The 144,179-nt window shown below is 35.7% G+C and overlaps 5 protein-coding genes and 3 pseudogenes across 6 annotated transcripts; 5 read left to right on the forward strand and 3 right to left on the reverse strand.

The window, feature by feature from the left end:
- Positions 1-19,647: 19,647 nt before the first annotated feature.
- Positions 19,648-20,280, reverse strand: LOC108341336 (uncharacterized). The gene has a single exon (XM_017579036.1). It carries the CDS (start codon positions 20,278-20,280, stop codon positions 19,648-19,650), a length of 633 nt encoding a protein of 210 aa, XP_017434525.1.
- Positions 20,281-25,148: 4,868 nt separating this feature from the next.
- On the reverse strand, positions 25,149-27,199 carry LOC108342496 (probable sucrose-phosphate synthase; annotated as a pseudogene).
- Positions 27,200-29,201: 2,002 nt separating this feature from the next.
- On the forward strand, positions 29,202-32,415 carry LOC108341337 (coniferyl alcohol acyltransferase). Its single transcript, XM_017579037.1, has 2 exons — positions 29,202-29,654; positions 31,456-32,415. Exons 1-2 carry the CDS (start codon positions 29,202-29,204, stop codon positions 32,413-32,415), a joined length of 1,413 nt encoding a protein of 470 aa, XP_017434526.1.
- A 2,504-nt stretch (positions 32,416-34,919) lies between these two features.
- On the reverse strand, positions 34,920-36,013 carry LOC108341338 (G-type lectin S-receptor-like serine/threonine-protein kinase LECRK1; annotated as a pseudogene).
- A 13,370-nt stretch (positions 36,014-49,383) lies between these two features.
- Positions 49,384-49,956, forward strand: LOC128197448 (protein WUSCHEL-like). Its single transcript, XM_052879396.1, has 2 exons — positions 49,384-49,673; positions 49,762-49,956. Exons 1-2 carry the CDS (start codon positions 49,397-49,399, stop codon positions 49,947-49,949), a joined length of 465 nt encoding a protein of 154 aa, XP_052735356.1. The 5' UTR covers positions 49,384-49,396; the 3' UTR covers positions 49,950-49,956.
- A 15,250-nt stretch (positions 49,957-65,206) lies between these two features.
- Positions 65,207-66,948, forward strand: LOC108341339 (protein FAR1-RELATED SEQUENCE 11-like; annotated as a pseudogene).
- A 2,288-nt stretch (positions 66,949-69,236) lies between these two features.
- On the forward strand, positions 69,237-74,150 carry LOC108341340 (cysteine-rich receptor-like protein kinase 10). Its single transcript, XM_052879535.1, has 4 exons — positions 69,237-69,374; positions 70,801-70,890; positions 73,640-73,850; positions 73,942-74,150. The coding sequence occupies exons 1-4, from the start codon at positions 69,237-69,239 to the stop codon at positions 74,148-74,150; spliced, it is 648 nt and encodes a 215-aa protein (XP_052735495.1).
- Positions 74,151-105,254: 31,104 nt separating this feature from the next.
- LOC108341852 (phytoene synthase 2, chloroplastic) lies at positions 105,255-107,904 on the forward strand. 2 transcript variants are annotated; one of them, XM_017579505.2, is made up of 6 exons: positions 105,255-105,841; positions 105,963-106,013; positions 106,129-106,301; positions 106,778-106,807; positions 107,061-107,296; positions 107,434-107,904. In XM_017579505.2, exons 1-6 carry the CDS (start codon positions 105,490-105,492, stop codon positions 107,807-107,809), a joined length of 1,218 nt encoding a protein of 405 aa, XP_017434994.1. In that variant the 5' UTR covers positions 105,255-105,489; the 3' UTR covers positions 107,810-107,904. The 2 variants fall into 2 exon arrangements, with proteins under 2 accessions (XP_017434994.1, XP_017434995.1); XM_017579506.2 differs by lacking the exon at positions 106,778-106,807 and having other exon boundaries at positions 105,265-105,841.
- The last annotated feature ends 36,275 nt before the right edge of the window (positions 107,905-144,179 follow it).

Genomic DNA, 144,179 nt, shown 5'->3' on the forward strand with positions numbered 1-144,179 from the left:
TAACTTTAAAGTTTCATTTATTAATTTCAGTATATGACAATGAAGTTCTTACCAATTTCAGGTGTCATTGGCAGCTACTTGTGATCTCCATACCGGAGAACACTGTTGTCTGGTTTTGTTCATTGCACAAGTCTCCGCCCAGCCCTCTTAGACATATTGTTGTATAAATGTATGCTAAAGTAATTTTTTTAATAGTTTGCTTGCAACACACATGATGTTATCTGGGAGATCTACTGCTACAGCTAAAAAGCTTGCATGGGTTGCCCTTAAGGTTTGGTATTTTAGTCCATACTTTGTTACATTTGGTTCCATTCAAATGATGTTATTTAACATTTTATAATTATGATGATATATTGTAGTGTAATAGACAAACGGGGTCATATGAATGTGGTTACTACGTCATGTTTTGGATGATGACCATTATTCGTGCACATTACACTAGTGGATGGGAAACGGTAATATTTAGGTTTGAATTTTATTTTCTCTAGAGTTTAGATTTCATATACACTAATTGAAATCATTGTGTTTTATGTAGAGATTCAATAGGACTGCTCCAATTCCAGAGAAGTCACTTCAACTTGTGAGGAAAACACTGGCTAAATATGTAATTCATTTATATAATAGTATGTAGTAGATATTAGGATATAGTAAGTTCTATGTTTATGTTTCTAAGTTGATTTATGTTTTTCTACATTATTATTAGTTTAACTTTGTACATTACATTCATTTATGCTTCAAACTTGATTTATGATTACATTGGATTGATTTATGATTCTAAGAAGTTGATTTATGATTATATTTAATGTATTTATGTTTTATTATAATTTTCATTCAAAATATACGTTTATGGATTTTTCTAGACTGTTCTGGCTGTAAATATATATATGCAGGTCTGTTTTTGTAGTGGGGAATGTAGCAAAAACAGACCTCATTTTTTAAAAAAAACAAGGGAATATGCCTCGGTTAAGGTCAAAACTGAGGTAGAATTTCCCCCTTTAGCCTCAGTTAACGTCAAAACCCGATGCAGAAAGACTGACAGAATTAAAAAAAAAACAAAAATCGGGTCTACTGCTTCGGTTATGGCTAGAACCGAGGCAGTAGAGGGTGGCTTTATGCCTCGGTTCAGTAGGAACCGAGGCAGTATGTCCTGCGAAAAAAAATAAAAAAAAAACAAAAAATTTACTGTTTCGGGTACAAAACAACCGAGGCAATATCTCAACTAAATATGCTTCGGTTCAGACCCGAGGTCAAAAGAGGCAGACTTATTACCTCGCCTGCATATGCCTCGGTTGTAGAACCGGTGTCTATAAGCAAAACTAACCGGTGTCATTTCCCTTCATTGCACTAGTGACCGTAAAATTTTTTGTACTTAATAAGTGAAATATTTTGATTTAAGTTCAATGTAAAATAGTTGAACAAAAATTAATTCAAATTATTTTTTATTAGCTATTATTTATTCCTTGAGATTATTTATAAATCTGATATCTGAATAAAACATCAAAATCTTTTCTATAATGATTGATATAAAGTTCTCCATGACTAAACCAATTAGAAAAATGTTTTTGAGGATTTCCTCACCACCTGTATGTGATAAGTAATGTACTTTCTCACCATACTTACCAGAATATACCATCAAATACATATGATCCTTTAATTTTAACTCTTAAGTAAAAACAAAATATACATCCTCATCATCACATGCATAAACGTACGATCTCATCAAACTATTTGACCCACCAATTAGCCTTCACATGTTTACAAGAAACAGTTAAAAAAACAGAAATTAAAGTAAAAATATAAAGTTTTGTTTAATCTATGTTCGCAAGGTTTTTACATAAACCTATTGAAGATAGTTAAAAATAATTTGAACATAAAGCTTAATTAAACGTAAAAAAAAATTGTACTTAATAAGTGAAATATTTTGATTTAAGTTCAATGTAAAATAGTTGAACAAAAATTAATTCAAACTATTTTTTATTAGCTATTATTTTACTCCTTCATATTATTTCTTATAAATGTGATATCTGTATAAAACATCAGAATCTTTTCTATAATGATTGATATAAAGTTCTCCATGACTAAACCATTTAGAAAAATGTTTTGGAGGATTTCCTGACCGCTTGTATGTGATAAGTCATGTACTTTCTCACCATACTTAAGTAAAAACAAAATATACATCCTCTTCATCACATGCATAAACGTACGACCTCATCAAACTATTTGACCCACCAATTATCCTTCACATGTTAAAATATAAAAATGTGTGTTGAAATATACATGACCTATACAATTATACCACCAATCATATCTTATCCTAAATTATCAACTTGTATTAAAAATTATCTCCTCATTGCACGGCCTCAACAAACTACTTCAACACCAAACTTTCATCAAAAAATTATCTGCCTATTTTTTTGTAAAGAATAAAAAAAATATATGTGCCTATATTTGGTAATGTACGAGTGAACTTTGTTATTAAATTCTCTTTGTAATTGATGAATTTAATGTTCAATTTCTTTGTCTATTTTTATAATCATTATATATAAAATGTACTAATATTATATACAAAATGTTTGCCATCTGTTATTCACTATCAATGAAATGTCTTTATTTAGTAGTTTTACTGAGATGTTATAAATATTAAAAATAATAATAATAGTATTTATTAAAATAATAACCTATTTTAGAAATTAATTTAATGATAATTGTTTATATATACAGTCACTTTAAGATCTGAGAAAATATGAGTATTAAGTTAGTCTTGAGAGTTTGGTTTTTTTGTTTGGTAATTAATTTATTTAGACATAATTATTATGTTATTTTATTTGATTATATTTATATTTCTGCCTAGGTATAAAAGGATCTTTTACATTTTATAAATTAGGTGTAGAAATTAAAATATAAGGAATATAATTTTGAGATTTAAAAAAGATATTATTATTAGAGAAAATGATATTATTAGATATTATGACTAGATAATATTAATATATATTATTGATAGACTTATCATAATTAATGAGAATAAAAAGATTAAGGTATAGAGAAAGTGAGGGCATTTTGTGTTTTAGAAATCCTGGAAACTCTAAATCAAAGAGATAAACAAATGAGAGAAACACGTTTGGAGAGAAGAGAAATAACAACCACTAGTGTAAAATAAGCTTTTTATAGCTGCTGTTTACACATGTTGACATTTATCAGGTATAGAAAATGATGCAGTGGCAATATCGTAAATAAGATAAACTTTTTTACACCAGTTACACTTAGAACAGGTATAAAGAATAGCACAGTAGTAAAATCGTAATAAATGATAAATAGTTCTACACCGGTTACACTAAAAAACAGGTATAAAAGTTCATTTTTATACTGATTATACTTAGAACTGGTATGAAATATTTAATATTATGCTGCCTTCTGTTCACGCTTCAGTTCCTCTGTGCGCGTCTTCACTTTCACGTTGCACTTCTTCTCCTTTGCTTCTAGCTTTCTCTACTACCTTACCTCCTTGACAAGCTCCTCTATATTGAGCGCAAAGTTCAAAACCCTCAATGTCTACAACGCCGCAACCCTTTCCAGATTGCTAAATCACTGCTTCACTTCCTCTACGCGCGTCTTCACTTTTACGCTGCATTTCTTCTCCTTTGCTGCTAATTCGCCAAATCACTCATCAAAATCGTCGTGCTCTTGGACCACGACTCCTCTAGAAGGGTTAAATCCTCTCTTTTGCTATATTTGGTCGATTAGGGTTCTACGACAACACAAGAACGAAGAAGGTGTGTGATTAAGAGGATGAAATGTATTTTTGAAGGGTCTTTCATCGAAACTCAGGTACCAAAGCTCACCTCATAACTCACTTTTACATTAAATCAAATATTATTGATCCACTAGGGTGTTTATAACCATCATTTGGCTTTGTTGCTAGCGTCATTTTGAGTTCAAAGTTTCTTATAATAGCTATATTTGAACATTTGTTCAAACCAACCTCACAATTCTCCACGCCAAAATCTACGATTACTTAATGAAACTTAAGGAAACCAGAATAAAACAGAGGAGAGAAACAAAAACGTAAGAAACCCAATGCAGTTGGTGTGGGTTTCCTTTCTAAGAAAAACATAAAAACAGCATAGAAGGGAGGGAAGGATATGAGAGTATGCTTTAGAAATTTTCTGAACCTGTAAGAAAGTAAGAGTAAGCAAGGGAGGAGGCTTGGGATTTAGAGCACCAAGAGTAGAGTTTTCTTTGCTGGAAAATGAGATAGGGGAGCATTAAAATATTTTATTTTTACTTCTATTAGTATTATCATATATATATATATATATATATATATATATATATATATATTACAGTTCAAACACCATGTATGTCTTTAAAAAACACAGTTTTCACGAAAATTTGTGAAAGACATTTTACAAAACAGCGGTTATTTGGGCTCCTGCAGTCAGGGGAAACGACAATGGTTATTTTCGCTGATAGGCACCGGTTCCTGAACCGAGGCATATTCAGGCAAGGTAAAAAGTGGTAGACTTTATGCCTCGGTTTAGGACCGAAGCATAAAATGTTAGGATTATACCTCGATTCCTGATGAACCGAAGTTGTTTATCTCCTCTACTGCCTCGGTTGGAGCCTGAACCGAGGCAGTAGGGTCCATTTTTTTTATTTCTTCTTCTTTAGCCAGTCATAAATCTCTGGGATTCTTTCATTGCATTCAAATACAAACATCTGATATTCACCCTCCAATTATTCGATCAAAGGCCAAAATAGAATTAATGAAGGAAAAGAAGCGAGATAGGAAATGAAACTAGGTAAGAAAAGTTACATGGAAGTGCCTGCATTACCTGCACACAGAACTCACGTTTCAGCATTATCCAAATTCCTCAAACCCAAAAATCCGACCACTAGTGAAGTACCTTCTTCATTCAAAGAACAACACAAACCCAAACTCTGAAACAAGAAAAAAATCGCCACAAAGCGCGAAGCTATACAAAGATCCAACAACCGGCTGAGTTTCCTGTTCTTTTCCATTCTTGCTGCAAGAAAAGCGTGTTTCTTGCAAGAATTTAAGGTTTATATCCAAAGGAAGCAAATTTGGAAAGAGCAAACGTATTAAGAAAATAAAAAAAAATGTAGTTGAAGAAGATATAGAAGGAAGAAGCAAAAGGGTGAAAGTAAAGTAAAGCACGAACGAGTTCTTTTCTTCCTGGCAGGACGGTATGAGAGAAAACGAAGATGGTGAAGGAGATCGAGGAATTCTCATCGCCGCCGCGTCCTCACTGTCGCGTCCTCGCCGTCGCGTCCTCGCCGCGTCCACCGTCGTTGCTGCCTCGCTGCGTCCACCGTCGTCGCACAACGCACGAGAAGAGGAGGAGAAGATGAGAGATGCTAGGTTTTTGGGGAAAAGTTTTTGCTACCCAGACTAGGTTTTTCTGGATTTAAGCCTCAACAGTCCAAGCCCAATAAGCCTCGGGTTCATCTGCCAACCGAGGCAATATCTTTGCTGCATGAGGTTTATGCCTCGGTTCATCCTAGCAACCGAGTCAGTATTTTCTTTAGACATCGTTGCTTAACAACCGAGGCATATAGTGCTTTTATAATTACGAGACTGCCACCGCGTTTTGATATGCTTCGGTTCCATAAAAACCGAGACGTAATGTACGAGTTAAAAATGTCATTTTTTACTAGTGATAATTCTCAAAATAAAGGGATAAAATTAGAATTAATGTACTTAGAAACATATTGAATGAAAGGAGTGAACTAATAATAAAATTGATACAAAAAAAGTCATTATTACTCTAAGGAGGAAAGTGGAATGAAAATGCTTTGCTAGTTGTAAATGGAAATATTGCTCAAATTTACATTTAATATACTGTTTTGAAACTGTGATTTTTTTTGTATAAATATAGAATACTTAATTCTAAATAAGAAATGGTTATTTTGAAAAGCCTTATCACATCGAACAATCTATACTATGGGTCAGAGATTATACCAAGCCACTTTTACACATAGGATTCCAACTCTTCCCTCAAATTTCTACAAGACAACTTCGTACAATATGTTGTTATTGACAAACCAAAGTGATTTTTATCATTAATCTGCATTTAATTTTCTTACTTTCCATTTATTAATTTAATACAATCAATGCACTTGTAAATGTTTTACTTAAAAATATACCAGTTTTAGTAGAACCATCGTGCTGCACTTTGTCTTTTTTCATTGTTCATTTTCGCATTTTTACTTTTCATCGTCATCTTCATGCTATGTTGCTTTCTGCATTTACGTTTTTACTATTCACTTCGTTATCATTTGCGTTTCTGGATTTGAGATTTATGTTTAAGTTGAACTGATGCATTTTAATTTACTGCAATTTCATTTCTGCCTACGCGTTTACTGTTCCAGTGTTTTGTTTCTGCAACTTCGTTTCTCCTACTTTTTGTTTATGCACGTTTACTGTTTCTACAATTGCTATAGACCGTTCGATTTTTAATTAATATCGTTCGGTCTCTAACATGCTTCACTGTTAGAGACCGTTCGGCTTTGTTTGCATTCAATTTAGTTTTCAATCCCATTTCCATTTGCTTGCTGTCTTATACTGTTCGATCTCTAACTTCACTGAATGGGACCGTTCGGTTTGTCTTTGTTTTTCTAATTTCTATTGTCGTTTGGCTCATTAATATTACGCTCGGTTTTTAGATCTTCATGCTTCTTTTAATTTCCCATACCGCTCGTTTTGTTCCATTCCTTTAGAGACCATTCGGTCTCAATGCTAAAATCGTTCGGTCTCGTTTTAAGATTGTTCGGTCTTCATGCTCCCTACTTCTCTTTCAGCGTTTTTAATTATGTTTGGTTATGTTTAATTTAATGCTTTAATTTAGTTCATTCCTAGTCAGAAAAACACTTTCAAACCCCCCCCCCCCCCCCCCACTACGTGTTTGACCTAAGTCTCGAACCACATTTGGTCCTTGAGAGACGACCTAGGAGTCACTTCCTAGTCTATTATGCATTCTTATTGCACATGAAATTTGTATGGGGTGCGACCCCCATCACTCCCCTTACCTGGACTTTTCCAGAGGTCTTCTACAGTTCCTTCTACTCCTATCAACACAACTTTGCCTCCCTCCTCAACACCACACTCAAGTTGTGAGTCTAGATGCAAGGCTCTCTCTCGGTTCTTCACCCTACAAGAGGAAGCTAGGGTTTCCTCGCAACATCTAGGAAGAACTCCTCTCTCTCGTGGCAGTCGCAAAGCCATAATCTCTTGACCGAAGTCCTCCTTTTTGAAACACCCTAAATATAACCAAATATACTACTTAAATATCTTCCTAAATCCCTCCCTTATCTCTTAAAATATTTTTGTTACAATCTCCCTCTTCTACTCACTACATAGGCGAGAAGAGTGAAAGGAATAAAAACCACCAACCTACTCTCTGTTTTCATTCACTCTCTTAATGCTAAAGAGAATTAAGAGAAAAAAGTATAAAAGAGAATGTAAAGGCCAATGCCAATAATAAAAAAATTAAAATTAAACAGATTCATGCAAATAATAAAAAAATTAAACCTCATGCATTTTCATACTCAAAGGGTCAATGCCAATCAAAAGGAAGGGAAAAATTAAATTCCCTACATCGTCTGTAATGCATAAAATATGTCAGTAAATTAAAATTATCGACAACTTACCAATTGTCAAAAAATTGTCAGTAAAAGTGTTGTCTTGCTAGTTTTACCAACGAACTTTTCTATCGGTAAATGAAATACGCATTATCAATAAAAAAATCTGTCGATAATGTATATGTCACTTACCAACAAATTTTCCATCGCTAAATAAATCGGTAAAATCCGTCGATAATGAATGTTTATCGACGAATATATATCCATTGGTAAAAATCTAATGATAATTTTATGAATTTTTGTAGTATAAACAATTTCCTAACCAATAGAAAGAAGCAATTGTATTGACTATCCTTTTCCATGCAATGAAAGAAGGAATGAAATAAATCCTTTTATTCTCTTTCCCACTAATTCCTGACCATGGGCCTCACCTCCTTGCCTAATCACCTCCTTTATATATACTTCTTCAAAAAAGATCTGTTACTCAGAGCTTTTACCTTTCTTCCATGGATGTAGCCTTTAAGGTAGATTCATAAGCTATGTTGTGTCCTGGCATAGCAACTATGTTGGGCGTACGAAAAGAGTAGGCATAAAACATGTAAGAGACCTTCCTTGAATATCCTCTTATCTCTTATTGTCGTTCTGATTTTGAGTAGGATTTTTGATAAAGTTGATAATCTACACAGAAAAGGAAAGCACAATACAACAAACAGAAGAGTACATGTAAATACATGCATTAAAGCGTTAGAGGACCTAAGTGTTTTAGGCATGACACTAGTACTAGTGTTTAGCGAGGTTATATCACTAGTATAACCAAGGGATAAGTTATATACTATAAGACAATACAAGTAAAATAAAATGATACTGCTTAAATTACATCACAACTGGTTAAAAACATGTTGTGTTGCTAATTTTAGCTTGAACAAGTGGTTCTTAGATTGTGATTAGTTTTTATAAAAACTGTTTCTAGGCTCTTTTCTTTTGTTTACTGGATAGGTTAATCAATTTTGAAGTATATAGTTTCTTAAAGTTACACTCTACCAAGGAAGTTTGAAACATGAAGACTCTGAATATATAATGTTTATGAGTAAACTGATCATAACAAGGTTATATAGTTTTTGAGAAGTTACACGTATTCCTGATTAAGTTATGATGAGCTGAGTAGCTAACACTTTCTAAGATTACAAATAGTCGGTGCCTTGTAAGTGTGTTTCATACGTTTTAAGTTCTAATTAATGATTTCAGATGTTGAAAATATCTAAAATCCAACGTCTCTAATTCATATTTTTCTTTGTTCCTATTTAGTATGATTAAAACTCTTTATTATTTTTTACTTCTGCAGAAAGAGACAGATTAATAGACCTAAGCCATTCTTTGCTAAAGATGTGAATGCAATCTTTAGACAAGCAAAAGAAGAACAAGAAAAAACTTACCAAGCTTTTGAGGAAGAAGAGAAAAGAGTTGCTCTAGTCTCTGGAATTGGTAATACAAAATTAGAACTCGATGATGTTTTGAATGATATTGTTGATACTAAATCTAAAAGGAGGCATAGGAAATCTTCTTACCAGATCACAGTCAAAAGGCCTCTTCTAATCGAAACAAATATAATTTCCTTGTTTTAGGTTCCACTGTTCATGTTGTATCTGGAACCTTTTAAGGGTTTACAGGCACCCTCAACAAGCTGAATCAAAAAACTAAAATGGTGAGCTTCTTCCTTAGTGATGAAGGACCATCCAAGATGCACATAGGACCTCTAACAAGAGCCATGGACAAAAGGATTCAAGAAGAAGAAGGATCACTTACTACATTACTTCTATGGAGAACCAAATATTAATCCTTCTTCTCTTTACTAAATGCATTTGTATTGTTTTGTAGGTAACAAATAAAGGTTGGAAACCATGCTTATGCATCCTAGGAGGCTTGCCAAGTTAAAGAGAGCAAAGGAGGCAAAGAAGAGTGCATTTAAAGTGATTTTTGGATTGAAGAGGATGGCTTCCGGATTGAGTTTCAAAGGGAAGATGGCTTCCGGATTCTACGTGGTGCCCAACCTTCTACACACTGCGCCCAGCCAAAGCGAACGAGCCTTCATTTTTTAAAGCACGTTTTTAATGTTTTTGGCATGAAACTTGCAGCCCAAGCTTAGTAGTGTCTTAGATACTCTTCGTTAGTGATCTTAGAAGCTTGACACATTCAAATTTAGAGTCTTCTCTTCATCTATAAAAGAGAGGCTCATCTCCATGTAAAAATCAACTTGAATGAGATATTGAAGTGTTGTTGAGATTTCTCCAGACCTATATTCTTCGAGTTCACCTTATTGTTTTTTATTCAGCACCTTCTCCTCCAGCTTCCTTCCCTCTTGGAAGGCTTTCTGAGCTTGTGAGGCTTCAACATACACCAAACACTCATTGAACCATTTCACAAACACCTGGTGTGCACCTCCATATTCCTTCCTCCAATCAATCCGCTGCATCCATTCTGAGTTGTGGAGAGCTCTCACGTGAGGTGGAGCTGCTTCCATCACTTAGCAAACTTAAATTGGCATAGAAATTTCTATTATGGACATACATGCAAATTTATCTCACTAAAATTGCTAGAATGCTATTATGAAATAAACTGATTGTGCAAGCTGTAAATAACGTTTCAACTTGTGGGTCAAATAATTATGCCAAAAAAGTTTCTCAAAACAGAGTATCACACGTATTAGTTCACACATTATATCAGATTTTTTTAACTGACTTTAACATTTTCACAACCTTTTCATTCAATCAGGTGCCTTTTTCTATTCAATGGTTTGGCAAATATAGAATAACCATTTACAATACAATATGCAATATGTAATTCCTAGTTCAATCAAAAATACCAACCATTTATGAAATCACAAATACACAGTCAAGCTCAGTTCACAAACAAATTATGACATTATATGGCTTTATATTTGCGACTCATAAGTCAAAGAAAACATTTCATTGTCAAAGAAAATATTTAATGTTTTACTTGCAGATTCTGCTGTTAAATTCCTCTTATATAGCTCCTTCCCCATTGAGACCTTTCACATATAATTCTTTGCCCAAGCTATCAGGTATGGTTTTTCTTTTTTTTTTTTAATTTCTCAATGAGACCTTACATTATGATTTTTTTAAAAAATTTGTTAGTAAGACCGAAATGTGTAGATTATAATGTATTAATGAGATGTTGATAAAACATATACTAATAAAAAATATACCAATAATTTCTATTAATTTCTTTTACAATTGCAAGATATGATATATAATTGTTAGGCTCCAAGTTTACTATTATAATTAAAACCCTCTTATTATATGGGATAACTCTTCCTAATCAAAAACTCTAATTCTTCTTGCTCTTTACCTTTTTTGTTTGAAAAATTGGGAAAAGAAAAAAATTGCATTTCTACTTTGACTGTTGTAGAGGTGGTTGTTTTTCCAGATAACAATGGATCGAAGTTGGATAAATTTGATAGCACAACAAATGAATAACACTGAAGAATTCATCCCCTACTTAAGTGCTCATAAAGATATAGTTAAGAGAAATAATCCATGAATGCCTCAAAAGTGGGTCATTAATGAGTGTTAAGACTCTGATAAGTGTACCGCATCGTATCAAGTAATATAAAATGGTAAGACCAAGTATCGTATCCCAAAGGACTCACGACACTAAATAATTATGTGATTACTCAACTAATTAAGACTTAAGAAGAACAATTTTTGGGGTTTTGAATGCAAATGCAATAAAAATAAACATGAATGCAATTTGATCAATTGAGGCTAAACACAAGGATGAATGAATGATATTGAAAAGATGAGATGAATATGTTATTGGGGTTTAGATTTCACCTAATCACTCTCATGCATATAGGAATTCATCTTCTTCATTAATGTCAATGTCACTTTCTAATTTACTTAAAACCTGATTCCTCAATGAAGAAAGCCTATCCTTAATTATTAGTTCATACAATTCCTAGAATTCCTAATAATTAATTCTAAAGAACAGAAGCTTAAGACAACCAGAACTCATACCCCCATTCCTGAGCAATACTACTTCTGGGAATAATTCTCCAGATCATGAATTGTAAGATACCTTCCGGTACTCATGCAAATCATACATCATGCTAAAGAATGAGTTAAACAAAGCAAGCATTACGCGAAGAAGAATTACCCTAACAATTAATGAAAGAAGCATAAATAATTAAGAATCAATTCAAAATACATGAGACTCCAAGAGGTTACATATTTTCCTAACAACAAATAAGTTTTAGTTCCCCATCATCATGGAGAAACTAAATGAACAATGAAAGAATGAAAGAGGTAAAAAAACCCTAGAAAGAGAAGAGGAGAGTTGTCACATCCCCAAATCTACCCTCAAGGAAAAGGAGAGCTGCCACATCCCCAAAATCTACCCTCAAAGGGTGAAAAGTGTGTTTCTATGCTCAAGCCATCAAAAGATACAATCCCTAGGACGTCCAAGTCCTTAAATAGAACATAAAAATAACAGAAAACAGGTCCAAGCCCACTTTGTTGGCGCTCAGCGCCCTAAGTGGGGCACCCAAGCGTTGTACGGGTCAAAACTGGCGCTCAACGTTCCTGGAAGGGCGCCCAAGCATGGTGCGGGAAGAAAACTGGCGCCCAACACCCTTTTTCTGCACTCTGGTTGACTTTTTTGCACTCTGGTTATTGACTTTTCTACATTCTGGTTGACTTTTCTGCATTCCAATTATTTGGTACTTTAACTCTTCTTTCAAATCATTCCAATAGCCTACAAAATCAAGGGAATTTAGTGATAAAATCATCAAGTATAACCTCAACTCTCTTATTCACAAAACTAAAGCAAAAACATGAGTTAAAGCAAGTTTCTAAGTCAAAATGGGTGTGTTTAGTATCAAAATTATATCACAGATAACGATATTTTCAACCGTTATCAATGAGCAGAACAAAACCTTTTTAAAGTGGTTCAAACAACAAGTTCAAGTTAACTGTACAGCTTCTCATTAAATTGGATATCAAGTGAGCCAAACTTTCATGTCATATGTTGGAGTGGGTATGATATAAATAACTACACATTTCATACACAAGAAGAAGATGAAAAAACACCACTTAAAATAGTGGAGTAATGATTGTGGCTGAGTCAATGCATTTCTCAAGTTCAAAGGACAAAAATCCTGTGATGGCATCCATGTGCTACTTTGGTGTAATTGAAGATATTTCGGTGATAGATTACACAAGTTTCAGAGTAACTGTTTTTAAATGTAAGTAGGTTGATGGTAATATTGGGGTGAGGACCGATGATCTAGGTTTTACATTAGTTGACCTAGAAAAGGAAGGTTATATTGAAGAGCCATTTATCATGGCGTCTTAGGCAAAACAAGTGTCGTATGTCACTGATCTCGAAGACAATAAATGGTCAGTGGTGCTCCAAGGTAGAACAATGCATTGTACTGATGACAATGATGAAGTCGTTCTTGGTATTAGTGAAACTCCATCTTACTCATCAAATATGCCAACTTTGAATGTCAATAATGAAGTAGATGACGTCCATGCCATACGTGATGATCACCATGAAGGGTTGTGGGAGAACATTGCAACTTGACAATGTATAAATTGAAATTTTAGATGTATTATATATTTTGCTTTGTTATTTTATCTATTAATTATTATTAACACTTAATGATTTATGTAGGCAAATGTCTGATGATGCACCATCCATGACCTTCCACCTTCATAAGGTGCGGACGACATTCATACGCCTACTTGAAAAAAAAAGGTAGGTCTGGGACTAGGTTGAGAGAGTTGGCAGCCACCCGCAGCGCTGATCATAGGCTTCCCATTCGTTTTGATATGCAAACCTGTAAACCCTTAGGAGAAAATAACAAAAACTTCTTTTGTCATCATCAAAAACACATATGTGAGATATGGGCTCAACTGTACATTGCTCCCCCTATTAATAATCTCACCCTTTTTTGATGATGCACAACAAGAAATTTGTTTTCCAGTTACTCTCTCCCTTTGGGCTTTACACTAGTAAAAAAAGGAGTTTCTAATGCGACATATACGCTTCGGTTTCGTAAAAACCGAAGCGTATAAAAAGACGGTGGCAGTTTTGTAATAAAAACCAAGGTATACGCCTTGGTTCTCCACTAACTGGTGCCTAAAGCAGTAACTGCCTCGGTATCTAAGTGAACCGAAGCATATAACTCTACGATATTCCCCATACTGCCTCGGTTTCCCCTAACCGAGGTGTATGCTTTTTTAATAAATTTTTTTTAAGGGATTAGGCATCGGGTGGCAGCACAACCGAGGCAGTAGGCTGGATATTGCCTCGGGTTTTTGGGAACCGAGTTAGTAGGCCTGGTCTAGGGCAGTAAAAACATATGCCATTGTTTTCCTTCTTCACGTGTTTCCCCTGCATTGCTGCCTCCACAACTACGCTGCTTCCTCCTTTCCTGCCTCCAACCACTTCAGACGTTTCTGCGTTTCTGCTCCCTACGCCGCCTCATCCCTCCGACACTGCCTTCATATCTTTGGCGCATTGCTCTCCACTTCGCTGCTGCAGACAACGAGGAACTCAACGTCGAAGAGAGGAATCTCCTCTCTATAGCCTACAAGAACATGATCAGAGCGCGCCGCGCCTCGTGGCACATCATCTCCTCGATCGAGCAGAAGGAAGAGCCGCGACAACGAGGATCACGTCACCGTCATCCGCGACTACCGATCCAAGATCGAGTCCGAGCTCTCCAACATCTGCGACGGTATTCTCAAGCTCCTCAACTCTCGCCTTATTCCCTCGGCTTCCTCCGGCGATTCTAAGGTCTTCTACCTCAAGATGAAGGGCGATTACCATAGGTTCCAACATCAAGTCTCCAACATCAGGTTCAACCTTTTTTTCCCTTTCCATTTATTTTTTTTTACTGATTTCTTGATTCAGATCTATTCATGAGGTTGAAAGTAGGGGAAGGGGGACCGACGGGGGTCTGACATTGAAAACTAACCCAACGGTCGGAGGTAGAGTCGACGGTGGAAGCGTCGGACTCGTCGCACTTGGGGATGGTGGAAGTCACGACGTGGTGGCGGAGCAAGGGACTGGAGGGGGCGGAGGTGGTGAAAACAGAGTGGCGGAAGGAAGCGTTGGAGAGGGAATCAAAGTCAGCCTTGCGCTAGGAGCTGGTGACAGGGGCGCTGTTGGATTGTTCTGCCTTCATCAAGGTGAGGTTTCAAACTACGAAGATACAAATGTTGCCTAGCAACTCTAAGTTGTTCTCATGGGAGACGTATGATGAAGATGTATCTTCACTATCAGAAAGTTCAAAGATCACAACTTCTGGACTATTAGAACAACTAAATGCCACTAGAGACACTAGTGATTATCTATGGTATATAACCAGGTGAGTTAGTTGGTATACAAATTTTCTTCTAGATTTTTTCAACAGCAGTCAGTGAATTCAAAGTATTTTTGAGTCATGCATAAAAGCTTTCTTTTCTGAAGAAATTCTTGAATTCTGTGGTTTCTTCAGTCTTTCAGCTTTGAAGTCTTCCTGTCCATCTCAAATCAATGAAATTCTTTGTTTCACTTTTTAGTTCTCAGCAGTTGAAATCTTATTGTTTTCTGGTTTGCATGCCACACAACATTGACATTAGTTCATCAGAATCCTTTCTTAGAGGGGGAATAAGCCCAACATCAGTGTGCATTCAGCAGCCAATGTTGTCCACGTGTTCATCAACAGTCAATTTTTAGGTTTGTAGTTTAACTCGATAACTCTTATGATTGGAATCCAACCAACATGTGATGATTGCTAATTCCTTTTACAGGCTCATCTTTTGGGACAAGTGAAGACAGAAGTTGCACATTCAATGGCCATGTCAACCTATGTGTTGGAACCAATAAAATAGCCCTTCTTAGTGTAGCTGTTGGATTACCCGTAAGTAACTTGCTTTTGAACTCCAATTTGGACTTGATCGTTCCTTTATACTTAGCAGTTTGCTCATATATTGATAACTTTTGTTCTTCTTTTTACCCCAGAATGTTGGATTCCATTGTTAAGAAGAAAAGGGGTTGTGAAAATGCTCTAAGACTATGTGTGTATGGATTGATAGACAGAAGCAAAATAGTGTGAAATGAAATGGGATGATAATACTTGGTTCCATTGTTTGGATTACCTAAAACAGTACGAAATGGAACAGAAAGGAATTGATTCCATTCCATTACATGAAGTACCACCTTTTTCTTTCCTTCCATCTATTCATTTCACTTTGTTGTGTTCCATCTCTTTCCATATCAGTACATGGAAAATGAAATGATATTGTGCTAATTTTTTGTTTTGGAGGCAGATTTGTATACTTGGATCACTGATTTTCTTGGTGCTTGCTTACGTATATAGTTTGTATAGTTTTAATGTGAAATGGAACAATACCAGTGGAACAACAATGTTGTACTAGATATGATGATGATGATCAATATCTTCTCTGGAATGAATTTCCTGTGTATTCGGTGGATGATGTCATACTATTGTGGAGAGAATTACTAACATGTTGCTTTTAATAAGTTTTTTTATTGATTAAAATTTCTTGAAATCTAAAAATATTGAGATAAGTTTATGATGTAATTTCTTTTTTTATGATTTTATTTTCATTAATTTTTTCTTTTTAAGATTTAATTTGCTTGAAGTGATAACAGTTTTCTGCTAATTGTGATACATTTTATAGTTGCTTATATGAATTCTTAGAAATTTGATATATATATATATATATATATATATATATATATATATATATATATATATATATATATATATATATATATATATATATATATATTATTTGATGTTACGATGAAATAAGTATATAGGTGCAAAATGTTAAGAAATTACTAATTTTACAAGATTTTTTTATGTTTTAATAATTCTGCTGCAAATAATGTTAAGAAATTGGTTAGATTTTTTTTTTGTTGAATTTTCCAACATACTACCTCGGTTCAAAAGAGAACCGAGGCGAAAAGTCATTTAAAAAAAAATGGCAAAATCCTACTGCCTCGGTTACTTTTGAACCGAGGCAAAATCCTATCCCTTTTGCCTCAGTCTACAACCGAGGTAAAAATGATAGACTTTTTGCCTCGCCTGTATATGCCTCGGTTCCAGAACCGCTGCCTATGAGCGAAAATAACCGCTATCGTTTCCCTTGTGTGGGCAATTAAGAACCTAATCAAAATCACAATTAAGCACAATAATCTCATGGAAAATTTGCAACCTTACTAACACCAACTCAGAACAATTAAGTTGCCATAAAAACGAAATTAAAAACGCAGAAAGTGAATGGGTAACTCAATGTGAAACTCAATGTAGTAAAATTGATTCAATTCAAAACTGGAAAACAAACCTAAATAAAAACGAAACGCAACCAAACGAAACGAAAATGAGCTCAAACGAAATGAAAACAAAATCGAAAGACCCCTAAAACGAATTTGCAATGCGAGAATGGGAATAAAATTAAATGTGCAGAATCGAAATTGCAAACAAGAGTAGAAAACAAAATTATAAAATCGAAACTAAATTACTTGAATTGAAAGTGCATGGAAATTTAAATGAAACCCTAAAACCCCAAATTGGGGGAGCTCTCCCTTGTTGTCCAAAGCTTAGAAAACGTAAATGAGAGAGCGAGAGGTATGTTTCGGGTTTGCCCCCTTTTTGCACACAACCCTAGGTCAGAATACAAAATGGGTCTAATCATAAAAATGACAAAAAATGGCCCAATGTGTCAAATCTGTCCAAAAAGCCTTAAAAACGACATTAAAATTGAAATTAAATTAAAAATGCTAATGTGGCAAGTGGAGAATGATGTGGTAGCCCTTTAATGTCCCAAAATAATAATCCAAAAATTTCCCTGCAGTTAATAATGACAATAATTAGCCTCAGATAATTCAAATTAATTAAAATAAGAATTATTGGTCAAATTAAGCCCAAATATCAAAACTGAGGAAATATTGGAAAATTAATCACAGTTCCCTAATGAAATGTAGTATAATAAGCTAAGTGAATAGTAGAAAATATTGATTCATCAAAATAGACCACACTTAGTCTTTTGCACTCCTGGGAAAAATCAAGACGCAAATCAAGGAACAACTCAAAGGACATCAAGGAAGTGACACAACCCCAACATACAGAAACAAAAAGACACACAAGAAAACAAAAAGATTTACACAGTCCTCAAGGAATCTGGAAAAAGAACAGGAATAGACAGTATCCATCACACATAGAATCAGAGAAACCAGATACTCATAGTAATCATCCAAGAAATTCCATACATGGAAAAATAATCACTCAACTCAAGAGGTGAATCGAAAGCAACAAAACCTCACAGATGCACTATAATGTATCTCAAAAGGGAGGACAAAATATGGATGAGAAGCTACAACCAAAAGAAATAGAGGAGCAATGGGGAACAAGTGAAAATACAATCAAATCACACCAAAAACCTCTAATTCAATCCTCTTCTTGACTCCATTATTCAAAATTGTTTTTTATTTTTCTAACCTTTTCTATTTTTTTCTTTTTTTTCTTGTCTTGTCTCTTTTCTTCTCTCTCTCTTTTTTTTTCAGACACAATTGTAAGAAACAAGATGAACAACTTATTTAAGAAACAACCAAGAAGAGGAACCAGCTAGCCAATTCATCAGAATCCCCAGCAAGGCCACACTTGTTCCCAAAACAATTCCCAAGCTCTAAAATTCCCTATGGTTCAGGTGAATCATGGTTTTTTACTTAAGGCTAATGTATGAGCTTCAAAACAAAGAAAAGGGGAAAACATATGCTCAAAAGGGTTATCAAAGGAATAAAACAGGGTAGGCTTATTTGGCTAGAGAGGCTCAAGAACAAAATTGTCTTTATCACTTCCAAAGATGCATATCAATCAAGAATTATCAATCAGAATCAAGCCGAGTTATATGTGCAAGAAATTAAGAGATATATCACACACAAATAAGAACATCAAGTGGCTCAAATCCTCACATAGGGTTAGAGTTGTCAAAATAGGTCACAACCCGTGGGCCAACCCGGCCGACCAAGGGTTTGAGCCGAGTTGGATTTGAAAAAAATTGTATTTTTTTTATGCAGGTCAGATTTCAACCCGGCTCATTTAAACCCGGCTCATGCGGGTTGAACCCGTGGTGAGCCGGGTTGGCCTACCAACCCACCTACCTAATTTTGTTTTATTAAAATTTAATTTTAATTTTATAAAAAAATATTTAGTTATTTTTTTTTGCTTGAAAAAAATATTTAAGTTCCTTATTTTCAAAATTAATTGAACACCCATGTTGGGAGTGAAATTTGAGAGTGAAATTTGTTTAGATTTGAATTATAGAAAGTTTGTAATTTTTTTTAATTTTAAAAAAATTGTAATTAAGTGAGCCAATGAGCCAACCTGTTTACCCACCAACCTATGATGGGTTGGGTCGGGTTCGAATTTTTCTAGCTCGCTAATAAATCAGCTGGGTTGGGTTGGCTCATTAAGTGACCAACCCGTGGTGGACCGGGTCGGGTCGGGCCGAGTGGCCCGTTTTGACAGCTCTACATAGGGTTTTTCTGTCACAATCAATTCAACCCTAACTAAAACATCCTCTACGTAACTAGTGGGATGGGCAACACTCTTATTTGCTAACTGTATAACTACACCCGTAGTTAGCAAAGTTCTAAGAGAAAGAGATTTAAAGATTGACAGAGGGATGACATTTATGGAAGCATCCAAATCAAGCATGGCATTCTCAAATTTTTTATTTCCAATAATGCAAGGGATGCAGAATGCACCTAGTTCTTTGCATTTTTTCAGGAATGTGAGGTACAAATTTACCTATCAGTGTAGATACATTTCTACCCATGCTGACTCTTTCATTTCCCTTCATCTTCCTCTTATTGGTGCATAACTCCTTTAGGAATTTGGCATATATGGGAATCTACTTGATGGCATCTAGTAGAGGTATGTTCACCTCCACTTTCCTAAAGGTTTCAAATATCTCCTTATACACCTCTTCCACATTTTTGCTTTGAATTACTTTAGGAGGAAATGGAAGAGGGATAGATCGATGTTGCATGTTTAAGAGATGCACTAATGGTGATGTTGGTGGTAGAATAAGAAAGTCCACCGAAAGAAGAAGAAGAACCACCCGAAGTGGAAGAAGATTCACCTGCCTCAAATGTCCTGCTTGGACCTGCTTGGTTCTCTTTTCTTTGAGATGTAGTAGTGTGAGGCTGAGATGCAGGTGTCAGAGGTGGCATTGTGGGTATATGAATTTGCTTCCCAAATTTTAGGGTGATGGCACTGACATTTTCATTTCTAGGATTCTGCACAGTATAAGAAGGAAATCTGTCCAAATTTTGGGACTGTGCTTGATTTACTTGTGTGGTCATCTGTCCCATCTGATTGGTTAGGCTCTGGATGGAAGCTCTTGTCTCTTGCTGGAATTGCATATTCTGCATAGTCATCTGCCTGACTAACTCCTCCATTGAAGGCTGAGAAGTGGAAGGTTGAGGAGGAGCGGTTGGTGTAGTCACATCATGCTGCTGTTGTTGCCTCTGGTATTGTTGGATTGGTGGTGGAGGCATAAACGGTCTACTCGGACCAACAATATTCTGGAATGGTGTTGGTGGTGGAAGTTGTTGTTGTTGCTGCTGCAGGCATTGGACCATCTCGGATTATGGTGATTCCTCCACCCTATATTGTATCTACTACTAGAGAGGTCATAGTTTTGCTATTGTTGTGGTTGCGGCTGCCTATTATTGTAAATGTTTGCAACATAAGCTTGAGGGGTATTAGGGCCAAAATGTTGCTGCAAAGATGGACAAACATTTGAGTAATGGTCACTAGAAAGGCAAATACCACAAAAACTTGCAACAGTTACAAACTTCTGATTCTGATTCCCAGCTAGTTGAGTCACCAAATTGACAAGAGCATCAAGCTTGCTCTCTATCTTTTTATCTGCAAATGAGGAACCAACACCCATATAATGAACTTCACTAGTAATAAAAGAGGAAATGACACCGGTTGCTTTTGCTTATAGACACCGGTTCTACAACCGAGGCATATACAGACGAGGTAAAAAAGGTAGGTTTTATGCCTCGGTTATGAACCGAGTCAAAAAAAAATAGGATTATGTCTCGGTTTTTAGGTAACCGAGGCAGTAACTTTTTTTTCTTAATTTTTTCAATCTGGCCAACAGCCGCTCTAGCGTCCCTCTCCATGCCTCACAGTTCTTACCAATCCAAACATATATTGTTGAAGGAATGTGCACAATAAACACACCTTTGGAGTCCAATGCAGCTGACGAAGGATCCATCAACATTTTGGGAACAAGATGTAAAGGATCATACGGGGAGTGTGAAGAATTCTTGTAAATCCTTAGCAAAGAGCTAGGACTAAGAGGGATTGCGTGGACCCTTTTTTGACACTGCAACAACTGGCAAGTGAACCCCATATTCGGATCAGCAATCCCTCTTGTAGCCTTCACAAACTGAAATGGATCATGAAAACTTTGTCCCTCCCTCCACATAAGGTAAGCAATCACCAGAGATGTAGACCGAGACACCCCTTGACAACAGTGCACAAACACCCTCCCACCTTGTTCCCTAACATCCTCAAAGTAGTCAAACACATCATACAAGATACTAGTAATGTCCTCAGAGGGACTATCCTGCAGCCACAAAGTCCTGTACACAAAATCAACCTTAAATTATACAGGACACACAAACCCCACACAATTCAACACATGAGTGAAACCATTATGGAAGACAAATCAAGTTTCAACCTTTCACCATTGCTACCATTACCTCTCCCTCCCGGGGTGGTGGCCGGTTGCGGCCACTCGCCGATGTCGTCGGAGCCCGCCTTCAGCAACTCATCAAGACTCCGCCGAGCGATAGACAGCGGTTGCAGCGGCGACAAGGAAGAGCGTGCCTTACAATTCTGCTGCGATCGAGGCGTAAGTGGCGGCGGAGGGAATCGTCGGTTCTCTCTGTGAGGACCTTCTACACTGCCAGAATCCGCAAAACCCTTACCCGGTTCTCTCTGTGAGGACCTTCGGTAGTCCGGGAAGATGACCACGACGCCGACCGCCAGAACATTTTTCGGGAGGCGGAGAGGTGACCCGCGTCGTCATTCCCCACCATGCCCACTTTGTAGAGAATAAAAAAAATCAAATTTTGTGGAAAACCCACGAAAGATTGGAAGAGCCCTAGGGTTACTATTTGAGCAAAGAGAGATGAACCCACGAGGAGGAAAAGAGAGAGTGACGCAACGAAAGCTCGTCTGAATCTTGAAGTGAAAAAAGTGAAAAAAGGCGAGGCTTGGCGGCGAGGCAGTGACGCTGTTGCGGGAGGCAGCGACGCTGTTGCAGGAGGTAGTGACGCTGTTGCGGGAATGGGAGGCTTCTTCTTGCGCGAGAACACCGGAGGCGTGGTGGCGACTGAACGGCATAGTAGTGGTGACGGTGACAACCCTGTTTCGAAAGGGTTGGAGAACACAGTGAGAGACGAGAGTTTGCGCGAGAAGAGAAATGGAAAGTTTTGGAAGGTTTAGTGCTGATATGAGGCTATGCTGCCTCGGTTAAAAGAATAACCGATGCCTATACTATAAAAAAATAATAAAAAATTAAAAATACAGAGGCAATTTTGAATTTATAGGACTCGGTTGACGCCAAGCCGAGGCGATAGCCTGATCTTTCTGCCTCGGTTCTGCAGATGCCCGAGGCAATATCTCTGTCAATCTGAATTTCAGCTTGTTTGCAGGGCGGCAGGAGGATACGTGGTATACGTTATGCTTCGGTTTCTAAGCCAACCGAGGTAGTAGACGTATTCCGCTTCGAGTGCTTTAAAACCGAGGCATATAACTTTTTTGAAACTACGAAAATGCCATTGCGCTTTTATACGCTTCGGTTTCAGTAAAACCGAGGCGTATATAGCGCGTTAAAAAGATATTTTTTTACTAGTGCTTTATCAATTTTTTTAATAACCTAAATTATATAATATAATAATTAATATGCATGTGATTTATAATATGGACGAATAATTTATTATTTTATGAAATTTAGTTAATCCAAAATTAGTCTCTAAATTAAAATAATAGAGATTAACAATTAAGCCTCAATTAGAAACCAAAACATTAGTTTCTAATTTTGTTACTTTTATTGATATTTCTAAAATAGATTAATAATAACTAAAAAATGTTTTGAATTACTAAAGAAATTATCTCTAAATAAATAATTTTTTATAGTTATTAATATCTAAAAATATAGTTTTTAATTATATTATAATTTTTTATTAGTATAAAACTATTTTAGATATTAATAATTTTTAATTAATTATAAATATACTACAAAAAATAAGGGCATTACCGAAGGCCAGAAGCCCTCGGAAACAGCCCAAAACCGTCGGTAAAAGGTAATTACCGAAGGCTTATCGACGGCCAAAGAGCCCTCGTGATGGACGAACGCTCGAGGAGATGACGATAGAAGCTATGAAAGCTCGATTCGGACTCCTCGAAGCTTCTCCGACGAAGAAGGATGCAGCGGAACGTTGAGGAACTCAAAATCGAAGAATGTCTCGAATGAAATCTAAGGAAACCGAGAGTGAACACAACGAAACCCTAAATCTAGGTTTAAACGGTGGAAAATGGATTTTAAAAGATGAGAAAGGTGTTTAATCGGTGGAAAATGATAAACAAGGTGAGGAGAGGTGTTTAATCGATCCAAAAGCTAGATCAATCGGTGAAAATGAAGAAATAGTGAAAAGGATGTGGAATCTGTGAAGAGAATGATGTTTATAAATGATGAAGAGGTGAACTGTGAAGATAGAAAGGGAGTAGAGGCTTACTGTGATGATGATGCGTTTGAGAGGGAGAAACCCTAGCAGATGAGGTTTCTTGGAAGTGGAAAAATGGAAGAAATGAAGATGTTCTCTGTTGAGTGCGTGAGAAAATGACGAGGCAATGACCTCTGATGCGTGTTGAATGAAGATTGGTTGAATGATGTGCACGAGAAGCTGACTTGAAGTAATGAACAATGTGTCGTGGAGGAGAGCATTAATGGAAGCACAGGATTAAAATGGAAAATGGAAAATGGAAAGGAGAGAGTGTGCTTGGAAGGTGGCTAGAGGAAGTCTTTGGACTCTCTAGCCTGACTTTCAAGAGAGAATTGTTTCTAATTCAGAAAACTCAATTCTCATTATTCTCAAAAGTGCTAATACAAGAGAGGAGTTGGGTATTTATAGTAACCCATGCTCCTTAAGAGCTAAGCTAGGAAAAGTAAAAATACAAAAGGAGGACTACGTCAAGGAGGATTCCATCACCTCGGTAAATCCCTTGTCGCTAACATTTACCGAGGGCTTTTGCCCTTCGGTAATTACCGAGGGCTTTTGCCCTTCGGTAATTACCGAGGGCCAAAAGCTTTCGGTAATTATCGAGGGCCAAAAGCCTTCGGTAATTACCGAGGGCCAAAAGCCTTCGGTAATTTCCGAAGGGCGAATTTTCTGCTGTCCAGTAACCAATTATGGTGTAGTTTATGATCTGCTTTGGTGCTAATTTCGTGTGATTTTTTATTACTCTCCTGCATTGTGGTGCAGTTTATGAAATTTTTCATGACATCAAGTCAAACTAACCACTGATATTTCTATTGGAGAAGGATAATTGAAAAGGAGATATCAAATTATATTGCATAATATGTTTGTAGTCTTTTACATAAGATACTTGTTGCCACAACACTACAACACTACAAGTTTTTACATCTCAGTACATAGGAAAAACATTTAAATTCTAAGAACAAATGTAAACAAGAACTAATAATAAAGACTATCCAAGTTCAAGCGGCATGATGAAGCAGACTTTGATCAAGGTGCCACACACCTGCAAACCATAAAGTATAAATGTAAGTAGAAGTCATAGGTATTGGGAGAAAATTACCATACTGCTGGAAATGTACATCAAAGGTATATTTTTTCAACCAATATGAGAAGTAACAGTAGCAAAACATACCTAAATCCAACTTTCATAATAGTATCAACCAATAGAAACTCTAATCTTCTCTAATTATTATGTACTAAAATTCCTAATTCTATTTCCAGAAAGAAAAAGGACAGCTAGTAAATTTTCTTCATACAACATACTCACACTACAACCAAGTTTATCATACTTTGATTAACATGTCAAAAGTTAGAAATAGAGCATCAATCTCGGTTCCTCCAATATTCCACTATATTTCCAGAAATCATATATTTTCAATCATACATAACAACCACAAATTCTATCCTAGCATCAATTCACACATAATGACTTTTCAAGAATCTCGAAACCATTCATAAAACTACAACAACCAGGGAATATGCAACGCTATAATCATTTCCCTACATCATATTTCATCCAACATATTCAAGTATATATTAATTCCGCATCAACATTATGTTGTTTAAAGATGATCCTTATATAAGTTTTCCAAACACCTAAGCACATCCAGTCACGGTCTAAACATCATAAAACCCAGTGCACTAATATATATATATATATATATATATATATATATATATATATATATACCAACCAGAAAAATACACATAATAAACCATAAATTTCTAGTAAGTTGCATTTATTTCATCTCTCGATAGTCGACCTTGCTTCAGAAGTTGTTCCAACTTATCACGGCCAAGCGAGTGCCCAGTAAAAAGCATAGGAACATTTAAGGCGCCAGCTAAAAGAGGAGCAGAGTCAACTGCATCTGCATAATGTCCATGGATGGCGACTGACCAGATAGCATGCCCGCTGTCAATCTGTTCCCCAAGAGATTTGGACATCTGTATAATGTGGTTAAGTGCTCCGTCAACAAATTCAGGAATGTATAGCCAGAGAAGTTCTTTCGGAATATATTTATCTCTCGGACCAAATGGAATACGAACAATATAAGAACCACTACTCTCTCCCATGTCATCTCCATAATCATCCGCGTCTCTTGGTGTCAACATTTATGTTGGCTCCGTATAACTCCAGTCTACATCCGGAGCCGCCACTTGTCTAGTTAGCAAATCAACCCGATAAACTCCTGGCATAGACCCCAATGCCCTCGCTAGTTCCACCACATACTTAACCTATTCAGCAGAAACAAAGACAGATGGAAAGATTTTAGTTTGCACATACTGGCAGTGTGAAAAAACAAAAGGAAGACAAAGATCCTTTTTGGATAAGTTTTTCCCTGAACATTGGCAGAAAAAGAAAACTAAAAAAAGTTGGAATAAACTTTCGGTCAAAAGCTGAAACGAGTTGTTTTAAATAAGTCTATTTTGTATATAAATTAAAATCAGCATTTCGAAGAAATTAAAAAACAAATAAAAATGAAAGCGCTACCTGACCACCGGTATCAGAATCACGTCCTAGCTCCATATTCTCACCTCGTATTAGGCCATGAATGCTGCACACATATGCCCCTTCTTGTTAAAATCAAATAACGAAATCAAACCAATCATAGCTTAATCTAATCAGCGAATACACAGATTACACTCTGCACAGCAAAATAAAGAAACAAACACTCTGCACTGCATAGCTCGATTCAATTACACATTCATTACAATAAAAACAAAAGCAAAAAGACAGAGGTGAAGGACACCTACCTGACGAGTACAATGTAGAGCTTCTTCCCTTTCTGATTGTTGGCCCAAGTCTCCATGGCATCTCCAGAACTGATTCTGGGAAGCCTGGCTCTGTTGGGATCGCCGTGAGCTGACGCGTCACTGACCGGATCTCCCTTCTCTCCTTCCGACAAGTCCTCCGACATATCCGCGGTGGCTTCCCTCCGCCCTCGCTCGTGCTCGAGGCGGCGCTTGTTCACTCTCTACGCCGCCTCACTCTCCAGCTACTCAAATCCATCACAACACACACAGCACGATCAATAGACATCATCAAGCAGAAAAATCACAACACATAATTGATAATAATTATAATCGACGGGATTGAGAATCGAGAATCAAGAATTGAGAATTGAGAGTCGATGATCGAACCTGCTTCTTCTGGCGAGCGAGGTTCCAAATCCGCCAGCACATGTTCTCCAACCTGGTGTTCCTCTCCTGAGGACTCCTGGTGGATGAAGCCTATAAAACGAAAAGGAGAAGATCATTGGAAAGAAGTGAATGAGCGGAATCAGAAAGAAAGGGAGAGCGAAAGAGCATACCCGAACCCATGAGCGGTAGAGATCGGTCTCATCAAAGCCGATGACTTCTTCGACGAAGTAGCGAGTAGGACTGAACCTGCCTCTCTCTCTGAGAAGCAGAGAGGACTTGGAACCTGTCGCAACACTCACAAGGACCAAAACCCCCGAACCCTAGCCGCAAACCAGCCACCAACGAACCGCCGTTAGCGTCCGTAACAATAACCACTTCAAACCGCCTTAGGACGACAACCTCACGCTTTAAACCAAAAAACTGCTTCGAATAGAGAGTAGGGAATGGAAGAGCGCCACCCAACAACGAACCTCCGTCAGCGTCCACACCACCAAACTCGTGCCATCAAACCACAACATCGAACCGGCTGACCGCCACGAAAGTCGCAACCCTAAGTCAAGGAGTGTGTTTCGACAAAAGGGAGGGAGGTTGTTCTACTTTTGGGAAATTTGAAGAATAAATGCTCAAATTTTGAAGTTAAAGCATCGAAGATATTACCGAAGAACAAAAGCCTTCGGTATTTAATTTCACCAATACATTATCGAAGGCCTCAAGGCCGTCGGTAATTAACCTTCGGTAATACACGCTTTTATTGTAGTGATAGTATTTAAGTTAGTTCTAATTTTTTTATTTTTATTAATAATTTTTTAGTTTATTAATTGAAGATAAGTAAATTGAGACTTTAAACCAAACCCTACCTACTCTTCTATACTAAAATATACACGCAATTTGAGAAAGAAAATGAAGTGGTTTTGTCCAGTGATTATCTACTTAAACTTAGTTTTTTATATATAAAAAAAATAAGGTACTGAAAATCAAATTGAAACATTCAAACATTTGACCTAGTGGATTACTTAATATCAGGTTTAGGAATTCTTTTAAGGATTAAATTTTAAATTTAGCAACTCAATGTTAATAATTATTCTATGGATTCCATAACTGTATTCATGAAATCCAAATCATGAAATTACATGGTGATTAAAACACCATAGATTTTTACTAGTTCAAATTATTTTATATAAAAATTAATATCTAAATAAAGCACGGGAATATTTTCTATAATGATTGGTCTAAGATTTTTTTTTCTCAGTAGCACAGTTCCATTTTTAATTTCTCGATATAATATATTTGTTCTCCATATTTATCTCCATAGCACAATTTTTATTTTAGGTTGGAATTTGATTTTTGAAGAGTTGAATTCTGACCTTCATTTTGGTGCATGATGGTTACCAGTCGGAATTCAGTTTTGAAAAACTGAATTCTGAGTTGGTTTTTTATTTTATTTTTTAAATTTTATTAAAATAAAGGATTTGAAAAAAAAATTGTAATGAAAAAATATTTATTTATATGTTTGAATTTTGTTAAATTATAATTTTTAAATAATGTTTTTGATTTGTATTTATTAAACAATACGAGATGAGAATAAAATTTTTAAAAATGATGCTAGTAAAAATTATGAAATTAGAAATTAAATGTTAATAAATAAGTAGTGGTTTATTATTAGAAAAGAATGGTACTAAAATTTTGAATATGTAAAAGTGTATGGTCTATTAATTAAATTATTAATATTTTTTTATGAATTATGTATATGGAACATTGTTTTCTACATAAAGATAAAGTTAATGGTATACATAACTTTGCAAATACTAACCATTACATTTATCAACAATTTATACTTCAGAAGATCCATATTAAATAAACAAAGATCTATTACAATGATACTCCTAAAATATTAACATAGGGTGAGGTTGTACAAATAATTATTTGTAAGTCTTATTTTCTTATATATTTTTGTTTTCTTTACAAAAACATGTAACTTTTTTTTCCTTCTCCTTTATTTTAATTAAATTCAGAAAAACGAAAAAAAAATGAAAAACCAACTCAGATTTCCGATATTCTAATTACCACCTACCAAAATAAAAGTCATAATTTGACTTTCTGTTAACTGTCTTCTAACTAAAATAAAACTGTGTTATGCAGACAAATATGAAAAACAATGTTATGTAGGAAAATTAAAATTGGAACTGTGCTACTAAAAAAAAAATGATTGATCTATTGTTCCCCACAAAGCGTTACACCCATTAGAAAAGTCTTTATTGCACACATACTTTCTCACCAACTTTACAAGACTTATATATATATATATATATATATACCACCAATCACATGTGATCCTTTAATTTCAACTCTTAAATATATATCCTTATTATCATGTGCATAAATGACCTCATCAAACTGTGGACCCACCAATAAGCATTGACATGTTAATAGTAAACTTTGTGCTGAATTATAGAACTATACCACCAATCATATCTTATCTTAAAATATCTGTACGAGAAATATCTCCACCTTATTGTGCATATAAATGCACTGCCTCAACAAACTACTCCACCATCAGGCCTTCATAAAAGCACAAAAAAATGTGTTCTGAAAATGGAGATTTCTCTGTGAGTGTGACGAATGAAGAGGTGGTGGCAGCAGTGTTACCAATGCAGGAACATTGGCTTCCACTCTCTAACCTTGACCTGCTTCTACCTCCATTGGATGTAGGAGTATTCTTTTGCTACAAGAACCCTATTATCACATCCACAACCATGGAAGATAGTGCCACCAACAAAATCAGCTTTGGAACCATGGTGGAGTCTTTGAAGAAGGCCTTGGCTCAAACCCTAATCTCTTATTATGTCTTTGCAGGTGAAGTGATCCTCAACAGCATGGGTGAACCTGAAGTTCTCTGTAACAATCGTGGTGTTGATTTTCTTGAAGCTCAGGCAGATGTTGAACTCAAGAACCTCAACTTTTACAATCCAGACCAATCTATTGAAGGCAAGTTTGTTCCAAAGAAGAAAAAAGGTGGTATAATTGCTATCCAGGTACTACTACATTTTAGTTACACATTAACTTTAACTATATTCTATAAAATTATATTTAATATAAATTTTTACTTATTATATATATATATATATATATATATATATATATATATATATATATATATATATATATATATATATCCAACATAGAACTAGAAATTAATAAATAATTTGATAAAAATTAATATTTTGTTGAGATATATTTTAGATGACTTTAATACTATTTTAAAAAATTAAATTTAAGCTTAAATTAATCTTAGTCAAATTATAATTAAGTTTACACATATTTTAAATTTGTTTTATTTTTAGTTAATACGAAAGATCTAACCGTACTTGCACTTTCTTGTTTAGATTTTAAATCTCACATCTTCTACCACAATTAAAAATAAACATAAGATCAAATTGGATGTATACTAATAACCTAACTATAAAGATATTAATTAACCTTAAATTTAAGCTTTTAAAAAACACCGTTGTATAAATTTTTCACAATAAATTGAATATAATATTTAAAGTGTACGAAAATATTACTTATGTTTCTTATTAAATATCTTTAAAAAGTAATCAATCATTTAATCAATAAGTTTGGGACACAATTAGTCTTTGATTAGTCCTATTAGTATCCTAATACACTTTAATGAAGTATATGGCATCTTAGTGCTTGTGTATTGCATTTCTCTATAACGGAAACAGAGATACGTAATAGGCTAATAATAGTTAAAAATATTGACATTTTCATACTTAAGGATAACAACGTGTGCTACGTAATCTGGTTTTGGTCTGGACAGTATTTGACCCACTAAAAATAGGTTGGATTGGTCTGTCTTGCATCTAAAATATGGATTAAATTTTTTTTGACCCACCTTGCAGAAATATTTGATATGTAGATTTACAAACCGGTCCACAACTTGCATAAGATTTTAATAAATTTATTTTTATTTAATTAAATTAGTAAATGAAATAATTTTTATAAGTTCATTTTTTAAAATAAATTATATTTATTATTATATAATTTACATTTATTAAATATAAGTCTATCGAAAGACTAAAACAAAAGAAAACACATAACTCAAATAATTACTTTTTGATGAATTAAACACTAATAAAAGAGTTGCTTTTGGATGTATTAAAACAAAATTTAATGAATAAATTGCTTATAAGAAACATACATTATATGTTATCACGGTGGTCATTGATTTTAAAAATCTAAGTTTACGAACTATACGAATCACATGCAAACTTACCCGTTATTAGCCTGCACAAATTACAGGTTACGTAGAACATACTTTAAGTATACCAATAAGCCAAAATACTACATCAACCCTAATTTTTTCGTACAAGCCTATATATAGCCCGCATGACCGAACACACTTTACCATTCCTAGTAATACTTTTAATTACTATTAGCATTAGCATGTCATAATAACCTTTCTTTTCTTTTATTTTCTTCTCCCCTCCCCCACTTGTTCAGATGTGCGTTACTTGATATTGAATCATTCTTTATGGTTGTCAACTCAAATCCATCCTCGTTAAATAAGCAACAAAAGTACCATACTGTCAACTCAAAATTGTGACAATGTTTTTCAAACATAAGGCGTAATTGTTTACTTTAAATTTTGATAATTTCATTTTCTGAACTGTTTTTTAAAGTTAATAACAGTATGATTGAATTCATTTACATTAATCTTAATTGTAATTATATATATATATATATATATATATATATATATATATATATATATAAATTGATGAATATTATTTTTTCTGTTGAAGTTAAGATAACTGAATGTTTCCCTTTCAGGCAACTTCACTGAAGTGTGGAGGAATAATAGTGGCATGCACATTTGACCATCGCATAGCAGATGCATATTCAACAAACATGTTTCTTGTGTCATGGGCTGCCATGGCCCATCCCACCACCGCCATTCCTGCCGCCACTTCTTGTCATCCATGTTTTCGTCGCTCTCTCCTCAACCCTCGTCGTCTAGGTTTCATTCGCCCTTCTCAGCACCACATGTACACCTCCATCTCCGACCTTCCTCCCGCTTCCGTCACGTACGCTAACGCTCTCCTCAGTCGAATATATTACATCACGGAAGAACAACTCTGCCACATGCAGTCCCACGCCGTCACGCGCACTAAGCTGGAATGTTTCTCGGCTTTCTTATGGAAGATGGTTGCATGTGTAGCTTCAAGAAACACAGATAGTAAAAAGATTACTATAAAAATGGGCATTGTTGTTGATGGAAGGAAGAGACTGGGCAATGGTAACAAAGAGAGTGAAGTGGTGATGATGGAGTGTTACTTTGGGAACGTGCTTTCCATACCCTTTGGAGGGAAACTAGTTGAGGAGTTGGTGAAGGAGCCGTTAGGGTATGTGGTGGAGGCTGTTCACGAGTTTTTGTCTATCGCCACAAAGGAGCACTTCTTAGGACTAATTGATTGGGTGGAGGCTCAGAGGCCGATTCCTGGAGTGTCCAGAATTTATTGTAATCGTGCCGACGAGGGACCAGCCTTTGTAGTGTCGTCCGGTCAGAGGTTTCCAGAGAAGAAGGTGGATTTTGGGTGGGGGAAAGCGGTGTTTGCATCGTACCATTTTCCTTGGGGTGGTGAAACTGGTTATGTTATGCCAATGCCAAGTCCTTTGGGGAATGGTGATTGGGTTGTGTACATGCACCTTGCAAAGAGGCACTTAGACATCATAGAGATTGAAGCTGCTCATGTGTTTAAGCCCTTGACTTGGGACTACCTTAACCAATAATAATTGATCTGGTGTTGTTAAGTATATGTTGTTAATATACTTTTGTGTCCAAGAAAATTAGTTTCAACCGTAACAATTAAAGTATATCTATTTAAACGTGCATTAGCTGCTATGTTGATTTTTTTCTTCTTTGTACTTAATCACGTAAGGAATTGTTCAACGTACTAAAAACACTTGATAGGTCCCTAGTTAAGCTTCACTTGGCTTTTTACACGTTTATAAAGTTTCGTGATCACTAAGAATTACAAATTCTTTCAAAAAAAAGGTAGTGTTTCCCTATATAACACAATTATTAATCATAAGTTGAATACTTAATGTGATCTTCCTATAATTTCTCATAAAATAGCGAATAGTATAATTTTCTTACAAAATTACAATCTCAGTCCCAATAATAGAGGCATCACATTCAATTTGAAAGGATTTATAAAAATTAGGAAATACAACTATGAGGACACTAGTTAAAAGATCTTTCAATTTTTCAAATGCAAACTTGGTTATTCTCCCACATAATATCAACATTCTTCTTCATAATATTCTTCAAAGGAGATTTTATAGAAATAAATTACGAACTAATCTTCTAAAGAAAGTAGCCAAATGCTAGGAGCTTGAACTAATAAATTAGGATCTAATATTCTATGGAAACTAGTGGGAGCTTGAAGGAAACCATTTAGCCACACAATAATCATTGGCTAAGAGAATAGAAAAACATGGAATCACCTAGAGAAAGACTACATTGAAGAGTATAATACTAGGAATTTTCTTCTTTGTTCATAGTCATTGTATAGTTGTATTTTCTCTTTGTATTCTTTGTAGGTTTTCGTTGAGGCACATGTGAGCTTCAGTTAGATTTTCATTTAGACATCACTTGGATGGAAAAGTCTCCTAGAATTTTTTTTTGCAAATAGTGTTTGAACACTTAAGAATTATTAAAAGTGTTTATAAACATAGTAAAAGGAGAGAAGAGATAACGGTTCGTGTTCACTCAACTTGAGCCATGTAACACCCAAAATAAATACGATAAGATATTTCATTTTATTTTTTTTCGCAAGGGTAAGACCTAGAAAATTGTAGAAGATAAATAAAGTTATGCATCTTGACTAATTAATGTTTAATGAAAGAGCACATTTTTACAAGTGTGGTATAACTCAATTAATAAAAGTCATTTTAGACCATTGGTCTTGAATTTGATAATAATAATAATCAATAAATAAATAGATAAATAATTAAATCATTATTTTATTACATTGTTTGTTGTTTATGTCATGTCTTAGTTAAAAAATGATAATAAATAAATAAATTTTTTGGTTTAGTGTAATTATTTTCAAACATATTCTACGTATGTAAGAGAAAGACTATTGATTGTATTTTTGTCCACCATTTTGTTTAGCTTGGTTTTCTTGTCTTAGTTATTTGAATTTGATGCAAATTGTGCTGTCCATGTTTGGTTAAAGAAGGGTCACAAATAAAATAAAATATTAATAATAGGAAAACAAGAAGATGACAACACTAGTGGAAAAATCACATTTCATAACGTATAAAAATGATCTATTATAATGTAGTTACTGGGGATATAATTCTAGGCGATATAATAAGTCTGCGCATTTTATAACGTAGCAGAAATTTACGTTATAATAACATATTATAACGTAGTTTCTGAAATCAGTTATAATATGCACGAAAGATATTATAACGTACATTGTTTAGTACATTATAATATATGTTTTTTTTTAAAAAAAAATTATTATAATTAACCTCCAATGAAATTATAATCATATTCATGTTTTAACAACACCCGGGGTTCTAAATTAAGAGAGTTAAAAGAACAAACCATTTTTAGAACAAATGATTTTCTTTTCCATAAATAAATAGAAAAACTTTCTTGATCTTGATCACCTACACGGGTTCTTCTTTCATCTCCCAGCTATGAAATTGTTTTTCTATGTTGCCATTTTCTTCTTTATGAAGAGTGTTGCCAACTACACCACATTCACTGTTGATGCATGAACCATCACCAAAGTGTATATTTTCAACTTCTTTGCTCATAATTGCTCTCAACAATAATATATTTGAGAACCAAAATGTCAACCTATTCATGGATAAGAAACAGTAAGCTAAGAAATAATATCTAATAAATGATTGTAATAAGTATCCACATATCTTTTTAAAACTGATGTTAAATAAACCAAACTTCATTAGATAAGCCTTACCCCATTAGTTGGAGTTGGCTACATTAATCAAACAATGCCATCCCAACCTTATGCATTACTAGTTCAACTTCTGTCTTGTTACCTTAACAGCACCATAAAATAAGCCTAACAAGTGACAGTAAGACAACCACAAACAAATAAACTGAAAAGCATATGATTCATGAACACTGCGACATTTCTTAACAGAGAAAATTCAAGTAGAATTAGAAGCAGGACAAGGAGGAATTTCTATGTCAGTGACCCCTTCTAACATCAATACGACACTCTTTTCATTGTTGGGCGAAGAAAAGGTTCATCTTAGATACACCAAAGTGTCACTTTAACCATATTTTCCACGGCAGTTTTGTCATCCACCACTTCCCAAGGAAAAAGCTTATTGAGTTTTCCTGCAACAAAACAATTATAAGCCCAGGAGTAGAGACTAACCGCCTCAAGTTCAGGGGCATGAACTTCGATGTTTCTTCTGCAACATAAAATTTCCAACAGCATTATTTTGTATCTATAAACATCAGTCTTGAAAGATATTGGGCCATTCTTATTCCATTTAGGGGCCAAGTACCCTCTTGTTCCTCTTGCCCCTGTCATGGTTCTGGTTTGATTGGGCATGAGAAGTTTTGCAAGCCCAAAATCAGATATTTTGGCAGTCCAAAACTCATCCACCAAGATGTTTTGAGGCTTTATGTCACAGTGAATGATGGAAGCCTCACACTCTTCATGGAAATACATTATCTCCACCGCTAAAACAGTTCTACAATTAAAGCAAAAACTGAACGCAACTGCAGCAATAGAAGAAGTTCAAACGACGCGTTTCAGCGTGGGCGAGTTCACACATGATTTAAGAACATTCAGAGTCCCCTTCATTGCCAGATCCAACAACTCAGTCTGCAATAGATAAATTAAAAACAAAATATTACACAGCCAAAACAGATTAAAAAATAAATACATAAATCAAATCGCAAAAGAAGCAAACCTGGGGATCTTTGGCATCGTTGAAAAAGGGAGAAGCAGTGTGAAACATAGCGTGACAACCTTCAACGACAGAGTCAAAGGAACCTTCTTCTAGAAGATTCGCCTTGACGATATGCAATCTCTCATTTGCACCATCAAGGCTAAGCAAGTGATCTACCTTTTCGGGATCATCTGCACATCACACATTACCCAATCTTTAATCTTCCAAATAGTAATGCATCAGCACAAATAATCACTGACGAAAACAAAAATTACAGAAGTAAAAAAAACATACTCGTGTCGCGAACGGTGGCCTTGATGGTGTAGCCACATTCGAGAAGAAACTTGATGAGCCAGGAAGCGATGTAACCGGAAGCTCCGGTAACACAAACTACTTGTCCGGCACCTCCGAGACGACGACATGGAGAGCGTGGGAAGACCATGGAGAGCCAACAATGTGGGAAGATCGCGTCATCAATTCAATGTGAGGAGAAATTAGGGCTTGCCAAGACTTCGACACTTTAACCTGACTGTTGAGGAAAATAGAAAAATCAAATTTTGAGAGATATTATGAGATATTTTTTAAAATCAGTTTTAATATATTACCAAAGTTTTCTAATCCTCTTATGTATTATAACATATATGTATAACTCCGTTATAATATGTTTTGAATTTATTTATAAGTTTGCCACCGTGTTTGAAATTATAACTGATATACAAATCTACGTTATAATATGTTTTAAATTTATTTACAAGTTTGCCACCGCATTTCATATTATAACGGATTTATAAAACTACGTTATAATATGTTTTACTTTTATTACCATTCTGCCACCGGTCAACCTATTATAATGGATAATTTTTATCCGTTATAATAGGTCTGTCATAAAAAGGTATTTTTCTACTAGTGCAAGGTGAATCATGGAGATTGGATTCCCGTGAAACATGGGCGCAAAATTTTCAAACATGGGTGCAAAATTTTCTTACATGGGACCCTTCCTTTCCATTATTTTCTTATGGCATTATTGCTAAGCCAGCTGACAAGGAGAATTTATTTCTCCTTATATAGCATCTATATGGCCAGAAGAGAGGGCAAGAGAAGTAAGATTTAAGTTAGAAAATACTTTTACGTTTGAGAAGGAGAGCAAGTAAGGGTGGTGGTCTAGGAGTATCAAGAGTGAATAATTTCTTGCAGGAGAAGAGATAGGGGAAGCTAAACCTTTTCTTAGATATTATAATTGTATATTTCATGATCAAGAATCTGATTATGAGGATATTAGAATTTAGAAATGGTAGCTATCTATCTATTTTTGTGAGGTTTAGCTTCCTTATCCATGATTTCATTGTTTTCTATTTTTCGAGTTATTAAATCATTTTCTATTTTTCTAGTTACCTCAGTAAGTTGTCCATTTCTACTTCATTTACCATTAGATGTAGCCAATTTTTTTTTATATATGGGACATAAGACATATTACTTTGCTTTGACCGTTCGGATTATTATTTTAAGGTCTGTAATTAGAGGAATAAATTTTTCATGTTGGAATAAGTTAATGATCACCTTATTTTTGCTACTAAGTCCCTACGGTAAAATATAAATATCCACCTTGAACCGTTAGATGGACATACAATTTTGATATATGGACCATGAGATATATTATTTTGCCTTGACCGTTCGGATTATTATTTTGAGGTCGTACTTAGAGGAATAAATTTCAGATGTTGGAATAAGTTAATGATCATCTTATTTTCTGCTACTAAGTCCCCTCGGGGAAACATAAATTCTAGTCAAGTTAACCTTTGGAATTTGACTGTTTGGATTATCAATCTAATTTATAAAGTTATAGATATAGATTCCACATTTTGAGGTGTTTGATTTTCCAGCTTAGCTTTATCTCTGAACCATCTAAGGAGAAATTAAGAGTTTCACCTCATCAACCATTGGATTGATTTGATATTTTTACTATAGGTCTTAGATATATAGTTATTTAATTTTGCCACTCGGATTTGGAATAAGGAGGTTGAAGTTATAACAAATGTCTATGTAACGTTCCAGAAATTTAAGTGAACTAGACTTTTGTCATTTGTTTATTGTGTAACTTTTTATGTAATTATCCATTTGAGGTAACGTTTGTTGTATTTAATTACTTAAGTGTTGGTAATAATAGGCTATAAAGAAATCTGTGTTAATATGTGATGTTTTTTGTGAGGTATGGTTACTGTTTTGACGCATTTGATACAAGTGAATATGGTATATAGTTTGAAACTGTAATGTGATATATGGAAATGTAATATGTGTATTAGCCTAGAATGGTCTCGTTGTATGAGTGGTGGGCAATTGCATTGTAGTTGTCAGTTCTGATAAGCTTTCTAGATGAATGGTGGGAGTTGTCCTCATAAGCTCCTTGATAAGTTCACTAGACGAGTGGTGAGAGACAACTGTACACTTCAACGGTGGTGTGTATTGACCTGATAAGCTCTTTATAGAGTGATGAGAATGACACAGAGTGTATGTCCTGATAAGCTTGTTACAATTGGGATAGCGTTGTGTTTGATGGCCCTGATAAGCTTACTAGATGAGTGATGGAAACTACCCTAATAAGATCTTTCACTAGTGGGTAATGGTTTTGATAAGCTCGCTAAATGAGTGGTGGGAAGCAATCACTACACATTGTTGAGATGTGTAACATCCCTGATGGTATGAAATATGTTTTATATGTTGTATAATGGTGTATGCAGTATGAATATGTTGTATAGGTTGTATATCGGTGTATGTAGTATGATGTGAAATATATGTTTTATATGTTGAACAAGTTACACAATTGTTTTTGTTAGCTTATCCTTACTTGTGTGTTCATGTGAATACGATGATCGTATAATGTGTGATGTTATACGAAAGCATATGTTAATACAGATGGATTGACTGATGCTTCTGGACATGCATAAAAGGATTAGAGGCATGGGATAAAGGATCCGGGATTATGTTCTTTTTACTATTTTTATATTCAATCCTGAATTGTGTATGGATATTTTATTTTTGAACTAATCGATTTGTAATAATAATATACTATTTTTCGTTTATGTGGAAAGTTATTTTGAGTCATGATGGCAAATCCCCTAGCCATGGTCAAACACTTTCAAGAGAGTGGAAGCCATCCATGAAGATGACATCAACTCTACCTTGTGGGCCACCTTTGGAGCCATCATGGAGCATGGATTGAAGAGTAGTGTAGGTCTGTTTAAGGCTTGTATTAAGGCCTAAGTAGCATAGGGTTTTCCTTAAAAGTTAGACATCCAAACCAAGTGGAAAGTGTGTGCCATGTGTCATGCTTCCATTGGAGAGGATTTACTTTTTAAAAGGTAGCCACATGACACCTTAGGAGTGGAGAGTTTTTGCTTTTAGTAGTGGCCCCATGGCACTCTAGGAATGAGAGAGATTGTGTTTTGTGAGTGGCCACATGTCCTCCCATCATTGGAGAGGATTTGTGGACACTTGTCCACTCCTTAGAAGCCCTCATTTTTGGCCAATGAGAGCAAAAGTGGGAGATCATGCTTTTAGGGTTAGAAGGAGACACCCTTGGCCTATAAATAGAGGTGTCTCCACCCTTGTATTTGATCTTTGATGTGAGTAATGTTATGCTGCTCATTTTTTGCCATACTAGTCATCTTAGATCAAGACTAGAGCAACCCATGAGGCCCCTCTAGTCACCTTCCTTTAGTTGTCCTAACCTCTCTTGGAGCCACCAAACACTACACCACCACCATATCTCCTAGAGGCTTTGAGCTTCTACACCATTCATACATTAGCTCATCATCCTTGGACCATTTACCACCACATTTTCGCACCATTCATCCAAGGAACACTCGTCCATGCACATCTCCTAGCTTTGGCCCAACCTAGCCAAGGAGGTTTCCATCATTTGGTATCAAGAGCTTTGGTTCTTCAAAAGCTACGTATTTTGGTCCTTATCTATCCTTTATTGTTCCATGTTGTTGATGTTATTTCCCTACTTGTCTTGTGTTTTTTTTTCATCTATCATTTATTCTAGCAACAAACTGTGATGATTTTCAAACTTAAACTGCATCAAGCTCAGTTGTCCAAAAAATACGTACAAATATTCAAATGAAATCCCTTTGAGTCTAGTTTCCAAAAAAAAAAAGAATCACTTCATTTGGAGTTATGTGCAGAAAGGTATAAGTAAAACACTCAGCAAAGGTCAAAGCTGCTAGAATGTTGTCATTAGCGTTTTTCAAATTCATTTTTGGTAGTTTTGGCTACTTTTTTGTGCCTTTTCTTTTTTTTTTTTGAGTCATTCCTTGCTGTTTTGTTTGGTCATATATGCTTATTTTGTGTCATTTTTATTTTTGAATCCATCCATGTTGTCTACATACATGTTTAGTCCTTTACTTGTCTTTACTTCCATGTTTAACCTTTGAAAAATCACCAAAAATACATGTTTGAGTAAATTTCAAAACTGTTTCATTTGAGTGCCTTTGAGTGCTTTTATTTTATATATTTGAGTTCATACTTGTTGTTAGATCATGAACAAGTTCATAGAGTTAGGTTTCCATTATGTCACTTTTTGTGTTTCATGCTACATTTGATTTTAGTAGGTTTTCTTCATTTTGGTGCTATAAGCTTGTATGAACTTGAAACTCCTTGTAACATTCCAGATTTCAGATCTGATGCTGGGAGGCAACCCAGTGATTTAAGAACTTTTAATTTTTGGTTTGGTGATGTAATTTTGAACTTTTGGGTATTTTTGTTTTTGTTATAAGTTTGTTACAAGGTTTACATCTACTGATGGATGTTAGGCGAAAGAGTATCTACTGAAGGATACTATGTTTGTATACACCTACTGATGGGTGTTGGTAAGAAAGATTTGCATCTACTGAAGGGTGCTGGAGGATTTTGGGTCAGGCTCGTGACGTTAAACAAGTGCTACCTAGGAGGCAACCTAGTTGATTGATTGTATCTTTGTTGTTTGTTCTGCTTTAGTTGTATGATAGGGATTGGATGCATGAGTGATCTCAGAACTTAATTGTAGGGAGCAAGTGAGGGGCATGAGTAGAAGGCACCTAGGTTAAGCTAGGAAGAAGAAAAGCACAACACGAAAGTGCCGCTGAGCGGTGGTATCGCAAAATGGGCTTAGGTTGCCCCTTAGTGGAACCCGAGCCCATTAGGGTATTTTTATACCCTAAGTCACGCTTTGGCCTCTATTTTCAAATTTTTCTTTGTACACACACTCCTAAACACTTTTTCAAAGGTTCTCTACATATTTCCCTTCATTCCTATTTAGAAAATCTCCCTTCCACTCACTTTCTAACTAGTTTTCCATCAAAGTTTGGGGTTGGGAGAGAGCATCATTGTTCTTCACGGTTTGAAAGCATTCTCCACTCATCTAGCATCTCCACCCAAGTAAGTCAAGCATTTTTCATTCTAGGGTTGTTGAGCATGAATATGATTGTTGAAGCATGAATTTTTAGGGGTTTTGATTCCTATGCATGATTTGACGAATTAATTGATGTTTGAACCGATTGAACTAATTGATTTTGAACTGGAAGTATGAAAATTGTATGTGGGTGGAGTTAGGAAAGGTCAAAAGAGTGTTTTTTTCAAAAATTTGCAGAATCACCGCTCAGGGGTAAAATTCTGCTAAGCGGCACTCTGACAGACTTTGGTTTTTGGTTGAATTTTTTTGCTAGATTGATGCACTGGTGGCGCTGAGGGGTAATTTTGACCCTCAGCGGTGGTTTAGCATGGATTCAGGATGTTGTTTTTGGTTTACTAATGATTAACAATATGTCTTGTGGTTTTGTAATTTGTGTTTGATGTAGGAATGGCATCCTCTTCAGGCAAAATAGTGAAGACTATGGCATCCAAAAGGAAAGATAAGGAACCAGAACAACCCCACTCTAGTTGGTTTCTATCTCGCAAACATGAGAAGCAGTTTAAGGTGGTTCAAGATAGGAGGCTCCTTATGGAGAGGAAAGTCGGAATGATACCTAACTTTGCTCCTCAGTTTAGAGAGCAACTGCTGGAAAGGAATTGGGGGAAGCTAGCCACATACCCTGCACCAGCCAATATAGCTATGATGAAGGAATTTTACACCAATGCAAGGAAGATTGGTGATTATCCGGCTGAGGATTACCTAGGCTATGTTAGAGGCCACGCTATTAGGTATGATCCTGACTTTATCAACAGCTTCTTGGGTACTTAATGGGTTGGTGAGCAATGCCAATTTACTCTATGTATGAAAGAAGGCATTGATTTTGATGATGTGGAGAGTGTTCTATGTGTACCTGGAGGACATTTTCAGAGGAACAGAACTGGTTCTGCGGTGAACATTAGGAGGACTGACTTGAACCCTCTTGCAAAAGTATTGGATGGCATTTTCTCATGCCAACATTCAACCATGCTCTCATGTTTCAGACATCACTCTTAGGAGGGCACTCCTCCTCTACTGTGTGATCAGGAATTTGAATGTCAACATTGGACATGTAATAGCTAATGAGATACAGATGTGTTCTAACACAATAAACAGCAAAGCACCCTTAGGACATCCTTCTATGATCACACACATGTGCAAGATAGCTAGGGTGGATACTTCTGCTCCACCATTTGAGAGGCCAAGGAAAGTAATTGATGAGGCCTATTACAGACAATACTGTGGAGGTGAGGAGGCAGCTCAGCCAGTTCCACCACGTCGTCCTCACAGAGAAAGAGGACAAACATAGAGTCAGGCATCTGTAGAGACACATGAAGTAGAGCCTTTCCACATGAGGGACATGTATATGTCTCTTATAGGTGCACAGTTGTAGTCTATCCACAGAGGGCAGGTGGCCACTGCTGAGATGATTGTTGGAATGTATGATACACCCCCAACACACAGGTGGACTATGGATGAGTTCCATAATGTGGTAGCTTGGCCAGAGGAGCAGGCCCAAGGCGGTAGAGATGGAGCAGCTGAAGCTTCATCCATGGAGAAGGATGTAGATGATGCTGATGATGACGCATTTAAGGATGCTGAAGATGAGGAAGAGGAGGAGGATACAGATGACAACACAGACTGATGAGGAGCTGAGATAACATTTATTGATGGATGCTATCAACACTAGAGCAGAAGTTATTTTATGCTTTTGTTTGGTTTTATATTATTGAACTTATTTGCTTCTGTTTTTAGAATAGGGTTTGATGTACTCAATTGGAAACTTTGTCTATTATGATGATTTGCTTATGATTGTTGTGTGATAAGTAGTTCTTGATAATGCTTTGATATTGAGTGATGCTGAGATTATGCACTTTACATGCTTATACAGGTGGTTCACAAGCTTTGTGAACAAATGCATGATGTTATGATTTTGATTATGATGCTAAGCAGGATGTGTATGTGGAATGTGAATGAGCTTATATGTGAGGTTTTGAGCTCCAGAGTTTTTGTGATTGAATGCTATTACTTTGAAAGCATGAATGACTTTGCCCAGGTTTTCTATGATTGAATCAATTGCTTGTTTACATCATATGATCAAGGCCATTTGTTGGTAACCCTTTTGTTAGCCAAATGCATGATTTTAGCCCAACAAAAGAGAAAACAATGTGTTCTATCCTTTGAACCCTTAGCCTTGAACATGATTTGAAAACCCTTTGTGAAAAGCTTTACCTTGAGTTAAGTATAAAATATTCTGTGGTATTGATAAATGTCCAAGTTTGGGGTTGTTAGGAAATTTAGAAAAAGGGAAAATAAAAAACATTGAGCTAAGAGCTAAGTATGTGCAAAGAAAAAGAAAAAGAGAAAGAAAAGAGAAGAAAAAGCAAAGTTCAATGCAAAGGAAAGTTGGGAATAAGTAAGAATGATTGTGTTTATATGATTCTCTTAACTCAAGGGATTTGTGATCTAGAAAAACCAATTTTCTTGTTAGCCCAACCACATTATAAGCCATTGAAAAGTCTTTGTGATGATGCATGCTTGTGAATGTATTTGATTATGGTTAAATGAAAGGCAAAGTCAATTCATGTGATATTGTGATAGTAGAGTGAATGAGTGAATACCTCTTATACACTTGTGTGTTTGAGTGAAACACTTTATCTAGTGAGGAAAGATTCCATGAGCACATGAACATCCATGCTTAGTTGATTGAACACTAAAGCATGTGCATGTCTTGATTGAAGTCTTTGTCATGAGCTTAATTGAGTACTTACTTATCTTGAAAAGAGGATTTTGAATGTGGTGAATCATTGTAGTGATTGGTGGAAGATTGAGTTACATCTTGTTTGCTTGAGGACAAGCAAAGTTCTAAGTTTGAGGTTGTCATAACAGTTGAAAAATTGTTATTTTCATGTCTAAAATTGATACTACTAGCAACCTTTAACACTTAGAAACTAGCTTGGAATCACATTTTTGCTTACATTTTCAGAAATAAGAGAGTTGGACAGGTTTATGCTTGATTTCAGTGTTTTATGCAGGTTTTGAGGTGAATTTGATGAAAGAAGTGCAGTAGGATAGAGTTGGAATCAGAAAAGGACACAAAAGTGCAAAAGGTGAAGCTGCAAGTACCGCTCAGCGCTATTTTACCGCTGAGCGGCACTACTTAACACTCGTTGGCACCGTTGAGGGGTGAAAGTGCAGCTGAGGGGAAGAATTCAACACACGCACTTACCGTTGAGCGCCATTAATTTGGGCTTGGGCCTACTTTTCTGTAATTTTTAGAATAGTATATAAGCTTTAGGACGTCCTAGGGTTTGTATCTTTGGCTGGAGACGAAGCACAAACACACTTTTCACCCCTTAGGGGTAGAATTGGAGATGGTGACGACTCTCCTCTTCTCTTTCTCAGGTTTTTCTATCTCTTTCATTCTTTCATTCCATTTTTCATCTAGTTCTTCCATGACGATGGAGAACTAAACTTTTCTTGTTGTTGGGGAATCAATGTAATCTTTTGAAGCTCTCATATATGGAATTTGTGTTTAAACATCATATTTATGATACATGCTTTCTTTCATTAATAGTTAGGGTTTTTCCTCTTTGCTCAAAGCATGCATTGTTTAACTCATTCGATGTCATGATTATTGGTTTTGTCGATATGGACACATACGGGGAAATCTAGATTTGGGGAAATTCTCCCAACAGTAGTATAAACCTAGACATAGGAGTATGATGATTGGTTGCCTTTAAGCTTCTATTCATTATAATGCATGATTAATTGCTAGGGAGAAAAGACATTGTAAACTAGTGATTATGATTAGACTTTCTTCGCCGAGACATCGGGTTTAAGGTAAATTAGAGAGTGTCATTAACATTGATGAAAAGAATGATGAATTTCTAAATATATGAGAGTGGATAAGATGAAATTGATTACCCCAACAACATACTCATCCATATAATTCATTCCAAGTGTTTGTGTTCTTCTTTCCATTGATCAAAACTCATGCATACATGTTTACTTTTTGTCTTTTGCATTTGAAACCTCAAGAATTTGTTTATTTTCACAAGTCTTAAATAATCAAGAAGTCATATAACTAACTAGGCCGTGAGTCCTTTGGGAGAACGATACTTGGTCTTACCAAGTTTATTACTTGATACGATTCGGTCACACTTGCCGAGGTAACAAGTTTTTGGCGTCATTTTCGGTGTTCAGAAATTTGTCATCACAGTATACCCCTGACTTGTAGATAGTGAGAATCACAAAAGTACCCCTATGAAGTTGGATGGTGAATTCATTCTTAAGGGTACAACAAGAGGCCTTACTCAAGGATACCTAGAGTAGTACTTGCATCGAAAAGTGGGAAATATTCATTAATGTACTGGCTCTTATCCCCTATGGTGTCATGCTCTTTCTTAATATCAGGGATTTTGTCGACTACGCTGCCATGAATGCATTTGTGGGGTATAAAATTCACTCTGAGAATCCAGCACCATTGCCCTAGCTGAAGTTTATAGGACTCTTACTTAGTGTTATGAGCTAAAGGGCAGGAAGATGTTGTGTTGCTTACCTATGGTGCATGCATGATTCATCTCCAGCATGAGTAAGGGAGCCTTGAATGCCATATGTCCCTTGGGTGAGATATTATAGTGTAAACCAATGATGAAAGGGACAAATGAATGAGCGCAACTCTTTGTAGGCTCAGAGGAGGAAAAGTTTAAAAGGCATGTTTTCTTGGCAGCAAAGATCGTGTATCATACACCATTGCAGGAGTTATCATGACGTCTCCCTCATGGATATCCGGTGTTGTGTATTGATTACACCCGTGTGTCAGCAAAAATAGTATAATTTCTGATGTCTCCCTCACAGCTTTATAATTTCTGACTATAGTATTTGAACTACATTGTCTCTTCTTTTTCTTTTCATTTCCATTTTCTTTTTTTCTTAACTTGTTTCATCTAATAAAATTCAAAAAAACCAAAATACGGTTAAACATCCAAGATACCCTAAAGGACTCGAAACAATTATCATATCTTGGAGAACCAAGGAGAAGTTCAAGAAGGGATGGAAGTCGTTGTACAACAATTGAATGAGCAAATGAGCCAAATCCTAGAGGCCCTGAATGCCTTACAAAACCTTGGAGATTCGCCCGCACCACATCCATAACAAAGAGTTCTAGGGGCACCAATTTTCCCTCGATATGTCCTCGTCCTGAATTACACTCCACCCTTGGGAATGGACTCAACACAACTTTGCATTCAAAAGGCCAAAAATAATACAGTGAAGGAGGAAACAAACTTGGGGCAACCGTTTTCATGGTATCCAGGGAAATGATTTGGCCAAGTATATTGAGCAAGACATTGACAAAGAAGCCCGAGGTGAAATCTTTCCCTTAGGTCGTTACACCAATGGGTATTGAGGCTGCAAAGTGTAAATTAAAAGCGTTGAAAAACAATGATAGCCATAGAGGGTGGAGGAAGCTCTAAGTTTGCAAATGTTGTAGGGTTATGCTTAGTCCTGGATGATATGGTGATACCTCGCAAAGTTTAAATTACCCGGAGGTACCACTTATTCAAGAGCCATCTCATGATGAACGGAAAGAAAATGATTGTGCATACATATGATGGAAATTTGTTCCGAGAATTGGGCTGGCATGACACTAACTGGTGCGTTCATCTTAAACCTTCACGCAACTAGTCCTAGAAGGATCTAGTGACTGCTTTCTTAAAGTAGTACAAATATAACATGGATGTGGCACCTGATAGATTACAACTTAAGAGCTTGGTGAAGGGTTCTGAATCATCCAAAGGATATGCCAAAAAGTGGAAAGAGATTGTTGCTCAAGAAGAGTCTCTTATGAGTGACAAGGGGTTGCCATATTCTTCAATACTCTGCAATCACCCTTCTATAAAAATATGGTCAAGGGTGTTTCCTCAAACTTCTCAAACTTGGTGATAATCCAAGAAAGAATTGAAATTGGTGTGAAGATTGAAAAGATCGCACAAGGTCCTACCATGGCAACAAATGTGAACAAGTCCGGTATAAGCTTGGGATAAGGAGAGAAGAAAGAGCTCAATCACATCCCACTGCTCAAATACCATTGGCCTACCCTTTGAAACTATTCTGAGACAAAATTGGACTCGACCCAAACTAAACTTCCCACCAAGCTGCCAGGCAGAAAAATGTTTGATCAAGAGAAAAGGCCTACGAGTTTCACTCCTATCCATATGACTTATGCAACGTTTCTTCCAAGTCTCGTGCACAAGAAGGCTTGGTCTTTACTTATTACATGAAACCTATAAAGCCTTAATTCCTCAAGACTCGTGATGCATCATATACAAAAGGTGATTACAATGGAGGGGCTATAGATGATTCCACCAAAAGTACTGGGTGTTCAAGCAGAAAGGCAAACTTTGATTGATTCAGGATGGTTAAAGTTTGAAGAAAGTCAACCCAACACTGAGGCAAGGCTTGAGAATGCCTCTACAAGTGCCATGAAGAAATGAAGTGGGCTTTATGACCACATAAGAAAGCATAAGTCATTGTACAAGTGAATTTGATGTTGTGAAGTGTCTTGCTGGGGAAATATTTCTCATTGATATCATGTCTTCATCCGTGACTTTTAATGTGAATATTCACTACAGGGTTTCTCCAAGTAGTGCTGGAAATCGAGTCCTGAAAAGGTATTGCAAACAAAAAAGAAAAACAAAATTACAAAACAAAAATAAGATGATGGAAATCTTAAGTCATTTGTCTTTCTTGTAAATCGTCAAACTCTTGTTTTTCGAAAATAGCAAAAAAGAATAAAAAAATGATAATCGAAAACAAAAGTTGCAGTGTCAGATTTTTTCGAGGTCAAAATGTTGAATCAAAAATAACAATTTGATACTTTTTTTTTGAGATGTTTGTGCGCATGTTTCTTGAAAACCTTCACCCTTTACCTTTTCCAAAATAAAGGATTTTTCCCAACAAACACTGTCACTACCCTCAGTAACAAAGTAAGCCTTAACGTGACAGTGGCCCCTTCTCCCCTTTTTAGTCTTTAAGAATAATATTCCGGACACTGCTTTTCAATTTGGATTTTGGACACATTCAATCATATCTTTTGTCAAGGCAAATGCTCAAAAACCAAAACCAATATCGTTAGTGGTGGCCCCATGTTTGTCGTCCAAAATGCTGAATGTCCGTGTGGAGTGGAAGTCTGCACATTCTTTTTCTTTCCATTCAACCATGGCTTCCTCACGTTGCAGCTGCCAAGCAGTTACTGCATTTGCTCTCTGCTGTACCTCCGCTGAGACTCTTTTCTAACTTCATTGCTGGACCGAAAAGCTTCTTTCATCCCCTGCTGGTCGCTCCTGCTGCTGTTCCCACCGTGCACCTCTCAAGCTACTGCTGGGATGGTGGACCTAGCCTTGAAGTGTTGGATGCTTGAACTGCTGGAGTTGGAGAACCGAGAGCTCTTCCTTCATGTGCGTGATGGTGCTGGAGCTGGACCAGTTGCTGGATGAAGGTCTGGATGCATGGAGGCTGGACGTGAGGACCGTGAGTGCTGGACGTGAGGACCCTGAGTGGCATTTCCTGACTTCCCACTCTCTCTCTACTCCTGTCTCCTCCTCTCTCTTCTCCTCTGAGCGTCTGGAGCCTGCGCGGAGCCTCTGCCACCGCGCCTTCTGAAGAGTCTGAGATTAGCGAGGAGCTCCTCTGCCAGCCTACTACTCCAGGTAAGTCATCTGCACCTAGATCTACCTTTCTTTCTGCCTTCATTTAAATTTTTCTTTCTTCTTTATTATTTTTTTTTCTTCTCTGCTTTCCTCTTTTCTGCTCTCCCTTTCTTTCTACTTACCCTTTTTTTTTCGCGTTCCTCTTGCCTGCTCTTCCTCTCCCTTTTTCCTGCTTTTCATTTTTTTTTTTCCGATTATTTTCCATTTCCTGCTTCAATCTTCTCCTTTTCAATTTTTTTATATTTTGAAACTTAAAACACTTAAACACATAAAACAACACTGTCTAAAAACTTAAGGGGTATATAGGCTGGAAACCAGACGTTAATCTCCCTTCGATTGAAGGTATTGCAGAGACAATCGGGTAGAACAACGCCACGTACCCCACTTAAAACTAAAAAACACAGAAACATAATATACATGAACAATATGGACAAGGACAACTGGACGTAGATCCGTTTAGGACCCTTTTGCAAGGACCGTGAAACAGATCTGAGACCAGACACTGAAACATCAAAGACTGACAGGACAAAAAAATAAATCTAAAAGGAAACAAGAACAAATAAAGAAAACACAGAACTAAGAATCTAATTTTTTTTATGCTTTTTTTTTATGTTTTGTTTTTCTTTTTTTTATGTTTTTGTTCTTTTTATTTTTATATATTTTTTTTATTTAGAATATATTGAGAGGAATGATGAGTGAGATAGAATCAGAGAGATACACCAGTCAGCGGTGGCGTCCTACCGAAAATCAGACCCAGATGATGACCAGAATCTACAACTTTGGGGTCACACACCCAAGCAGAGCGCAAGTTGTCGAGATCACGTCTCGACTAAGGATCTTCGGAGATGCCAGCGAATACAACGTGCACTGCTGGTTCAACAACCACGGCAATCGGGTCAGGCGCTGGCAAGCGGAGATAGACCCCACTGGCACTCAGTTTTCACAACTGCCGCTATATATGTATGGTAAGACCCTGATCACACCTCAATTTTTTATTGAAATTTTTCACTTCCTCTTCTATTATTAACACAAGTTTTTTTTTGTTGTTGAAAGAATACGACTGGGTGATAATGAGGGCACCGAGGCTGCTGAATCTGTTTCCCGTTCCGATCATCATTGACGATGATAGAGATGAGAGACAAATCCCTCCACCCATGCTTCTCACATTCCGAACCAGAGCTCCCTCAACGGAGCTCTCCCTTAGACCACCACAACCAGCTCGAGAATTCTTCCAGTTTTAGTGTTTTATGTTTTTTTTTTTTTTATGTTTTTTTTGCTGGCCGAGTGTGGCCAGAATTTGAATAAGGCATGTAATCTGAACAATTAATTTTTTTTTTTTATGTTTTTATTTTTTTATGGTGTGTAATATTAACGATCAGAAATGATCGACCCCTGAACAACTTTATTTTCACATATATCTACTGCAAATTTATTTTCAGATCTGATAAATTTCCTTTTCTCAATTACTGTAATTTTTTTGCAATGATGAATGAAATCTTTCTTAGTCTAAACAAATTTTCAAACAATACTGAGTATGAAATAACTAAGAAATTTATTTACAGTGAAGGAAAATAAGGAAAATTAAGATCAGAAGTGAAAATTTTTATTGGTATGAAATAATAAGATAGTGAGGGTCGAAATAAAATCAAGGAATATGCAAAATAATTTTTTGAATTTTTGATTTTTTTTTTAAGGATAACAATTTGAAAACTAAGAAAGAAAAATAAATATACATATTAGAATACAGATTTGGCACAAAAACATTTTATCACAATTTTTATGTTTTATTTTTTATATTTTTTTTTATTTTTAAAAATAACAATTCGAAAACTAAGAAGAAAAGGAAAAACAAACTTAAAAGAAAAACAAAATGAAGAATCTTCCCGAGACCACACTTAAACTACACTGTCCTAAATGTTTTCTAAGCATAAGATCATAAACTAAAACAACAAACAGATAAAGGACAAGTGCACTAAAAATATGAAAACGGGGAAGAAAGAAAAAGAAAACTTCCCTGGTCAGGGTGGCAGTTGCCAATTTTGGATTTGGAGGGAGATGTTCTTCGCCTCAGGATCCAGCATCAAAGTGTTGAGGACGAACTGCTTCATCCTCCAGATCTGATCAAGTAGTGAGATGTCCTCCACCGCCGGATCTAAACAAAAAATATTGTTTCTGAGCGGATTTAGTAGGTGCCTTTTGATCTTCGAACTGCTGTATGTACTGGCACCTTTGTCTTCCAGTGTGGGTGCATGCTGATCAAATTTATATGTACCTCCTACAATATGGTTAGTGCACAATGGTTCCACAGAAATGTCATGTAGAGGTATAACACCCAATCCCAATTCATCATGCTGAGCCTTAGATACAACCTCATAACATGAATCAGTTTCAAATGTAGAAACAATATCTATAACAGGCTCAGATTCATGTTCAGAGGGAGAATTAAAAACATGCTCAGCAACAATATGATTACAAGCATACCTATCATCAGCATAATCTTTAATAACACAGTCAACAGAATAATCAATTTGCGGTATGCTTACCTCCACTTCCTTGAAGATTGGTAGAGTGAGGGAAGATGAAAGTAGTCTACCTGGTTCAGGATTATTGCTTATTCTTGCCTGGTCCTCAAAATCATCAGCATTTTCCTCAAGTGCAAGAGTGGCCATCTGCCCAATCTGATTACTCAGATTCTGCATGGCAGCTTGAGTTTCCTACTGGATCTTCATGCTCTCTTGCTTGAACTTGAGATTCTGCATGGTCATCTGCTCCAATAACTCCTGCAATGTGGGCTCAGAAGTTGAAGGCTGAGGAATTAATTGAGTAGGGGCATCATACTGCTGAATCTCATATTGCTGGACTGGTGGAGGCATAAAGGTGCTCTGGAATGGTGGTTCTTGGTATTGATGTGGGGCATCGTACCATCCCAAGTTAGGGTCATTCCATCCAGGACCGTTGTTGTATCCATCTTGCACAGGGGAAAATTTGCTCAGAAACTGAAGCTCAAGATATCCCCAATCGGTAACGGATCCTAGAGGAAGAGAATCTTGCCAATCCTTAGCTGCTCCGTGTAATGAGTGTGGAAATGCCCTCAAGAAAATGTGATCAAGAGGGACATGTGGAGGCTTCATTGAAGAGCACATGTTGTGGAACTCCTCCAAATGTCTATGTGGGCATTCTCCGGCAAAACCATGAAACTTAGGGAGCAGATATATCAGTCCAGTGCTAAGAACACAATGAATATCATCCTTAGGTGGGACCGGCTCACGAGGAGCGCGCTCAGGAAATTGAGGATGATCATTATAATTTTCATCATAAAATTCAGCAGAATTAAAATCAGAGCAATATGCAGAATAAGAATCATATTCACAGACATTGGCAGAATAAGCAGTATTCACATAGCCAGAATAGATAGACATGAAAAAATAAAACAAATAAAAACTAAATACTAAAAATTACAAAACAGATAAATCACAACACATTTATACATGTTACACACACACAAAAGACAGAACATAATAAATTTATTTATTTATTTTTTTTATTTTTTTTATTTAACAGATAAAACACATGCGACACACATACAAAACATCACATCACAATACAAAATAAAACACAACACAATTAAACATGCTTCAGACACAAACAAGACAGAACAAAATTAAATTTTTTTTTTTTTTAAATTTTTTTTTTAATTGACAAACATAATACAAAACACATCACAATAAAAATATAAAAGACAAAACATATATTACAACCACGTAATAAAACAAAAAGAGTAAAAATCTAAAACAAGAACCTGGACTGAAGTGACAACGCCGCCAAAATTTGCTGAAGGTGTCGTTGTCACCCACAAAAATATACAAGACAAAACACACAAAACAAACATATTAACAAAACAAAAATTTACACAACAAAAATCTAAAACCAAACCTCCATTGGTCCCCGGCAACGGCGCCATTTTGATACGACTGTCGCGGTCATACAAATTTGATGTGCATAGAAGAATGCAGTATAGTCTAACTAGTGACTCCTAGGTCGTCTCTCAAGGACCAATATTTGTGGTTCAGTCTTAGATTTAAGACGAAGGGGGGGGGGGGGGTTTGTCGATGTTTTTGACACTGAAAAATAAAATAAATTAAAAACAACTGAGTTGTAAACACAACTGAATTTAAAAACACTGAAATAAATTTTAACGACGGTAAAAACTGAACGGTAAAAGACGGTAAAAACGAAATATGAAAATTAGCAGTGTTTGAAATTAAAATGCTGGAACTGTAATCATGCATAAAATGTAACAGCAGACGGTAAAATAAATAGACAATAAAATAAAATCACTTGATTGAAAATGAAATTTATCAAAAGATTCAGATGAAAATGAAAATGATCAAATTAATGTAACAAGCGTTCAGAAATAAAATTACATTGCTGGAAAATAAAAACACAGATAGCTTTGGAAAAGGGAAGAGGCAAGAGCCTCTTCCAGGGGCGTGTCCTAAAACTACTCCTACAATTTACTCTACAAATCTCTTCCATCTTCTCTGCATGCTGCCATCCTTTTATAACCAATTCTCTGACCAAGCATAGTCTCCTCCCCCTGAACTTCTGGATGTAGCTTCATTCTCCCTGCCAGCAGAATGTGTGCTTTGTCTTAACGTGACAGTGGCCCCTTCTCCCCTTTTTAGTCTTTAAGAATAATATTCCGGACACTGCTTTTCAATTTGGATTTTGGACACATTCAATCATATCTTTTGTCAAGGCAAATGCTCAAAAACCAAAACCAATATCGTTAGTGGTGGCCCCATGTTTGTCGTCCAAAATGCTGAATGTCCGTGTGGAGTGGAAGTCTGCACATTCTTTTTCTTTCCATTCAACCATGGCTTCCTCACGTTGCAGCTGCCAAGCAGTTACTGCATTTGCTCTCTGCTGTACCTCCGCTGAGACTCTTTTCTAACTTCATTGCTGGACCGAAAAGCTTCTTTCATCCCCTGCTGGTCGCTCCTGCTGCTGTTCCCACCGTGCACCTCTCAAGCTGCTGCTGGGATGGTGGACCTAGCCTTGAAGTGTTGGATGCTTGAACTGCTGGAGTTGGAGAACCGAAAGCTCTTCCTTCATGTGCGTGATGGTGCTGGAGCTGGACCAGTTGCTGGATGAAGGTCTGGATGCATGGAGGCTGGACGTGAGGACCGTGAGTGCTGCTGTCCACAAGCTGATGCTGTGTTGTAGAGACCCTGAGCTGCTTCTATTGGTTCATTCTCTGTATCAGCATGCTACCTATTCATCACCGTGACAACACCTCTTCTTCAATGGTGGTTTCAAGCTGGACATGAGCTGCTGGAAAGGTCACCTCTGTTGTCTACGTGAAGGACGGATGGGCTGGACTGCTGCTGCTGCTTGGCCGTGAATGCCTCTCCATTCTCTGCTCTACTCATGAAACTTGTTACGGCAAACACTTCACACGCTTGGCAACTGCACCAGCTCAATGTGGATCAATGGATACAGCATTTTTCTGGCCGTGAACCAAGCTTCTCTCAAGACTTGCTGGACCCGTGAGTATTGCTGCTGTGTGCGTGAAATGCTGCATGTTACTGCTAGTGGCTGGCCGTGGAGGTGTTGAAGCTGGACGGTGGTTGCTGGGTCACTCTCCCATTCTCATTTCAAGAATAAAAGCTTATGTGTGGAGTATGGAGAGTTAGAATGGAATGGACAGTGGAGTGCCGTGTGGTATTTTTCTTCAGCAGCCCATGCGCATCCTTTCTCAGATATTCCCTTTTCAAATTGGTGGTCCCTACTTTCTAATAATTGGCCGTGAAACCACTTACATTATCTCAATTAAAATAGCACCTCATCATTTTGTAGTTCCATGTGAACGTGCTTGGTTGGTTGCCACATATTAGATGTGATGAACTCCCTTACTCCGTGCACACCAAATTAATTACCTTCCATCTTCAACTTCCAGCCGCGCATACCACAAGAGCCGTGCTATTATTCTTCCAAAGAACCGAGAAAACTATTAAATAACATAGTGTAAAAATGAATATTCTTCCAAATGTCCCAATAATATTTACAGAATTTTCCCTGCACTCAATAATGTAAATAATTAGTCTCAGATAATTCAAATTAAGTGGAATAAGAATTTCTGATCAAATTAAGCACAATCAATAAAAACGGGAAAATACTAGACAATTAAGCACAATTCCCTAATTAAATCTAGCACAATAAGCTAAGTGAAGTGAAGAAAATAATGATTCATCAATGCACAACATAGGAGATATATTTTAAATCATCAAAATAACTGGCCATGAACTATGTTTGCTACTTAAGTTGCCATAAGGATTCATACCATCGGTAGCAAGTGCAAGTCTTAAGTTTCTCGGCTCTACACTAAATTCAGGAAAGGTGCCATCAATGTTCTTCCATTGTGGGGAATCAACTGGGTGTCGAAGAAGATTATCACATTTTCGTCCATCAACGTGCCACATAAGATTCTTTGCATCTTCTTTAACAGAAAACAATCGTTTAAACCTAGGTACTATAGGTAAATACCACATGACCTTAGCCGGTGGACCTTCATTGTGTTCATCATGATTTCCATCAAGTTTCTTCTTAAATCGTGACGAACCACATGTCGGACACACCTTCATTGAAGCATACTGATCTCTATGCAATACACAGTCATTGGGACATGCATGTATCTTTTGGTATTCCAAACCCATTGGACATAGAATTTTCTTCGCGTCGTAATTACGGATAGGTAAAGTGTTATTTTCTGGTAGCATCTCCTTCAGCAACTCCAACAATTCCGTGAAACTTTTATCAGTCCATCCGTTTCTTACTTTCAAAACAATTTCAAAGTAGTCGATAACCTTGTAAAATTGATGCATCCTGGATACAGCTCTTGCTCCGAATTGTTCTTAAGACTATCGTACAAATGAGCTCTTCCAAAATTTTCTTCGCCAACGACACGTACCATTTCGTCTAAATGATCACTCATCCATTCGTCGACGTAATCCGAACCTCTTAAAGTTGTTGGCTTATATAATACTTCCCCATGCCAAGTCCAAACTGTATAACTTCTTATTATTCCATAGACGAACAGATGATCACGGATCTTGTCCAAGTCTTCATATACTTGATTAAGACAACGAACACAAGGGCAAAAATATGCCACGTTCATTGGTTTTGTGTGTTGTTTAACATATTGTATGAACTCATAAACCCCTCGCTCATACTCTTCACTAATACGACGCTGATGAATCCAGCTTCGATCCATACTACTACACTAAACGAAAAGAATCCATGGAAAAAAACTAACTTACGTAGAGAAACAAAAATAAATACCTATCATACGTTGAAGGAAAAAAATAAACTATCATAGGATATGTACACAAACACAAATATCTATCGTTATACATATATCATACGTCCAGAATCAACAAACACGTACACATATATCATACGTAAGAGATATTGAAGGAAAAAAAACCAAACTTGAAATGGAATCACTGGAGAAGATGACGAAGTTCGTTGACAACGAACGAACACAAATATCATACGTTGAAGGAAAAAAAAACTATCATAGTATCGTTATACATATAGATATCATACGTCCAGAATCGACAAACACAACACAAATACGAGCACATACATCATACGTAAGAGTATTTTAAGAAAAAAAAAACATACTTCAAATGGTGTCACTAGAGAAGATGATGAAGTTCGCTGACCCCGTACGAAAAACAGCCTAAAGATAAACGAAAAACAATTGGTCAAACTTAGAAATGAGAACCAAATGACATTACAAAGACATAAACGACTTAAAAATAACCTTCTTTCTTTATCGCAGTCGTCCACCAAGAAGAAAGTTCAAGCAGAAATGGAACCGCGAACAAACAGTGAGACTGTGTTTTGTTTTTACATTCAATAAAAAACTTTCACGTCGCATACAACAAAAATTTGACGTTATGTTTAAAAACAATGTCGAAGTCCCAAACCATTCGACGTTTTCTCTTAAAACAGCCGCCTTTTTTATTAATTTTTTCTTATAAATTGCAAAGGTTACGTCGAATTTGAAGGGGCTTAGACGTAGTATTGGAAGCCAAAAGTTTCTACATTTTTATTTCTTTTTAGTTTTTTTCGTTTAAACACGAGAGCATTAATACAACGTCGAGTTCTGTTGGTTATTGACATTTTGTTCTTCCGCCAAAAAGTACCATACTTTCAGATCTTTTTTCTTTTCTGCCCTCCCATAGAACGTCGTAGGCTACCGGGCTGGGACGTGAAGGGAATTAAAGTACTTGGGAGCATTAATTGTGTGCTTAATAGAACGTCGTATTCGATGGGGCTTGTACGTTTAGTTCTTCCGACAATAGCAAAATGTGGCGCTCTTGTGATTCTTTTTTCTTTAAAATCAAACATGAATTTTTTTCTTTTTTCTTCTTCCTTAATCAATTCAAGTTAGCAGTGTACTGAAATTTGCACTTTTAAACTAGTGATCAGTTTTTGATCAATATCAGAACAACATAATCTTCTATTCTCAACTAGATTGAGGGTTAGTCCACATAACAATGCAATCAACATTCACAATTCACATATCGTTTACTAAAATAAACCTTCATTTCATTTCAAAATAAAACCGAAGCAGTACATAAAACCAGAGGTGACTTAATTCCATGATTACAAAATATAAAAAGAAATCCACATAGAAAAGTAGTCCCTATTCTTACGAAGAAGATTCCATTCAATCTTCATCAGTTGACTCATCATCAGAATCTTCAGTTTAAAAGCCAATGCCATTCTTGTTTTCCTTCTTCTCCCTTTTGAAAAGAGTTTCTTCAACTCTCTCATCCATTTCAGACTTCTAAATTGATCAACAACATATTTCTCAAAATCAGTTTGTGAAATGAAGACAGTATGATCTGCAGCAGAAGTAGGTGTACTTCCAACAATTACCTCATCTCTGAATAATCATCCATTCAAAGTCCTTTCCAGCCCAATAGAAAACAGAATTAGTATACCAATTTCTTATGAATTGTTGCACACAAGTCTGACTTCTTGAGATACATCTGCTCCTTGGAGTATCAACACATGGCTGATAAATACTCCATATGGCAATTTGTGTGCATATTTATAACCTGCAGCGATCATACGTTCTTTTAGTACCGCAACCCAATTGGTTAGGATTCTAGTCTTGATAGCATTCAACAAAAATACATCTTCTGTTGACATTTTGTCCTCGACAAATCTTCCAAGCAGCGATAGCCAAGTCAAGACATAAGCAATCAATTTCTCCTCCTTGTTTAAGCCATCATGTAGGTACTACTTATCCACCGTGTACCTTCGTGGATATCTTAAGGAGTTTATATATATAGCTCTCTTTGTTAGCCATATATTTGACTTAGAATCACGGATATGAGAATTCAAACCTTCATCTTTCAGTCCAACAATATGTGACCAAACTTTATCGTCAATAGTAATGATAACACCTTTGACCCTTGCGTGAATGACCTCATTTACAACCCTCAGGTTTGTGTAGAAAACCTCTACCAAATTTGGATAGCAATCTCCTTTCATCTTGACAAAATCAGTAAGCCCTTGATATGCAATTCATTCTTGAAAAAGGAACCCTTCTTTCTTGAACAATTGTAGATCCAGATACTTGTGAGGATCTACATATTTTATAACTCTCCAAAATAAAAACTTTCCACGGATCTCTTCATCACTTATCCATCCAGATGGGTTTGCGTTTCTTGTAACCCGGGCAACCTTCTTTTTTTTCTAGATGATGATGATGAAGAAGGCATGTCTGGATAGAATTTTTGGAACATCTTTCACAATCTAGTAGTGTTTAACTTCTCAACTTAGAAGCTTAAAATATACAATGGTTACGTCGAATTTTACTAGGCTTTGACGTACTAATTGTCAGCCAGAAGACAAAGAGTTTGACAAAAGACAAAGGATACGTCGTATTCTACGGATATTCGATGTTTTCTTCTTCATCCTCACGCCTCTTTTTTCCTTTTTAAAACCTCTAATAACCTCCCAGTACCATTTTATTTTAATATAAAACTTACATTTTAAGATAACCTCCCATTACAAATGCAACGTTACGGATATTCGAGGTTTTCTTCTTCAGCCTCCCGCCCTTTTCTATGCTTTTTTCCTTTATAAACCTCCCATAACCCACCATTACCTTTATATTTTAAGATAAGATTTACAATTCTTTTTTATTTTTATATTATATAAATTTGTATAAATTTATCTTGTAATATATACATATTATAAAATATAAGAACAATTTGTCGCTGAAATTTAAAGAGAATAAAATTTTGTTTCCTTAAAATATTAATTTTATTTCATATGGAAAATAATAATAATAATATTTTATGAGAATTGTGTTTTAGTTATAGATCACAATAATTAAAATCATAATAAATATTTTTATATTATTAAAAGTAATTTGAAATGAATGCTTTAGGCTAAAGAAATGTATGATTATACTAAAAGACTTTGATTGCTTTTTAAATTATAATACTTTAAGTTTGAGAAAAAATTAAGTTGACAGATAAACTAAAGGTTAAGATAGAATATCGTGGACAAAAATTGAGATAGCTCAGTTAGAAAAATATCGAGAAGAGACGGCATGTATGGAGAATAGTCAAACAAATCTAGACCAAAAATTAAGACATAATGGGTTGGGTCGAAGATTAAGGCAGGTTAAGTTTGACGATTGAGACTGGTTGACCCAAAATGAATGTTCGAAGATTAAGACTTAAGGTCCAGACAAACTAACATAAGTTGAAGGTCGAAACGGGTCGGCCTAAGCCAAAGGTAGGGATGAGCTGACCCGAGCCAAAGGTAGGATAGAGGACTATCTCCTGAATAATAATTAGTATAGGAAATAAAATAAATTGTATTTTTCTTATCAAAGATTAACATCTTTGTGGCAAATATTTCTTTAGGGTTTCTTAGGTGCCTTAAACATTTGTACTTATATATAGGGACACCAAATACATATGTAGACATTTTGGAAGTCATAAATATGCATTTGCAACGTTGAGGGAGGATTCTTTTGGTTCTTGGTTTACAACTCTGATTCTTATCAAAGATTAACATCTTTGTGGCAAATGTTTCTTTTAGGGTTTCTTAGGTTGCCTTTAACATTTATAGCTATATTGTGGTGTTTCCATCTTTGTCTTATGAACCTCCTGAAAGAATTAGAAAAAGTCGAGACGGACGGGTTAGGACATGAAAGAGATGGATCTGTATATTTGAAACAGACCGATCACGACTACCACATAAGCGTTTATAAAAAACTTGAATTTTAAAAAGTCGACGACGATTAATGATCAAACGAACTCTTAGAAAAACTTTTATTGGCCACATTGAAATAAATTATTTTGAGAATTTAATAATTATAGTTAATTGTTAGTATAAATGATTATGATATCAAAAAATACTATGATTAACATTATTAGAAAAACAAATTTGACCCCTCTCATGCATTATTTCTTCGCTTTTTAGTATTTTAACAAACGTGTGATCAATATTCAGCCACATTGTCATTAATATGACCATAAATAATCATTCAAAACTCATTTTCATTTCTTAATTTATAACGCGTTGAATCGATTATTTATTACTTAGAATCGATTATATTAACTTAGCAAAATTGAGAGTGGAATTATATGAATATAGAGTGGCACATCAAACTTTTTAACTTCAAGCCCTCCAAATCTCCCTTTTTTCGCGGGTGATTGAAAAGTAAACAATTTCTGGGGAGTGGGACGTCATTTTGTTTTTAAATGAATCAAACGAGAATTTATTGATTTTTTTTCTGAATGATGTTTGAACGTCGAAATCGGCAGGGCTTCGACGTTCATACAAGAAGGTGGAGTGTGGCAGTTACTAAGCATAATTACCCGATGTACGTCATCAGTTCATCTATAAATATAGCTTGCATTTCACATAATCCCTGCCACCTATTTTCATATTGAACATATTAGGATTCATGTTTTTTATCTCCTTTGCGTTTTCTTTTCCTTAGATAATTAAGCATTTTTGTTCTTCATATTGCAATTTGATAACTTGAACTTGAAAGTGGTTCATTCATCGTCATTTCATATGAAGGAGCCCTTTCAAGTTCAAGTTAAATAATTTTTTTTGTAGTACAAAAATGGTTAACATATCTTACTGAAAGGGAAGTGCTTAGGAAAAAGAAATATGGTTCACAATATGTTTAATGCTGAAACAATTTTGAGATCTAAAATAATTATATAAAAATGTTGTTCAACTTCATCATTTAAAATTGTATGATTCCTTTTTAAATTGTCCATAAGTTGCACTCCTCTATTAGATTTCAGAACTATCTTTTATTACTTTTTCACTGAATGATGTTTTAACGTCGAATGTGGCTTGGAATTGACGTACATTTGGATCAAAATGTACATTTCGATGAAGTACATTTCAATGGATCAAAATGTACCGTACATTTGGATATATTTTGTTTTTCCCCTCTCATAGAACGTCGAAGGCAGCGGGGCAGTGACGTGAAGGGAATTGAAGTATGATGGGAGCATTAATGGGGAGCTCTTAACTTCAAATTAATGACGTGAAGGGTTAGTCTACATACATCACAATCAACATTCACAATTTACATATCGCTTACTAAATTAAAATATTCATTTCATTTAAATCTAAAACCGAAAGAAATATAGAAACCATAAGTGGCTTACTAGCATGATTACAAAATAAAAAAAAACATAGAAAAGTAGGGTCTAAAATAATTATCAAGAAGATTCCATTGAATCTTCATCACTAGAATCTTCAGTATGATCTTGATCAAGAGTAGGTGGACTTCCAACAGTTTCCTCATCAATGAAGAACCATCCATTCACAGTCTTTTTCAGCCCAATAGATGACAGACTTGGTATACCAATTTCTTCTGACCTTTTGCACATAATTCTTTCTTCTTCAGATACATCTACTCTTGTGAGTTCAAGCACCTTGCTGATAAATACTCCATATGGCAATTTGCGTGCATAATCATCTCCTGCAACGATCATGTGGTGTTTTAGTACCGCAACCCAATTGGTTGGGATTCTAGTCTTGATAGCATTCAACGGAAATATATCTTCTGTTGACATTCTGTCCTCGTTCAATCTTCCAAGCAGCAGTAGCCAAGTCAGGACATAAGCAATCATTTTCTCCTCCTTGTTTAAGCCATCATGTAGGTATTGCTTATCATCATATACCTTCCTGAATATCTTAAACAGTTTATATATATAGCTCTCTTTGTTAGCCATATGTTTGACTTAGAATCACGGATATGAGAATCGAAACCTTCAGCTTTCAGTCTAGCAATATCTAACCAAACATTATCGTCAATAGTAATGTTAACACCTTTGACCCTTGAGTGAATGACCTCATTTAAAACCCTCAGGTTTATGTAGAAAACCTTAACCAAATCTGGATAACAATGTCCTTTCATCTGCACAAAATCAGTAAGACCTTAATATGCAATCCATTCTTGAAAAAGGAACCCTTCTTTCTTGAACAATTGCAGGTCCAAATACTTGTGAGGAACTACATATTTTATATCTGTCTAGTATAAAAACTTTGCTCGCATGTCTCGATCACTTATCCATCTAGATGGGCTTGCATTTCTTGTAACCCGGACATCCTTTTCTTTTCTTCTTAATGATGACAATGGAGAAGCCATTTCTGAATAGAATTTTAGGAACGTCTTTCATAATCTCGATTTCTTAACTTCATAAAGGAAAGTGCTTGTGAAAAAGAAATATGGTTCACAATATGTTTAATGCTGAAACAATTTTATGATCTAAAATAATTATATAAAGAAGATGTTCAACTTCAACATTCAACTATGTATGAATCGTTTTTTAAATTGTCTTGGAGTTGTCTTCTACCATTAGATTTCAAAGCTATTTGATTTCTTATGGTTGAAACAACTCGAAGACAAATTAAATTTATAATGTTGACGTCAAATGTTGAGTGCATTCCATGCGAAAGACTGCTCAATGACATGTCTACGTTTAGTCAACAAGGAGTTCATAAGAATCCAAAGAGATTTTTTACTTTTGCAGTGAATGATGTTTGAACGTCGAATTCGGCGGGGCTTCGACGTTCAGAAACTTAATGTCAAATATTTGTGCTCGAGGACGTCCTATATCATTATTCATCATAGAAATATCTACGTTTAGTTAGTAAGGATTTCTTAAGAATCCAAAGAGATTCTTTACTTTTTCAGTGAATGATGTTTGAACGTCCAATTGTGCGGCGCTTTGACGTTCAGGATATTAATGTCAAATATTTGTGCTCGAGGACGTCCTATATCATTATTCATCATAGAAATGTCTATGTTTAGTCAACAAGGAGTTCTTAAAAATCCAAAGAGATTTTTTACTTTTTTAGTGAATGATGTTTGAACATCGAATTGTGCGGGGCTTCGACGTTCAGGATATTAATCATGTGTACTGCTTTTAAAATGATTTAATTTTGCTACGTGGATCATCTAATTTTTAGTATTTTTTTCTTTTTAATTTTTAATCATTCAATGGCACGTCCGACTGTGTGGAGTAGAGGGACATTAATGGTGTGCATTTGCCAACGATATTTTTAACATCTTTTGTTAGGGGTTGGACGTTAATTAGTTCTTATGGTGGAAACAACTGCAATACAAATTAAATTTATACGATTGACGTCGAGTGTTGACTACAATCGATGCAAAAGTCTGGTGATTGTGTCAAATATTTGTGATCAATGACGTCCTATATCATTATTTATCATAGAAATGTCTTTGTTTAGTTAGCAAGGAGATAATATCAGAATCCAAAGACTTTTTTTACTTTTTTAGTGAATGATGTTTGAACGTCGAATTTGGCGGGGCTTCGACGTTCATACAACGTCGAATCCAAAGACATTTTTTACTTTTTCATCAGCGGATCATCTAATTTTTAATATTTTTTTCTTTTTAATTTTTAATCATTCAATAGCACGTCTGACTCTGTAGAGTAGTCGGACAATGTTTCCAACGATGTTTTTAACGTCTTTTGTTGGGGCTTGCATGTCAATTAGTTCTTAATTGAATCAAAAGAGATGTATTACTTTCCACTGAATGATGTTTGAACGTCGTCATTTCATCTATAAATATAGCTTAAATTTTGTGTAATCCTTGCCATCCTGTTTCTTTGTTGAACATATTAGGATTCATGGTTTTTATATCCTTTGTGTTTTCTTTTCCTTAGATTTCGAAGCATTTTTGTTCCTCAAATTTCAATTTGCTCACTTGAATTTCAAAGTGTCGCATTCAGATCTCACAATATGTTTAATGCTGAAACAATTTTATGATCTAACATAATAAATATATGTATATATATATATATACACATATATATATATATATACACTTATATATATATATATATATATATGGGGTTTGCTAACTCGCGTACGCTGTTTCTTCAGTTGGTACATTTTAGGAATGTGTACCGAGTTTTAGTAAACAAAAATACTCTTATATATCATGAATTTTAAGTTTTAAGGTTAAGGGTATTTTAATAATTTTCATTCTCAAAACTAAAAAAAACCCCAAACCCTTATTCACCTCTCTCATTCCTCTCAACCCTTTCTCTTTCATCTCTCTCACTCCAACCTTTTCTCTGTCATCTCTATTGTAGCCCTAATTGAAAAAATAAAAAACACTTGTCTAACCCTCATCCACCTTCCTCACTTCTTCAATTTGTTTCTCTCTCATCTTCATACTCTCCCTCACCCACACAGAACAACTCGCGACACCGCAATGTGTTGCTCTTTCTCTGTTCGTTTATTTATTTTCCACTCTAATAACAAAATAATTGATGATGTTGATGTTGATTTTTTATTGGAGGACTGTGTTATATATTTTCCTTCTTATTATTATTAAATTTTATTTTAAAATTAAAAGTTTATTTTGAGGAAATTTGATATTTTGACTATTAAGTTGTATGAAAATATTGCATATTGCATAAATAAATAAGCTACAAATTTATTCATTTGCAGAACAAACTATTACTTTTTAAATTGATAAAAAAAAATTATTATAAAACCTAAATTTAATTATATGCACTCTTAGTCAGGTTATAAGAAAATGGAAAAATATTGGTGTTTGTGTGAGACTGAGAAGAAGGGTTGCATTTTCTGATCATTCAAAGGAGGAGAGGCTGAGTTTCTGGAAGGTTCCCGGTGCGAAGGAGGTCGTGGAACGTGTTTATGATTTTTTCAATTGGGGCTACAGTAGGGATGATAGAGAAAAGGTTGGAGAGAGATGAAAGAGAAAGGGTTGAGAGGAATGAGGGAGGTGAGTAAGGGTTTGAGGGTTTCTTTTTTATTTTTTTAGTTTTGAGAATGAAAATTATTAAAATACCCTTAACCTTAAAACTTAGAATCCATGATATATAAGGGTATTTTTGTCTACTAAAATCTGGCACACATTGCTAAAATGTACCAATTGAAAAATAGGTGTACGTGCGTTAACAAACCCCATACACACATATATATATATATATATATATATAAATAATGTGTACATCTAGTTATAATTTTTGTCTTATCTAATTTTCACAAGCATATAACATCCGAAGGAATTGGTAATTGGTCTGGATGGTTTATTTAGAGATGATGATTCAACATCTGCAGATGATGAAATTAGAGAGGTTAGTGAAAATGATAAAATTGAAGAGATCTTGAAACCTTTGCTTGAAGGCGCATATGGCAATGACTCAACTCTTTACAAAGGAAAATTGTTTAACAGCGACACCAATGCTTACAATTGTTATTGTTTATTTGCAAAGACTTCTGGTTTTTCAGTTAGACGTGGAAATAGTTACGAACGAAACAAGAATAACATTGAAGATATATATAAAATAAAGTTTATTTGTCACCGAGAAGGTGTTGCTAAACGAAGAAAAATTTTTGAAGTAGAAAAACAAAGGAAACGAAAAAGTTCCAGATGTAATTGTAGTGCAAAATTCTTGATATCTAAAAGAGCATTTGGCTTCGAGGAAAAATGGATGGTTACATGTTTCGAAAACTCTCATAATCATGCGTTATTAGATGAGAAAGAAATTCGATTTCTTCATGCTTATCTTGATATCCCTATTAATGATCAAGCTCATATATTATTATTGTCGAAAGTTGGTTGCTCGGTAAGTCTCATTACGAGAGTGCTTGAAGCGGAGAAAGGGATAGAGGCAGGACATCTACCATTTTCGGACAAAGATATTAGAAATTTTATTAAATCGAGTTTGGTGGACTTTATGAATCAAGTAAGAATATATTATTGTTTGGTGGTACGAGTTTTTTTTCTTCCTTTTTTATAATCAACTTATAAGTTTTTCATATTTCCTTTTTCTAAGGTTGGAGTTGCTGTGAACATTGGAAATTAAGCTGGAGAAGAGGCGATAATGCGTCAAAAGTATCATAATCCTCTAATGAAAATGAGTTTTCCGATTGAGGAACACGCTGCATCCACACTCACATCATATGCCTTTGAGTTGCTTCAACATGAGATTGAGTTATCTACAAAATATGCAGTAATTGTGATTGACAATGACTCTTACTCGGTGCGGCATCACACCAAACTTGATGGAGGTCGTTCTGTAACTTGGATAAAGGAAAAAAGTTCAATTCATTGTTCTTGTAAACAATTTGAATTTTCTAGGATACTATGTAGACATGTTATTCGAGTGTTGTTGAAGAATGACTATTTTAGCATTCCAGAAGAATATCTTCCTTCTCAATGGAGAAGAGAAAGCTCATTGATCCCACAATCAAGACACATAATCAACTATAATGATAACTCCTCTGTTGAGTTTCGATCACTCGTGCAATGTTTAGAGGTTGAATCTTTAAAGACCAAAGATCGAGTTGAAGTAACTACTAAAGAGTTAAAGAAAGTCATTCACTATTTAAAAGACATGTCTGAAGTTCAAGAAAATTCAATTGATCTAAAACATGGTGTTCTAAATGTTGATGAGTGTGATGTTTCCTATCACTTCTAAAATAAAAGGTCGACTAAAAGGATCAAGGGCAAAAGGAGGAGTTGAAGCTGCAAAGAAGTCTCGTCATTATCATTATCCTAATTATGGTGGAACCGATCATGACTCACAAAATTGTCCAATCAAAAGGAAGAAAGACTCATTATTAACTTCTCAATCATCTCCTAATAAGTATAATTCATGATTCTGTTGTATTCTAAAATTTCATTAATTTGTAATATGTAGGTGATTGATTGAAAGTGACATGTATTGGTTATATTTTCCTCTTAATTAAACTTGTGATATTGGTTATATTTTATGACTGTTGCACTGCTTTTGTTCAATAGAACTTTATTACACTACACTATATTTTTGAAGATGGTGAAAATGGAGGCAAATCAAAACAAAACACATAAGTTTCCTAAAAATGAAATACCAAAACGACATTCATTTTTCTCATTATTTACTAACACAATAATGACTATACCTTTATTTTGTTATACGTTATTACATAACATTTAATAATAATAACGATTTTTAACTTATTATAAACTAGTTTTAGTTCTTACAAAAACTTATTTTATTTTCTTTTTCTTATTTTCTTCTCCTTAAAAAAGGTGTTTATAGAGAAGTTCATGTAAACAAGTCTAATGTTAAAAAACAACAAATACATAAATTGTTCTTTGAAGTACCTCGATTCTAGCATAGTGTTACAGAAAAAGGAGTGTTATAAGATTATTCTTTGTATCTTAATATGTTTATTTATTATTATTAATTTTGTATTACATGAAATTACTTATTTCAATTTCATGTAAACTACTCACACTAAATTAAAAAAAGAAAACAAGTTCAATGCAGTTATCGTAGTCAGAAATGCACCCTTCATACATCGATCAGAATAATTCATTTAGAGTGACACCAGTGGCAGCCATGTTTTGCTGCTTCTAATAATAAGATTTTGCTATGTGTGTGTTAAACTATGCATAAACTTTATATCAATTTTTTTTTAATTTCAATATTTATCATTAAAAAAAAGTCATGTATGTATACACATTAATAAATAAACTCAATGTATACTGTGATAAAAATATAATGAAATGTGGTGTAGATGTGCAAATGATGCATGGAAATTCTCTGATTTGTGAAGGTTTTATTTACCCATGACTTAATTTAAAAATGAAATTTAATAATAATAATAATAATAATAATAATAATAATAATAATAATAATAAGGAAAAATATATAACACAGTCCTCCAATCAAAAACCAATATCAACATCATCAATTATTTTGTTATTAGAGTGGAAAACAAATGAACGAACAGAGCAAGAGCAACAAATTGCACTGTCGTAGGTTGTTGTGTGTGGGTGAGGGAGAGTATGGAGATGAGAGAGAAACAAATTGGATAAGTGAGAAAGGTGGATTAGTGTTAAACAAATGTTTCTGATTTTTTCAATTGAGACTACAATAGGGATGACAAAGAAAAGGTTGGAGTGAGAGAGATGAAAGAGAAAGGGTTGAGAGGAATTAGAGAGGCGAGTAAGGGTTTCGGGGGTTTCTTTTTTATTTTAGTTTTAAGAATGAATATTATTAAAATACTTTTAATCTTAAAACTTAGAATCGTAGAAAAGAAAAATATTAAAATCTTAATCATATGCACATGCTTGATGCTCTCACTTTTATTTTCAGAACAATCCTCATACACTACAAAAACCTATAATTTTAGCGGGGGTTATTTTTTTCGTTTCCGACGGTTTTAACCCCCGGAAAGTAAGTTACCCGCGGTTAGGAAAACCATTGGGAAAAGCTGCGTCGTTAAATAATTACCGGCGGTTTTAACCGCCGGTATTAGTGGGGGTTTTGAAAAATCGCCGGTATTAGCGAGGGTTTTGAAAAACTGTCGGTATTAGCGGGGGTTTTGTGAAAACCGCTGGTATTAGCGGGGGTTTTGTGAAAACCGCTGGTATTAGCGGGGGTTTTGTGAAAACCGTCGGTATTAGCGGGGGTTTAGTAAAAACCATTGGTATTAGCGGGGGTTTTGCGAAAACCGCCGGTATTAACGGGGTTTTGCGAAAACCGCCGGTATTAGCATGGGTTTTCTAAAACCGCCAAAAATTTGTCCAGATTTCTTTTTTAGTTTTTGATTGTAATAAAATGGAATTATAATAAAATTTGTTTTATTAACCAAACAAATAATGAAATAATATGAATTAAAACTAAATATTATATATAAAATAAATAACATTGTTCTACATGTTAATATGTTTATACAATTAATGGTTCATATATTAAAAAGAAAGATGTTCAATATTAAATTAAAATACTAAAAATATGAATAAGGATGGTGCATCCTTAGAAAGAATTCCATGACGATCTTCATTCCAAACATTCTTCAAATATGGCAAATTGGGTAAAGTCAAATTCTTCAAAGGAAAAAGGGTTGATCCTCTAGATATCACATCTTTGCTTTTTGTTGTACATTTGACATCAAAAATGGCTTTGACGGAATCTCAGTTTTCAACTTTCAACGTTACTAAATTAGTTAAGAAAGGAAGCAATCGTAGCAGAACATCTTCCACTACTGGATCTTCAAGTTCCACAAGATCTTTCGGTGTTGGTGGGGACACACTTGTAAGGCGTTCATAATTCTTAACATGTACTCAAATAGATAGGTGAGTTGTCAAGTCCTGTTATGAAAAGATAAAGATAAATTAGGAAAAGGAAAAGCAATGTTTGAGCTTTTCCTACTAACTAAAACCCTTGTATTTTAGTACTACTGTACTGTCATATACTATTCCCAATTTCATAGTTTTTCAAACCTTTGAGACTTTTTATTTTGATAAAAGAAGGTAAATGTTAGTGTAAAGTGAGTGAAAGTTTAGTTTTGTCTACTAACAAAGTAGAAAGGTAGGAGTTTCCATATTCTTTTTTCATCATCTTTACATCACCAATTCTTTAAATATCACACCATCATCCATGTCAAACCAACCTATCACTTCCTAAACCTATACACAATCAACCAATATCATAGGTATACCACTAAACTAATCATTCAAGCTATGCTATGGAGTGAGGATTTAAATTTTGAAGTTCTTTTAGAAGTGAGAAAAGAAGAGTGGTGGAAATGAATGGCTTCCATCCTCTGACATCCCCTGAAGTTTATAAACTTAGATCTGTATAGTGAAGCTACCAATAATTTCTATTTAAATACTTTGCCCTCACAATCCTTTCTTTCCTCACAATCCTATTTTGAAATTACTTATCATTTTGAAAAACTTAGGCACAAAATATAAAAGATACTACCTTCTTATGCCCAACACTTAAGAGTTATAATTAAATAGGAGACAAATACAGACAACTCAATGAGTTCACTTAACACTTAATTTACAAAGAAGTAAACCAATTATCAACAACTACGTTTTGGAATTATTTTACTTACAGTTCCTTCCAGCATTTTTAATAATGCCTGCTAAACACCCTCACCAGAATCATCTCGCTAATATTCAACCTTTCAGCCTGTAATATATAATATAGCATTTAAAAATTTAAAGCTATAATGGAAGGCCATTTATGAACTTAGCCATTAAAATTAGAAAAGAACCTTCTTAGTTGTCCACTTCATCAATGTAAAAAATCCCTTGTTGAGCTGCTTGAACATTGAACTATGCTGCCTATATGGTAAAAACCAAACTCACAATGAAGAAATGGCAAGTAGAACTAGAAACAACACACGATATCTTCTAGAAATGCTTAAATTATAAGTAAGTTTAATAACAAAAGTATTCCTCAACAAAGTGGTTTGGGTAGGGCATATGATGTGCAGGGACATAAATATCATCAAAGAATCCAAGACTCACTAGTGCAATGAAGGGAAATGGCACCGGTTAGATTTGCTTATAGGTACCGGTTCTACAACCGAGGCATACGCAGGCGAGGCAATATGTCTTCCCCTTTTGACCTCGGGTAAGAACCGATGCATATTTAATTGGGATACGGCCTCGGTTGCTCCGTACCCGAAGCAGTACACTTTTTATTTTTTTTTTTATTTTTTTTGCAGGACATATGGCCTCGGTTCCCCCTGAACCGAGGCATAAAGCCTCCATCCACCGCCAGTTTTAGGCATCGGTTCTTTTACGTAACCGAAGCAGTAACTTGTTTTATTTTTTTTTAAGCTTCAGGATGTTGTTGATGTTTGTTCTTATGCATCACCCATCTTCCACTGCCATCACCCATCTTCCACTGCCACCAGCATGATTTCCCACTTTCAGAGCTGCAATTCCACATTTTCAGTGAAACAAGAATGATTCTCTACCAGCTTCTCTTCCTCTGTTCCTGGAGGTCTCAGCTCTGCCGCCACTCAAAAACTCCAATCAAAAATCCAAAAATTGAAATCGGAACCCTAGACGAATCGGAATGAGAATGACGTGCTCCCACCACCACCTGCAGAGAATCAAACTCCACCACTCTTGCAAAGCATCATTTAAACATAAAACAACCCAAACAAAATTAGAAAAAGGAGACGGAAGGAAGTTTCCTCCTTCCCTGCAAATCAGAACAAAGAGAAGAAGAACGAGAATGACCGCCCTTGCGCCCCCACTGCGTCTTCACCGCGCCTCAATCACGCCATTGAATATCCTTCGTCGCGCCTCCATCAGAGCAGAGAAGAGGAAGGAAGGGAAACAAAAGAAAAAGGGAGAAAAGAGAAGAGCGGCGCAACTTCTATCTCTGTTTGCGAAATTTAACCCTAAACACATGTTATTACCTCGGTTATTTTTTTAACCGAGGCAATAAGGGTCTACGGCCTCGGTTCTATAAAGATACGAGGCCTAAACGCTCTCAAAAAAATAAAAAAATAATTACAAAATGTCACCGCGCCAGTTTTAGGCATCGGTTCCTTTTGAACCGCGACATATACCTTTGCGCGATAATTACAAAAATGCCACCGCACCAGTTTTAGGCATCGGTTCTTTTTGAACCGAGGCATATACCTTGCGCGATAATTACAAAAATGTCACCGCACCAGTTTTAGGCATCGGTTCTTTTTGAACCGAGGCATATACCTTGCGCGATAATTACAAAAATGCCACCGCACCAGTTTTAGGCATCGGTTCTTTTTGAACCGAGGCATATTCATTTGTGATAACTACAAAAATGCCACCGCGCTATTTTTTGCTTCGGTTACAGCTTAACCGATGCCAAATGCGCGAGTTAAAATCTTGTTTTTTTACTAGTGACTTACTACCAGCCATAGATTCAGAATTATTAAGCAAGACTATCTTGAATAAATCAATATTTGACAATCAATTAACATTTTAGATAAAGCAGATAGTGTATGGTGTTGTTTCATGATGAAAAAAATAGGTTGTTTTCAGTGTCACATCACAGGTACAGAAATACAAAAACTAGCTCTAATAACAACTCCATAGAAAAGTCACATTATTCTTTTAGAACACACTTTTAGCGTCAATTAAATTCATAGTTATCGATCCTAATAGAATAGCATGATGACTAACTGTTAGGTTCCTAGATAGAGGAAACCAGGAAAAACCCACTGCATAAAATAAATAAGCAAACAGGTTGGTTTTCTCCCAAGAAGAGAAGAACTCAACAAGGATGAACAAGATATGCTACCGCGTAAAAACACCCAGAATTCTAACAAGATCCAATGCATTAGTGTTAGAATAATGAACAAACACACCTAACCAAGAGTGATACTACCTTGCCTCATCTAAACTATTAAAGAACAACTTTGAACATCAGTATGTAGGCCTTTATAAAGATTGCATTACAGCAACTACAATGCCAGGATCTTATAATCAACTCTCATGAAGTCTTATTTTACTTTCAATGGGTATCATCATGCCACCAATGTTGAAATCTTATGAAACACTTTTTGATAAAATTATTTTCCATGAAAGTGATTAGACTTGTTGAGAACTAATTTATTATCCTCAATCCTATAAATATACTAATTATTGAAGTTTCTGTTTTGGCAGGAAAGAGCAATACTTCTCTAACTGTAATAGCAATAGCCTTTGTCACACTAGTAATTCTTATGTGCATCTATTTAAGAATGAGGAAGTCACGGAAACAGATTGAAGGTAAGCTAACATCACATTCTCTTTTATTATGATATTTGTTGATTTAATCCTTTGCTATCTGCAATGGAGTTAATAGGGTAAAACTGAAGAAGTACACTATGGTTGCTACCCACAATGACAATAGAATTTGAAATTTCTTCCACTGTTGGAAAAGAAGTGCATGGTTCAATCACTGTCAGGAAATAGTAAAATGAAAAAAGGACACTTGCAATAATAGGTGTTTATATAATAAAATGCATTTGGAGAAAGAATATAAACTTTTTTAAAATGTCTGAAAATCAGCTTATCCAAAATAATTAGTTGTAGAATTTCTGATTCACATAATACAAATAGTCTAAATAAACTTATGCCAATTATCACTTAACTTTAACATGTCAGCTATAATAAATAAGAGATATCATCATAAATTTTTATATTATAAGTTCTACCAAGTTTCCAAAAGAAAGTTATTATTGTTATCATAAATAAGCAAGTAAGTGTCTATAAGAAGAATATTTTCCTAAAATGAAGTAGAATTCCATTTAGAGAACTAATTTGTTGCAACTCATTCCCAGTTCAAGCTGAAAATCATGATGAAATCACATCAATAGAGACATTGCAATTGGACTTATCCACAATCATGACGGCTACAAACAACTTTTCTGATGCAAATAGGCTAGGAGAAGGAGGATTTGGACCTGTTTAAAAGGTAAATATAACAGTGTCACAAAAAGATGTACATCACATCTACAAAATATAGTGGTATACCTAATAGGCCGTTACCCTGACTTACATTCATAAACTTTAAATTTTCAGGGTAAACTCTCCAATGGTCAAGATGTTGCAATCAAAAGGTTGTCCAAGAACTCCCTCCAAGGAGAAATTGAGTTTAAGAGTGAGGTGATGTTAGTGGCCAAACTTCAGCACCGAAATTTAGTTAAGCTGATAGGATATTGCTTGGAAAGAAGAGAAAGGCTATTGATGTATGAATTTGTTCCCAACAAAAGCCTCGATTTCTTCATAATTGGCAAGTCAAAATTAAGGAACCGAACCATCTATTCTTCATTTATAAACATTCTAACTCGTTGAGAATATCGTATCTTGGCTTTGGTTTATAGATGAAGTTGGGCGGGTACAATTGGATTGGGAAAAGCGACACAAAATCATAACAGGCATAGCTAGAGGTCTTCTTTATCTTCACGAGGATTCACGTTTGACGATCATTCACCGTAATCTCAAAGCAAGTATCATTTGTTTAGATGCCGAGATGCATCCAAAGATATCAGATTTTGGCATGGCAAGATTAGATTGTGGAGTTCAATGTTAGATTGTGGAGTTCAATGTTTCAAAAATTGTTATTAAAGTCTTAGACCAAACCAGAGACAAAATGTTTTGAGTTCCCACAAAAAGATCGAACATCAGTAGATCGAACAAACAAAGAACGAGAGAGCCAAAACCGGAGAGCCAAGATCGAACACAGTCTTACCTTGACGATCAATGCGGGAGCGCGCCAGAGCACCTCGAACTTGCTCAACCCACAAATGCCTCGACGCCTCCACCTCGATGCCTCAACCTCGACGTCTCCACCTCGACGCTCCACCTCGCAGAAAACACAAAGCCAAGAAAGAAGAGAAGACTAACACGAAGCCAAGCCAAAGAAGAAGCCAAGCCAAAGAAGAAGCCAAGTAGAAGAAGATTGTGGTAGGGTAGGGTTTGGGGAAAATTTTGATGAAGATGGGGAGAAGGTTTTAGGGTTCGAAAGTATCTGAAACTAGAACAAATGTTACTAGAACGAATGACCGAAGGCGCGGGGAAGGGGATACGGGTTCGTAAGTATTATAAAATTTAAAAAACAATTAGGGGCGGTTGTACATAAACCGCCGAGAATTATTCGGGGTTTCTAGAACCGCCGGAAAATAACCCTCCTAAAATTAATTATATTTGTAGTGATAGATCTAAGAAAATACTCATCAATGTAAATCTCCATCATTTTCTTTAAGTAATAACAAAATCGTTCACACTAGATTGAAGCTTCTCGTATATTATTACAAAAAACCATTATTGCTCCCTAAATGATTGTCAAAATAATAATAAAAAATAGGGTTAGGTTCGTGGTTATGGAGTCATTTTTTAATTGCTTTATATCTCATATTGATTTAATGATATATGGAAGCATCTTTTTATTTGTGAAACATAGATTTTTGATAAATAAATAAAAATTTATATGTTTGAGTTTCATAAATATTTGTGTTATAAATAAAACCTTGATAGGAGTTTCAATCTAAAAGAAAAATAATACTTTGGATATAAATATTAATTATTATTTCTATTTTAAGTAATTGATAACTAATCTTTAATTTAAAAAAATACAATTGATAATTTTTTATAATTAATTAAATAAGCATTCAATGTATTCTAAATAGGGGTTTATAAATACAATTTCAGGTAAGTTAATAGAAAAACAAAAGACATGTGAATTAAAACGACTTCTTCCTAATCTATACAGAAACAAAAATAAGAAATAAAAAACAAAGTTGTATGATCTAACAATGCTTCCTGTTTAAAAAAAAAAAAACTGAACTTGTGTTGAAAGTATGACTTTTTCATTGGAAAGTTGTATTCTAAATACCAGTTACTTCTAAAAGAAATTATCTATTTGGATAATTAAAAACCACAATGGTGCATTTTCCTATAATACAAAGTATTAAAAATGAAAATCAAAACTATTCAATACGAGAGTGATTTATGACTTTTTATACACTAATAATCGTTATGCTAATGTTTGTCGTCAACTTAAACATATTTGGATTAAACTCATACAAACTATAATTCTCATGATGTAAACTTCAGGCAAATTACTACTTAATTAAATTGTTTATTGAAGAAGACCCTAATCCTTGATTGATGTGAAAAGTAAATTAAAAATACTTAAAGCACGCCGGAATTGTTCATGGAAATAACAATATTAATGAAAATTCAAGTACAATATATATATATATATATATATATATATATATATATATATATATATATATATATATATATATATCCTTTCATAGTTACGAAAATTTAGTTTGATGAGTGGACATGATAAATACACAAACCAAAGTTTACAACTTCACATTGATTACGTTTTAATTTTTTTAATGCAAAGTATTAGACAGAGATTAATTATTTGACAAATTACTTCAGTGACTGAACATGAAAATTACACAAATCAAAGTATATAACTCTACATTGATTACGCTTCAATGTTTTAATCCAAAGTACTACGTAGATATTAATAATTTAAGATTGTGAAATCTATGTATGATCCGTATGTTTTCTATTGTGTACACACATACTCGGACATTAGATTCAATGTTTAAATAACTTCATAAATCATGTTTTCACGCTGTTTTTTTTTTCATCTATTTAGTGTGTTTTGTTTTTCTGGGAAATTACAAAATTGTTAAATTTAAAAAAATACTTATTTTAATATAAGTCGTAAATAAATAAGCAAATTTATTTTAAAGAAATGTACAATTACCACTTTATATTTTTCTTTACACAAAATTCGTTATCTGAAGTACAATTTTTTTTTCTTTTAGTTTCTATTATAAAAGTTGTTACAATACATAAAACTTTTATGCCTTATTTATTTTTAAAAATTTGAATTTGTAGAATCATAGATAGTACAACTTATGTTTTTTATTTTATTTTTATAATTTGAAGCGTATATCTTATTCAAGATTATTCATATATTGGATTATACTCGTGACTTTTGCTAAAAGAAAAACATACAATGTAGAGTTGTAACATGCATAAAAGAGAAAGGGTAGAAAAGGGAATGCACGCCTGAAATGGGTAAGGGACAAATGAGTAAATTGACTGAGATTTCTGGTGACAGAGAAACCGTTAGAAAAATCACATGTCAAGCCAAGAGAAGCGTGTATTTGAAGGACTACGTGTGAGCAAAAGAGACAGGCATGTGGTATGAAATTTCTTTCTGAATCTTCTCTCTATTGGTGCTTTCTTCTCTATTCTTCTATTAATTCTGGGTTTCCTCTCTGTCAGGTGGAATCCAATAATATTCCAGCTCGGGCATCATTACACGCTATATTTTACACTATTCTATTAGTGCTACAATATTTCAGTTGTATTTTGCAGTTGAAATTATACTTTTCATACGCCTATATATACTATTCTCTGTTACTTTCACTACCTTAAATAAAATCAGTTGTTTTATTGGTGCTTTCATTGCTCTTTATGGCTGAAGCAACAAGGTTGAAGGATGTTCAAGCTGAACTAAAAACCCAAGGTAGCGAGATTCAGAGGCTATTGGATTGATTTGAGTTGCGGGATCGTCAACGGCGTGAGTGCAATGCACAAAAAGAGGCGGAAAATCAAAATAGATTCGATCAAATACAAGCAACATTGGAACGCTTGTTAATGGAGAAATCGATGCATCAACACCATGAAGAGTCGACGATGAACACGTCTTCGAGGCCGTTGAATGCAGCGTTTCCTATGAGGAATATTTCTCTGGAGTTTCTCACTTTGATGGAACATTGGTACGACTGTCAGCGGTACAAATTTGATGTGCACGAATTAATGCAGTATATTACTAGGAAGTGACTCCTAGGTCGTCTCTCAAGGACCAATTTATGTGGGTTCAGTCTCAGATTTAACACGAAGGGGGGTGTTTGTGTTTGGTTTTGCGAGAAAAAAATAAAAATAAAATTAAAATTGACTGGAATTTAAATAAGACAACTGAATTTAAAAACACTGAAATAAATTTTAATGACGGTAAAAACAAGCGGTAAAAGATGGTAAAAATGGAAAATGGAAAATTACGCAATGGTAAAAACAACGTCTGAAAATAAAATGAACAGAAAAATAAATTGACAGAATTTAACGGTGCAGAAAATCATGAACGGTAATTTTAACAGATAAAAACATTTAACTGAAAATCAAATTCATCAAGGATTCAACGTTTAAATTAAAATTCAACACTTAGAAATAAAATAAAAATGAAATGATCAAACTGTGAAATGAACTACACGCTTCAGAAATAAAATTCATGCATTGTTTGAAAATAGAATTGGAAAAGAAGGAAGAGGCTAAACTACTCCTAATACAATCCTAAAATCTCTCCTAAAATCTAATGAGTCTTCTCTGCTGCTTGGCTTTCAATTTATAGCCACTTCTCTGGACCAACACCTGTATAATCCTCCTTCAATTCAGCTTGGTTGTTTTGTCTTATCTCCAATTGGCAGCTCGTGAATTCCTTCAAACTTCACGTTTGTTGTCTCTAATTGGTAGCTCCTTGTTTCAAGAAATTTCTTTTGTCAAATGTTCAGCTATTGAGCTCCTTGGGCGTGCCAAAGTCAAGAAGGTGGGGTCCTCCATTTTCTACCTCACTTGTCTTCTTCTTCAATTTGTCGTGTACACTCTTCTCCGTTCCAAGACACCAACCGTAGCCCCCTCATCTCCCAAACTATTGGATTGTTCAACATCTCCTTCTCCCTTCTCTTTGCTGCACCGTGAGCTTGAAACGTGTTGCTTCTAATATGCTACAACCAAATTGAAAATCCAAAAGCTTTTCTTTCCATGTGGGCCGTAAGCTTTTCTTTCTCTACTAAATTCAGCACTTCAATTTTGGAGTAGTGCTTTTTGAACGTGAGCTTTGGTGGTCCCCCTCTTTGATTCCACTTCAAGTCCATTATGTGTTCTCTTCTACGTGTTCACCACTCTAAGGTGATCAAGCCTTCTTAACAAAACCGTGACCTTCCAAATGTGGTGGCTCCCACTCATTCCATTTGGTTTACGGCTTTAACCAATTCACACACTCAAAAAGAATTTTCCAATCCTAGGTGGCGGCTCCCATTCCAACGTATACTTGACTTGCGAAAATGAATTGTAGATGGGCCAATGAATAATTGAATGAGTGCTTAAGAATTCTGCAGCCTATTTCCTTTAAAGAAATCACATATCTTATCCTCCAAAGAGCTATAAAACTGTGAGTGGCCCCTTGAAACGTGGTGACTTATTTTTACCATTTTGTTGACTTGCCAATGGTTGCAAAACCGTGTGGAATGTGCTTCTTCTAAATCAATTTTGTCCATGTGAAATGAGTGACCAATGGACCAAAATAAATCAGCATATAACATGAAATATGCTTCTCCCATAACCGTGGCACCATCTTTCCAACTTCAAACAAAAATATTTCACTTCTAAGTTTCCACATAAACACCCAAAACAAATCATTGTGCGGCTTCTTCCAATTAAATAACACCGTGTAAATGAATATTCTTTCAAATGTTCCAAATTTTATCTCCAAAATTTTTCCTGTAATCGATAATGAAATTAATTAGCTCAAATAATTCAAATTAACTAAAATAAGAATTTCTGATCAAATTAAGCACAATTCAGTAAAATGGGAAAATACTGGACAATTATGCACAATTCCCTAATTAAATCTAGTACAATAAACTAAATGGAGTGAATAAAATATCGACTCATCAAAATAGACCACACTTAGTCTTTTGCACTCCTGGGCAAAATTAAGACTCAAATCAGGGAATGGTTCGTAGGACATCAAAGGAGTGACACAAATGCAACATACAGAAAAATAAAGACTCACGAGAAAAATAAACAGAATTTACAAAGTTCTCAAGAAGTCTGGACAGAGAAAAGAAGTAGACAATATCCAACACATAGTCAAGAAAAGCACATACTTACAGAAATCATCCAAGCAATTCAATACATAGCAAAATGATTAATCAGTTCAAGAGGTGATTCAAAAATAACATAACCTCACAGATGCACTAATAGTGTTTCTCTCAAGTGTTTAGGGTAAATAATTTCAACTCAATGTACTCAAGAAAACAAACACAAGTAGACTTGGCAAGCTTCTAATATCAACACTTAAAACATATGCATGTTCAGATCTAAAGGTCTTTCAGGGTTGTAATGGGGCCAAGGATAGGGGAGGATAAAAATATGGATAAGTAGCTAGATCTCAGAAGAATTAGAGGAGCACTGGGAAAAAGTGTAAACACAGTGAAATCTCACCCAAACCTCTAATTCAATCCTCTTCTCGACTCCATTATTCACAAAATTATTTTTCATTTTTTCTCTCTTTTTCTCATCAATTTTTTTTTATCCTGTCTCTTTTTTTTTTCTTTATCACACAACAGGATATAAATCATCATTTCAAAACATGATGTGGAACCAACTAGCCAATTCATCAGAATTCCCAAGGAGACCACACTTATTCATAAAACACTTCTATAGCTCCAGACTTCCCTAAGGTTTAGGTAATCATTGTTTTTCACTTAGGGTCAGTGTATGAGCTTTAAAACAAACAAATGGGGAAAGTATAGGCTCAAAGGGGTTATCAAAGGATAATAACAGGGTAGGCTTATTTGGCTAAAGAGGGTCAAGAAATAAAATGCCTTTATGATTTCTAAACATGCATATAAATCAAGTCTATCAAAAAGAATCAAGCCAAGGCATATGTGCAAGAAATCAAGAGTCATATCACACAAGAAAGAACATTAAGTGGCTCAAATCTCACACAGGGTATCCGTGTTATAATTAATTCAACCTCTTGAACACATAATCATCTTTCCAAGCAGAGAAAAGCAAGGATTGCAATCTATAAGTATTAAGTAAGTGAAGGAAAAATCTACAACTTAGACAAACTCCAGAAATCAAGAGAAAAATGTAAAATTTATTGCACTCAAGACACACTAAAACAACTTAAAACAGAAAAAATTTAGCACACAAAAACAAAAAATTTAACACACAAAATACATACTAACATAAACTAACAGAAAAATCAAAATTTCTCCCCAGTAGACCACACTTAAATCACACAATGTCCTCAGTGTGTTACAATCATCAGATTATCAATTTTAGAGCAGTCAAATAATATAGACAAGTGCAATAAAAAGTTAGGAAATGGGAAGAAATTTTCAGTAACATCCATCAGTAGATGTTATCAGTGACATCCATCAGCAGATGTCTAAATCACCTAGCACCCATCAGTAGATGCTAATAATAATATTTTTTTTTTTGAAAAAGGAGATGACCGGCACTGTGACAACAGTTTCGGTGGCAACAACCGGAACTGTTGCTACAGTGGCAGAACATTTGGCTACAAATAGGCAATAATCGGCGTCTGAGCGGCATTTCCCGACTGCCCGCTCTCTCTCTCTACATCTCACTTCTCTCTTCTCTCTCTCCGCTCTCCTCTCTCTCAACCTGAGCGTCTGGAACCTCTGCGGAGCCTCTGCCCCGGTGCCATCTGAAGAGTCTGAGATCGGCGAGGAGCTTCTCTGCCAGCCTACTACTCCAAGTAAGTCCTCTGCTCCTAGATCTGCCTTTCTTTCTTCTTTCATGTAATTTCTTTCCATACTCCCCTTTAAGCTTTCCGTTATTCCTTTCCTTTATGCACTTCGTTCTACTTTTCTTTCTGCTTTTTATTTTCCATTCTGCCTTCTCTTGTGCTTTCTCTGTTTTGCTCTCCCTTTCCCTTTTCCTGCTTTCCAATTTTTATTATTTTTTCTTTACTGCTTTTCCATTTTTCTTATTATTAAGCACACTAAAAGAAAAAAAAATAATAATAATCTAAAAACAAAATATGGACAACACACTGGACCTAGATCCGTTAGGACCCTTTGCAAGGACCTGGACCTAAAACTGGACAAAAACACTGATGGACCTAAAACTGAAAAATGGACAAACCTGAGACAAGATACTGAACATCAAAGACTCACAGGACAAAATAAATCTAACGGGAAACAAGAACAAATAAAGAAAACACAGAACTAATCTAATTTTTTTTTATGCTTTTTTTTTTCTGTTTTTTATTTTTTTATGTTTTTGTTTTTCTTTTTTTTTTATGTTGTTTTTTTATATATATATATTTTTTTAGAATATATTGAGAGGAATGATGAGTGAGATAGAATCAGAGAGATACACCAGTCAGCGGTGGCATCCTACCGAAAATCAGACCCAGATGATGACCAGAATCTACAACTTTGGGGTCACACACCCAAGCAGAGCGCAAGTTGTCGAGATCACGTCTCGACTAAGGATCTTCGGAGATGCCAGCAAATACAACGTGCACTGCTGGTTCAACAACCACGGCAATCGGGTCAGGCGCTGGCAAGCGGAGATAGACCCCACTGGCACTCAGTTTTCACAACTGCCGCTATATATGTACGGTAAGACTCTGATCAAATCTCCATTTTTATTTATTTTTATTTTCCTCTTAAATTATTAACACAAGTTTTTTTTTTTTTTGTTGAAAGAATACGACTGGGTGATAATGAGAGCACCGAGGCTGCTGGATCTGTTTCCCGTTCCGATCATCCTCGACGACGACAGGGACGAACGACAAATCCTGCCACCTATGCCCCCTGCATTCCGCACCAGAGCTCCCTCAACGGAGCTTACCCTAAGACCGCCACAACCAGCTCGTGAATTCTTTCATTTTTAATATTTTGTATTTTTTTTTTTTTATTGGCCGAGTGTGGCCAGAATAAGGGTTGTAATATGAACACTTAATTTTTTTTTTTATGTTTTTATGTTTTTTTTATATTTGGTTTGTAATATTAACGATCATTACTGATCGAACACCGAACATCTTTATTTTCACATATGAATCTACTGCAAATTTTATTTTCAGATCTGTACAAACTCCTTTCCTCCATTATTGTAATTTTTGCTCAAATGAATGAAATCTTTCTTAGTTAAACAAAATTTTCAATCAAAGATCTGTATGAAACAACTAAGAAATTATTTTTACAATGAAGGAAAATAAGAAAAATTAAAAAATTGAGATCTGAAGTGAAAATTTTCAATGAATTATTGGTAAGAAACTGAGGGCCGAAAAAAAATCATGGACTTCGCAAAACAATTTTTGATTTTTTGATTTTTTTTTTAGTAAAAACACTAAAACTCACGAAGCAAATAAAACACAAAACACATTTTTTTTTAAATATATAAATATATGTACATCTCATTAAATTTTAATGGAAAGGAAAACTTTTGCACGCTTAAAACAAAATATTTTATCAAAAAGATTTTTTTTTTTTTTTAAGATAACAATTCGAAAACTAAGAAGAAAAGGAAAAACAAACTTAAAAGAAAAACAAAATGCAGAATCTTCCCGAGACCACACTTAAATTACACTGTCCTAAACGTGTTCTAAGCATAAGATCATCAATTAAAACACTAAACAGATAAAGGACAAATGCAATAAAAGTAGGAAAACAGGGAAGAAAGAAAAAGAAAACTCCCCTGGTCAGGGTGGTAGTTGCCAATCTTGGATTATCAGGGAGATGTTCTTCTCTTCAGGATCCAGCATGAAATTGTTGAGGACGAACTGCTTCATCCTCTAAATCTGATCAAGTAGGGAAATATCTTCCACCGCCGGATCTAAGCAACAAATATTGTTTATGAGCGGATTTAGTAGGTGCCTTTTGATCTTCGAATTGCTGTATGTACTGGCACCTTTGTCTTCTAGTGTGGGTGCATGCTGATCAAATTTATATGTACCTCCTACAATATGGTTAGTGCACAATGGTTCCACAGAAATGTCATGTAGAGGTATAACACCCAATCCCAATTCATCATACTGAGCCTTAGATACAACCTCATAACATGAATCAGTTTCAAATGTAGAAACAATATCTATAACAGGCTCAGATTCATGTTCAGAGGGAGAATTAAAAACATACTCAGCAACAATATGATTACAAGCATACCTATCATCAGCATAATCTTTAATAACACAGTCAACAGAATAATCAATTTGCGGTATGCTTACCTCCACTTCCTTGAAGATTGGTAGAGTGAGGGAAGATGAAGGTGGTCTACCTGGTTCAGAACTACTGCTTATTCTTGCCTGGTCCTCAAAATATTCAGCATTCTCCTCAGGTGCAAGAGTGGCCATCTGCCCGATCTGATCACTCAGATTCTGCATGGCAGCTTGAGTTTCCTGCTGGATCTTCATGCTCTCTTGCTTGAACTTGAGATTCTGCATGGTCATCTGCTCCAATAACTCCTTCAATGAAGGTTCAGAAGTTGAAGGCTGAGGAGTTGTTTGGGCAGAGGCATTATACTGCTGATTCTGATATTGCTGGACTGGTGGAGGCATGAAAGGACTCTCGAATGGTGGTTCTTGATAATGATCTTGTGGGGTATCGTACCATTCATTGTTAAGATTGTTCCACTCAGGATCGTTGATGTATCCATACTGCTCAAGGGAGAATTTTCTCACAAACTGAAGCTCAAGATATCCCCACTCGGTAACGGATCCTAGAGGAAGAGAGTCTTGCCAATCCTTAGCTGCTCCTTGTAATGAGTGCGGAAATGCCCTCAAGAAAATGTGATCAAGAGGGACATGTGGAGGCTTCATTGAAGAACAAATGTTGTGGAACTCCTCCAAATGTCTATGTGGGCATTCTCCAACAAAACCATGAAACTTAGGAAGCATATATATCAGTCCAGTGCTAAGAACGCAATGAATATCATCCTTTGTAGGTGGGACCGGCTCACGAGGAGTGAGCTCAGGAAATTGAGGATGATCCATATTTTTCTCATCATAAAATTTAGCAGAATTAAAATCACAGTAATATGCAGAATAAGAGTCATAGCTAGAGGCATCCACAGAATAAGCAGTATTCACATAGCCAGAATAGGTAGACATGAAAAAATAAAAATAAAACAAATAAAAACTAAATACTAAAAATTACTAAACAGATAAATCACAACACATTTATACATGTTACACGCATTCAAAAGATAGAACATAAATTGTTTTTTTTAATTAACAGACATAATACAAAACACAACACAATAAAAATATAAAAGACAAAACATATATTACAACCACGTAATAAAACAAAAACAGTAAAAATCTAAAACAAGAACCTGGACTGAGGTGACAACGCCGCCAAAATTTGCTGAAGGTGTCGTTGTCGCCTACAAAAATATACAAGACAAAACACACAAAACAAACATATTAACAGAACAAAAATTTACACAACAAAAATCTAAAACCAAACCGTTATTGGTCCCCGGCAACGGCGCCAAAATTTGGCATGACTGTCGCGGTCATACAAATTTGATGTGCACGAATTAATGCAGTATATTACTAGGAAGTGACTCCTAGGTCGTCTCTCAAGGACCAATTTATGTGGGTTCAGTCTCAGATTTAGCACGAAGGGGGGGTGTTTGTGTTTGGTTTTGCGAGAAAAAAATAAAAATAAAATTAAAATTGACTGGAATTTAAATAAGACAACTGAATTTAAAAACACTGAAATAAAGTTTAATGACGGTAAAAACAAGCGGTAAAAAATGGTAAAAATGGAAAATGGAAAATTACGCAATGGTAAAAACAACGTCTAAAAATAAAATGAACAGAAAAATAAGTTGACAGAATTTAACGGTGCAGAAAATCATGAACGGTAATTTTAACAGATAAAAACATTTAACTGAAAATCAAATTCATCAAGGATTCAACGTTTAAATTAAAATTCAACACTTAGAAATAAAATAAAAATGAAATGATCAAACTGTGAAATGAACTACACGCTTCAGAAATAAAATTCATGCATTGTTTGAAAATAGAATTGGAAAAGAAGGAAGAGGCTAAACTACTCCTAATACAATCCTAAAATCTCTCCTAAAATCTAATGAGTCTTCTCTGCTGCTTGGCTTTCAATTTATAGCCACTTCTCTGGACCAACACCTGTATAATCCTCCTTCAATTCAGCTTGGTTGTTTTGTCTTATCTCCAATTGGCAGCTCGTGAATTCCTTCAAACTTCACGTTTGTTGTCTCTAATTGGCAGCTCCTTGTTTCAAGAAATTTCTTTTGTCAAATGTTCAGCTATTGAGCTCCTTGGGCGTGCCAAAGTCAAGAAGGTGGGGTCCTCCATTTTCTACCTCACTTGTCTTCTTCTTCAATTTGTCGTGTACACTCTTCTCCGTTCCAAGACACCAACCGTAGCCCCCTCATCTCCCAAACTATTGGATTGTTCAACATCTCCTTCTCCCTTCTCTTTGCTGCACCGTGAGCTTGAAACGTGTTGCTTCTAATATGCTACAACCAAATTGAAAATCCAAAAGCTTTTCTTTCCATGTGGGCCGTAAGCTTTTCTTTCTCTACTAAATTCAGCACTTCAATTTTGGAGTAGTGCTTTTTGAACGTGAGCTTTGGTGGTCCCCCTCTTTGATTCCACTTCAAGTCCATTATGTGTTCTCTTCTACGTGTTCACCACTCTAAGGTGATCAAGCCTTCTTAACAAAACCGTGACCTTCCAAATGTGGTGGCTCCCACTCATTCCATTTGGTTTACGGCTTTAACCAATTCACACACTCAAAAAGAATTTTCCAATCCTAGGTGGCGGCTCCCATTCCAACGTATACTTGACTTGCGAAAATGAATTGTAGATGGGCCAATGAATAATTGAATGAGTGCTTAAGAATTCTGCAGCCTATTTCCTTTAAAGAAATCACATATCTTATCCTCCAAAGAGCTATAAAACTGTGAGTGGCCCCTTGAAACGTGGTGACTTATTTTTACCATTTTGTTGACTTGCCAATGGTTGCAAAACCGTGTGGAATGTGCTTCTTCTAAATCAATTTTGTCCATGTGAAATGAGTGACCAATGGACCAAAATAAATCAGCATATAACATGAAATATGCTTCTCCCATAACCGTGGCACCATCTTTCCAACTTCAAACAAAAATATTTCACTTCTAAGTTTCCACATAAACACCCAAAACAAATCATTGTGCGGCTTCTTCCAATTAAATAACACCGTGTAAATGAATATTCTTTCAAATGTTCCAAATTTTATCTCCAAAATTTTTCCTGTAATCGATAATGAAATTAATTAGCTCAAATAATTCAAATTAACTAAAATAAGAATTTCTGATCAAATTAAGCACAATTCAGTAAAATGGGAAAATACTGGACAATTATGCACAATTCCCTAATTAAATCTAGTACAATAAACTAAATGGAGTGAATAAAATATCGACTCATCAAACATCGTCTGTGCTTAGCTGGATTTTCAAGGCAGAGAAATTTTTCAACTATCACAACACACCAGACATGGCTAGGGTGGAAATAGCAGCTATGCATTTTAAGGGTGAAGTGGTTCCTAGGTTTCAAATGTTGCAACGTTTGGCAGCTGTTAATACTTGGGTAGACTTAACCCGTGCCCTTGAATCATAATTTGAATTGCAGCAAACAGGTTCTGTTTCAGAGTACTACTTAAAATTTATGTCCCTGGCAAATAGATCAGTGGGTTTAACTGATGAGGCACTCCTGAATTTTTTTTTGAGTGGATTAAATGTTGATATTAAAAGGGATGTTATGGCCTTATCTCCAATTTCATTGTTGAGGGCAGTGGCGTTGGCCAAGTTGTATGAAGATAAATATTGTCCTGCACCAAAACCATCCTTCACGAAACCAGTGGTTTCATCTTATACAACGAAATCTGTATCACAGCCAGTGCAGCAACCGTATCAGAATCAGCGCATAAATGTAAAAACATCTCTTCCTCCATTATTACCTACTCCAAATATTCCTCCATTAAAAAATAGCAATGTTAAGAGGATTAGTTCTGCAGAAATGCATTTGAGAAAGGACAAGGGTCTCTGTTATTTTTGTGATGAAAAGTTCACTTTTAGTCACAAAAGTCTTAATAGACAATACCTTTTCCTGCAATTAGAAGAAGAGGAAATAGTCGGGCATGATACTGCAGAGAAAGAAGAAGCTAGTAGTCACAATGATTCGGTGGAAGAACACCATTTATCTCTGAATGCTAAAAAGGTGGATTGAGTGTGGGAACCATTCGATTTTTAGCTTACATTAACCAACTGCCTGTGGAAGTACTGATTGATGGAGGCAGTTCTGATAACTTTTTGCAGCCAAGGATTGCAAAATTTTTAAAGCTACCAATAGAACCTGCTACTTTGTTTCGTGTGATGGTAGGGAATGAGAATTATATGACAGCTGAAGGAAAGATTCAACAGCTTAATATTCAGGCACAGGGACATTCTTTTGTTTTACCCGTATTTTTACTACCTATTTCTGGAGCAGATCTAATTCTGGGTGCTAGTTGGTTGAAAACCATTGGTCCTCACATTGCAGATTATGATACCTTGCAGCTGAAACTACTTCATGAGGGTATATTCACTACATTATAAGGGGATAAGGAATTGGTGCTAGCTCAAGCTCAATTACATCACATAAGAAGGATGGTGCATACAAATGCTATCGCAAAGATTTACAATATGAAGTTATTGGAGGAAAATTCCCATTCTGGGACATTGTTGGAAGCACAAGATGATATGGAACCGAAATTAGCTTTATTACTACATACTTATGAGTTGGTTTTTGATACTCCTCATTAGTTACCACCTCAAAGATCACATGATCATGTTATTCCTCTGTTGGAAGGTTCTAAACCGGTGAAGGTTAAGCCTTATAGGTATCTCATAGTCAAAAAGAGGAGATTGAAAGGCTGGTATTGAAAGGCTGGTAGAAGGAATGCTGAAAGAAGGCATTATACAACATAACAAAAGTCCTTTTTCTTCTCCTATTATTTTGGTCAAGAAGAAGGATGACTCATGGAGAGTTTGTACAGATTATAGAGCCCTTAATGTTATATCTATGAAAGATAGTTTCCCATTCCAACAGTAGATGAATTGATTGATGAACTCTTTGGCGCTTGCTACTTCTCTAAGTTGGATCTTAGATCTGGATATCATCAGATATTATTAAAGCCAGAGCTGGATATCATCAGATATTATTAAAGCCAGAGGACAGGTAAAGACAACTTTTAGAACTCGTCATGGTCATTATTTATGGTTAGTCATACCATTTGGATTGACTAATGCACCAGCTTCATTCCAGAGTTTCCACGGGTTATTAAGAAGATGTGTGTTGGTTTTTTTATGATATTTTGGTATATAGTTGCAACTAGAAGGATCATTTATATCATTTAGAAGTTGTTCTCAGGATTCTGCAAACACATAAATTGTTTGCAAGGTTTTCTAAGTGTTGTTTTGGAGTTACTCAAATTGAATACCTAGGACACACTTTATCAGGTTCTGGAGTAGCTATGGATGATACAAAACTGATTGTTGTACGTGCATGGCCCCAACCTTCAAATTTAAAGCAATTGAGGGGTTTTCTAGGCCTCATAGAAGATTTGTGAAACATTATGCCAACATAGCAGCACCAGCGTTTGAACAATTGAAAGTCGCAATGACTTTGGCGCCGGTCTTGGCTCTTCCCAATTTTAAAGAAACATTTGTGTTAGAAACTGATGCTTCTAGAATGGCAGTAGGTGCGTTCTTAGCCAACATCAACATCCAATTGCTTATTTTTCAAAGAAAATGTCTAATAGGATGCAAAAACAATCTGCATATGTCAGAGAGCTATATGCAGTTATAGAAGCTTTGTCTAAATTTAGACATTATCTTCAGGGACACCACTTTATTATTAAGACTGACCAGAAAACTATCTTCTGGGACACCACTTTATTATTAAGACTGACCAGAAAATCTCCCACTTTATTATTAAGACTGACCATAAAATCTGAAGCAATTGCTGGATCAGACCAGACCCTTCAAACCCCTTAGCAACAACAGTGGCTGCCAAAATTCTTAGGTTATGATTTTGAGATCCAATATAAAGCTGGGAAGGAAAACATTCCTGTAGATGCTTTATCCAGGAGTTTTTTCATGGCTTGGTCTGAACCTAACTGTGTTTGGCTACAACAGCTGGTGGACTTCTGATAGGTTTCTGGTGTAGGAACCTTTTGAAACGCACACAACACACTTCCCAAAACTTCAAAGAATGCTGTATAACCTCTCTTTGTATTATCAACTATCAAGAATACAAAGTACACTAGTGATGAGAGCTTAACCTCCCCCTTACAAGAATTAAAGAATTCCTGTTGAACTATAATTCTCCAAAAGTCCCCCCTAAACAAAATACAATGTTTATTTAAACAACCCCTTCCCGCCTTTCCTAACTGCCAAGGCAGTTAGGCCAGCTAATGTTTCTTTCTTCTTTCATACACTCTTAACCTCCTAACATTACCTCCCTCCCCTTCAACAACCTTGTCCTCAAGGTTGAATTCAGGGTACTGATCTTGGATAGTCACCCTATCCTCCCAGGTTGCTCCTTCTCTGCCTCCTTCCTGCCACTCTACCAAAATTTGTTGTATTATATCGTTTCCTTGCTGCCTTTGTCTAACCCCCAGAACTCTCACTGGCCAATAAGTTGGTCCATCTGCTTGCAACTCAGCTGGTAGATCCTTCTCTACTTGTTTTTCCCCCACAGCTTTCTTCAACTATTATACATGAAAGACTGAATGTATCCTAGCTGATTCAGGCAACTGCAATCTGTATGCCACTTTTCCCACCTGCTGAATCACCTGAAATGGTCCATAATAACGAGCTGCAAGTTTGGGATGTAACCGAGTAGGCATGGTAGATTGTCGATGGGGTCTAATCTTCAGATAGACCCAGCCATCCACCTTAATATCCGCATTTGTCCTCTTTTTGTTTGCCTGCTGTGTCATTAAATCTTGGGCCCGATTTAAATGGACTTTTAATTGCTTCAATGCCTCATCCCGTGTCATCAGATCTTGGGCTACAGCTTCCACTGACGTCTCCCCTGGAACAAACCGGCTCAAAGATGGAGGAGCCCGACCATACACCGTTTCAAAAGGTGTGCATCGAGCAGCCCCTTGGTAACTGGTATTATACCAGTATTCTGCCCACGGTAGCATTGAATTCCAGCTTTTAGGTTGTTCCGAGCAAAAGCACCTGAAATATCCTTCCACAATTCTATTCACCACCTCCGTTTGCCCATCTGTCTGCGGGTGGTATTCTGTGCTCATCATGAGCTGGGTTCCCTGCATCTTACAAAGCTCCTTCCAAAATAGGCTTAAGAATAGGGGATCTCTATCACTAATAATCAAAACTGGAATCCCATGCAACCTGACAACTTCTTTAATGAACACCTCTACCACTGTTCTTGCCGAATAGGGATGTTTTAGTGCCATGAAATGGGCATATTTACTCAATCGATCTACCACCACCAATACGGCATCATAGCCCTGAGATTTGGGTAGCTTCACAATAAAGTCCATGCTGACCTCCTCCCACACTGCTTGGGGTATTGGTAAGGGTTGTAATAACCCTTGAGGTGATGCATCCATGTATTTGTGCTGCTGACACACCACACACCCTGCCACAAAATCCGTGACTGCTTTCTTCATGCCTACCTGATGAGTCAATATTTTATTGATTTAACTTAGTTTATTGTACCAAATTTAATCAAGGAATTGTGCTTGAATGTACAGTATTATCCTATTTTTCCTAATTGTCATAAATTTGATCGGAAATTCTTATTTTAACTAATTTGAATTATCTAAGCTAATTATTTTACAAGGAAAAGTTGGAAATACAATTTGGGACATTTGAAGGTTAAATGAGAAATGACAATTGAACCCAATGTATTTCAGCCATTTCAGTTTTCGCTGGTTGCTTGCTGAATTTTGTGTCAACTTGTTTGTCCTCGTTTGAGTTCAATTCTTATCCGTTTTCCATGCAATTTTTTTTTCATAGTTTCGTTTAGATGTCTATTTTCACGTATAGTTTTTCGTTTGTTCAAATTCGTTTTGTACTGTTCCCAGTATTTTTTTTTTTTTTACTCTCCTATGTCAGTCTAGTGTTTACTGTTTGAGTAATTTCTAATCTTTTTGCATTGTTTGATTGTTGTTTGGTATTTGTGGTGGCTGGAATATCATGGTATTGGCTTGATCCAACAACACATCTCATGGCCATAAGTGGTTTAAATTTTAGGACTCTTGCTATGTTGACATGGAGGTGCACTTACGGTAGAAAGAAATTTAGCAACATCCAAAATGGAAAATGGGCTTGCAAGTGAAAGGAAGAAAGTAATTCAATTCTTGAAGCACAAATTATCTTGCAACCAACACACCACACGAGCCACAATAAAAGAAGCACATGCACTCATTTGCTAAGAGGTGTTCACGGTTCTAGCTGGAAAAGCACATGCCGTCCTTAACTCATTTTCTTTATTTTAGAAAAGCTAGACCAAGCATTCATTTTCCAAGTGGCCTATGAAAAGAAGCGTTGATTCATGGTACATTTGGTTGAATGTTTCTATTGTTCAAAACTTGAATGATTCACGGCTGTCCAAGGGTTAAAGGAGAATTGTTTCATGATTTTGTTTTAATGTTTTTAAGAATGAAAGTAAGCTCTGGGTTAAATTCAATTTCAGCATCAATGTTTTGAATTCTTCTTGTTTCTTAGATGATCATTCATTGCTGAAAATAGTAGGTGTGTTACGTGAAAAGCCTTCTTTTTTTTTGTAAGAAGTCCAATAACTTTCTTCTAAAAATTCCATTAGTATTTAACCTTTTCTTGCATTGAATTGTATTTTCATGAGCTGTTTTGGAGAAAGAATATCATGGCTGGAATCTTGTGCACGTTAGGTGATGTGAGAATACAATTTGATTTGCTTTTCATTTAGGAAAAAGATAAGAAGTGTTAAATAAAGTTGGTAATATGTTTTCTTTGTAAAATAAATTTGGCATGGATGTTGTAAGGCACGGTGTTGGATGAAGGAACCTAATTTTATTTTTCTGTTTTAACTGAAACAATGTTCAAGGCATCTAGAGGATTTTTAGAAGGCAATTCCAAAATTTAATTTCTTTAGGAGGATGTTGTATATTTTTTGCTTCAAATTTACGATTTCTGCACTACTGTAATCAAATTTCGTTTTTACCATTTTACCATCTTTTACTGTTCGTTCTTACTGTTTCACATTTGTTGTTTTTACGTTTACTATTTCAATTCCATTTTTACCATTTTGTGATTTTACTATTTTCTTTATTTTTGGTTTACTGTATTAATTTTCGTTTTCTGTCTTTTACTGCTTCAATTTACTATTTTTAATTTATTTCAAGGTTAATTTTGAATTACTGTTTCAATTGTGTTTTTACAGTTTTTAATTTATTTTCATAATTTAATTTTTCTACAATAAAAGCAATCAATCAAACCCCCCACTTTGTGTAAAAAGATCTAAAATTGAATTGCAAAATTATTGGTCCTTGAGAGACGACCTAGGAGTCACTTCCTAATATCTATACTGCATTATTTTGTTGTATCAAATTTGTATGACCGCGACAGTCGTAACAAATTTTGGCGCCGCTGCCGGGGACCAATGACGGTTTGGTTTTAGTTTTTTGTTATGTAAATTTTTGTTTTGTTAATATGTGTGTTTTGTGTGTTTTGTCTTTTGTATTTTTTGTAGGCGACAACGACACCTTCAGCAAATTTTGGCGGCGTTGTCACTTCAGTTCCAGGTTTTTGTTTTAGATCTTTGCTGTGTTTTTCGATTATGTTGTATTTATATGTTTTTAATTGTACTGTGTTCTATATTTAGTTGTTATTTAAAAAAAAAAAATTATTGTTGATGTTCTATCCTGTTTGTGCCTATAGCATGTTTAAAATGTGTTGTGTTTTATCTGTTTCATAATTTTTAGTATTTAATTTTTATTTTATTTTTATTTTCATTTTTCAATGTCTACCTATTTTGATTTTGTGAATTCTGCTTATTCTGTCGATGCCTCTAGCTATGATTCTGCTACTGCTTGGTGCAATGATTATAATTCTGTTGATTTTTATGTTGAGAACAATATGTCTCATCCTCAAACTTCTGAGAGCTCCCTTTGGGAGCCGGTTTCACCTAATGAGGATGGTGATCATTTAGTGCTCACCACTGGATTGATAAATTTGCTGCCCCATTTTCATGGACTTTCGGATGAATGCCCATATGAACATTTGGATAGGTTTTATCGAATTTGCTCTTTAATGAAACTTCCAAATGTCTCGGATAATCTAGTTTTCTTAAGGGCATTCCCGCACTCATTAGAAGGAGCAGCAAAGGATTGGAAAGACTCTCTTCCTCCAGTGCTCATTACCAGATGGGAAGATCTTGAGCATAAATTTCTAAGCAAATTTTCCCCTGTGCAAGATGAATACAACAACGGTCATGTATGGAATGACCCTAACTTGGGATGGTACAATGCTCCACAACATCAATACCAAGAACCACTATTCCAGAGTACTTTCATGCCTCCACCAATCTAGCAATATGAGAGTCAGCAGTATAGTGCTCCTGCCGAAATAGCTCCTCAGATTTTGACTTCTGAGCCTACATTGAAGGAGTTACTGGAGCAGATGACCATGCAGAACATGCAGTTTCAGAAAGAGAGCATGAAAATCCATCAGGAAACTCAAGCTGCCATGCAGAATCTGAGTAATCAGATCGGGCAGATGGCCACTAAATTTCCTGAGGAACAATTTCAAGATGATAGTGCCATCAACGTAGGAGATGAGAACCAAAGTCACGTGTTCACTGCACCACCTACTTTCCCATCGTCCTACGTCCCTACTCTTGCATCGGAGGAGACTGCTGAGCATTTTGAGGACCAGGCAGATATGAGCAACACTCTTGACTCAGGTAGACCACCTTCATCTTCCCGCACTTTATCAATCTTCAAGGAAGTGGAGGTAAGCATACCACAAATTGATTATTCTGTTGATTGTGTTGATGATTGGTATGTTGATGATTATATTGTTGTTGAGCATGTTTTTAATTTTCCCTCTATGCATGATGAAAACCAATTTTTGCTATCACATCCGAATGTTTATTCTCCATGCATTGAACATGAATCTGAGTCTATGGTTGATATTGCTTGTGATTTTGAAATTAATTCATGTTCTGAGGTTGTATCTAAAGTTTAGCCTGTTACACTGGAATTGGGTGTCATACCCCTGCATGAAATTTCTGTGGAACCATATTGCACTAATCCTATTGCAGGAGGTACAAATGAATTTGACCAACATGCACCCATGCTGGAAGACAAAGGTGCCAGCATTCACAAAAGTTTCAACATCAATGGGCACCTGCTGAACCTGATCAGCAACAATCTTTGCTGTTTAGATCCAGCTATGAAAGACATTTCACTGCTAGATCAAATCTGGAGGATGAAGCAGTTCGTCCTTAAAACTTCCTGGCTGGATACTGAAAAGGAAGACCTCTCCCTGATGATCCAAAATTGGCAGATTCCACCATAACCTACGGGAGTTTGCATTTTCTTTCTCTCCCTTTTTCCTGCTTTTATTGCACTTGTCCATGATATGTTATTGTTCTGATTGCTGATTTTATGCTTAGAACACATTAAGGCATTGTGTAATTTAAGACTAGGGGGAGATTCTGATTATTTGTTAGTTTTACTCTGTTTTTATTTTTTTTTGGTATGTTTTCTTATTTTTCGGTGTGTTTTCTGTTTAAATAAAAAATTGTTTCATCTTGTATATTTTTACATGTTTCTCTTGATTTTTGGACATTGTTTAGATTGTAGATACATCTTTCACTCAATTGATACTTGGTTTAAAATTCTTGTTTTTCTTTGTGTGGGAAAATGATTATGATTTTTGAAAGACTGAATCAATTGTGACACAAATAACCCGAGTGAGAATTTGAGCCACTTATTTTGTTTCTTGTGTGTGATATGACTCTTGATCGCTTGTACATATGGTTTGTCTTGACTCTTAATAATTCTTGATTAATATGCATGTTTGAAAATGATAAGGCATTTTTTTTTCTTAAGCCTCTTTAGCCATATAAGCCTACCTTGTTTTTAATCCTTTGATACCCACTTTTGAGCCTATACCTTCCTAATTTCTTCATTTTTAAGCCATACACTGTCCCTAAGTGAAAAACCATAATTACCTTAACCTTGGGGAATTTTGGAGCTAAAGAAATGTTTTCGAACAAGTGTGGTCTTCCTAGGGTTTCTGAAAATTGGCTAAAAAGAAGGTTTTACAATTTATATCTTGTCTCTTACACTTGTGTACTGAAAAGAAAGAAAAGAAAAGAGACACGATGAAAAAAAAATGAAAAAAAAATAATTTAAATAAACAATGGAGTCAAGAAGAGGACTGAAATAGAAGTTTGGGTGTAATCTGACTGTGTTTTCACTTGTTCCTTGCTCCTCTATTTCTTTTGAACTACTTATCCATATTTATCCTCCCCTATCCTTGACCTCATTACAGCCCTAAAAAGACCTTCTGATTTAAACATGCATATTTCTGAGAATTAATTTTAGAGGCTTGCCAAGTCTAATTGTATTTGTTTTCTTGAGATCATCGAGTTGACATTGCTTACCCCATACACTTGAGAGAAACACTAATAAGTGCATCTGTGAGGTTCTGTCATTTTTCGATTCACCTCTTTAATCTGATTAATCATTTTACCATGTTTTGAATTACTGGAATAATTTTGTGAGTATCTGTTTTCTTTGATTCTGTGTTAGATATTGTCTACTACTTTTACTTGTCCAGATTTCTTGAGAACTGTGTAATTCGGTGTGTTTCTTTGTGAATTTTTGTTTTCTTTGTGTTAAGTTTGAGTCATTTCCTTGATGTCCTTTGAACTATTTCTTGATCAACTTCTTGATTTTGCCCAGGAGTGCAAAAGACTAAGTGTGGTCTATTTTGATGAGTCAATATTTTATTGATTTCACTTAGTTTATTGTACCAAATTTAATCAAGGAATTGTGCTTGAATGTACAGTATTATCCTATTTTTCCTAATTGTCATAAATTTGATCGGAAATTCTTATTTTAACTAATTTGAATTATCTAAGCTAATTATTTTACAAGGAAAAGTTGGAAATACAATTTGGGACATTTGAAGGTTAAATGAGAAATGACAATTGAACCCAATGTATTTCAGCCATTTCAGTTTTCGCTGGTTGCTTGCTGAATTTTGTGTCAACTTGTTTGTCCTCGTTTGAGTTCAATTCTTATCCGTTTTCCATGCAATTTTTTTTTCATAGTTTCGTTTAGATGTCTATTTTCACGTATAGTTTTTCGTTTGTTCAAATTCGTTTTGTGCTGTTCCCAGTATTTTTTTTTTTTTTACTCTCCTATGTCAGTCTAGTGTTTACTGTTTGAGTAATTTCTAATCTTTTTGCATTGTTTGATTGTTGTTTGGTATTTGTGGTGGCTGGAATATCATGGTATTGGCTTGATCCAACAACACATCTCATGGCCATGAGTGGTTTAAATTTTAGGACTCTTGCTATGTTGACATGGAGGTGCACTTACGGTAGAAAGAAATTTAGCAACATCCAAAATGGAAAATGGGCTTGCAAGTGAAAGGAAGAAAGTAATTCAATTCTTGAAGCACAAATTATCTTGCAACCAACACACCACACGGGCCACAATAAAAGAAGCACATGCACTCATTTGCTAAGAGGTGTTCACGGTTCTAGCTGGAAAAGCACATGCCGTCCTTAACTCATTTTCTTTATTTTAGAAAAGCTAGACCAAGCATTCATTTTCCAAGTGGCCTATGAAAAGAAGCGTTGATTCATGGTACAAGGGTGACATCCAGCAATTCCCATCCAACAAACAACACAAAGCATGCAAGGACTTCATACTTCAGTAGCTAATTCACGCATGCAGCAAAGGGGGTCCATGTTCTTTGGGATTGGGTCTTGGTGTGCACGGTCTTTATTCTAGCTTGGATGGAGAATTTAGTGGGAGGAAGCATCATGCAGAGGATGGGCTGCACTCATCTAGCAGTTTTGAAGCAGTAACAATACGTCCAGCAGAAGGAAAGAGCGCACCACGGCTGCCTCATTTGGAAGTTGTTGTTACGTATAACCAAGAGAAGCGTGATGGTGATTGAGTTGTGGTACTGTACGGAGAAGGAAGTGTACCATGGTGATGGATTTGTAATTTCCTTCTTGGAAAGAAGCAAGTAGAAAGGTGTGTACCAAGAGTATTGATTCATTCACGGTAAAAATTTTGTTGTTCTTGAAGTGAAGAGGTGATTGGTTGAATGAAGTGGTGAAGAGAAGGGAAGAGAGGGCCCTTTCACGTCTGCTGTTGGAACGTAGGATGGTGGAGAAATGATTGAAGTAAATTTGCTAAAGGACAAAACTTCATGAAGAAGTGGGCCGCTTAGTAGCACCATGTTTAATTCTTTTATTAAGTAGATGGTGAGAAGGTAGAGGGGGAGAGAAGCTCTCTTCCAGAGGGCTTCAGCAGAGTAATTTCCAGTAACTCCAATAGTGGAGTGGAGAACCGTGAGCAACCAGGGATATTGGAGGAAGAAGGAAACAAATCTCTGCTGGAATGGAGGATGAAGTAGCTTGAACCCTTGCTGTCTTCTCATCTGGTTTTATTCATCTTTTCATTAAGTTTTTGTTCATTTGCTGTTACACTCTTGTATGGATTCTATAAATTGTAATCTGGACTTTGTTTGTGCAAGTTAGTTTCATTTTGGAAGCATTTTCTTTCTTTTGATTTATGATGCAAAAATTCACGGTTGTTAAAAGCTATGTTCATTTCTTCATTTAGTTTTCTTTGATGCATTTGGTTGAATGTTTCTATTGTTCAAAACTTGAATGATTCACGGCTGTCCAAGGGTTAAAGGAGAATTGTTTCATGATTTTGTTTTAATGTTTTTAAGAATGAAAGTAAGCTCTGGGTTAAATTCAATTTCAGCATCAATGTTTTGAATTCTTCGTGTTTCTTAGATGATCATTCATTGCTGAAAATAGTAGGTGTGTTACGTGAAAAGCCTTCTTTTTTTTTGTAAGAAGTCCAATAACTTTCTTCTAAAAATTCCATTAGTATTTAACCTTTTCTTGCATTGAATTGTATTTTCATGAGCTGTTTTGGAGAAAGAATATCATGGCTGGAATCTTGTGCACGTTAGGTGATGTGAGAATACAATTTGATTTGCTTTTCATTTAGGAAAAAGATAAGAAGTGTTAAATAAAGTTGGTAATATGTTTTCTTTGTAAAATAAATTTGGCATGGATGTTGTAAGGCACGGTGTTGGATGAAGGAACCTAATTTTATTTTTCTGTTTTAACTGAAACAATGTTCAAGGCACCTAGAGGATTTTTAGAAGGCAATTCCAAAATTTAATTTCTTTAGGAGGATGTTGTATATTTTCTGCTTCAAATTTACGATTTCTGCACTACTGTAATCAAATTTCGTTTTTACCATTTTACCATCTTTTACTGTTCGTTCTTACTGTTTCACATTTGTTGTTTTTACGTTTACTATTTCAATTCCATTTTTACCATTTTGTGATTTTACTATTTTCTTTATTTTTGGTTTACTGTTTTAATTTTCGTTTTCTGTCTTTTACTGCTTCAATTTACTATTTTTAATTTATTTCAAGGTTAATTTTGAATTACTGTTTCAATTGTGTTTTTACAGTTTTTAATTTATTTTCATAATTTAATTTTTCTGCAATAAAAACAATCAATCAAACCCCCCACTTTGTGTAAAAAGATCTAAAATTGAACTGCAAAATTATTGGTCCTTGAGAGACGACCTAGGAGTCACTTCCTAGTATCTATACTGCATTATTTTGTTGTATCAAATTTGTATGACCGCGACAGTCGTAACACTACCCAATATAAAGCTTGGGCGATCTTCCTATATGTGCGAAACACCCCAGAATGGCCTCCTGTGCTGGTCACATGGAACTCAACTAATAATTTGGGGATCCAAGCCGATTTGGTGGATATTACGAGCCTCCCCTTGTAGTGCAATCTGTCATTCTCCAATGTGTACGCTAGATGACAGTTTGGATCCTTCTTAATATCTCTTATTATTCTGCCCAACGCTTCATCTTCTTCGACTTCTCGCAGCACTTCTTGGAAGTCTTGCCAATATGATCGGGATAGTACCTGCAATGCCGCTTCCTCCATACCGCCTTCCTCTTTTCTGGATAGAGCGTCTGCCACTTTATTTGAACTCCCTGTCCTATATACAATTTCAAAGTCATAGCCCATTAACTTGGCTATCCAATTTTGTTGACTGTAAGTTGTAATCCTCTGCTCCAATAGGTATTTCAGACTGCGTTGGTCAGTATGCACCACAAACCTCCTTCCTAGCAAATAAGGTCTCCAATGTTGAACTGCCAAGACCACCGCCATTAACTCTTTTTCATGGATAGATTTACTCAGGGATCCCTCCGATAGTGCTTTGCTTAAATAGGCAATAGGTTTCCTGTTCTGAGTAAGCATGGCACCCAACCCTCCTCCAGAAGCATCGCATTCCACATGGAATACCTGCGTAAAATCTGGCAAAGTCAAGACTGGCGCCGACGTGACAGCAGCTTTCAGTGCCTCCATCGCTGCTCCAGCCTGCTCCGACCACACAAATTTACCTTTCTTTAACAATTCTGTTAAAGGCTTTGCAAGCTTCCCATATCCCTGCACAAATCTCCTGTAGTACCTTGTTAAACCGAGGAAAACCCTCAATGCTTTCAGGTTTTTTGGTTCGTCCCATTGTAAAACAGCTTTGATCTTCTCTGTGTCCATCTCCACTCCTTTCTCTGAGATTTTATGTCCAAGGTATCCTATATGCATTTTTCCGAAGTCGCACTTCTTTCTAGTAGCGACCCAACCATCTCGTTCTAATATGCCCAGTACCAAATCCACATGCCCAAGATGCTCCTCCCAACTTGTACTGTATACCAAAATGTCATCAAAGAAAACTAGTACAAACTTCCTTAGATACTGCTGCAAGAGCCCATTCATCGCGCTTTGGAACGTGGATGGCGCATTTGTGAGGCCAAAGGGCATCACTAAAAACTCGTAATGGCCCTAGTGTGTGCGGAAAGCTGTCTTCTGGATATCTTCTTTCCCCATCCTAATCTGATGATAGCCCGCTTTTAAGTCGATCTTCGAAAAATAGGTCGCTCCTCTCAATTCATCTAAGAGCTCTTCGATTACAGGTATCGGAAATTTATCCGGTATTGTGGCTCTATTTAGAGCTCTGTAATCCACACAGAACTGCCAACTGTGGTCCTTTTTCTTTACTAATATAACCGGACTAGAAAAAGGGCTTCTGCTTGGTCTGATCAGTCCGACTTCCAGCATGTCCGCCACTTGTCTCTCAATTTCTCCTTTTAACAGGTGTGGGTATCTGTAGGGACGCACATTTACTGGATCCTCTCCTTCTTTCAGTGGAATTCGGTGCTCCATATCCCTAGATGGTGGTAATCCCTGCATTTCCTGAAAAACGTGGTAGTGCGCCTGCAACACGGTTTCCAATTCTGCTTTCTGCCCCTCCGTCAAATCCACTTGCCCCTCACCGTCCACCTCTTTCTCCACTCGGCCCATATCTCAAGCTATGACCCATGACTCAGCATCTGTCAATTTTAATAAAGATTGAGGCTCCACCAGCTGTCGGGCTAACACTGGGTCTCCTTGTATCTTCACCTTCTTACCTTCCACGATATACCCCATTGTCATTTCCTTCCAATTTATCATCACCTCCCCCAGTTTAGCTAGCCATTCAACCCCCAATATGATGTCTACTCCGCCCAGTTCGAATAAATGGAGCTTCTCCTCAACCACGGCCTTCGCCAATCTGATCTCTACCTGCTCACAACACCCTCTTGTCTCTTTCCGCTGTCCATCCCCCAAACTCACCTGATAAGGGGGCGTATCATTTATGGGTAACTTCAGCTCTTCCGCCAGTCTCCGACTAATAAAGTTGTGGCTGGCCCCGCTGTCGATGAGGACTAGCACCTCCCTGTGCCCAATCTTCCCCCTCAATTTCATCGTCTTCGGTTGGGTTAACCCTCCGGCGGAACACGCCGATAGCTCCATAGGTTTTGAATTTTGATCTATCCCTTCTTCCGCTTCGTCATCCTCATCCTCCGCCAACAGCAAAACTCGCAGACTCTTCTCCGAGCAGCGGTGGCCAGGAGCAAAGGGGCCTCCGCACCGGAAACAACGACCCTCTTCTCTCCTTTTAAGAAATTCCGGATACGGTAAGTTTCGCACCGTCCGTCCCCGATTATCGGCACCTCCAGTCACACTCCCTCTCGAGCTGCTCGCCGACATCGCTCCCTCTCTCCTAGCTGATCCATTGCCTTCCGTTCCCCCTGTCCGGTTTGTGGACTGGCGTTCGGTTTCGCCACGTACTACCGAACCTACCATGCGCGACCCCGATGGGTTAATTTTCATCCCGTTCCAGCCCCCTCCTTTCGCCCTCATTATCGCATCTTCTACGTCCCGCGCGATCCTGATCGCAACCATGAATTCTTGAGGATCTTGAATGCGGACTTGTCCCTTGATGTCTTCTTGCAGTCCAGCGAGAAAAAACCCCATCACCAGCTCCTCCGATAACCCCCGAGTCTGACCTATTAATATTTCAAAGCTCCGGACGTACTCCTCCACTGATCCCTCTTGCCGCATTGTCGGAAGCTGTTCAAACACCGATCCTCTGGATCCCCCTCCAAACCGATTTACTAACGCCATTTTTAGGGCCGTCCAAGAACGAATCTTGGCTTTTTCCTTCCAAACATTAAACCAGTAACTCGCGCTGCCCTCCATACTAATATACGCCAGCTCCACCTTATCCTCCTCCGCCACTTTTTGAATGTGGAAGAAACGTTCTGCCCGATTAATCCAGCTGTGAGGTTCTCCCCCTTCGAACGATGGTAGATCCACCCGTTTTCGCCAATTGTGTGGTATCCCCCCATGATCAAGTCTTCCCCCATTATCATTCACCGAACTGTCACTCCCTTCAGAGTTTCCTTCGTGATTATTCGTTCTCACCCCCATCATCTGCATCATCTGCTGTATATCTCGTCTCACCGCGGCCGCTTCCACCTTCATCCCCTCCATTGTAATTTCCAGTGTCTCCATTCTTCCTTCCATGGCTTTCTCCGTCAACCCAATTTAATCCGGCAGGTCGGACCAAATTGATAGGTTTCTGGTGTAGGAACCTATTGAAACGCACACAACACACTTCCCAAAACTTCAAAGAATGCTGTATAACCTCTCTTTGTATTATCAACTATCAAGAATACAAAGTACACTAGTGATGAGAGCTTAACCTCCCCCTTACAAGAATTAAAGAATTCCTGTTGAACTATAATTCTCCAAAAGTCCCCCCTAAACAAAATACAATGTTTATTTAAACAACCCCTTCCCGCCTTTCCTAACTGCCAAGGCAGTTAGGCCAGCTAATGTTTCTTTCTTCTTTCATACACTCTTAACCTCCTAACAACTTCACTCAAAAAGATACAAAGTTGTCTCAATTGTTATTAAGGAAAGTATGCTTTTTTGGAAGGGTCGTATTATGGTGCCTAATAATCCCACTCTCATTAATCAAATACTCCAAGAGTTTCATAATTCCAAAATGGGAGGTCATGCCGGTACCACTAAGACCATTAGTAGAATTGGCAATCAATTTCACTGAACCAATATGCAGCAGGGCATTCGAAAATATATCAATGAATCTACAATTTGTCAACAAGCGAAAGTGGATCATGCCTTACCAAAAGGGTTGTTGCAACCATTGCCTATTCCACAACAGGTTTGGGAGGATATCGCTATGGATTTTATCACTCATCTTCCAAACGCTAATGGGTACACAACAATCATGGTTGTGGTTGACAGATTGTCTAAATTTGCCTATTTCATTCCTTTAATATCCGATTTTTCTAGCAAATCAGTAGCAGAAGCATTTATTGTGCAAGTGGTAAAGATACATGGCATTCCAAAATCCATAGTATCAGACAGGGACAGAGTTTTTATTAGCTCATTCTGGCAACAATTAATTAAATCTCAAGGAACTACATTAGCCATGGGTCCGCGTATCACTCTCAATCCGATGACCAAACAGAGAATTTAAACAAGACATTAGAGATGTATTTGAGGTGCTATGTGAATCCTAAGTCATGGATTAATATGCTGTTATGGGCCCAGTATTGGTATAATACTTCCTTTCATCACAGTTTAGGTATGACTCAAGCGGAATTTGGCAGACTTCCACCTAAACTTGCAAGATATGAATACAATCCTAAAGATCCTATTTCAGTGAAGGAAGCTCTGACAACAGAGATCAAGTCTTATTACAACTAAAGGCGAATTTATTGAAGTCTCATAACTATATGAAACAACAAGTGAAGTCTCATAACTATATGAAACAACAAGCAGATAAAAGAAGGACAGACATTCAATTGGAGGTGGGTGATTTGGCATTGGTTAAGCTGCAACCATATAGGCAGCAATCCTTGGCCTTACGAAAAAATAAAAACTGGGACTCAAGTTTTTTGGGCCGTTTGAGGTGGTGGAAAAGATCGGAGTTGTTGCTTATAGAATACAATTACCTGACACGGCTAAAATTCATCCTCTGTTTCACATTTCTTTGTTCAAGAAGTTCCAAGGCAATCTACCACAACAATATCTTCCCTTACCCCTAACAACATCAGAGTTTGGTCCTACAGTGCAGCCATGGAACATCCTAAGGTGTAGAGTGGTAACAAGGAATCACAAGAAGGTATCACAGATATTAGTGCAGTGGGACACCTCAGATCCTAAAGAGACTACTTGGGAGGATGTAGAAGAAGTAAAGGGCAGAAAAGGGAATGCACACCTGAAATGGGTAAGGGACAAATGAGTAAATTGACTGAGATTTCTGGTGATAGAGAAACCGTTAGAAAAAACACACGTCAAGCCAAGAGAAGCATGTATTTGAAGGACTACGTGTGAGCAGAAGAGGCAGACATGTGGTATGAAATTTCTTCCTGAATCTTCTCTCTATCGGTGCTTTCATCTCTATTCTTCTATTAATTATGGGTTTCCTCTCTGTCTGGTGGAATCCAATAATATTCCAGCTCGGGCATAATTACACACTATATTTTACACTATTCTATTAGTGCTACAATATTTCAGTTGTATTTTGCAGTTGAAATTATACTTTTCATACGCCTATACTATTCTCTGTTACTTTCACTGCCTTAAATAAAATCAGTTGTTTCAAGAGTCCACTTTTTTAACAGAAATAATGATAATGTTTAAGTGTAAATTAGAATCTCAGGTCATATAAAAATAATTAAGATAAAATATAGGAGGTATAACTTATAATATAGAGAATATTAAATTACATGTTTAAGTATAACTTATAACTATAGAAAGATTGAAGAATTTATCTATTTATGAATCTCGAAAACAGAAATACACTAGGTTTGGTGCTAAAACCAGTTCTTGCTAACCATGTTTGTGATGGTGTTGAAGTTAATGGTAAATAAGTCATTCTCAACCACATTTTTAACTACAAAGAAAAACAAAACACTGGACCACAAATTCACAACCGTTAAAAAGGGTAGACAGAGAGACAGTGAGTGGGGGAATCTGAGTGAGAAAGAATAGTCTTACATTAAAGACAAACAAGTTGTGGAAGTTCAAGATTACTGTACCACTGTCCATACATTGTACATGTGTCAGCTAAGGTTACAAAACAAGAGATTGCCTTTACATTTAGCCTTCCAATCACATTTCTCTCCCTATCTTCATACTCACAATAATGGGTTGGTCCTAAAACTTGTGACAGCAGCCTCACAAAACCAACCATTTTTCCCTCACAAGTAGATCCGCAAAGTTACTTACAACTAAAATTTTCTATTGTTTTTTTGCCTCTCTTTCATCAGTTCGAGGCATTCAAAGGAGCAGCACAAGGAGTAGAGGAATTTGCATAGTAGCTGAGATGTCTGGTGTTCTTCTTTGGGTGAGTTGTGGACCCAAGGAGAACCCCATCTCTATTGTTGGTGTTGCAGGGAGAGGTGGGAAGAGCCAGAGGAGGTTTGGACTGTGCAATGAGATCACTTTTGCAAGCTTTTCACCTGCAGTGGCAGACCCTTCAAGATCTTCAGAAGAGAGGGTCTATGAAGTGGTGTTGAAGCAAGCAGCACTGGTCAAGGAACAGAACAAGGGTACTAAGAGATCTTTGAATTTGAACAAACCAATTGAAGGTGATTTCACCCAAGGGGATCTGTTGAGAGTTGCTTATGATAGGTGTGGTGAAGTCTGTGCTGAATATGCCAAGACATTTCATCTAGGTACTCTCTCTATACACACACACATTTCTATATATAATCATTGCCTCTTGTACTAATGAGTAGTTGCTGTTCATTGTTAAAATTTCATCCCTATATCAGTTACATATATGGTATGTCTCAGGCACACAATTGATGACTCAAGAGCGCAGAAAAGCCATCTGGGCCATATATGGTATGTGTGATTTATCCTCATTGGCATGCTACAGAAGCTTATCCAATGAGGCGTGTGGTCCATTATTTCTTTGTTGAAATTAAAATTGAAATTGACTACACTTTGTGCATTGAAGTGTGGTGTAGAAGAACAGATGAACTAGTGGATGGCCCTAATGCTTCTCACATCACACCAAAGGCATTGGACAGGTGGGAGAAAAGATTATATGATGTTTTCGAAGGGCGCCCTTATGATATGTATGATGCTGCTCTCTCAGATACAGTCTCAAAGTACCCAGTTGATATACAGGTAGACCACTGCACAAGCCCCAAAACTGGACTCTGAAATTGAACATTTTACCTTTCAAAGTTTCTAGGGAAAATAAATCATTGTTTACATCAGAACTCAAACTAGTCAAATGGGTGTTTACATCTCACACCGACTATACATAGACCATAATCTGCTTTGACAATCCTTACCTCAGGAGCTAGTTTTTCATGTTTAAATTTAAGATGGTATCAAAGTCACTCTTAAATTTTCAAAAATTTACCTTGACATGCAATTTTTCTAAAAGATGTCTTATTTGAATGTGAAGGAGTTGTGGCGGTCAACCTTTTAAGGTAGAGTTAACCAAACCCAAATTCAAGAACAAGGAAAATGATAGGTCTCAAGGACAGAGAATAAGTGAGGAAAATGTACAACTTTGCAAGAAAGCTTAAAACAATGAAACAATTACTTTTCCTGAAATAAGAGTTACCAAGCATGCCAATTCTCTTAAAATGCAGGCCGCTCAAGAAAAAGTGAATGCAATTCAGGTACTGAATTGTTCTGACTTATTAAAACTAATGAATAAGGAGCCTGTGTTCCACAAGATTAGTTTTGAATTTTATAATCGGTATATTTTAATGTATATATATATATATATATATATATATATATATATATAGCCGTGTTCGTGTCCTATATTTTTTCATTTAACCGTATTCTGTGTCGGTGTCTGTGTCCATATCTGGGCTTCTTAGGCTGAAACCTGTCCAATTTACAATGCGATTTGTCTGTTTTGTGTAGCCATTTAAGGACATGATTGAAGGGATGAGATTGGACCTGAGAAAGTCAAGATACAACAACTTTGATGAACTCTACCTTTACTGCTACTATGTAGCAGGGACAGTGGGCCTTATGAGTGTTCCAGTAATGGGGATTGCACCAGAATCAAAGGCTTCAACAGAGAGCATCTACAATGCTGCATTGGCACTTGGCATTGCTAACCAACTTACCAACATTCTCAGAGACGTTGGAGAAGAGTAAGAACCTTTCAGCACAACAATATCTTGGATTCCAATCTATTATCACTGCTATTCATCTATATAAAAGCCTCAATTGCAAGAACCTGCATAAACAGTGAAAAACAATAATTATTTGTTTCTGTTGATGATTATAGTGCAAGAAGAGGAAGAGTATATCTTCCACAAGATGAACTAGCACAAGCTGGGCTATCAGATGATGACATTTTGATAGGGAAAGTTACAGACAAGTGGAGAAGTTTCATGAAGGGACAAATACAAAGAGCTAGGATGTTTTTTGATGAGGCAGAAAAGGGAGTTTCAGAGCTCAGTTCTGCAAGCAGATGGCCAGTGTGGGCATCTTTGTTGTTGTATAGGCAAATCTTGGATTCTATTGAGGCTAATGACTACAATAACTTCACCAAAAGAGCTTACGTAGGAAAACTTAAGAAGCTCTTATCACTGCCTGCTGCTTATGGAAGAGCACTTATAGGTCCCTCAAAAAACATAACCAAAATGGTTACATCTAACTAAAGTTGCTCCAATGAGCATCAAAGTGTTTCAGCTTGTAAATTCTGTTCACTGCAAATCTCAAAGCTAGTAAAGTGTATAACATTTTCAAGTGTTAATTGTATACTTCCATGTAAAAAATATTGAAGAGAAATCCTTTCAATATTGAAAGATAGGTATAGTGGAAAAGATACAGAGATCAGAGAAAGGTGATTTAAAAAATAAAATAAAATAAAATTGATTCAATATTGATGAAGGGACCAAAACCTATCCTCTTCTAAATTTTTCTTGCATTCAAAATTGTGATCTTTGAAAAAAAAAAAAAAAACTAAAAAAGTGGGAGTGATTTAAAATATTTTATACTGATTAGTGCCGTTATTATGATTACCATATATGTATATATAATTAAATTTTAGACTTTTTATATTTTATTACTGTGTGTTAAGTTTATTAAAATTGACATTTGAGACTTGATAGAAGCTAATGATTGTGTACTAATATATTAACTTGATGGAGTTAGTTTCAATATTGTTACACACACACACATATATATATATATATATATATATATATATATATATATAATATTTTCTTATTTTTTATGTAAAGGTCTTAGCATTAGACATGATTACATAAGATACATTTATATGATTTTATGATTTTGAAAGGATAAAATGTTATAGATATAGAAATGTAGTTATTATGTTAAAATGAATATCCTCTCTCCAGAAAATCTTCACCCACTTACTTTTAATTTCTAGTTAAATAATAAATAGTTATGTAATAATAGGATTGTCAAAATCTAAATACAACTTATCTATCTTCATAATTTTTTCAACAATCATTAAATAAAAAAGGGTTAAATATGTTTTTTCGTCCCTTAAGTATCACACGATTTTGATTGTAGTCCCTATTCGAAACATTGATTGCTTTTAGTTCTTATGGTTTTGAAACTAGTACTAGTAGTCCTTAAAATTGGACAGCGTTATCTTTTGTTTGATATGGCTAACGACGATGTCACGTCTTATGACAGCTGTCGTGTCACGTTGATTGTTTCATTTTTCAAGTTGAACCTAACTTCGTCATCTACGGCGACCCAGAAGCTTCTCGTCTCTGCCCCTTCGCCCTCCACACCCTCTAGCACCGTGGTCAGGGAAGGCACTGACATCGTCACCGTGGCCAGTATAAATTTTCTATATTTCGGATTTTGGGTTTCTCTCTTGCGTCAATCGTAATGGCTGCTCTACAATACTTGGAATCGTTGCGCAACGCATACCATAGTCGAATGGTATAATTCGCTCGCAGATCTGTACCAGAAGAAGCTCTGGCATCAACTCACCCTCAAGCTCGAGCAGTTTTTCGCACTTGCTATTTGTCAGCTTCCACTCTTCTTCTTGACTTCATTTTCTATTCCGCTTTTTGTACTCGTAATTGATGGAAAGTTGTACTGTACCTCGGTTTGTTTTGTTTCGGAAATTGTTAGGTTTAGGTTTAATTTGTTTTTGTGTGTGTAGTTGTTGGTTTGAGCTTGATTTGGGAGTTAGGGGTGATGTTGTCTAGAGAGAGTGATTGTGCTATTGTTAGGGTTTTGTTTTGGGGGGCTTGAATTGTTGTGTTTGGAACGGTGGAAAAGATGGGAACTTTTTTCACAGGGATTAGTTTAGATTTGGCGTCCAGTTTTATGGTTTTAGTTATTTAGATTTCGAGGAGAGTGGTGAGTGATGATTTTTAGCGACCTGGTATATACTGGTATAACGTGTGGATCATGTGATTGGTAAGTCAAGGACCATGAAGATCAGAGGGCAGTGTCGTTTGGATGGAATGGAACTTCAGCCACATTGGACTGAATGTGGATGTTTTACTTCAAACAAGATCAAGCGAGCCTTGTTAAATTTGGGAATGACTTAAGTAATTAAACTGTTATTCTATTGATGCCTACCAAGAGGTTGTCGTGGATGGCGACGATGCCGGCACATTCCTGGCCATGGTGCTGCTGAAGGGCGAGGGGGCAGAGACGGGAAGCTTCTAGGTCGCCGTAGATGACGATTTAGGTTCAACTTGAAAAATGAAACAATCAACGTGGCACGACAACTGGCATAAGACGTGGCCTCGTCGTTAGCCATATCAAACAAAAATTAACGTCGTCCAATTTTAAGGACTAATAGTACTAGTTTCAAAATATAAGGACTAAAAGCAATCAAAGTTTCGAATAGGGACTAAAACCAAAATCGTGTGATACTTAAGATATTTAACCCAATAAAAAATAAATTGTACATTATAGTAAAAATCATTAGGTCTTGTAGATTAATTTATTTGATTTATATTTGAAACAACTTTGGTATATGAATCTTATTTATCTTCACTAAATTTTTATATTTTGATATAATGATAAACAACATATATACGTTAAATAACGTTTTTAATAACAACCATATATATAATTATTTTATTTAATATCAACTATAGATTAAGTAAATACAATATATGAACTTGGATAATGCTTTAGTTATAACATACATTTTCCTTTCATATGTTGAATATTTTAGGATTATGAGCTTAGAGAAATAAGTACTATATATTGCATCAAAATATAGCTCCAATTTTCATACTAAAAACATATCTTTACATATACTTCTAATATCAATGGTAAAGAAAGTTTTGGTATTGTTAACACAATAGCATAAGTTAAATAAACTTTAACTTGTTTAAGGGATCTTTAATCGATGCGATCAAAATAAATTATTCTCTCTTTATCATATGTATCAAAATGGTATAGATGTAGTCCTCTCACCAACTAATAAAACTACTCCATATCATATATGTCTATACACATCACTATAAAGACATCCCTCAGATTACTAGTTAGTGAGATACAAGAAAATATTAGAAATGTGGGGTTTGAATGTATTTTTGAAGATATTTTTGCAAATAGTGATTAAGTTAATTGGTAATGTGGGGTTTGAATGTATTTTTGAAGATATTTTTGCAAATAGTGATTAAGTTAATTGGTAATGGTTAGACGGTCTGCACAATAGTTTAAACACTTCGTTAAATAAAGTGTTCTAATGGAAAACGTTGTTTGAAAACAAATGGTATAAATCACACTTTAGTTTTATACTAGGTCACTCAACCTGAGCTATGTCCAGCTCTCCCTTAACAACACATTAAGAGGTTCCATTAATATTTTACAAAGATTACAACGAGTACAAACCACTCTTGGTATACAAGTATTATATCAATCACTCTTGGTTTCAACCCTAGTCAACTTGACTAAAATGAGTTAACCACTCTTGGTATTCGCACTAGATAAACTATCTAGAATGTTTAACTCCACTAAGTTAAAGAATACAAGTGTTTGAATTCACTTTTGAATATAAAAACAACAAGTGTTTTTTGTTACCAATGATGAACATTGATGTCTTGAAGTGATTTTGATAATGATACTGTTGAAGACTTGAAGAATCTTTTTGTACCAATGTTAAAACCATTCTTTGTAGAAACAATTGTATAAGAATCATTTTGCATTTGTAAAAGCACTTAGAAGTTTCATATCTAGCAATTCTTTACAATAATATTCGATTTTCATAGGCGATAATCGATTATCACAAGCTAAGATAGAAAAGGGTTGCTTGCGACAATATCAGTCATCACAGGACATAATCGATATCACTGCTTGGTTTGATATTGTCCAAGGTATGACAATAATCGATTATCACTAAGGATAATTGATTATCAAGTTTTCTAAAACCCCATAACGACCTCAAATAATCGATTATCACTTATGGTAATCAATTATCACTGGTAGTTGGGAACATATTTTTCAGTTTCTGACCCCTGACCTATATATACACATTTCCTAAACCTTTAAGAGGTTAACTAAGCCTTTTGAGAATACAGAATAGTTCTGAGGAAGTTCACAAGTCTTAGAAAGAGTTCAATAAAGTCTTGTGAAAAGGAGAAGCTTGTTTAGTGCGTCTAAGGTCCAAGCGGTTCTCTTCAAGTTGATTGAGATGGGTTTCTTTCCATCGTGGGTCGAAGGAAGGTGTTTTCTATTTCTTAATCTTTGCATCAATTTCTTTGTAATCTGAAACTAAATTATAGTGAAAAAGGTTAATCACTCTTTATAGTGATTAACGACTAGACGTAGAATCTGTTGATTCGAACCAAGATAAAATCTGTTGTGTGATTTTCTTTAACTCTATAACTCTTGCTTATAAACTATTCGATAAAAGTTGCAAAAGAAAATCATAATTTTTAAAAGAACCAATTCACCCCTCCCCTCTTGGTTATTGACCATTTACACGCTCTATAAAATGTTCCGCTTTGCGATACCAATCTCAACATTTTTAGTTTCTTACAAGACAAAGACAACTCTTGTAGAGAGGATATGTGAATGATACAATGAACTTCAAAAAACTTGTAAAAGATCTTTTCACAAATGAGTTACAAAGAAATTAGCTTAGACAAAGATAGTTGTGCATAATAATCTTGATAACAAAAGTTCTTCTTTTTTTCTTCTCTTCAACACTTTTCTTTATATAGGCATCTTAGAGCTTTGACTTTCTTCTAGTTATGTAGCCTTTATGATATAGGTAGAAGTGTTAAGATGTCGGCAAGTGTACCGAATCATATCAAGTAATAATAAAATGGTAAGACCAAGTATCCTTTCCCAAAGACTCACGACACTAAACAATTATGTGATTACCCAACTAATTAAGACTTTTGAAGAACAATTTAGTGGTTTTGAATGCAAATGCTATGAAAATAAACATGAATGCAATTTTGACCAATTGAAAGAAAAACACAAAGGTGAATGGATGATACTGAAAATATGAGATGAATATGTTGTTGGGGTTTAGATTTCACCAAGTTTCCTCTCATGCATGTATGAATTCATCTTCTTCATTAATGTTAATATCACTTTCTAAATTACTCAAAACCCGATGTCTCGGCGAAGAAAGCCTATCCTTAATTACTAGTTTACAATGTCTTGTCTTCCTAGCAATTAATTCTGCATTACATACACAGAGAAGCTTAAGATAACCAAAACTCATATCCCTATGTCTAGGAAATACTGATTTTGGGAGAAATTCTCCAAATCTAGGTTTCCCCGTATATGTCCATATCACGAAAACCAATAATCATGCCATGAATGAGTTAAACATAACAAGCATTGAGCAAAGAAGAATAACCTTAACAATTAATGAAAGAAGCATAAAAATATTGGAATCAATTCAAATACATGAGAATTTACAAGGTTACATCATCCCCCAACAACAAAGAATGTTTAAGTCTCCATCGTCATCGAGAAACTAGATGAACAATGGAATGAAAAAGATAGAAAAACCCTAAAAACTGAAGAGGAGAGCTTCCACATCCACTTTTGCCTTCAGAGAGTTGGAAAAATATGAATTTGTGATGGATGCTTAGCCATGCTTAGAATGACCTAGGCCTTGTAGACAAAGCTTCAAAAACCAAGAACAGTATTGGTGCAGCGGATTGAAATCAGCAGTATGGATGCAGCGAAAATTGAGTGAGATTGATTGATGGTTGGTGTGTTTGAGTGGAATGAGTATGTGTGGGAACCTCACAGCTCAGAAGGCCTTCCTACAATGGAAGGAAGCTAGAGGAAAGCAAAGAGAAAGTAGAGAGAATAAATGACTCAAGAGCAATAGGGCTAGAAGTTAATTTCAGCAGCAATTTACTAAGCTCAAAACTTCTTTACATGGTGAAAGAGGTCTCTTATTTATAGGGAAATAAGAGCCTCAGATCTGAAATGAAATTCAAAATGAAATGAAAATTAAACTGAAATGAATGACGCCAATTTTGGTTTGGGCAGTAGCTCACACAGCTCATGTGAATTCTTGGGCAGCAAGTTTGAAAATGGAAAGCACCAAATTCTATTTTGGTGGTTTTTGCCAGCAGCATACATGTCAAACACCTTTGTTTGATAGTTTGGGCAGCAAGCTTTTCCCCCAAGTCTTTATATTGGCAGCTGCTTTTTATTAATCCTACAAAGCAAGGAAAAATGTGCTTTTAATTACGGGAAAAAGAATCAATGTAAATTACCTTCCATAAAAGAAAAATGGTAGGTGATCCTTCTTCCTCTTGAATCCTCTTTGCCATGGCTCTAGTAAGAGGTCCAATGTGCGTCTTAGATGGTCTTCCATCAGAGACCCTCCCTCTTGAAATGGATCTGTCCTCAGATCTGATTCACCTTGTTGATCATTCCCTGTGAAAGGAATTAAATTGCAGATGTTAAAAGTATGACTGACACCATAACTTTCAGGGAGATCTAAGATGTATGCATTATCATTTATTCTTTTGACCACCTGGAATGGACCATCTCCTCTTGGACTAAGTTTGGATTTCCTTTGAGAGGGAAATCTTTCCTTTCTCAAATGAAGCCAAACTAGGTCTCCTTTTTCAAAAACTATTTTCTTTCTCCCTTTGTTGTTGTATTCTGCATATTTTTGAGTTTGTTTTTCAATTTGGATTTTGACCTTCTCATGTAACTTCTTGATGAACTCTACTTTAGAATTACCTTCTTTATGAAAAAAAGAAGATGATTCTGGAAGAGGTAGTAAATCAAGAGGTGTGATAGGGTTAAAGCCATAAACAACCTCAAAAGGAGAAAGATTAGTAGTTTTCTGGACTACTCTATTATAAGCAAATTCAATGTGAGGTAGATGTTCATCCCAAGATTTGTTATTACCTCTTAATATTACCCTTAATAGTGTAGATAAAGATGTATTTACTACTTCAGTTTGCCCATCAGTTTGTGGGTGACATGTAGTAGAAAATAGAAGTTTAGTTCCAAGCTTTTCCCATAAAGTTTTCCAAAAATGGCTTAGAAACTTCACATCTCTATCAGACACTATAGTTTTGGGTAAGCCATGCAATCTCACTATTTCTTTAAAGAAGAGTCTAGAGATATAGCTAGCATCATCTACTTTGTGGCAAGGTATAAAATGAGCCATTTTACTAAAACGATCTACTACCACAAATATAGAATCATACCCCCTTTGAGTTCTTAGCAATCCTAAGACAAAGTCCATGCTAAGGTCTTCCCAAGGGGTATTAGCTATAGGAAGAGGTGTATAGAGTCCATGAGGCATAATTTTGGACTTAGCTTGTAAACAAGCTATACATTTAGAACAATGCCTTTGAACATCTATTCTTATGTGTGGCCAATAAAATTTACTTTTCAAAATATTTAGAGTTTTATCAACTCCATGATGACCCATGAGACCTCCTCCATGACTCTCTTTGATAAGAAGTTTTCTAATGGATCCTTGGGGTATACAAAGTTTTCCTTTATTAAAAAGATACCCCTCAGAAAGATAGAATCCATCAAAAGGTTTCTTAAGACATGATGAATAAGTAGATGCAAATGTTTCATCATTTTCATATAAATCTTTTATGTCATCAAATCCTAATATTTGAGATCCTAGGGTTATTAACAATGCATGTCTTCTAGATAAAGCATCCGCAACAACATTAGTACTCCCCTTTTTGTGTTTGATGACATAGGGAAATTGCTCAAGATATTCCACCCACTTTGCATGCCTTTTGTTTAGCTTTGCTTGCCCTTTAATGTACTTGAGAGATTCATGATCAGTATGTATTATGAATTCTCTAGTTACCAAGTAATGCTCCCAAGTTTTTAAAGCTCTAATGAGGGCATACAATTCTTTGTCATAGGTAGGATAGTTCAAAGTTGCCCCTCTAAGTTTTTCACTAAAATAAGCTATGGGGTGTCCTCCTTGTATTAGAACAACTCCTATACCTACCCCAGATGCATCACATTCTAGTTCAAAGGCTTTGGAAAAATCAGGCAAAACTAGAATAGGTGCATGTGTTAACTTGTGCTTCAAAGTCTCAAAAGACAACTCTTGCTTATCACCCCAAAGAAAAGGTTTGTCTTTTTTGACTAGCTCATTTAAAGGAGCAGCTATGATGGAGAAGTCTTTCACAAATCTTCTATAAAAACTTGCTAATCCATGAAAACTTCTCACCTCTCCTACATTTTTGGGAGTTGGCCATTCTTGTATAGCCTTGATCTTCTCTGGATCAACATGTACACCTTCTTTTCCAACTTTGAATCCAAGGAAAATCACCCTTTCTTGACAAAAAGTACATTTGTCAAAGTTGGCAAAGAGATGATATTCTCTAAGAAGAAGCAAGACTTTTCTGACATGGTTAAGATGTTCTCGAAGTCCTTGACTATAGATTAGGATATCATCAAACTAGACCACTACAAACCTCCCTATGCATTCTCTAAGAACATGGTTCATTAACCTCATGAATGTACTTGGAGCATTGGTCAAGCCAAAGGGCATGACTAACCATTCATACAAACCAAACTTGGTCTTAAAAGCAGTTTTCCATTCATCTCCCTCTTGAATTCTTATTTAATGATATCCGCTTTTGAGATCAATTTTGGTAAAAATGTTTGCTCCATGTAATTCATCCAACATGTCATCTAATCTAGGAATGGGGTGCCTATATTTGACAGTTATATTGTTGATGGCCCTACAATCTATACACATCCTCCAAGATCCATCCTTCTTAGGAACCAACAACACAGGCACATCACAAGGACTTAAACTCTTTTGGATCCACCCTTTATTCAACAATTCATTGACTTGTTTCTCTATTTCTTTTGTTTCCATGGGATTGGTCTTATAGGCTGGCCTGTTAGGAAGGCTAGCCCTAGGCACTAAATCTATTTGATGTTCTATTCCTCTTAAAGGTGGTAATCCACTTGGTACCTCTTTAGGAAATACATCATCAAATTCTTTTAAAAGCTTTTGCAACCCCTTTGGTAGAGAACCAAATTCATGATTTATTGAAACAAGTGCCTCTTTGCAATAGAGAAGAAAATGAGGTTGTCCAAGAAAAAGATTTTTAGAAATATTCAAAGTTTGAGGTTGGACAACTTCCTTATTTGAGGCATGGTTTAGGGTTTTCTCCTTTCCTTCTTTCCTACTTTTCTTTTCTCCATCCAACTTCTTTTTAAGAATTATTTGATCCTCTCTTACTTGTGAAGGTGTAAGAGGACACAAGATAATTTTCTTTCCCTTGTGTTGAATGGTGATTTTATTGGTGACTCCATCATGTAAAGCTTGCTTATCATATTGCCAAGGTCTTCCAAGTAATATGTGCCCAGCTTCCATTGGTACTATATCACAAACAATTTGATCTTCATATTTGCCAATGGAAATGGGTACTCTTACTTGTTCTTTAACTATTATTCCATCATCCTCTTTGATCCATTGAAGTTTGTAAGGTTTATGATGATGATTAATGGTTAAGCCAAGCTTCTCTACCATTCTAGAACTACAACAGTTACAACAAGAACCACTATCCACAATCATTGAACATGTATTTTCCAAAACTTTGCATCTTTTGTGGAATAGGTTCTCTCTTTGTGACTGTTCTAATTCTACATGTTTACTTTCCAGGAGTCTCCTTACCATAAGTAAGTCACCATCACAAGGTAAAGCTTCTTCTTCTTCAGAAGTGGATGTTTCAGACGCACTATATGAAGAACCCTCACTTTCACTCTCATGCTCAAGGATGTAAGTTGACCTTCTATTGCGGCACTCAGATGCATAGTGCCCTTTTTCCCCACATCTAAAGCACTTAGTCTCCTTACTCTTATGATCTCTTGAAGGTTCTTTGACTTTTTCTTTTACTCTCTCTCTCTCTCTCTAACTTCTTCATATCTTGGCTTGGTTAGACTACCCTCCCTCTTATACTTCTTCTTATGGTTAGAACTATGAGGGTAATCTTTTTTGGTGGAGCTTTTCCTCTTGAGTTGTTGCTCTACCCTCACACAAAGTTGGGCTAACTCATTGAGATCATTGTAGGGTATAAGTTCAACCCTATCTCTTATGTCATAGTTGAGTCCATTTTGAAACCTAGCAATTGTTATCCTAGGTTCTTCTCTTATCCCAACTCTCAACATGAGTAACTCCATTTTCTGTCTATATTCCTCAACACTCAAGTTCCTTTGTTGGAGTTTGTGGAGCTTATCCATTAATTCCCTATCATAATAGGTTGGTACATGCCTTCTTCTCAAGGCAGTTCTCAACTCATTCCAATATCTGATGGGAGGTAAGTGTCTTAGCCTATAATCCTTGACCAAGGCTGCCCACCAAATTAAGGCATAGCCTTGAAAGCTTAGAGAAGCCATGGTGACTCTCCTTTCATCATCTATTTGGTGGCACTCAAACAATTGCTCAACTTTCATTTCCCACTCTAGATATTCTTCCACATCATCCTTTCCATGAAAAGAAGGTAGATCAATTTTGGGCTCTCTTGGATGGTGTTCTCTCACTCTATGATGTCTTCTAGGAGGCATTTGGTAGTGGTCATCATTGTGATGACTACTATATTACTCAAGCTCACCAGGAGAAGATGATGATTCTTCTCTTCTTCTATGGGAAGATCTCTTTTTTCTTTTGTCTTGATTATTCAAAAGTTGACTAATAATTTCTTTGAGCTCATTAATCTCTCTATCCCTTTGTTCAAATTTTTGTTGAAATTCCTCCCTTAAAGAACTCTCACTATTGGGTTTGATGCTACCTTGCACACTTGATTGACTCATTCTTGTCAAATGAAAAAGGTTTTTACAAGGTTTTCAAAATATTTGACAAGTAATGAATGAAAAGATTTTCACAATTTTTTTCTTTGTTTTTGGTGAAAATTTTCTAAAGAGATTCTAAAGGTGAAAGATGTTTCTAAGTAGCCCCCAGGAAGAAGAGGTGAGTCACTAATGGACAAGCTTAAAAACCAAGTTCTTCCTTAGCCAGAGTTTCCTTAGAGTTATCTTTTACCTAAGTTTCTAATTAGAAATTCTTCAAATTCTTTTCAAATGTTATGAAATGAACCTATAACCAAAGAAAGGTTGTCTAAATTCTATGCAATCCTATATATCACGGAGGCAAAAAGATTAAGCAACAAAGTAATGAAAACAATAAAGATGCAAGAATGTAAATGCTAGACGGCCCTAAGTGAAAGTGCAAGTGACACTTGGAGCCCCTTGACACACTTCCACACTAAAGAAAACGAAATTGGACTATTACAATGTTCAATTGTGAACTTGGAATTGCTTCAAGAGCATTTTCCCAAGTCACTTAACTCAAAACAACAAAAGTAAACTGAAATACACTTTTCAAACAGCAAATTCCGTGATATAGACTTGAAATGAGGCCAAGAATTTAATGAAAACTTTGTCTTCTTGCTGCTGCATAAGGCTAATTGAATTGGAGATGCAAGTTGCTGCTGTAACAAAATTTACAGCTTGCTGGACAGTGATATTTAGCTGCTGTTGAGTCTTCCTTCTTGCTCCACTTTCAATGCTCAAACCACTTCCTAGGAGGCTACCAAAGTAGGAGAAGGATTCTGGTGCTGGATGCCCCAAACAGCTTGCACATACACTCCAAAACTCAGCAAAATCACCCTAATCAGTTTAAAAATCTGCACCAAACTATGCTGCTGTTTGCACCAAACTATGCTGCTGTTTTGAAACTTAGGATGCCAAACAAAATAGACACAACAATTTGGAACAACACACCAATGAAAGGAACACAAAAGGAACCTATCAAAGGCACTAGAATGGATGAAGAAAGCAAGAAAAACACAAGCACAGTTCAGAAATTATTCCAAATGCAAACTGTTTGATAATTTTCAGAAGTGTTTGATAAAATGCCCCAATGAATTTCAGATTTTGTGTTTTTGATTTTTCAGGGCCTGTAATCTGGATTGGTTGGTTCTAACAGCTTTTTAACACTTGATACTTCTTCTTTTGATCATGTATTTTCATTTTTTTAAACATTGAACCAGCTTTTTCACAATCCAGCAATGAAATTTACACTAAAATTACCAAAACAGTGGCTGAAAAAAAAAAACATAAACTGCACCAGAAAAATGAACTAAAATGGTGGTTTTGGAACCTAAAATGAGTGGCAGTGATTCAAAAACTTTGATGAATGTTGTTCAAAAAACTTTTCTTGGTGATATTAAACATGTTTAAACTCTTAAACAGCTGAAACAATGATTAATATTCAGAATCACTGATCCACTTCAATTTTTAACTCAAAAATGATGGTTTAAATATCCAATCTGCATACAAATTCATTTTTGACCAAATGAGCAGTATTAACAACTTTCAAACATCCATTTAGACTTGCTAAAGCTTTCCAAAAGCACATAAACAACATGATTCGAAAATCACCCTTGCTATGGCCAAATTATGCAGCAAAAACCATCAATTAACCAACCACTTTTAGTTTTTCATGGATTCAAAAACTGGACTGCAAAGGAAATGACTCTAAGAAGTGTAAAAACACAGATCTAAGCTAGATTTAATGTGCTTAGCATGACCAAACTCAGATTACACAATTCAAAGAAACTTAGCACGATGAAAAGCTTGGATTAAAAGTTGAAACAATGGAATGCTATTAATTGTGAGCAACCAAGCTATGCAAATTGCATTTCATTGCTTGTAATGGTCTGCTACACTTTTAGCATCATTCAATATCATCAACCAAATTTGTATAAAGCACTAGAATAAAAATAAATCAACTGGAAAACAGATTCATGATTTAAAAACAGAATTGAAATTTTGGAGCAGAGTTCAACACAGATTTGAAATCAAAATGGATTTCTAGTGCTTTAGCTTGTATCACCAAGGCTAGAACAAATTCTCATTGCCTTTATTGGTTGATATATAGTTTATCTAGCACTTGAACTCAAGCAAAACGAATTAAACTAGCAGAAAAGAATACCAAAGCAATGACAGAAATTAAAAACTGCAATATTCACTTGCACATGACCAAGACAACACTGAAATTGAAAATTAAAGCTGGAAATGACTCAAACAAAGAAAATTCACCGTTTAAAATAAAGGATAAACATGATAACAGAATGGAAGCACACCGAACAATGATTAAACACACCAAATTAAGAAGAACAAAACCAAAACAAAATGAAAACAGTGCTGGAATAAAAACTGGACAGAATGCAAAAACATAAACAGAATTGGAATAAAAATGGATGAAATAGCTTAGCTCTTGGTGTATGGACGACCTAAGCTCTGATACCACTTGATGGATGCTTAGCCATGCTTAGAATGACCTGGGCCTTGCAGACAAAGCTTCAAAAACCGAGAACAATATTGGTGCAGCGGATTGAAATCAGCAGTGTGGATGCAGTAGAAATTGAGTGAGATTGATTGATGGTTGGTGTGTTTGAGTGGAATGAGTATGTGTGGGAACCTCACAGCTCAGAAGGCCTTCCTACAATGGAAGGAAGCTAGAGGAAAGGGAAGAGAAAGTAGAGAGAATAAATGACTCAAGAGCAATAGGGCTGGAAGTTAATTTCAGCAGCAATTTACTAAGCTCAAAAGTTCTTTACATGGTGAAAGAGGTCTCTTATTTATAGGGAAATAAGAGCCTCAGATCTGAAATGAAATTCAAAATGAAATGACAATTAAACTGAAATGAATGGCGCCAATTTTGGTTTGGGCAGCAGTTCACACAGCTCATGTGAATTCTTGGGCAGCAAGTTTAAAAATGGAAAGCACCAAATTCTATTTTGGTGGTTTTGGCCAGCAGCATACATGTCAAACACCTTTGTTTGATAGTTTGGGCAGCAAGCTTTTCCCCTAAGTCTTTATATTGGCAGCTGCTTTTTATTAATCCTACAAAGCAAGGAAAAATGTGCTTTTAATTACGGGAAAAAGAATCAATGTAAATTACCTTCCATAAAAGCAAAATGGTAGGTGATCCTTCTTCCTCTTGAATCCTCTTTGCCATGGCTCTAGTAAGAGGTCCAATGTGTGTCTGTGTCAACTCTGCAAGAGATACCCTCTCTAGGTCAAGCTAATCCTTAAATAGGGCTAAATTGGGCCATGGGCCAACATTGCCACCGCTCAGCGCCCCTACTTAGGGCGCTCAGGCGTGCTTGCGAGAAGAATGGCGCTCAGCGTCCAATGCATGGAGCTCAGGCGTGAAACGTTGTAGGAAAGATGGCGCTCAGCGCCCCAAAAAGGGCGCCCAAGCATGAATGTGAAGCTTCAGCGCTGAGGGTCATGAAAAGGGCGTTGTTAGCACTCGACAAGTGTACCAAATTGTATCAAGTAATAATAAAATGGTAAGACCAAGTATCGTTTCCCAAAGGACTCACGGCCTAAACAGTTATGTGATTTCTTGATTAAATTAGACTTTTAAACAAAATCTTTTAGGTTTAGATGCAAATACTGAAAAACAAATATGAATGCATGTGTTGATCAATTGGATTGAAAGATGAAAAAGTGATTGATGTAAAATGTGAATGATTATGTTGTTGGGGTTTTCGACTCATCCTATCCACTCTCATGTATTCAAGAATTCATCTTTCTTCATTAATGTTAATGCCACTTTCTAATTCACCTTAAACCCGATGTCTCGGTGAAGAAAGCCTACTCCTAATCACTAGTTTACAATGTCTTGTATCCCTAGCAATTATTCATGCATTACATTTGCACAAAAGCTTAAAGGCAACCAATTCTCCTATCCCTATGTCTAGGTAATATTACTCTTGGGAGAATTTCCCCAGTTCTAGATTTACCTATATGTGTCCATATAGATAACATCAATGATCATGCAATTGAATGAGTTAAACAAAGTATGCATAGAGTAAAGAGGAAAAATCCTAACAATTAATGAAGAAAAGCATATAAAATGAAGAATCAATTCAATAGATGAGAGTTTCAAAGGATTACATCGGTTCCCTTACAACAATGGAGATTTAGTTCACCATAGACATGGTGAAACTAGATGAAAAACAATGAAAAAATGAAAGATAAAACCCTAGAATTTGAAGAAAGGAGCTTTCGCATCCAAAATCCTCCTCCAAGGGGTGAAGAAAGTGTGATTTTGTCTCTTTTTGTCCAAAGATACTAACCCTAAGTGGACTAAACTCTTATATAGTTTATTAAGAATTACATAAAATAGGCCCAAGCCCAATTAAATGGTGCTCAGCGGCACTTTTTCCGCTCAGCGGTAAGTGCGGCTCTACAAGAAGATGCTCAGCTGTAGTTTTAGCCCTCAACGGTGACTACGATGCTTCAGAACGCCGCTAAGCGGTAAAAGTTGCACTGAGCGGTGAATGCGACTCTTCTTTTGTGCACTTTTACTTCCTTTCCTTAGTCCAGCTCCTTACTACTTCAACTTCTTTCATCTAATTCATCTTAATTCTTGCCAAAACAAGGAAAACCAAGCATAAAACCCATCCAACTCTCCTATTTCCAAAACTTAAGCAAAAACATGATTTCAAGCTAGTTTCCAAGTCATAAAGGTTGTTTTTAATATCAAAATTAAGTATAAAAATAACGGTTTTTTAACTGTTATCACAACCCCAAACTTAGAACTTTGCTTGTCCTCAAGCAAACAAAATGTAACTCAATCTTCCACCAATCCATACAATGGTTCACCACATTTAAAAACTCTTTCTTTCAAGACAAGTAATTACTCAAATAAGCTCATAAAAAAGAATTCAGTCAAGATGCACACATGCTTTAATTCAATCAAACTCATTGTGGTTTTCACATATTCAAAAAGTATCCAACAAATGTTATTCTCATGAATGATCAATTAACTAAGAATAGATGTAATCATGTGCTCATGGAATTATTCCTCACTAGATAAAGTATTTCACTCAATCACACAAGTGTATAAAGGTCACTCATTCACTCTACTATCACAAAGTCACATGAATCAACTTTGCCTTTCATTTAACCACAATCAAATACACTCACAAGCAAGCATCATCACAAGGACTTTCTATGGCTTATAATGTGGCTGAGCTCAGAAGAAAATTGGTTTTTCTGGATCACAAAATCCTTGAGTTAAGAGAATCATCATTTAAACACAACTGTTCTTACTTCTTCCCAACTTTCCTTTGCATTTGAGCTTTTCTTTTTCTTTCTTTTCTTTCCTTTTTATTTTGTTTTTTGCATGCTTAGCTTAATGCTTTTCATATTCCCTTTTTAAATCTCCCAACAACCCCAAACTTGAACAATTATCAATACCACAAGATATTTTTCAACTCAACTCAAGGTAAAGATTTTCAAAAAGGATTTTCTATCATGTTCAAGGGTAAGGGTTCAAAGGATAGAACACGTTGTGCTCTCTTTTATTGGGTTAAAATCATGCTTTTGGCTAATGAAGGGTTACCAACAAATGACCTTAATCATATGACACACACAAGTAAGTGATTCAATCATAGAAACCTGGGCAAAGTCATTCATGCTTTCAATGTAATAGCATTCAATCACAAAAACTCTGGAGCTCAAAACCTCACACATAAGTTCATCCAATCATTTCACATAGACATCCTGCTTAGCATCATAATAACAATCACAACATCATGCATCTGTTCACATAGCTTGTGAACAACCACCTGTGTATCAGCATATAGTACACAATCTCAACATCAATTAATATCCAAGCATCATCAAGCAATACTCATCATGCATAAATCACAAGCAAACCATCATAGCAGATAAAGTTTCACACTAAGTACATCACAACCTATTCTAATAACAAAAGCAAATAAGTTCAATAGTACAAAACAAAAGATAGAAAAATCCTGCTCTAGAGGTGATAGCATCCATCAGTAGATGCTATCTCAACTCCTCATCAACCCCTGCTATCATTCGAGTCTTCCTCCTCTCCTTCTTCTTCAGCATCTTCAAAGTCATCCTCATCATCATCCATAGTTGGAGCTTGAGCTACTCCAGCTCCACTAGCATGTGCTTGATCCTCTGGCCATGCCACCACATTGTTAAACTAATCCATGGTCCACCGATGTCCTGGGGTTGTATCATACATCCCAATGATCATCTCTATTGTGGCCACCTGCCTTTTGTGGATGGACTGCATCCTAGCATCTATAAGAGACATATACATATCTCTCATCTGAAACGGCTCTGCATCATGAGGTTGTGCAGGTGCCTGTGGTGGTCCTCTTCCTCTACGAGGATGACATGGTGGTATTGGCTGAGCTGCCTCATCTCCACCACAATACTGCCTGTAGTAGGCCTCATCAATCGCCTTCCTAGGCCTTTCAAACGGCAGTGTAGAAATATTAACTCCAACTAGCTCACAAAGGTGTGTGATTAGAGAAGGATGCCCCAAAGGTGCCTTGTTGTTCATAGTATTTGCACACAACTATATTTCATTGGCTATGACCTGGCCAATGTTAATGCTCATCCCTCTCAGCACACAGTATAGAAGAAGAGCCCTGCTGACAGTAATATCAGAGACATGCGAACAAGGCTGGATGTTGGCATGAGAGAATGCCATCAGGTACTTTGCTAAAGGAGTCAGATCAGCTCTCCTGGTCACAACAACACCATTCCTATTTCTCTGGAAGTTCCCTCCAAGCACACAAAGCAAGCTCTCCACATCAACAAAGTCTGCTCCTTCTTCCATACTCAAAGCAAACTGACACTTCTCACTAGCTCATTCTATATTTAAAAAAATGTTAATGGAATCATGGTCATACCCAATGATGTGTCCTCTAACATAGCTCGTGTATTCCTCAGTGGGATGATCACCCAACCGCCTTGTATTGGTGTAAAACTCTTTCACCACTGCTATGTTAGCTGGTGCAGGATAAGTGGCTAGTCTACCCCAATTCCTGTTCTTCAATTGCTCTCCAAACTGTGAAGCAAAATCAGGTATCAATCCAGCCTTCCTTTCCATCAATAGTCTTCTATCTTGGACAATATTGAAATGGCGCTCATGCTTGCGGGAAAGGAACTTGCTGGAATAGGAGCGTTCTGGTTCCTTATCCTTCCTCTTGGATCATATAGTCTTGATTCTCTTACCCGATGAGGAGGCCATCCCTACATCAAACACAATTCACAAAACCACAAGACACATTGTTAAGCATTAGTAGACCACAAACAACTCCTTAAAACCATTCCTATCACCACTGAGGGAAAATAGAACCCCTCAATGCAACCTGTGCAGCAAAACCAGCAAGCAAAGAGACTCAAAACACCATTTTGCAGAAATCACGCTCAAGGGAAATTTCTGCTGAGCGACGATTCTACAGATTTTGCAAAATGCTCCAAAAGTCCTTCTAATCTCCACCCACATGCAATCTTCCTAGTTCCAGACCCAAATAAAGCAATTTAATCGGTCCAGTTCATCTAATCACGCATAAAAATCAACATCCCTAAAGAATCATGCTTAGACAACCATGTTCATACCAATTCATGCTTTCAGAAACCCTAGAATGTAAAATGCTTGTACTTACTTGGGTGGAGATGCTAGATGAGTGAAGAATGCTCTAGGAATGTGAAGAAATCAGCCCCTAAAATCAATGTTGTCACTAAACCCCAAACTTGAGTGGAAACTTGATGCAAAAGTTTTAAAGAGAGATTTTATGAAGGGGGAAGAAAGAAAAAGTGTAGGAAACTCTTTGGAGAGTGCTTGAGAGTGTGTGGGGAGAGGGAAATCTGAAAAATGACGGCCAAGACGCACCCTAGAGTATAAAAGAGACCTAATGGGCCAAATAACGCTAAGCCCAATTGAAACAAGCCAAATCAGCAAAACTACCACGTTCACGCTCAGGGGAAATTTCTGTTGAGCAGCACCCATTCTCCTTCTTCCTAGATTGTCCTAGGTGTCCTTTACCAATGCCTCTCACTTACGCAATGCATTTAGTTTCTCACATGACTCAAACATGCAATCCCTATGATGCAACTAGAGCAGAATCAAAACAAACAAACAAAGATAAAGTCAATCAACTAGGTTGCCTCCCAGGTAGCGCTTGTTTAACATCACGAGCCTGACCAAAAATCCTCCAACACACATCAGTAGGTGCAAATCTTACTATCACCCTTCAGTAGGTGTACCTTTTTAGTATCCTTTAGTAAATACTCATCAACCTAGCATCCATTAGTAAATGCTAAAAACAAATATAACAATGTTCCAAAGTTTCAAATTACGTCACCAAAATAAACAAATTCAAAGAAATTAATTTTCTCAAATCACTAGGGTGTCTCCCTACAAACACTCTTTTAACGTCATTAGCTTGACCCAATAAAACTCAAGTTCCTTCTTCAATGTTGGTGTTCCTCTTGCTTTCATCACACCATCTCATCAATTGCTTTCGGTCCACCTTCTTGATTCTTCTTGAATATGGAGCTTCTTAAGAATCCAACGAGAGTTTTTACTTTTTCAGTGAATGATGTTTGAACGTCGAATTGTGCAAGGCTTCGACGTTTAGGATATTAATGTCAAATATTTTGAACGTCTTATATGATTATTCATCATAGTAATGTCTACATTTAGTCATCATGGAGTTCTTAAGAATCCAAAGAGATTTTTTACTTTTTCAGTGAATGATGTTTGAACGTCAAATTGTGCGGGGCTTCGACGTTTAGGATATTAATTATGTGTACTGCTTTTAAAATGATATAATTTTGCTACGAGGATTGCAATATGCTCACTTGAATTTCAAAGTGTCGCAATCAGGTCTCAGTTCATATGAAGGTGGCCTTTGAAATTCAAGTCAACAAAATGGTTTTTATAGTACAAAAATGATTAAGTTATCTTACTAAAAGGGAAACGCTTAGGAAAAAGAATATTGGTTCACAATATGTTTAATGTTGAAACCATTTTATGATCTAAAATAATTATATAAAGAAGATGTTCAACTTCATCATTCAACAATGTAGGAATCATTTTTTAAATTGTCTTGGAGTTGTCTTCTACCACTAGATTTCAGAGCTATTTGATTTCCTATGGTGGAAACAACTCCAAGACAAGTTAAATTTATAAAGTTGACGTCGAATATTGGGTGCATTGGACACAAAATCATGGTGATTGACGTCTTCTTTTTGGTATCATCGACGTCATATAACTTAGAGGATTTCAAAAGGAAATCTCCTCTTACAAAACACTTAATCTAAAATGAAGACCAAAGATGATGGAAGACATTATAACCAAAACCAGGAAGTAAAAAAAAATAAAACCAAAGGAAAAAGTTAACATGAATTTGGTTGTGGAAGTAATGTAGGATAGGTTTTGAAAGGGTCTACTTGAAATTCATAAGTGTTAACTTTTTCCTGTGTTTTCCCCCCATGCCTTCATGGTTAACAAAGAAAGGTCTTCGTTTAGTAAAGAAAAAGAAGGAAAACACAAGAAAAAAGTTAACATGAATTTGATTACCGAAGTTATGTGGGATAGGTTTCCAATGGGTCTACTTATTTATCAACGTGAAGGGCATTGGAGTGGTTGGGAAGATTAATTGTGTGACAAGAATGTTACGTCAAATTCGGATGGTATTGACCTTTTAATCTTCATCCAAAAGCCAAAATTCGCTCCATTTTCTATTACTTTTTCTTTTTCCTCTTAAACTCTCACTTTAACGTCCAAGCTTTGTAGACCTTTGACGTTTTTTTCGTCAGAAGCACCAGATATTTTTTTACTTTTTCACTGAATTTATTTACAACAATGCCACCAGTTATTGTTTACGTTGCCTGTTATCTTATTTGACGTTGAACGTGTGACATTGCGCACCCTTATATACACTGAATTTGAAAATCTTATGTACACTGAGTTGTTTCTATATTGGTAAACCCTAATACTGAGGAAAGTTATCTCGTATCCAAATTCAAATGGCTTCTTCAGCACATCCTTCAACAGACAGAGGAAAGGCTGTTGTGGCTGCAAGAAATGCTGATCTCTCCGAGTGGATCAGTGATGAGGAGACTCGTCTAGAGTTTTTGAGATGGACGAAGTTTAAACATATTGTTCCTCACAAATATCTGAACCTCGAATTATTTGATAAGGACGGATTTCATTTCCAAGAATGGATTGAAACTCAAGGTCTCTCTACACTTGTCCAGATGAAGGGTGATTGATACCCTGACTTAGTAAGGGTCTTCTACAACAATATGAGAAACATAGATGGTGTCCTTCATTCTCGAGTAAAAGGAGTAAATGTTCACATTGGCAATGATGCCTGGTTTCAACTTGCTGGATTAAAGGCCGAAGGGTTATTCTCTCACTTACGGTACTCATAAACAAACAGATGGCTGAAGAAAAAGGATGTGTACAGTAACTGGTTAAGGTTTCTTGGGAAATACACAATTGAAAGATTATATGTGCATGAGGGACTGAATAAAGAAGAAAAGATAACAACACACATTCTTGCTTAGGTGATTTTATCTACTAGACTTGTACAAGTACAAGACAGAATGACAACTGAAGATGTTTTTCTGTTGTATGCCATCAAGAATCATGTTCCTACCAATTGGGTGGAAGTAATAAAAGATCATATGATTGATGCAGGAACCAAACACACGACATCTACCATATGCTGTGTTTATCAGCAAAATCCTGACCCTTCAAGGTGTGGATGTTAGTGGTGAAAAGAAATGCTCTTGTAACTGCTCAAATGTGATAAATCGAAACACCTGGACTTCCATTGGTCTTGTGAAGACCACAAAGGAATGGTGCTTCAAGGATGAAGAGAATATGGTTCAAAGTTCTGGAAGCACACTTGCACTAAATGAAGATCGCACCAACTTCATCCCTGAAACCAATTTTGAAAGATTTGTTGTTGAAAAACTCAGGAGACTCAAACAGAAGATAGACGCTCTGCATGAGACAAAGAATAAAAATGATTCTCCAACTGAAGATTCAAGTGAAGAGACTAGTGAGGAGGATTCAATGGAAATATTCTAAATTAGAATAGAGGCTTAGAATTTTAGTATGGATTCAGTTTTGTGTTTCTGTTATGTGTCTGTTTTGCTTCTAATCTGATTGTAATCACTATGAATATGAATGGAATTGAACTACTTGAAACGAAATCCAAATCTGTTAACTTATTTATTATGTCTCCTATAGCTTTTTCATGCGTCACCCTAACTTTTGTGACCTTGGAAGAGCTATGAGGAATCATAAAAAATATGATATCAGATGACAAATTACGACTAAATTTTATGAGTGGAGGACTAGATCAAGAATGCGCAAGTGTATTTATAAAAATGGACTTGATCTTTGACGTCAACTTTTACAATATGCGACGTAACATTCATTTTTTCCTATTTTAAAAAAAACCCCATAATAACATTAAACAAAAGAAAAATATGAAAATATAACCACGAAAAGTGTATATTAAAATTTCAAACAGAGTTCAAACAGAGTTCAAACATACAAAAATATACTATAATATATTAAAATATTACATTAATTTCAAAAAAATAAACTAAAATGGACTTTTCTTCCTAATCTGAGTCAGATGTCTCCATAGACTCAACTTCTGTTGTGTCGTCTTCATCATCAGATTCACTTGTTGAGGGAGTTATGAGAGCATTGTCTTCATCTGATTTCTTGTGAATCATGATCAGAGATTTTTCAACTTTTGAAATTCTTGTTGAAAGCATTCGAAATTGATACACAACAAATCTTTCAAACTTAGTCTGTGGAGTGAAGGTAGAAGGAGTTTCGTCAACATCCTTGAACACCAATCATCTTTTGTTTTCTTTAGACCATTATGTCTCAATGCCGCTTTTCCTATTTCATTTGATTCAGTGCACCAATTTTTTTTTCACCAGTAAGATCAACTTGATGATGCTTCAATACACGGCTGATAAAAACACCATATGGCAGAATATGTCCATGACTACTTGCAATTTCAATCATCTCTACAAATTTTAGAAGACCAACATCTACAAGTCATTCTTGAAAGATAAACCCTTCCCTTCTGAATAATTCCACATCCAAGAACTTGTGAGGGACCACCTTGAAGAGTTTTCTATAACATCCAAATTTGTATCGTTCTTCGTCATCACTGATCCACCCATTCGGACTAGCATTTTTTAGACGGTGTGCAGCCTTCTTTCCACGCCGTGAAGATGAAGAAGCCATTTGAGAACAGGATTTAGACATTTATAGGAAGGGTTTAAGAATTTTGTTTCTGACAACGATACATGATAGATTTAATCAAACTATATGACGGTTTATTTTCCTGCAGAAGTATTCAGTTTTAAACCTTGAAGTTTATTAACTTTTAATTTCCCTGTTAAAAAAACTACATAACTGTTAAAAAATGCAGGAATTAAATAAAAAAAAACCAGAAAAACAATGGAGAATGTTTTTGAAATTCATAACTGTTAACATTTTCCTCAGGATTTTACATGAACAAGAAACAACATTAAAAAAAACACAGGAATTAAATAAAAAACAGAAAAACAATGGAGAATGTTTTTGAAATTCATAAGTGTTAACATTTTCCTCATGATTTCCACCGTGCGTTCATCGTTAACAAAGAAATATCTTCATTTAGTAGAGGAACTGATGGCAATCCTAAGGAAAAAGGTAAGATGAATTTGGTTACGGAAGCTCTGTAGTGTAGGTTTTCATAGGGTAGTTCCAAAGGAGCTGAAACTATATTTAAAGAAAATGTTGGGAGCCACTAATGCGCCCAACTACTCCAATGCCCATCAAGTCAATCCTTATATTGTCAGAGAATAAAACATCGAACCCTGTAAAAATTCGTCGTTGCTGAAATTATTTTATTGGGATATATAAGATTGAAAATTATATTGTCAGAGTTCCGCATAATAAAACGTCAAACCCTTTAGAAATTCGTCGTTGCTGAAATTAAAGATTGAAAATTATATTGTCAGAGTTACGCATAATAAAACGTCGAACCCTTTAGAAATTCGTCGCCCATCAAGTCAATCCTTATATTGTCAGACTTCAACTTCAATCGCATAATAAAACGTCGAACCTTTTATAAAGTCGTCATTGGTGAAATTATTTTATTGGGATATATAAGATTGAAAATTTTAGTTGGGCCTGAAACTGATAAGAATTGATGCACAACTTTATAAATACTAGATTTGAAAACGCACTTAGTGTTTTCTAAACTAAAGAGTTACAAACCCTAGAAATGTGAAAGACGTTCCAGAATCTGATTAGAAATGGCTTCTTCATCATCATCAATAAGAAAATGGAAGGTTTCCCGGATTGCAAGGAATGTTAATCCTACAGGTTGGATTAGTGATGAAGACATTTGAAGGAAGCTTTTTAGTCTAAGGAAGATTAAAACCGTGGTTTCTCACATATATCTGAAATTGGTGAGCGTGTTCTACTCGAACTTAAAGATGAGTGATGAAACATTTTGTAACAAAGTGAAGGGGGTTGATATGAAGCTGATCAAAAAGGTTTGGATTGGGATTGTCGTTTATCAACTAATCAGCAAAGAAGGCTTTCTCTTTCAAATTTGGATTGGTCATCAAGGACTTATTGGATTCACCAAGAGAAAAAATGATGATCATCAGCAAGTCTATCCCATATCTGATTCTTGGAGTGCAAACAAAACAAATTCAACAAAAACTGAAGAAGATGAGTGGGCTAGATGGTTATGCGGTGAAAATAGATTGTATGTCAAAATCGCTCAAAAAGATTCTTGGGGCTCAAGTAAATTGAAAGCTGATTGCAACAGAAGAATAGGGATTTTTGTTGTTTGATTTTAATTTGTAATCAGTGGCTTCTTAAGCCATCTTTTGTTTTGCTGGTTGTATTCAACTTTTGTAGTCAAAATCGCTAAAAAAATTCTTGGGGCTCAAGTAAATTGAAAGTTGACACAGTCATTGACAAAAGACTCTAAGGATTGAAAAATCACTCACAAAATGGAAAGAAAGGTGATGTGAACAACCAGAAAGTGATCAACAATAATTCTGCAACAAAAGAATATGGATTTTCGTTGATGATTTTAATTTTGTAATCAGTGGCGTCTTAAGCCATCTTTTGTTTTGCTGGTTGTAATCAATCATCTTTTAAATATTAATAAAATTCTCTTTTGGCAATAACATTAGTGAATGGTGATTGAATTGTTTAAATTGATTAAATCACTTGTATGATTGTAATTGAATTTTTTAATGTTACATCATTACATTGAATATACCATTGCACTCATTTTGTTTCTTTATTCTTTTAGAACACCAATAGTACATCGTTTAGTAAAGCTACTCGACATAATATTACTAGAAAAGTTATGAAACGAAGAGGTTAACGTCATTCTTAAGACTTCGACGTATTATTGCCAGCCACATGGTTCCCTTTTTATTTCTTTTTCCTTTAAACCAACAATAAACGTCCAATTTCTTGGACATGTGACGTATTATTCGTTAACCAAAACCCAAAGGTCGCTCCCTTTTTTTATTTATCCTTTCAAAATTCAAATAGAACGTCCAACTTTATATGGGAAAACTCAGTTGGTTGGGCTTGATAAATGTTGTGTTAGAAACAAAGAGATCCACGTCCTATACTGACACCACTAAACGTCCAGGTATATGGGAAAAGACTGTTGACAGGGCATAATAAATGCTACGTTAAAACGAAGAGATAAACGTCTAATATTGACACCACTCGACGTCCACGTTGTTTGGGAAATACATAGGGACGTCATTTTTCCTTTAGTATTCGACGTAAAATTATTTGAAGAATTTCTAAAAGAAATCCATTATTACGTAGGTTATAAATGGAAACGAATAAAGGAAAAACATAATAACACTAAACATACGAAAAAAATGAAAATCAAACCACGAAGAGATCCGCAAGATTGTTAAAATGTAGAAGGATTTTTGTGAATGGAGGTTGTAGCGTTTTAAAAGGGTGCAAAATCCAAATCTTTCAACCTTTTTCTTTGTTAAAATGAAGAAGGATTTTTTTGAACAGAGTCTGTTTTATATTCATAAGTGTTAGCATTTTCCTCTGGTTTGCTACCATGCCTTCATCATTAACAAAGAAATTTCTTCGTTTAGTAGAGTAATCGATAACAAACCAACGGAAAAAGTTAACATGAATTTGTTTACGGAAGTTCTGTTGTTTAGTGAAGGAGGAGTTGCATTTTGAAAGGATGCGAAATCCAAATCTATCAACCTTTTCCTTTGGTTTTCTATACTCCTTCAAGATTTTTTGTGTCCTTGAAGGAGATAACAGAAAACACAAAGAAAAAAAATTAACAGATGGAGTTCATAGAACAAATTTTATAAGTGGATGTCTACAGGTTATCTAAGGCTTTGAAACTATATTTATAGAAAAAAAGAATGACTGTTGGGAAATGCCTTATGTGGGGTGACCTTTGGCTTCAATAATAAAAGGCATTCCCAAGGCAAAGATTGCTCATTTTTTTTCTTTTTCCTTATTAAATTCTCATAGAACGTTGAACTCTAGGGACTTCGACATGAAAGGTTTGTGAGTATTCAGTTTTTGCTGTTACTAGAGGTTTTGAATTGACTCTATAAATATAATGCTTAAATCTATACAATTGCACAGTTTGATCGTTTTTTAATAATTCATTTTGTCGGATGGTTTAAAAGCAAAAATTAAAAACATAATTTCTGGCAAAAAAACCGTCATTATACGCCTGACGTTGGTCGCTCCTTTTTTTTATTTTTTTTATCTTTCCTTTTTAAATGTCCCCTGTAAGGTCTGATTTTGAAATGATTTGAAGGAGTTTATGATTTTTATGAATGTTGTGGCGGTTTGAAAAGCCTTGGAGTTGTTACAAGTTAACACAAACAACCTTGGAGTTGTTAAAAGAAATTTTATAAATGGATGTCTACATAAATAGTTACTGTTGGGAAAGACCTGATATGGGCCTGAAATGGGCTTCAATAATAAAAGACAGATTACGTAAATGATATATGTCAATTTCTTCAGACTTCCAAAGTGTCTTTTTGGTTTAATTCTTTTTTCTTTTAATACAACAATAATCGTTGAAGTCCTTGGGCATTTGACGTATTATTCATTTTCAGAAGGCAAAGGTCGCTCTATTTTTTCTTTTTCCTTTTTAAATTCCCATAGAACGTTTGACACTAGGGGGCTTCGACGTGAAACCCATTGGAGTAGTTGTGAGCATTAATTTTGTGTTGTTACCAAAAGGACGTCCACGTTAATTGGGAATCACATAGGGACGTCTTTTCCTTCAGTATTCGACGTAAATTTAGTTGAAGGATTTCTAAAAGAAATCCATTATTACGTAGGTTATAAATGGAAACGAAACAAAGGAAAACATAATAACACTAAACATACGAAAAAAATTAAAATCAAACCACGAAAAGATCCACATGATTTTTAAAATGTAGAAGGATTTTTGTGAATGGAGGTTGTAGCGTTTTGAAAGGGTGCAAAATCCAAATCTTTCAACCTTTTTCTTTGTTAAAATATAGAACGATTTTTTTGAATAGAGTCTGTTTTAAATTCATAAGTGTTAACATTTTCCTCTAGTTTGTTACCATGCCTTAATCGTTAACAAAGAAATTTCTTCTTTTAGTAGAGGATTTGATAGCAAACCAACGGAAAAAGTTAACATGAATTTATTTACGGAAGTTTTGTAGTTTAGTGAAGGAGGAGTGGCGTTTTGAAAGGATGAGAAATCTAAATCTATCAACCTTTTCCTTTGGTTTTCTATACTCCTTTAATCTTTTTTGTGTCCTTGAAGGAGATAACAGAAAACACAAAGAAAAAAATTAACAGATGGAGTTCATAGAAGAAATTTTATAAATGGATGTCTACAGGTTATCTAAGGCTCAGAAACTGTATTTATAGAAAAATAGAATGACTAAGGTTATTTGTGGCCAAAAAACATCGAATTAACGAAAGAGTTCGACATTCTTTGGTTGGTTTAAAAGAAAAAAGAAAAAAAGAAAAAAAAAGATTGACTGGGATTATTGTTAACGTTGTCTGTTCTGTTATGGGACGTTGAACTTTGACGTTATACGCGAGTACACATAAAAGCCAAATCCCCCCATAAATTAAAAACATAATTTCTGGAAAATACAACGTCCAACGCGTAGATGAACTCGACGTTATATGGTTGGTTTAAAAGAAAAAGAAAAAATAATAAAAAAGGAACTAAATAAAAAAACGTCTAAGCTAGTATAAAACTAACATTTTGTGGGTTGATTTAAATGAAAAATAAACAAATAACATCTAGTTGTTATATACAACGTCCTTCTTTTGTTACGGTTGACATCATATTAATTAAATCAATATTTAGTATTTATTTATTTTGTACTAGACGTCGATTGCTTCCTTGTTGACGTTATGTGATTACGACCATCACGTCCAACCCTAACTTGTTCGAAGTTCTATATTGTTTTAAACGTCGACCCCATAATGTTTGGGACATTATGTTTGGTTTATAAGAGAAAAGAAATAAAGAATAAAAAAGGGATTTACACTTTGGCTTCATGGTGGCATATAAAACGTCGAATATTTGACATGGTTTACGTCAAGTGTGGGTAGGAGTATTACTGTTGGAAGCAAACCACTATTTCGTTATTTTTTTATTTTAAGTTGATCGTCAAATGTTTCTTAAGTTGACGTTATGTGATTCTAAGGTCATTGTGTTACGTCGATGTTGGCCTTATTTGACGTTAATACATTTTAGATTACGTCGATATGTTTCTTGTTTGACGTTAATACATTTTAGACGGCACACTATTTGAGTAATTGACGTGGAGCGAATCAATTTATTTACGAAAATGCCACCGGTCATTTTTAACGTTGCATATTTAGTGCTACAACGTTGAATGCGTGATGTTATACGTTGTTTTTGCACTAGTATTCAGCGTCTTCAATACTGAGCAGCAGATTCAAGTGAAGAAGACTAGTCTCAAAGCTGCATGTAAAGATGCACTAGGGACTAGTACAAAAGCTGCTAAGCCAGGTAAGAAAGGTAAAAAGTGTTTTATGTCACAAGTGAAGGAAGAAGAAAAAGACAACAAAGGAAGAAGTGTTCATCAAGAGTCCCTGGAAAAATATGAAGAACTTAGACCAGGCTTACCAGTGAGATTCAACAACAAATTATGGGTTGTAAAAGAAGTGAGAGCTGATGGACTGATAGAGATTGAATCTCCAATTTCAAGAAGAGTCAAGAAGGTGAACAAGAAGCTGCTGAAGATAAGTTGGTGTGGAGAAAGAAAAGAGAACACCAAGATCAAAGATGTGACATGAGCTTAATGGTGTGAATATAGTGACGTTAAAGAAGCGCTTACTGGGAGGCAACCCAACTTTCTAAACTTATCTTTTTAATTTATGTTTGTGTTTATGTTTTGGTATAGGTTATTGTACTTGGCTTGAATTAACTATGCTATAATGGCTTGATTATGCTTGGTGGTGTGATAAATGTTGTTTTGTGATGCTCTATTATTGATTGATATTGAGGTGATGCATGATGTGCTTATGTATAGGTGATGGCTCACAGTTTGTATGAAACAAATGTTTGAGGTAAAAAGTTGATTGAGATACTGAGCAGGATGTTTATCTGTATTCTGAACTTGAAAGTAACCTGTGTGAGGATTGGGCTTCAGAGTTTTTATGAATAATTGTTATTACTTTGAAAGCATGAATGATTTTGCCCAAATTTTCTGTGATTGAACTACTTGCTTGCAGGTTTCATATGATCAAGGCCATCTTTTATTATCCCTTCTTTTTAGCCTACACAGGATTCTAGCCCAATGAAAAGAGAACAATTTGTTCTAACCTTTGATCCTTGAGCCTTAAGCATGTTTTGAAAACCCTTTTTGAAAATCTTTACCTTGAGTTAAGTTGAGAACATTTGTGAGGTATTGATGAAGAGTCAAGTTTGGGGTTGCTGGGAAATTTGAGAAAAAACATTAAAAGAAAAACCATTGAGCTAAGCACTGAACAAATGAAAAGCAAAAGTAAAAGAAAGGAAAAATGAAAAGAAAGAAAAGAAAAGCTCAATGCAAGGAAAGTTGGGAATGAGTGAAGATTGTTCTGGGAAAGAGAGGTTATGTTTGAATGATGAAATCATAGATGTCTCTCTTAACTCAAGGATTTTGTTATCCAGAAAAACCAATTTTATTCTTAGCCTAGCCAAGCTACAAGCCGAGAAAAGACCTTGTAATGAAAACTTGCTTGTAATTATGATTGATTATGGTTAAATGAAAGGCAAAGTTAATTTGTGTGACATTGTGATAGTAGAGTGAAAGAGACACCAACACCTCACTATACACCTGTGAGTTTGACTGATACACTTTTGAGTGCTTGAGAGATACACTTTTGAGTGCTTGAGTGAAACACTTTCCTTGGTGTGGAGTAGTTCTTTTAATTCATGATTTCATCTTTGCTTGGTTGATTGATCATGCTTAAGGATAGCATTTGTTGAAGTACATGAGCATCACATTGAGTTTGATTGAATTAAGGCATTTGTACATCTTGGCTGACATCTTTATGATGAGCTGATAAAAGTGATTACTTGTCTTGGAAAAAATGTTTTCAAATAAGCTGAGCCATTGGAGTAATTGTTGAGAAAAGCTGAGTTACATTTTGTTTTGCTTGAGGACAAGCAAAGTTCTAAGTTTGGGGTTATGATAACGGTTGAAAATACCGTTATCTATGATGTGATTTTGATACTACATGCACCCTTCTCTACTTAGAAACTTGCTTGAAATCATGTTTTTCTATTAAGTTGTGTGAATAAGAGAGTTAAGGTTGAACTTGATGATAATATGGAAGCAAAGCTGACGTGCCAAGGAGATAGAGCTCAGAAAGAGCTGAAAAAGCCCCAAAAAGTAGGAAGGCCCGAAGCTTGAGCTCCCTTTTTGGAGCCCTCAGCACCAAAGCCTACCACACACCGCCTAGGCGCCCTTCTTAGGGCATTTAGCGCCAGTTTTCCTGAAGAACCACGCTCGCTTGCCCTCCATGTGAAGATGAGCGCCAATTTTAGTATCGCAGCATGCCCGGCCGCCCTTTTTAGGGCGCTGAGCGCCACTTTTCCTGAACCACGCCTGCGTGGCCTCCAAGTGAAGTTGAGCGCAAGTCTTAGTATCGCAACATGCCCAGGCACCCTAGCGCTAGTGAGACGGGCCTAGGCTTTGTTTCTGTTTTGATTCCACTCTATCTTTGGCAAAGGAGGCACAACAACACACACTACAAGAAAAATGTCATTTACATACAGATTATTATATACGGATCTTAATTCGTAGATAAAGATTATGCTATATACGAATTATAAAATAAATAATAATAAAAAATTAAAAAATTAATTAACCTAAGACAAGAGGCAGCTACTTTACAACTTCTTGCTCGCAAGCCACGTTTTCATTCATGCATCTTCAACCATGTGTATTTTCACCTCTCCGTTCAACCACATTTCATTTTCGTTCACTGCCTCGCGTCTTCTTTGTTTTCTCTCGAGAGCGCCTCTCAACCATCCACAGGTTTGTTCATCACAGAATCACTTCATCCTCATAAATCTTCATTTCTTCCTTTTATTTTCACTTTCATATACATAACCACCTCTGAATCCTAGGGTTTTGTCCTCTTCTTTACTTTTCCTTCATTTTTAACCGATTTAAAACACTTTTCTACTGATTAAAACCTTTTCTATCGTTTGTTCTTCGATTTCCATCAATTAAACCTGCATTTGCGCCATTTAAACACTTTTGTATCGATCAATCTTGCATTTGAACTGATTAATCGGTTCATATTGAGTTTCTCCCCATTTTTAGGGTTCTTTCGGTCTAGATTAGGGTTCGTTCTCCCTTTTAGAGTTTTTCCCCAATCGTTCTGGCTTCTATTTGTTTGTTTAGTGTTTTCTAATATTTTCTTCTGTTCATTCTCCGTTTCGCTCTCGATCTCGAGTTTGTCTCATTATTCTGCTGTGTTTGCTCAATAAGGAAGCTTCGAAGGAGTTCGAGTCGAGTCCGCGTCGCTCTTTTGTTCATCTCCTTGGAGGCTCATGAAGCACGATCGAGCATGCTACAAGAGATAAGTATTGCTTTCCTTGTTTCTATTCGTTTGTCTTTAATTGATTCAAGTTGATTGTTCTCTGTTTTGATTTTTGCACATCTGCTTGTTGAGTTTTCTTCAATTTTTCCGCGTTGTTAATGGTACTTTTCCTGTTATGTTTTGATCTATTGTAAGCTGCATTTTGTTTTCGTTCATTACTGTCTGGAGTTCTATTTTGTGATTTTGTTCATAAACTGTTTGTTTAAATGTCTAAGAGAGCTAATATGAGATTGTTCATTCTTGAATCTCAAGTTCTATGTTTAGGTTTCAAAGTTGAGTATTCCTCTTTTCCTTTTTCTTATTCTCTCTTCTCATTTCTTCTTCCTCGCCTAGAAGCCATCAAATCCTGGAATCCATTGTGCAATGGGACGTAAGAGGAAGCAATTATGTCGGAGAGAAACATAATTAGCAGAGTTAAGAAGGGAATGAGTGGGAGAAGAAGTGGGAATCACATAAAAGAAAGAGAGAAAAAGAGTCTCAAGAGCTAACGAAAATAGGAAAGGAAAACATAGGCCAAGGTATGGGAGAGTTAAATTGCTTTTGATCTTGTATCTTGTTGTTCTATGAATTGTAATGGTGTCTTTGGATTCTGGAAATTTTATAATATTGTTGATAATAACTGAAATAAGTGTATGAATGTATTTATTCTGAGAAATAGATGTGTATGGGTGTTGTTATCTTTGCTTGGGCTGCAGTTATTGACATGTATGAGTCTGAAAAAGTAAGTCTATGATGTATGTTGTATTTTGGGAATGAAATATTAGAATGGGTTTTCTTTATGGGATGGTTATATGTCATGAATAAAGGAGTGTATGAACATGTATATGTTTGATTTGAATTAGTTAGACTAGGGATTCCCACCATACCGATGAGCTACGTTGATCTGGGTTGGAGTAATTGATGACTGATTTATGTAAGTATTGTGCCTTGATATTGCTATGTATACTGTCTCAGAATTCTACATAAACTGTTGTTGTTTCAAATTAAAAATCTTCTGAAAACTGTTTTGATTTAAATGCTGTAGAAAATTATTTGTTGTTTGGGTATAAAAATGCTGCAGATAATTCTTTGCTGTTTTGATAAAAATGTTGCAGGAAATTATTTGTTATTTGGATACAAAAATGCTACGGAGAAATGTTTGTTGTGTTGATTCAAATGCTACAGAAATATTTTAATGTATTAGTTGGTTAAAATTTTGTTTAATTATATTTGTATAGTGTGGATGCACGGCATATATATTTATATAGCAAGCTAAGATAAGTTTTCGTTTGAGATTTTGGGTATAAAATATTATAATATATATATATATATATATATATATATATATATATATATATATATATATATATATATATATATATATATATATATATATATATATATATATATATATATATATATATATATTAGATAGTTTGTAATAAACTTTTTCCTTTGGGATTATTAGTATATTATATTAAAAGTATTAACTGGATTGCTGCAAAATTAATTATATTTGCATGTATGAACGTGTGAATGTACCAAGAGGTTTGAACTAATATTATGGACTATCATACGTTGTGATTTTAGTATACTCTTGTTGCAGATTTGGATTCAATTGTTATTATTTAGTTGACTTCTTTTTCATAAAATTTTAGATAAAAACTCTTAAGAAAAGAAAATAAGAAAAAAAGGTCTTCCTCGCAAATAAAAATCAACTTATATATAGACTTATTTGGTGAGTTAATATATCAGTAAAGAGAAAAGTTATGTAAAATTATAAACTGATGTATAGACTCATACAAAAAGTGACATATGATAAATTTCTATTAATTTAATGAGTTAAGTGTAGAATCTTTTAATTAATTTCTTAAAACTAATAATTTTATTTCTTTTTTTCCTTATTATTGTAGGTCGGGGCAATTGTTTTTGTTGCTTTAACAGGAGTGATAGTATTGGAGGAGTTGAAGGTTGTTGCTTTGACCACTATTGACACGGTGATAGCCTTTTGCCCTTTAACATTTCACATTATGGGCAACTGAGCAATGGGCTAGACATCTTGTTTTGAAAAGAATAGTGCAAGGCAACATCTTTTTCTATTTAGAGAAGTATTGTAGTTGTTGTAAACATCTTTCTCTACCTTTAGACTTTGATATTTTACCATTCTAGACAAATATTTTATTTATCCATTCAAGTATAGGATCCCTATATATTTTCTTGTACAATTTTTTTACTTTTGTATTGTCTTTTCTTGGATATAAAAACCATTTAGCTCGAAACGTATGTCTTATTTTTGATAAATGTTGAAAGTTTTCAGTGAATTATATCTTCTATTAAATAGTTGTAAATGTTTATCTATATTAGATGGTTTTTGGAAATTTGTTAGATATGTTGACTTTTATCAACTATCGAAACTCGTAACTATTAAATGCAGAGCAGAATCACCTATTTGTTTTTTATAAAATCATAAATTACATACAAATTTTTCCGTATATAATTACATAAGGGTTTTATATATGGATTTTTCGTATGTAAATTATATACAAATTTTTTCGTTTGTAAATTATATATGGATATATCCGTATATAACTTATCTACGCTCTTTTTATATACAGATTTGTGTCCATATGTAATATCATTTTATATACGGATTATGGAGGTTATATACGGATTTTGACCGTAGGTAACTGCGATTTTTCTTGTAGTCACACTCTTCCACTTTGAAGGCGGATTTGGATGCGGGAGCTTCCATCTTCAACTTTTAGGGTTTTTCTATCTCATTCTTCTCCATTGTACATCTAGTTTCTCCATGACAATGGGGAACTAACTTCTATTTGTTGTTGAGGGATGATGTAACCTTGTTGATGGAATCCTCCTTGACGTAGTCCTCCTTTTGTATTTTTACTTTTCCTAGCTTAGCTCTTAAGGAGCATGGGTTGCTATAAATACCCAACTCCTCTCTTGTATTAGGACTTTTGAGATTAATGAGAATTGAGTTTTCTGAATCAGAAACTATTCTCTCTTGAAAGTCATAGGCTAGAGAGTCCAAAGACTCCCTCTAGCCACCTTCCAAGCACCACTCTCATTTCCATTTTCCAATTACCACCGTGCTTCTCTCTCACGTCACCATTGTTCCAATCCGTTTCATGCTAGTGGCTTCAGCACTCTACAGCCACGCATCAACCTTTCTTTTGCACACACCATCGCCACATTTCATTCTCGCGTCTTCTTCCACAACGAAACAGATCTTCATTTATCTCCATTTCAGTTTCTCTCGTCTCCCACTCCAAATCAGGTTTTCTTCTTCACAGATTTATATTTCCTCCCACCACTTCTTCCTCGTTTCATCCATTTTCGTTCACAGTACATCCTCTTCACCGAATAGTGCTTCGTTCTATGGCCTCCCCTAGGTTTTCCTTTTTCTTTCATCATTTTCTCTGATTTTAGCCGATTAAAATCACTCTTGATCCTTTCCAAACCTTTTCCACCGTTTAATCTTGATTTTGAACCGATTAATCGGTTCATTTTGAGTTTTTCCCCTTTTCTAGGGTTTCCTTCGTGTCTCTAAGATTATCTCCTGATTAAACCTTAGATCTTAGGGTTTTCTTGAGTCTGTTCTTAGTTTAGTAGGTTTCCTTCGAGTCAGCTTCCAATCTAGAGCTTCGTTTCCATTCCGCTGCGTCTTCATCTCTCTCGAGGAAGCTTCGAGGAGGTCCGGTTCGTGTTCGCGCAACTTCAATCGACCTCTCCTCGGGCGTTCGTCCATCAAGTGGTATCAGGGCCAGGTTGAACACGCTTCGAAGGTAAGTATCTCGGTTCGTCTCTATTCTGAGTTGTTCGGTTTAATTCTGAGTTAAGTGTATCGCGTCTCTGTTTCGAGTTTTCTTCTGTTCTTGTGTTGTTTTGCGTCTCTATGCATTCATCTTATTTTGTCTCGGTTTGATTCTGTTCTTTGCGTTTTGTTTCGATTCGGTCTTGTCTGATTCATTTTTTTTGTTCATTTGATTTTGAGTCGCGTTTCTATTTTTTTTCGTTTATTGTTGTTCATCATTTTGCTTCATTGTTGTGTGAATTCTATTTTTGTGATTCTGTGCATTTGTTCGTATAGTTCTGTGCCTGAGTCATTATATTGAGTATTATTTCATTTTATTTCGGTGCAAGTCTTGGTTTGAGTCTTTTCATTTGAAAATCACATTTCTGTCATGTTCTAGTCTTGTGCATTGTTTTAATTGTCAATTAAATTCGAGTTTAACTAGCTGATGTTTGTGTTGTGTGATTCATTTGAGTTGCCTGCACTGAGTAAGTTCTGTTCACCGTATATAAGCTATGACATTTAGATAAATGAGCTTGGTGGCAGATTTCAGTGGTAGAGATAATGAATCTCATGTTCTTGAATCTGTTTAATGATAGCTTTGCTTGGTTTCTGCCTAATCAATAACAAGTTCATACCAAGTGAGCAATGAAAGGCTCAGCCTAGCTCGGTTGCACATTGATTAATCAACAGATTTGTGATTTAGCCAGCTACACCGAACTGGTTTTTCTTTGAAGTCTGTGTTAATGTTTTGAGT

Source organism: Vigna angularis, chromosome 6 (assembly GCF_016808095.1).
Source record: "Vigna angularis cultivar LongXiaoDou No.4 chromosome 6, ASM1680809v1, whole genome shotgun sequence".
In the NCBI taxonomy this organism is placed as follows: Eukaryota; Viridiplantae; Streptophyta; class Magnoliopsida; order Fabales; family Fabaceae; genus Vigna; species Vigna angularis.

Excerpts from the sequence above, each read along its gene's own strand:
- LOC108341336 (XM_017579036.1), bottom strand. The coding sequence starts at position 20,280 with ATGGTCCAATGCCTGCAGCAGCAACAACAACAACTTCCACCACCAACA.
- LOC108341337 (XM_017579037.1), top strand. The coding sequence starts at position 29,202 with ATGTGTTCTGAAAATGGAGATTTCTCTGTGAGTGTGACGAATGAAGAG. Across the intron at positions 29,655-31,455 it reads GTGGTATAATTGCTATCCAG|GCAACTTCACTGAAGTGTGG; the intron begins GTACTACTACAT and ends TTTCCCTTTCAG.
- LOC128197448 (XM_052879396.1), top strand. The coding sequence starts at position 49,397 with ATGATGAGTGAGATAGAATCAGAGAGATACACCAGTCAGCGGTGGCGT. Across the intron at positions 49,674-49,761 it reads ACTGCCGCTATATATGTATG|AATACGACTGGGTGATAATG; the intron begins GTAAGACCCTGA and ends TGTTGTTGAAAG.
- LOC108341340 (XM_052879535.1), top strand. The coding sequence starts at position 69,237 with ATGGCTTTGACGGAATCTCAGTTTTCAACTTTCAACGTTACTAAATTA. Across the intron at positions 69,375-70,800 it reads GTGTTGGTGGGGACACACTT|GACATATGGCCTCGGTTCCC; the intron begins GTAAGGCGTTCA and ends TTTTTTTTGCAG. Across the intron at positions 73,851-73,941 it reads CCTCGATTTCTTCATAATTG|ATGAAGTTGGGCGGGTACAA; the intron begins GCAAGTCAAAAT and ends TTTGGTTTATAG.
- LOC108341852 (XM_017579505.2), top strand. The coding sequence starts at position 105,490 with ATGTCTGGTGTTCTTCTTTGGGTGAGTTGTGGACCCAAGGAGAACCCC. Across the intron at positions 106,014-106,128 it reads AGCCATCTGGGCCATATATG|TGTGGTGTAGAAGAACAGAT; the intron begins GTATGTGTGATT and ends TGTGCATTGAAG. Across the intron at positions 106,302-106,777 it reads AGTACCCAGTTGATATACAG|GCCGCTCAAGAAAAAGTGAA; the intron begins GTAGACCACTGC and ends CTTAAAATGCAG.